We start from the raw sequence: 139,633 nt of genomic DNA, 5'->3' as shown, positions 1-139,633 counted from the left end.
AAAATATGACAAGTAAGCAAATTTATTTCTAATAATAGTATAGATTGATTTGGTTAACGAAGTCTTCATAGTTGCATGGATCTGACCTAATTGTCTCCGTATTAATCGCGACCTTTTAAGTATTTAATAGAAACTCTTTAATTAAGTCAATACATTATCTAGCATAGAGGGCCATTAAGCTTTTTAATTAATTATTACTATTTCTCAATATGATGATATTAACTACGACGTCTTAAGTCTTGGTCTTTCCCCAGTAACCATTATCCAACAAGAGTTTCATTTGATTTTTTTTTCTCCGGAGATGTTGAATTTTAAGTATATTGTTGATTTAAAAAGAATTTGAAATTGTTTTTTTTTTTTTTGAAACTGAATTGTTTTGGTTCTTTATGTGAATTTTCCATTATTCATGAGACTCATGACAAACAATTATATTCATGACCAGCAATTATATTTTAATATATTTTTTAGTTTTTTTTTTTTTTTTTTTAACGGCAAACGGCTATTCTATTACTCAAACTTGAGGTGGTCTGGGAAGCCAGACCGGAATAGAACAACCAATAAAACATAAGGATCTATGAAAAGAACGTGCATTCCTAGCTAACGAATCCGCAATCTCATTCTGCGTCCTTGGAACGTAGCTTATCTTGAAGTCCGGAAAACATAACCGAAGAGTTTGAACGATTTCCAACTCAGTTGAGAAGTTGGGCCAATCTTGTGGCTGCTCTATCATTGCAATCAGGTCCTTGCAGTCCGTCCCAAACCTCTGACAGGTCGAGTGTTGTAGCATACTCTCCATGGCCCACTTTAGCGCCTCCAGCTCCGAATGTAGTGCTGTCTCCCGCCTCCGCAGATTCCTTGACCCCATGAGCTGTATCTTTCCCAAAGTATCTTTCCAAACCCATCCCATTCCACTAAACTGCGCTGTGGAGGTCCATGAACCATCCACCATACAAATATTACTCAAGCTTAAGACTTGTGTTTCTTCATTATTCTGTACATTTGGCAGATTTGGTACATTTTCTCTTGCATTATACCACGCTTGACACTCTCCCTCTGCATACCTAACTAGCTCCAATGGATCTCTGTCTATACCTCGAAACAGTTTATCATTCCTAGCTTTCCAGATATACCAAATTATCCAAGGATAAGGATCTCTATCATCCTCGGGCTCCAGAATACTATTCTTTCTCCAAAAAAGAAAATCCATATTAGCATAAATACTTGGTATCGGAAAGATTTCAGCACTCGTCGGGGTCGATGATAACACCCATGCTTGTAAGGCCGGAGGGCACTCGAAGATAGCATGAGTAACAGTCTCTTCTGGTGCTCCACATCTTGGGCAGTAATTGTCGCAGCGCATATTACGTCTTACCAGATTCCTTGTTACAGCCACCTGTCCAGATATTAATTGCCATATAAGATGGCATATCTTTTGTGGCGCATTCACCTTCCAAGCAAAGGCTTGAAGTTTTGTAATGCTGGGTTGTAGAATTTCTAAGTCCTCCTCATCTCTCATCAAGTTTGTAGCAACCCAATATCCCGACTTAACAGTGTATTGTCCATTCTTCGTGTAACTCCAGCAAAATGTGTCCCGTCGATGAGTAGGGCTTATGGCCAAACTCAGGATCATCAGGATATCCTCTTCATCAACATATTGTTCCAGTATTCGAACATCCCATTCCTTTGTAGCAGGATTGATAAGGCTACTTACGATCATCTTTGGGTTTACTGCTGGAGCCCGGGCCCGAGCCGGCCTAGCTGGCGTCGAAGGAATCCAATGATCCTCCCACACATTAACCTCGTACCCTGAATGCACTTTGCTTCTGATGCCCAAAAGTAACAGCTTCCTCGCAGCAGTTATACTTGTCCAAACATACGATGGGCTATCCACTGCGCCCATTCGCAACGGCGAACTCAAACGGTAATATCTTCCCCGTAAAACTCTTGCTACAAGTGAATCCGGAAATTGAACCAGGCGCCATAGCTGTTTAGCTAGCAGAGCTAAATTAAATTCATGGATCATACGGAACCCAATTCCTCCCTCTTCTCTAGGTGCACACATCTTCCCCCATTTTGCCCAATGTATTCCTCTTTTCGGAGGATTCGAACTCCACCAGAACTGTGCAATGGCACTTGCTAGGTTCTCACATATCTCCAAAGGAAGAAGAAAGCTGGACATGACATAGGTCGGAAGGGCTAGCAATATTGATTTAATCAAAACCTCCTTCCCTCCCTTCGATAACCATCTACCCGTCCAGCCATTCACTCTGTGTAGGAGCTTATCCTTTAAGAAAGCAAAAAGTTTGCACTTTGATCCACTGATGTCCTCTGGGATTCCTAAGTATGAGCCCATCCCACCTTCATTTTGTATACCCAGAGTATCCTTGATCTGTTGCCTATCGTTCGCTGGAACCCTTTTACCAAAGAGTAACGAGGATTTGTCAAAATTAATACGTTGACCTGATGCTTTCTCATATTTCCTTACTACTTTCATAACTTCTTCACATTCACGGGGCTCCGCCTTACAAAAGAAAAGGCTATCATCAGCAAAGAGAAGGTGAGATACCGAGGGGCAAGCACGAGCGGCTCGCATCCCCGTTATCTTCCCTTGATTCTCTGCTTGATTAAGAAGGCTAACGAGCGCTTCCGTGCATAGAATAAATATGAAAGGAGACAAAGGATCTCCTTGTCGTAAACCTCGTCCAGGGACAATGTTTCCCCTCGGATCTCCATTCATGAGGACTTTATACGTGACCGAAGTAATACATCGCATAATCCATTCGATCCACAATTCTGAAAAACCCATCTTTCTCATGACTGCCTCAATGAATGACCACTCCATCCTATCATATGCTTTGCTCATATCAGTTTTTATGGCCATTCGTTTAACCCTTCCTCCCGGTTTATTTCTCAGAGCGTGAAACATCTCCTGAGCTATCATGATGTTATCTGTGATCTGTCTACCAGCAACGAAGGCTGACTGAGTCTCTGATATCCGCTGTGGAAGAACCTTCCGCAATCTTTGGCATAAGACCTTAGATATTATCTTATAGCTGACATTACATAGACTAATAGGTCTGAACTTTGTCATCTCATTCGGCTTTGTTGTTTTAGGAATCAAACAGATGTTCGTGTCATTCAGACCCTGGGCCATAGTCCCCTCAAAAAGAAACTGATTAACCATACGAGTTAAATCATCTTTTACAATATCCCAAAACTTCTGATAGAAAAGAGCTGTCATTCCATCCGGTCCTGGAGCTTTCTCTGGGTGCATAGCAAACAATGCTAATTTGACCTCCCACTCTGTCACTGGGGCAGTCAAGCCCTCGTTTATTTCTCCAGTAATTGTAGGTGAGATCTCAGATAACGCTTCCGCTATATCCTCAGGGTTGGATGACTCAAATATTTGTCGGAAATAACTAGTAGCAATGGCTACTAATCCTTCTTCATCTTCCACGACATTCCCATTTTCATCCAGAAGTTGTGTTATCCTATTCTTTGCTCTTCTCTGCTTTACCAACGCATGGAAGTATTTTGAGTTCCTATCACCTTCCCTTAACCAGAGCACCCTACTTTTCTGTCTCCAGAACATCTCTTCTGCCTTAAGAGCAGTAGATAATTCCTTCAGGGCAGCTGCTATTTCCTCCGAGGTAGCATCGTCATTCGAGTATAGGTCCTCTACCTTTTCCTTGAGCTCTTCGACTAACTTCGCAGAATTCACATTGTTTTGTGTCCTCCAATGGCTTAAAGCTTTTCTACAACTAGCAATGTGCTCCATAATATTCGCCTCCGGAGGCAAGTCCTCCGACTTCCATCCTGCGAGAATGACTTGCCGTAGTTCCTCATTATCCAGCCAGCGTTTATCAAATTTAAACTTCTTTTTTCTCCTCACTGGCTTTCTTAAAATATCAGCTAAGACCGGACGATGATCCGATCCCCAAAGCCTGAGATATCTGACAGCTGAGTGGGGAAATTTTTCATGCCAATCTTCATTTCCCACTGCTCTATCCAGGCGACATCTAACAGTCGTCCCTCCTGATCTTTTCCCCACCCACGATAGCATATTTCCGGTGAATGGAAACTCTAACATGCCACAGTCACGCAACATTTGCTTGAAAGGCAAGAAGGAACTATCTGAGCGCCTTCTGCCTCCCACTTTCTCACTATGGTCAATTATCTCATTAAAATCACCGATCATGAACCATGGTCCATTTCGTGTTGTTGAGAAACGCGTAAGACGTTCCCAAACCTGATCCCTACGTTCTAAAACAGGGTCTCCATAAACAAATGTCATAAAGACTTTTATTCCATCAATGACTGCCTCAATGTCAATCATTCTGTTATTTGAAAATAAAACATTAACTTGAAAATCATCCATAAATAAAAGAGCTAAACCTCCGCTGAGACCAAGTGGCTCAACGGTAAACAAGTGATCAAATCCTAAGTCGGCCTGAATGTTTTGCAACAGCAGCCTCTTATTCTTCGTTTCAGAAAGGAATACAAGTCCTGGGTGATGCTTCTGACACATCTCCGTAAGGCGTCGAACTGTGAGGTCATTCCCTATCCCCCGACAGTTCCAACTGAGCGTCCTCATTTATGCTTGTGTGATGAGTTTTTGGAACTCATCAAAACCTCATACTTTGAAGAACTCTCTTTGATCTTCCTTGTGTGGTGTCGTCTTGTGCTTTCTGGTCCACGCAGAGACACATTAGCTGACGATGATCGCTTAGTTGGAGATCCCCTACGAAGGATCTCAAATTTCCGACTGGGAATGCCCAATGGAGCACTACGTTTGACTCCCAGTTTCCTGTTTCTTGTCGACTTCGTACCAGACGGCCGTCCCTTCCCATCCGAAGGGTCCTCCCTAGCGCCAGTTGCTTCCATCTCCATAAGATCCAAGCCAAGAAGGTCATCCTCATTATCATCCGTATCCAGCATACCTCCATCTTGTTGATCCAACAGCTCCATGTCATGTAAGGCCTCAATGATTTGATCCTTAGCTCCCGATGATTCTGTTTCTCTCAATGGAGAGAACGTAAGAGAACGAGCATCTCCTCCGTCCCGAAGAGTTACATTCTCCACCATATGATGATCACGCACTGGAGTGACAATCGTGCTCGCCAATTTCCTGCTAGACCCGCCAGCATTGTTGTCGACAGTACTCGGCTCACAGACCTGTTCATAAGGAACAATCTCCTGAGATGTTGCAGCGTGTTCAGGACGAGTTTGAACAGCGTCAAATGCCTCAGCTTTCCTTGCCTTTACCCTCCAAGCTTGCTCCGTTCTCCGTTCATAAGGACCATATCGTGTTCCACCATCTCTATTTCTCTGTTTGTACTCGTTACGGCGACGCATGACCCTGTCACCGTGATGTCCTCGTTGATCTTCCTCCCTTGCACGATACTGAGAGCCCCTGCTGTCATAATTGTTCCCACTTGAAACATACCGTGCGGCTTGCGAAGAGGCATATCGATCCCTTCCCGTCAGCAAAGACTGACGAGAAGATTGTTGTGAGGACTGCGAGTGTAACATCTGATCCTGAGGGAGCTGCACACGCGAGAATACTCCTGATCGCTGAAGTGATGGCTGGATCCTTGTTCTAATATCAAGGGAGGGGCAGTATCCCTTTTCATGAGACATCATTCCACAGATTGAACAATGCTTGAACAGCTTATCATACTTAATCTCTATTGTAACCTCGTCACCTTCATACTCCACCTTTCGTGAGAACTTCAAGGGCCGGCGAGAGTCTACCTCGATGAGCATACGGCCCTCAGTTAGCTCTAGAGTATCTATGTGACCAATGCGTCCTCCTATGTTCCTCAGGTTCGTGTCAGTCCACAAGTGTAGCGGAAATCCGATCAGGTGAACCCAGAATGGAATGATCCATGGGTAGTCATCGTGAACAATAGGTTCCCAGCGCACAAGTACAAACATACAAAAATTGTAATGGAAAGGCCCCTGTCGTAGGACAAAGTTTAGATCCTCTTCTGTTGTAAAATTAAGCAAAAACTTCCCATTCCCTAGATCATTTGCCGTTATTTTATCAGCCAAACCCCACTGAGCTGGCATTGTTTGGAGAAGCTTCTCCACAGTTTGTTTTCGATGGTTAAGGATCTTTCCGATCAGAGACAAGCCGAACTCTTTGATGAGATAGGAATCATCGCGATCCACCAATTTAATTGGCACATCATCATCATCATCGTACAAAATCCCTTTCCCCTTAACATCGGCCTGATGAGCCGACTTCATGCGAAACGACGATCCCATATAACGATATGGACCGAGACGATCAGCAAAACGATCCTGTTATAAGCGATGTTGAATGTTGCAAAGACGATCCCGTTGCAAAGCTATACGAAGATAAAGCCGTTGAATGTTGAACGTAGATGTACGTACAGAGTGATGGTATTTCAAAGGAAAACAATCAGATCAAGCAGTTCCCCTTGCTCTCCGTAAACTCTAACCCTTGGTGGGATCGTGCCGACAAAGATCGTACACGGGTGAGCTGATCTACGGACGGAACTGTTAGACTCAACAAGGATCAAGTACAGCACTGAAGTTGCTTGAGGAAGACGGCACCGGTGAATCAGGGGGAAACGAAAAACAGGAAAGCCACAAGGAGTGTCGACAGTCTCCCTTGTGATGTTGACGACGCTGCCGCGAGAGCCGTGTGAAGAAATCACCGTCAGTGATGCTCAGATCTGAGAGTCGCCTTCTCCATCGCCCAAAGCCCTAGCCGCCATATTTTTTAGTTAATAATATTATATTTTGTTAAAAATAGATGGATAAAGATATACGATTAGTATGTGCATGATTTGGTAGGATGCAAATCGAATATCGGTAAACCATTTTTTCTTTCCGGACGGTGGCACAGGTTCATTCGAGCAGTATGAATATGATCAGATGACAGATGGATTTATACCATTATCAGATTTAACAACAAAATCAATTTTTAATTTGTGTGGCTCTCGTATCAGATGGAACACAGAAACAATACGGAGTATTAATATTTATGAAAAGGGGTTTTTTAACAAGAAAAAGAAAAGAAAAGAGGAGAAAACAAAACAATGACTTGTTAATTAATAAAGTACAATAATTGATTGACTTATCACAGTTAATTAGACGAATAAAATAATAATGGAATTTAGAAAATGCTACTTGAAAAGAATATGGACCGTTTGGTATAAAAGTGACAAACACATAGGTCCAGAAACGGTGATGTGACACACAGATTAAAACGTAGCATCGATCGACGATCATCATCATATACCATTTATTCCTTTAGTCTCAAGCCACAAGAACAAATCTTATTTTATACTACCCCTACCCCCACCAAACAAAAATCTAATTGATAATGAAATAAATGTTGAATTATTTTTATTTATCCAAATTCTATAACCTTCGTAGTATATCATTAATACAATAACATAAGAAAATTCATTATATAATACAAAAGAAAAAAGTATATATATATATATCATGGGGCATGTTTTCATTGTAATTTGATATTGCTATGTATTTATATGGGTGAACTACAAAGTATTTATGATTTATTTGAAATTTTATTCTAAATAGTAAAAAAAATGGGGAAAATTGCCACAAATATCACATTCATAGTACCATTTTTCATGTTTACACTAACCACTTTTATTTTCATTTTTAATGAAGAGTAAAAAACAATTATACTCTTAGGATTAACTAATATAGACTTAGGGTTTAGAGTTGAGGGGTGGGGTAGAGTTTTTGGAATGTGAAATTTAGGATTCTAATAAATATATAAATAAATACTTAAAAAATATATAAAAAATTTTAAAAATATTTTCAAACATAATTTTCGTTTTTGAAAAAGAAATTTGAAAAAAAAAATAAAAAAAATTCGAAAAAAAATTCAAAAAAAAAAATTTATAAAAAAGTTCGAATTTGAAAAAGTATAATTCGAAACCATAAAAAAAATTTAATTTTTTAAATTTTTAATTTTTTTAATTTTTTTTAATTTTTTAATTTTTTAAATTTTTTATTATTATTATTCTTATTATTATTTTATTTTTTATTTTTTTATTTAAATAATGATTTATTATATATATAAATAACAAAGGCATAAGAGTCTTTTGCCACTTAATGAAGAAGATATTTTTTGAAAATGTTTTTTTAGTGGTGGTAAAAATAAAAAGTGGTACCATGAAAGTGGTAAACATGTAATTTTTCCAAAAAAATGTGATATAAACAAGATAACTTTTGTGTTTAAGACTATTTCTATAAATCAATATAGTAATAAAAAATTACAAAAATCTGTGTGTATATATTCGGTGTGATAAAAATTGACCCTGATTAATCATAAACTAAATTTTCATATTTTGGACAAATATTTTTTGTCTTGGCATAAATGTTCACGAAATGAAACGGAAACAATCATGTATATTTAGTCACGTTTAATCATGTTTGTTTCATTGTGTTTTAATCATGTATTTTTAGTTACATTTTAATTAAAAATAAATTAATTTCAAACTTAAATTTAAACCAGAAAATAATTTTAAATTGGAATTAGTTTATAAATTAGAATTTGTATATAAATTTAAATAGATTAATAATAGAATTTTTATTATTAAAATTTTGGATTATTAAAAGAAATATGGTTTAAAGATAAAATCAATCTGCAAATTAATCTGCTTACAAATTTAAAACACATTTAATTACACATAAACCAAATTAAAATTAAAACCTAAATCTAATAACCTAAACCTAATTAACAAGTTCTCCAGCCTGTGTAGCCACCTCTAACAAGTTGAAGAGCTATGTCGGCGAGTCACAGTCATAGAGGCGGACTAGAAGTCTGGATTCGTATAGGCAGACTAGATGTCTGGAGTCGCAGAGGAGGAGCGAAAGTCTTGAGCCGCTCGCAGAAGAGAAATTTTCGACGAATTGTAGAAGATGATAGAAGCATTGGAGTCTGAGAGGATAGTGAATAAGGTTGCATGGAATCAGAAACGTATACATGGAAACAAAATGTTTTGAAACGTGGAAACATGATTTAGAAAAAAAATAGAAGTAGAAACGTTTTAGAAACGTATGTAATTAATATATATATATATATATATGTGTGTGTGTGTGTGATTAATTAATATGTAAGCTTTATTTGTTTTTATTTGCTTGATTTATCTAAGAAAAGAAACTCAATAACATAAACTTTGTCTTTTTGTTCATTTTATAAAAATTTAAATAAAAATTTAGAAAACCAAAATATGTTATTCTTCGCTAAGAGCATCTCCAACAATTACACAAATTTGTGTTAAAATTATACTAAATTTACTGTTTTGGTGTAAAAATAATTTTGTCATCTCCAACAATGAAATCAAACTTTACTTCAAAAGTAATATTATATATTATTCGATGCTTTCAATTTTACATTTTTATATTTTTATTATTTTTTATTGATAAATAATAATTTTATCACATCTAGATATTATTTATATTTTTATTATTTGTAAGTGATAAATGATAATAGTCATTTAATAATTTATTTTTAAAATAAAAAATAAATAAAAATAATATTTTTTTTAATTATGTGAAAATAAATTTAAAATACAAATAATACAATATACTTATGTTTAATTACAATATTTGATAGTAATTAAACTATATTATTAAATGAAACATAATAAAATATGTATTTTATATATTTGGTGTGATGAAAAACCTGCATATCAAAAAACGTTCAATGGCTTAAAAACAAAAAAAAATGAGTGTAAGATTAGATAAATCTACCTTTATATAACACACAAAAATACATATCTAAAATTAATAGATCTACCTTTAAATGAGTAGAAGACTGTAAAAAAAAATGAGTAGAAGATGAGTACCATCTGATTAAAAACATGCACAAAAGTTAGATTAGTAAGAAAGACATGAGACAAAACTGAAAAATTCATATAAAGTTTGGTGTTTTCAAGTCAAAGAGATTAGAGTGGGTTTGGAGAATATTAGTTTGAGAAAAAAGTAAGAACTTTATACAACAAGAAGTTATCAAATGAGAAAAAATCAGACATAAAAACTTACCAAAACGCTCAGATCTATTATTAAAGGGAGACTTCGTCAGAAGACTTGACGAAGTCTCCCTTGAAGTCATCTGGACTTCAAATCTAGATCTGAAAAACCTGCATATCCAAAAACGTTGAAATGAGTTTAAAATAGAGAAAATGAGTGGAAGATTAGATAAATCTACCTTTATAGAACACACAAAAATATATATCTACCTTTAAATTAGGGGAAGATAAATACCATCTGATTAAAAACCTGCAAAAGAGATAGATTAGTAAGAAATACATGAGACAAAACTGAAAAATTCATATAAAGTTTGGTGTTTTCAAGTCAAAGAGAATAGAGAGAGGTTGAAGAGTTTTAGAAAGATGAACATTAAATTTTTGTTGCAGCCATTTGAGAAGAGGAGAGAGAATGTGTAAATTTTTCTTTATATAGGGAGACAAAAAATCCAATTAGGTTAAATATTTTTGATTCAGACGACTTCCAAGATGACTTACTTGTAAGTCGTCCAGAAGAGTTTAATATTTTTAGCGGGAAATAAAAATATTTTTAGCGGGAAACTAAAATAGAAGACTTTCCAGACGACTTACAAGTAAGTCGTCTGGTTTAAATTATTTAAGGGGGAAAATAATTTTTTAAAAAATTTTAAGCTGGAATATTTGGACGACTTACATGTAAGTCGTCTGTTTTAATTTTTTTTTACCAGACGACTGAAATGTAAGTCGTCTAGACCCTAAACATAACCCCTAAACCTAACCCCTAAACTTAATTAACTAACTAAACACTTCATAAAATCAAATTAAACTTCAAAAGTGTTTACTATACACAAAAATAAACACGTATAGGTAAAAAATTAATTTTTCAAAAAAACATTCAAGCTTTCCAAAATCCAACCCTAAGAATACATACAATACTACAACTTATGTTGCCAAACCCTAGACCAAAGAATACCATGATTCACTACCTACACTCATCTATGTTGAAAACAATTCAATTTTGTTATATTTTAATTTATATCACTTAAAACTGTTTATAATTACAAGATTTTAATTTTTCGCTTATCAAAATATTTTTAAAAAAATTTATAAATTATTTTTAAGATCAGCTACGCTAGAAGACTTAGTTTGAAGTTTTCCAGACGACTTCCAACATCTCAGACGATTCAGACGACTTACTAGGGTTATATTCGTAAAAACAATTTTTGTTTTTTTGTTTGGTCACAAGGGGCTGAGCTGTAATTTTACAAGGCTTTTAGGTTAGTTTTGCATTTGATTCAAGTTTGGGTATAGATTTGGGGTTAAAGGCTAGTTGTGGGTTATTTTTGGTAAATTTTCCATAACACTATTTACATTACATCAAATTTAGTGGGATGGCATCACTTTTGATGTTTTGTCTTAGATGAAATTACGTTTTGTTGGAGATAGCTTAAAACAGTAGAGTCAACTTCATTCCATGTCAAACGGAAATGAATACAGGTATCGAAGATGATATTAAAATACAAGTCAACTAGTAGATGGAAATACAGAAAATGAAGTAAACAAGTAATCACTAAATGACAAATAGTCCTTCTTTCGTGTTTCCAAAGCAAAATCACAATTTTTTAAAATGGAAACGCATCGTGTTTATTAAATGCAAGAAACGTGTGTTTCCAATGTATTTTCACAAATTTTCAAGAGATTCCGTTCCAAAATTTCCATGCAACCTAGAAAATGAGGCAGAGGAAGAGATGAATTTCCATATGATATCTTGAGCAGCTCGCAGAGGATGTGGAGTCGCTAAAGAAAGGAGGAGATGAGGCGTTGCAGAGGAGGGCTCACACATAAAAGGAGAGTGAGGAGTCGAGGAGAGATATTTGAGAACGATGTTCTTTGGAGAAAATAGTGTATAGACCTTGAAGAAAAATGTTGAAGAAGAAACAAAAATTGTCATTAAAGGAAGAAAGAAGAGAAAACAAATTGTCGTAATAATTATCCTAAATATCAGCCAATGAGAAGAGAGGAGAATAAACACAAAAAGAACAATTTGTGGCCATTTAATCAACAATAATCAAGGGTGAGAAATTATAATATTTTTCAAGGATTAGCCAAAGATAAATTTTCTCTTTTCATTAAATAGTTGTTTATAGTTGTAAAGATTGTGATTTTATATATGATTTGTATAATATAACTACTGTGGCTTTTATTCTTCTAGTTTTATTTTTATATAGCAATTAACTTATTTATTTACATTTTAAATTAATGATATAAAGTTATAAAAGTTATTATATTTCAATTTTTAAATAAGTAGTGTTGAAAATGATTTTATTTAAGTCATATGTAAATTGTGTTTATTTGAAAAATAGCTTTTAAATGGGTTAGATATTAGTTTAACTTAAATTTTATGTGTATAATAATTATATTTTAGTTTAAAAGTTTAAAGTTTGTGATACATAAGCTCTCCATATTAAACCAATATTATTGTTGAAGTTAATTAGGTATTCGGTTTGAAGGTTAGGTTTAGGCTGCAACTGGATTACCTATTTTTGGAATGGAATGCATTGGAATGATCAATTCCATTAATTTCATAAAAAAATTTACCAGTTACTATGAATGGAATGGAATGCTCATTCCATCAATTCCAAAAAAAAATAAACCAAATACAAAAAAAACCATTCCATAACAATTTTGCCAAGGAATAAATGGAATGAATCTATTCTCTACTGCATTCCTCTTATTCCATTCCATTCTATTCTATTTATTCCATTTTCGATTTACCAGTTACAACCTTAATATTTTTTAAAATAATGAAAAAGAGTTTATGGTTTAAGTTTAAAATTTGAAATTATAACCTTAGAGATTAGATTTATGATATAAGGTTTGAAGTTATGGGGAAGAGGATTTGGAGTTTAGATTTAAAATATAAAGTTAAGGTATCTTAAAAATAGGACTAAAACATGATTTTTGTAAAACAATATTCGATATTAGGGGTTAGAGTATATTGGTCTGAGATTTATGACTTAGGGGTTAAAGTTCTAGTGCTTAGATTTAGATTTGAGATTTTTTTTTTTTTAAGTTAATTTTGAATTTGAATTTAAGATTTAAAGTTAAATATAAAAGATAATTTTAAAGTTTGTATTTAGAGTTTAGAGTTTCAAATAGCCACAAAAAATTTGTAACAAATTCATAGCTATTTTATAAATAGTCATAAAAATTAGAGTCAAGTACTCTTAATGAGGGAAAAAGTGATCTAGCGTACTCTCATGTAATCTGCCATACTCTTATCTGTTTTCCTACTCTTCAACTCGATGGTCAAAGTCGAAAGTGCCCCTCTCTACTTGACAAATGAAAACCCTCTCTACTTGACCAATCAAAACGCTCCTTTACTTGACCAATAAAAAAAAAGCACGGTTTATCTCTCTCTCCTGTCAAGGTGGATTTTCTTAATTAGTTTTAATTTTTCTCTCTCCTCCCTAATTGTTCTAATTGTCTCTTTCGACGGACGGCGAAGAAAGCCAGAGAATGAAAGCTAGAGCGATCATTCGGAGTTTCTATTGTAAAGGAGATTGCGGCGAGTGTGGGTGCTGTAATTGACCCCCAACCCAGGTCAGATAAACTTCAGTTAAAGCATTGTCTTGCTTTGTATCTTATAACTCAATCCCATCATAGTGGACTCGAATGAATGAACTCAATGCGGCTCGTTAGGTTGGGATTTTTAGACAGTAGATTTCGAATATATGGGTCTTTGTGTTGTCAATTGAGAGCTGTATGGTGTGTTTGTAATCAAAGTCAACAAGAAATATCGGGAATCAAAGCTGAAATCCGGAATTAAAAGGGTGAAACTGGGTAGAATATAAAAGTGTAAATAAGTGAAACTTTACTGTTGAGAAAAAGTGTAAACAAGTATAATTTAGTAGGACTTTAATAGCAAAACTGTATAACTAGGATTAACTTTAATTGTATACTTTTATTTGGTACAACAGATAATGGGTTATTCTTCTACAAACATACACTTTGACTATGATGGACAATATGCGAAATCTGGAGATGATTATGAATGGATTCCAAGCGATGGTCGTTTGTATGGTATATCCCTTAAGACATCATCATTGGATGAGATCACTTATTCCTGTTTGAAGGAGAGGATATGCAAGAAGAAGAGCATAGATCCGTGTTTAAAGAGGATGAATCTGAGTTACATTCCACTGGTAGTAGAACCTAAGAGGCAATCATATATTTTGGATGATGAAGATGTGTATGTGTATCTGACATCAGTGGATAAAGATGGAAGAAGAAGTATTTTGCATGTAGAGGTCATCGAAGATATGGAAATAGTTTCAGTAACGGAGCAACAATCAGTAGTTGAGAAAAAAAGCTCATATTGTGGGAACTATAGTGAGCTTGCGAGTGGATTACCCCAAGTTGAAGGTAATCAGGGTGCACTCACTCTATTTCCTCGCATTGAAGAAGCAGAACTATATCTGCCGGGGGCTGAACGGGTGGAGAATGTTGTTATAAATGGAGAAGCTGACGAAAGGGGCATTAATGTTGTTAATAGAGAAGCCGGCGAAGGGGGCATTAATGTTGTTAATGGGCAAGCCGGCGAAGGGGGCGTGGACAGTGAGGGCGACGTGGATAACTCTATGGGTGTTCGTCCTAGTTCGTACTATGTTGAGCTCCCACGTGTTGCAAAAGAAAATCCAGTGGTTAAAGAGTGGGAAGATGGTTTGGGTCTTCAGTTGTTTCAAGAATTTGAGAGTAAAGAAGCTGTGAAAGATATTATTGATAGAGCATCACAGGAGAACTGTTTCGGAATCAGTATTTGCAACTCGGACAGGGGTCGATATGTGGTGAAATGTCGGGGAGCTGATGAAGGTTGTAAATGGAGTGTGAGAGCAACAAAGATAAATAATTCTGAAGCGTTCTCGATTAGAACATACAGGAATATGCATTCATGCTCTCGCGTAACTTCAAGTACCGGAAAGAAAAGGAAAGTTACACCAAGATGTGTTGCAGCTATAGTGCACAAGGATTATCCGGGACTATATGAGACACCAACAGCGAAAATCCTAAAAGGTCTGGTGCAAAGGAAAGTGGGGAAGTGTCGTATACGACATGTTTGAGAGGAAAAAAACTAGCTGTTGCGGATATTCGTGGTGATCCCGAGAAGGGATATAGAATATTGCATGCTTATTTGTATATGTTAGAGAAGACGAACCCGGATACAAAAACAAGTTTGGTAGTGGATAAAGACAACCGGTTCAAATACCTATTTGTTGCGCTGGGAGCCTCCATTGAAGGGTTTGAATACATGAGGAAAGTCATCACTGTGGATGCAACTTTCCTGAAGACTATTGAAGGTGGTTGTTTAATTATTGCCACGGCTCAGGATCCAAACCTTCACCATTATCCAATAGCCTTTGCTGTGGTTGATGGGGAGAAAAACGAAAGCTGGAAGTGGTTTTTCACGACGCTGAAAACTGTTATACCGGATTCGACGGAATTGGTGTTTGTTTCAGACAGAAATCCAAGTCTGATAAAAGCTGTTGCTGAAGTGTATCCGATGTCTAAACATGGATATTGTATCTGGCATATATCGCACAATGTGAAAGGTCATGTCAATCATGGCAGGGACGAGGTTGCACTACTATTCCAAAAGGTTGCATGTCTTTATTCAGAGCCTGAGTTTAAAAAGCAGTATGACGATTTTAGGGAGAGGTATCCATCGTGTGCTAGGTATCTTGATAAAAGTGTCGAAGTCGAACAGTGGGCTAAGTGTCATTTTCCCGGTGCTAGGTACAACATAGACACCTCTAATTGTGCGGAGTCTTTGAATGCGGTATTTGAAAAGGCGCGAAGGATGTCTTTATTGCCTATGCTTGATACAGTTATTGAGAAAATGTCTGAGTGGTTCAACAGACATAGGAAGGATGCAGCAGAAGGACCGTCATCTCGAAAATTGGTTCCTTTGGTGGAGAACAAATTGCATAACAGAACACCGAAAGGTTCTAAACTTACAGTGACTCCGCTGAACATTTTTCAGCTTGAATACAGTGTTATTGGAGCAGACGGGAAGACTTATTCCGTGGATTTGCAACATAAAACGTGCAGTTGCAGGAAGTTTGATATAGATAAATACCCATGTAGACATGCAATAGGCGCTATCATTAAGTGTTTGAAGCATGATAGACCATTACAGATGAGTGACATGTACGATTTCATTTCGAAATATTACTTCATTACACTGTGGACAAAGCGTATCGAAGGACTATATATCCAGTCCCTCATATAACTCATTGGATGGTTCTAAAAGAAGTCGCGGCGGCGAAGTGTCCTCTACCTCCAGACTACAAGAAAAGAAAGGGAAGACATCAGGAAAAAAGGCATCCTTCGGCGGGAGAAAGTCGGCCCCGTCTCCGTCCTAATAAGTATATCCCGAATAGGGGTCTGGCTAGCTATTTCAACTGCTTGCAGGGAACTGAAGGAACTGAAGGAGCTGAAGGAGCTGAAGGAACTGAAGGAGCTGAAGGAACTGAAGGAACTGAAGGAACTGGAGGACCTGAAGGGACTCAAGGAACACAAGGAACTGAAGGACCTGAAGGGACTCAAGGAACACAAAGCACTTGAGGAACTGAAGGACCTGAAGGAACAGAAGGAACTGAAGTGTTATATGAATGTGAACCTTAGTGAAACCTGATTAAAGTGATTTCGTTTTATGTTTGTAAAACTTGGTGAAACTTTCGTTATGTAACCTTTCGTTAGTTGATGATTTATATTACAGTTGCGATGACATAACTTATCCATGTTCTAGGAAGATGACGTGACGTATTCAACATGTTGTGAAATCCGAAAAACTTCGAGTGAAAAAAATATAATCTGGAACACATTTTCTGTCGAATGGGAAGGGAATACATCATTGTTAGCTATATGTTTTGTATACACTACCTCGTGGGATTAGAAAAGTTACATATGTCACGAAATCAAATTTTATTCTACATGAGCACATCTAAAACGTTGATAGAAAATAGAATATATCAGGTATAACCATAAAATCAATCATCTAAGTACAGTAAAACCAACAAAATCGGAAAAAACAGATTTTTTATTGATACTTTCGGGTTTTGATACATTTCTCTTTTACGTCTAGAATGATGGCTTCCATTTCCGTCAACCATGGGTCTTCGGAGTCCAGGAAGAGGTTGAAATGTTAAGGAAGCGCATGGATGCGATGGCTGCAGAGATTGCTGAACTGAAGTATAATCTAACCCGTCAGAATCCCACCACTCCATGAGATGCGTCCGGTCTACTATCGGTTGTTGTTGTTTGCTTGAGATTCTGATTTACTAAGACTCTAAAGTTTCCTTATTCTCCCTCACTCTTTCACGATCTACGAAATATCATAAATTCACGAAGTTACACTAAGTTGAAAGTGAAACTTACACTAAAGTTTTCCTATTCTCCCTCTTTCACGATCTACGAAATATCATAAATTCACGAAGTTACACTAAGTTGAAAGTGAAACTTACTAAAGTTTCCATATTCTCCCTCTTTCACTATCTACGAAATATCATAAATTCACGAAGTTACACTAAGCTGAAAGTGAAACTTACACTAAAGTTTCCCTATTCTCCCTCTTTCACGATCTACGAAATATCATAAATTCACGAAGTTACACTAAGTTGGAAGTGAAACTTACTAAAGTTTCCCTATTCTCCCTCTTTCACGATCTACGAAATATCATAAATTCACGAAGTTACACTAAGTTGAAAGTGAAACTTACTAAAGTTTCCCTATTCTCCCTCTTTCATGATCTACGAAATATCATAAATTCACGAAGTTACACTAAGTTGAAAGTGAAACTTACTAAAGTTTCCCTATTCTCCCTCTTTCACAATCTACGAAATATCATAAATTCACGAAGTTACACTAAGTTGAAAGTGAAACTTACTAAAGTTTCCCAATATATAACATAAGTCTTAAATACCAGTCTTCAACATGAATATCCTTCAACATGAATATCCTTCAACATCAAACAAGAAAGTCATACAAACCGAATAGAGTTCATCCACATTAAAACAACCACATACGGAATTCACTCGGTCTTCTTACCTACTTTCTTTGTCTTCTTAGCTGCTTCCTTCTTCTTAGCTGCTGCCTTCTTCTTAGCTGCCTCCTTTTCAGCTGCTGCCTCTTCTCAGCTGCTGCCTCCTTCTCAGCAGCTGCCTTCTTCTTAGCTGCCGCAGCTGCCTTCTTCTCAGCAGCTGCCTTCTGCTTCTTTTCACCCTTGGTGCTCTTCTCTGCTGCCCTGCTTCTTAGCTGAATGGGACTCCTCACAGTATCACCACGGTCCACCTTAACCTTTTTCACAGGAATTGCTTCTTTGCCATCATCTTTTCTCGACCTCTTTTTTTTCGTGTTTACAGACTCTGCTGCCTTAGTCTTTAATTTTTTCTCGGCCTCCACAGCATGTGCATACATCTCCGCATCATCATCATCCATGTCAACATCACCATATTCCCTCTGCAAATCCTTTGAAATATCGAGAATGGCGTCTTCAACATCATTGTCACTACCATCCTCTTCGTCTGGCTCGTTATTGTCACCACCATCCTCTTCGTCTGGCTCGTTATTGTCACCACCATCCTCTTCCTCCGACTCCTTATCCCCACCCACATCACCATCCTCTTCTTCCGACTCGCTATTGTCACTACCATCACCATCATCTTGGACCGCCGGATTGTCACTTCCGGGAACACTCAACCTAAGACTTTTCACCTCCTCTTCTAGAAGACCTAGCTGCGTAGACAATGAAGTGACTTTTTCCTTCACTCCCTTCATAGCATCTTGAACTGCATCTCGGACTGCATTCACAAGCCGACCTTCCATCGCTTTTAAAGTCTCAGCTCCAGGAGTAGCTCCAGTAGCCTCCACCGAATCTGCATGAGCCTGACCAAATTGTGCATTATTCGATGGTCCTCCGATAGGATTGGTGGGACCTTCAATCTGACCTGTGCGAGATTCAAAATCCATGCGGAACTGTTTTTCAAAGAAAACTTGTTTCTTCCCTTTCCGTATTATCTTCGTCCAACGATCAACTGCTGCATCATCGGCGTCATCGGCCCAACAACTCTCCTTGTCCATTCCTATGGTTTCCAGAAGTTCCTCCTCAGCTGCTGTTGCTACCAAGATACTCTCAATATCCTGTGGTAAAAACACAAAAAGACTAATTACCTTAGTTTCACCAAGTTTTCATAAGTCTCATAACTCCCTTCTCCTCAATTCGACTACACATAAAACATCAATTACCTTTGTATTAGTACCAAGTTTATCGTTCACAGCTTTCAGACTGAATTCGTTGGTTCCACTTTTCCGTTTGTACTGCATCTTGCACATCCGCGGGCAACCTCTGCTTGCACCATACACATCTTCTCGGAAATGGTTCCTCAAGCTTGGAATTGCCTCAAAGGCCAACAACTACCAACACACAACAAAAAGACATTAACATCAATTAAACAACTATGTTGAAGGGAGCTTGAGAATACCTCCAGAGGGATAGGAAAGCTTGTAAAAACCCAACTCGTCGGCGCAACTCCGTTGCATTTCTCCAAAAAGCTAAAGACATCCTTCAAGTTATGTTCGAATGCATACCGCCCCCAAGGGAACGTTACACACGCATCTAGGTCATCAACAACACGCAGGAAGAAACTGTCCACAGATGATGCTCCCTCACCACTCTTTCGGCCTCCGACAAGGATGCTGGCTAAGAAGAACAGAATGGCCATCTTCTTACGATCCTCAGATGGCTTTGATTTCATTGCCAACATCTGCTTCTCCAGGTCAGCGTATGTTACCTTTCTCCCTCCAAAATACTTGTTCATGAATATTGTACCACCCAACCTCTCATGGTTGGGGGGATACTCATGGCAGTATAGACCAGAAATGAGTCCTAATTCTCTAAAAGAATATCGGATTGGGACGCCATTAACGACAAACCATAACTCATACTTCTTCGCAACACAAGCTGATCGTAAAACGATAACCCACATTCCCATCCACTTCTGCTTTCGGTTTTTAATATGGAAGAAATGTTGAAATTGTGGGTGCTCTATGAACCATTTCACCTCCTTCTTTTTCAGGATCGTTTCAATAGTTGTTATCGCCGTGTCGATGTAACACTTTCCTGAAAGCTTTAAAGACTTTTGATATTCGCTTGAAGAAAAGTGCAACTTCAGCGGTCGCATGCCCTCTTCTTCGTCATCTACAACCTGCACTCAAGTGAGATCCGGATCACGTACGACATCTTACAATCATCAACATATAGTTTCACAAACTTCGACTTAGTTCAGCAATCACTAACTCTAAATTCCACTTAGTTTTCCACACTTATCTAATCTTTCAAATCATCTATGTAAAAGTCACGTACGACATCTTACAACCATCAACATATAGTTTCACAAACTTCGACTTAGTTCAGCAATCACTAACTCTAAATTCCACTTAGTTTTCCACACTTATCTAATCTTTCAAATCATCTATGTAAAAGTTTTCAATTTTAATACTTACCGAATCTGCATGCGACTCAGTTTCATGTTGTCGACTCGGAATTATCGCAGCTTCTTCGTCGTTTCTTCGGGGCTCTATTTCGTCTCCGACTTCCTTCTCTTTTTCTCCTTCCTCTCCGACTTCCTTCTATTTTTCTACTTTGTCTCCACCTTCCTTCTCTTTTTCTCCTTCGTCTACTTCTCTTGATTCCTCCCCTTCATTTTTCTTACTTGATTCTTCCTCTTCTCCTTTTCCACTTGCATTTTCTTCGCTTTCATTTGCATCTCGGGAACTTTGGTCGGTTCCTAGGGCGACAGATTTGTCGATAATCCTTGGGTTTGCTTCATCTCCGGAGAATGAACCAAGTGCCATTTCATCTCCTACTACACTACTCGAGTCGTCTTCTTTTGCCTTCGTATCGTCTCGATTCATCATGATTTGGGTTTTTGATTGTCGATTGAGGATTCGAATTGAGTAGGGTTTTTAGAGAGATTCGAAAAGTTTTCAGAGAACTCGAAATTAAAGAAATTAAATTCTACAGCTCTTCACTTAGTGGAGTACTTAGTGAGCGGAGGGGAAACGTTTTGAGTACGTTTTCGGGAATTCAATTTCTGGAAGTGGATATCCGATTTGTTTGGGTCGGTTCTGGGTCCGGGTTTGGATAGTCCTAGGTAGAGTTGTAATTATGGAAGTTTCTCTTGGTTTTGTTGTCTTTTAATAAATTTTCTGATTTAATTAAAGATATATGAAATTTCAAATCCGGTCAGTTTCAGGCAGGAGTATCTCAGCTCTTTTTTTTCGGGCAGGAGTATCTGAGCGTTTAATTCTAAAAATTATGGTTAAATCGTGACAAAATATATTTTTGTAATGTTTTCTTAGTGATCATTTAGTGGGTTGTTAGCCACAATTCGACACAAACAGTCATGTTTTGTTATTTTTGTAACGAAAATAATTGTGATAAAATGTGTTTATTAATAGACATATTATTTCAGTGACAAAACCGTGTCCACTAAGGCTCCGAATGGTAACAACGGGTTGAGCGGTACGGAAAAAACGGTACAACTGCGGTGCGGTTTTAACAGTTATAAAAATGTATAGATATATGGTATATGTAGATATTTTTGTTACTGTTAACTGCGGTGCGAGACGGTGCAAGACGGTGTGGATCGTAACATTCTGAGGCTTAGCCATGAAAAACATGGATTATGTCACGTTTCTTTGATTTGTAACTATTCCTAACCTTTTCTTGAATAATTAAAAAAAAATAACGCTCTCACCCGAACTAAAACATGGCTATATCCATTTTTCAAACTAGTGATTGTAATTCAGTTTAATAATTTTACACAAAAATTTACTGAATAGTACTTCTTCCGTTCCTAATAGATGTATGTTCTGGAAAAAAAATTATTTCAAAAAAATATATTTTTTACTTTTTCAATGTATGATTTTATGAAAAATTGTAAGTTTCAAAAACATTAATGGTGTCTATTAAATTTCTATTGGCTAAAAATTATGAAAAATTATTATTCACAAAAAACAATGCATATTTAATAAATTTTCTTAATATATGTGAAAAGTCTAGAATATGCATCTTTTAAAAACAGAGGAGAATGAAAAATGACACATTCTTGAATTCTGAATCATGAGTTACAAATATGAAATCAAATTACAGCATATTTAATGATTTGTTTAGAATTAACGACTGAATAACATCATGAAATTGTGCCTGGATTTTAATTTTAATAGAATTCATGGTTGATTTACACCTCTTTAATGATTAAATTAAAATAATATTTTCTCTGTTTTATATTAAATGTCATTTTAACATATTTTTCTTGTTATAAAAGAGTGTCATTTTAGAATTTTAATGTAACTTTCATTTCAATATTAATTGAAAATACAATGATTTTATAAATAATTTTATTTATCTCAAATATTATTGGTTGAATAAGTGTAATTAATAAAAACTTAAATGTATTTTAAATATTTTTTCTAATTATGTGAAAATGTCAAAGTGACATTATTTACGAAACGAAGATAATATTTTATGAAACGGAAAGAGTATTGACAGGTCTCTATTTCCGACCACTTTAGTAAACTATATATGTCGATTTATAGCGTTTTGTTGTCAACCAATCGTAGATAATTTTGATATTATATAATGTCTTAAACAGATATAATCCCCCTCTTGGTATCTTGCGTAATACCAAATACCTACTAATCTCAAACTAAAAACTTAGTTAATTGATATAAGTAGATAAGTATCGCCTCCTAGAAAAGGTAAGCAGCAAAGAAACAATTCTCACGAAGACAGTTGTTCTTAGAATAATAGAAAAGAAAAAGACCGAGGGATTAGGAACACTCTATGATTATTACATCTTCCTTTCAAATAAAATATACAGCCTTGAAAAATTTACTCTAATTAGGAATTAGTTAAAAATTCAAGACTACTTAAAAAATCACTTGGGAATGTTATGATGATATACAGTAGTATTTTTTTTCCTCTAAAACTGTTTCAAATGTCAACTCATTTCTGGTAATTTCCACACACTTGTCCGTACTTGCCTATATAAACAAACATACACACCCTCATAAAAAATATACCAGCGTTTCACATTCACGCCCTTCATATCACATAATACACAAACTCTTGACCTTTGTCTAATAACGATCTAGGGGTGAGCATATAGTAAAACTTTCTGATTCTGTTTACATACATGGCTGATGAGTTTCAAGCTACGGCAGCAATTTGCGGTAGCGGAGGCGGTGCTTGGTGGAGCTCGCCGAGAAGCGTTATGTCTCCTTCGGATCATTTCTTGTCGCCTTATTTCGGAGCTACAATCACTTCCGATGATTTTGGCTGTCAAGAGAATAATATCAAATCTAGGAATACTTGTACAGACAACAACATCATTTCTGGGCAGCGAGAGGCCGATTCCGACAGTGGAGGAAGCACCGTGACGATTGACTCGACGATGCAAATGATGGGTCTAGGGTTTTCCTCGAACTCTTCTTCAGATTGGAACCACACAATTTTGTAAACTTCTCAAGAAAAAACCCTAACCTTAATTTTGATTCAATTCTTAATTTGTTGATGATATTGAAATCTTCAGTAATTTATGATATCATTTTTGATTATTGCTTTTGTATTTTTCAGACAGGAAGACTTAAACTCAAGCTTCTTAAGGAGCTCACAAAATCATGGCCAAGGATTCTCATCGACAACTGCTTCACCTTATCTTCTTAATCCAGCTTGCTCTTCAACTTCTTCTTCCTCGAGCTTGTTACGAACCTTTTATGATCCCGAACCGAACCCGTACAGCTTCGTTTCCACCACTAGCTGCTCCTTAAACAACCCTCACGCCTCTTGGGCTAATAAAAAGATAAATCCTAATCATCAAGTTTCTTATGGACTAATTAACAACTTCTCTGACAACACAAACTCTCTACCCTTTTGGAGTTCTTCATTAACCACTAACTTAAATAACACGACGCATAACAGTTATGTAACCACTCCGCTGATAATACCCCCTCGTGTTGACGATAAAACCAAGGTAATAAATAATATGTACATATATGTAAAAAATTTCTTATATATAATTTTTGCGGCCAATTGATTAAATTTTCTTTTTGTTTGAATAATCAGAAGACAAGAGGCCAGAGTGAGTCTTTGAAGAGAGGAAAGTACAATGAACCTGCGTCGAAGAAACAGAGAGTTACCACGCCTTCACCCTTGCCAAATTTTAAGGTAGATAATCATAAATCACGATTTGTTTGTAACCTTTTATTTTAATTAAATTTCTTGGTGGATAAAATTGATTGTAAATGTAACAGGTGAGAAAAGAGAACCTAAGGGACCAGATTACTTCATTGCAACAGCTGGTTTCACCTTTCGGAAAGGTGAATGATTTAGATTCGATTTATTTGATTATAATATACACAAATCAAAGTTTTTGTTTTCATCTTCTTGGTCAGGATTATTTAGACCTTCTTTTTTTCTTTCTGTGGGTTAATTTTCAGACAGATACCGCATCGGTTCTCCAAGAAGCTATAGAGTACATCAAGTTCCTTCACGATCAAGTCACTGTATGTTTCTAACGGTTTCTCTGTTTAATATTTAAAAAAAATATCAAGAAACCCTAGGAATGAATACATTTTGAGCATAATAATTAATGTTTTAAATACAGGTTCTAAGTACTCCATACATGAAACAAGGTGCCCCGATCCATCAACAACAGCAGGTTTAATAAAATACTCGATCTTGTGTCAGATTTGTACCCAGCTTTGGAGTCTTCAATATATAGTCTAGGTTTATTTTAATATGGATTCATGCTGATATCTAGTAAATCTTAAAACCAGGATGGAAACGATAATCAAGAACTAAGAGCACACGGTCTATGTCTCGTCCCGATATCAAGCACTTTTCCGGTGGCTAATGAAACAACCGCCGATTTTTGGACACCGACGTTTGGGGGAAACAATTTCAGGTAGAGAAGATGAACATTTATCACACGGTTCTTTATTACCATCAAAATACTAATCAATTGCGTGGTTTTAAAATAATATAAAGAAAAATAAAATTCGCAAGTCATGATCAAAGATTGAATCATTACTTGGAGAAAAAGTAGAGATGGAAGAGGAAGGTGACTCTTCAAAGGTGGCAGAGACAACTATGGTGTTGGAGGGGACCAACTACAAAAGCAAGAATGATTTAGGGCTTAGAAAATGGAATTACCTATATAAACGTTTTAGAAAAAGAAACATACATACTTTAATATAAACGTTTTTACATGTAATAATTACGACTTTTTTTAATTCTGTATAGGTGAATAAAGAGAGAGGGTTGTGGTTGTCAAGACGGATCGGAACATATGCTAAATTCAGCTTGCAAACTCTAAAGCATGGATATAATTTTAATGTATTTTCTTCTTCTTTTCTTGTCTTTTAATCTTGTATTTCGTAGGGAGTTTTATTGCTGAATTTAGCAGATATGGGTTGTTTTATGTTGAAGAACCTTTTGTTCCTGTCCTTGTTCTTGAATTTATATATAGACATATTTTTGCCGTTGGTGCCGTCTTTGTTATTCACTTATTAAAGAGAAAGCTCTTAGTATGTTTCTGATTTGTATTTGTATAAACTGATCTTTCGTTCCGTATGCGAACTTCTATATATGGTGAAGAGATAACAAGAATATATATATATATATATATATATATATATATATATATATATATATATATATTTATGTACAAATTACATAGATATAATATGTATAAATTTGAGAAAATCCGACCAATTAAACTAAAAAACAAAAATTTAAAGAGTGAAACTGATAGAAGCAAATACCATTATAAATATTTTTTTATTAATTAAAAATGAATAAACTGCAATTATTAAAATCCGTATCCACATTCTTCAAAATTTTACAGACCGACTAAGTGAAACTGACATTTCCTGGAATACCAAAGTTTAAGTTATTTCGAGAACCAACAAACCTATATCCATATGTTGTTATCAACAAAAAACATGCCATGATAGTAAAGTATGAAGTATTAGTTTGGTTACACTTTATATATGTTATGATGTTATCTTCTAGTATTAATAAAATTGTTTTAAGTTACCACTGAAATTTGTTCTTGTGTTCATTTTATAAATTATTACTAGATTTTGACCGGCGGGTTTGAGGTTTGTAATTTTTGATAAATTTTAAATCTAGTATAATTTTTTTTGTTTCACATTATAACTATTGATTTTTAATATTTTTATTATTCTTATTTTTATAGTGTAAGATTTGTTTGAAATAGATTTAAAGATGATATGTACGTTTTTAGTAGCAAAGATATTCATTATTAAAAATATATATTTTAATTATTGAACTGTATTAACTAATGTTTCGAAAATCTGATCGGACCGTACGATCGAACCAGTCAGATCCTGACTCGCTCTTCTAACTGGTTCCGAGTTGTGCTAAAAACCGAATTTGAGTTAAATCGGACCTAGTTCAATATTAAAACCCAGTTTTCGCAAATTCAAGTTAAAAAATAAAAAAAATTGCAAATTTTAATAAGATTTCATCAAAATTTAATATTGTTTTCTACTACATATATAAATAAATTAGTTTTAATTTTTGAATTTTTCATTTTATTTTTCATATCAGTTTTAAAATATAACATTGATATAAACTTATATCAAAATTAATTTATAGTTATACTTACATATATAGTTACTTAATTTAAAACTAAATTAAAATTAAGCGGTTAAACCGATTAAACCGGTCTGGCAATTGACCCAGGTGCAATGTTGAATCAATGTCCCATTCGGTTTTCAAAACATTGTCATTAACACACAAGCTATCAATTTTAAAAATGAATTTTCCTCGCATATATTTATATCATAGTTACAACTATCAATTTACATTATTATAAAACCAATTATTTTTAGTATTGATATATTTTTCAATTTCAGATATTAAATTTGTGATAACATTTCATAAAAAGAGTCAAGAAATACATGAATAACATATCACTTAAAAAGTGCAATGAATATTGTTAAGTTTGTAATACAAAGGTATGCATCATATGTTCGATAATCTGTATGTAGGGTCCAAAAATATCTACATTAACATTAATCCGTTTGTTATGACTATTTTCTTAAGTTATTTTCTGTATTAAAAAAAATAATAATAAAATATTTACGTAAAATATCGTTGTTAGTTACAATATCTCTTTTTTTGTACATTAGGAAATTATGAGTTGATGTATGGAATATTACTTTAGCTTAAAAATATGCTGAATTATGTGGTGTTAGTCTAACTAATAAGTTTAAACAATCTTGCATAAGTAGATTTTTTAAGAATGCTTTTCTTTTAATAGTATTGATAACTGTAGGTAAATTGAAACCAGTAGTGGATAAGAGAACACTAATCAAATGAGTGGTTTTAGCAATGTCAGATTAATGATTATAAGATTACAATAAATTGATATTACAAATGAGTTTTTTTAGTTAATATCAATGGTGATAAAAAAATAGCTTTATAACAGTGATAATTTGATAATTAGGTAACTAGGAAATAGGTGTTCGAAAAAAAAGGTAACAAGGAAAGATGACACATTTCTGATACCCATGTATTTATTACCCTTATTATGTTCGTAAATATCCATGCATATATACATGTGTCCATGTATTGAACTTTTATTCGTTCGATTTGAACTAATATTATCAAAATTTGATAGTGGAAGCCAGTAGACAACAGGCCCACTCTTCCTACTTTATTATTTAAATATACAGATATGGTTTAGTATTTGTATACTGATATATATACCAATTTGACGTTCAATATCATGAACATGAAATAATGTTTTAAGTCGTAGACAGACTTTGAAAAACTAAGTAATTCAGATTTGAAGGTATTTCATTACATTTCATCTTTTGGCCACGTAAATATGAAATAATATTTTAACTCTTATTTAAATATAAGGAGAAAAAGTTCATCCATTTGATGCACCTTCTTTTAAAGATTAGTTTGTATGCTTCAGTTTGATAAAAAAAAATCATCATTCATGTTTAAATAAAAAGATAGTTCAATTATTATTATGTAGACTTGTATGTGTCTAATCTATCAAATGCCGCCAAAAATATATATGTATGAAAGAACTAAATTCTTACCAAGATATCAAACTCGATACATACTCAGGTCATATCTACACGGTTATTTGAATTAAATAAATCTACGCATGTGTAAATTTATATTAGTGTACGTATTCATAATGTTTTTCTTTTCTTGATTGTACTTCATTGGAATTGCTGGTTTCCTCTAGGGCGAATCTTCATTGGTGCTTGTGAGTGCAAGCGCACCCATAAAATTTTGATAATTTTTATGTTACATACAGAAATTATAACTATATATTACTCCAATAATTCTTGTATTTGGGGAGTTCAATGCACCCCTTTTACATTTTTTTACTAATATGTGTATATACAATACGGTTTACCTACATTATGCACCCATTAATTTTTTTCCCTGGATTCGCCCCTGGGTTCTTCCAAAGTCCAACCAACGAACATGGCATGTAGAGCCAGCCAGTATTCAAGCTAGTGTCAAAAAAACAAACTTAATTAATACCATGCATAGACATAGGTTACGAAGCTAGGGTTTAAGAATTTGTTGGTATTTTCATCCTTTCTTATAAACTATTTAGTTATTTGGTGAATTTAGTAATTAAAAAATTTATACCCACAAAAGCAACAATAATTTTATTTTCCAATATTTTTCTTACACGAAAGCCATAATTACTATAAACATGTGTATATATGACTACACTAATATATTCTTGTAATAATCGTTGTTATGAGGTTTAGTTAAAGTTTGATGTGTAATGAAGATTCATGTAAATAGTTTTTGATTAATTTGGGAGTATTCCACGCTTATAGAAAGGCACAGACTAATCTTCAAATAAAGATGCAGTCCACGATAAAAATCGTCTCTTTAGATAGTCAAACTAATTTTCTATATCCGCGTGATTACAAAGTGATAGGGTTGGACAAAAAAACCGAATCTGAAGAACTGAACCGAACCCGATCCAAAAAATTAGTAGTGAATATGAATCGAAATTGATTAAATATCCGAACGGGTTCAAAATTTTGGTATCTAGAGAATCGAAACCGAACCCGATTCGAACCAAAGTATTTCGGGTATCCAAATGTATCCGAAATAGATTTATATACCTAAATATATTAATTATTTTTAGATTTAATGTATATTAAAAAATCATCCAAAATATATAAGATATTTTAAGTTGTCTAAAATACTTGAAAATATATACAAATAGTCAAAAGTAAATGTCTAAAATAGCTAAAATATACTCAAAACACCAAAAATACTTGAAATATCTATTGATTCTCTATTAAAATATTCAAACCAAACTAATTTATATGTTAAGTTTATGTATTTTGACATATGTTATTCAAATTTATATGCAGTATATTATTTTATTTATAGATTTCGAGAAATTTAAAGTATATAATGAATTTTAAAAATCATTTAAATGGGTTATCCGAACCTGAACCAAACCCACAAAGATCCGAATTGAACCCGAACTGAAATTTAGAAATACCCGAATGGAACTGAAATCTTCGATCCTGAAAATCCAAAATCTGAATAGACCCAAACCGAATCCGAATGGATACCTGAATGCCCATCTCTACAAAGTGAAATGAAAATTCATGTAAATTTTTAGTAGCCAGTTTGTGAAACTAGGTAGTTTTGTTTGATCCCTCTTAACAACCAAAGATAAACTTTAAGTTAATTACAACTATATAATTCCTGGCTCATTTATTGTACATAACAAATAAAAACCATTGATAAAAATGAGTGAGCTAGTTTGGAATATCTGAATTAATATTACAGATGAGAAAGTTATAACATAAACCCGGAATATATTTCAAATCACTAGTTTCAACTGTGGATCGAATAGAATAAATTTTGTAATAGATTTTGACAAGCTATGCCATGCGCCAAAAGAAATAAGGATATGTATAATGAAAAATGAATATAAAAGGCAAAAGAAAACATTATGGGCATAATTTTCAGTCTTTTAGATGTACAATAAAGGACGAACAAGTTTCGTCATTTTCTTGCTTTATTAATTTGAAGACAAGTTCTTATATAGTGTCTTCAGCTATAAGCTTGTTTGATTGAAGCTTAAAAGCCTTATTCCTTTTTCTGTAGGAAACTAATAGAACATTTTTATTCTAATTCTGCTAAGCTTTAGAGAATCACAAAGACACACGGCTTATTTTCCTCCAAAGGATTTACTTCTTTGCCTACTTTCATGAATCAAAATATATGCGTTTTTGATCTGACACCTATCATATATTATAGAGAAACTCTAAAGCAAATATCTAAGGAAATATCTGAAAATAAGAAAATAAAAATAAAATAAATACTGTTTGTCTACTTTCATGAATCAAAAATATATGCGTTTTTGATCCGACACCTATCATGTTAGAGCAATGATATCTAAAGAAAGATCTCAAAGTAATAAAACAAAAATAAAAATGTCTAAACACTTACAATATGAATGTATTATTTATTGGATCACCGTTCAGAAGAAGAAAAAAAAATGTATTGGATCTTTCAATACGTGAATTGTTAATTTTAGAAATTTCTATTTTTTTTTCCTTTTTACCAAAAATTGAAATTTCCATTAAAAAGAAAGTGTTTGTAAAAATATATAACAGTTAAAACAGATTATGGTCTACCTTGACGAAAAAGCAAAAACAAAGTAGAGCATAACATTTTTTTGGACAAGTAAAAGTATAACATTTAAGAACAGAGAAACAATTACTCATTCCGCAGTCAGTGTTGCATCATACTGCAATTCTGCTTTAGATTACGCTTTGACAGAATCACATCATGGGTGAAACGGTCCAAAAGCTTGAAAGTGACAGTCGGAGGCGTGGAGATGCTATCGTGAAGTCGCTTATTCTGCTCAGACCAGATACAATAAACAGACGCTAATGAAACCAAACACTTGAGGAGTGTAGGTGAGGTGTCATCATGCGAGCTGAGCCAATGATTAAAAGCTGTCCAAGTGTGAAACCCGAAAGAACTGTAACCCAGTCGTATGAGACAAAAACTCCAGAAGTCACTACTCAATGCGCAGCGGAGGAAAAGATTATCTCTGTCCTATATGAAAGTGTTGCAGAGGCAACATGGGGAGCTAATATGAAGCCCCCATCTCTCCAACTTGCTCTTATGGCAAACAATCAAAGATGAGCCAGCCACATTTTTTTTTTTTGCTTAAAATTTGGAGCCAGCCACATTCTTACAACCACTTCTTAAAATGTTTACACTTTCTTAGTGAAGTTTACGATAATCTTCTTAGGTGATGATGTTTATGTCATATGAAGAAAACTTAAAGAAAACAAAAAACAACGTCAACAGCAGGGTTCGAACCTGCGCGGGCGAAGCCCAACAGATTTCAAGTCTGTCTCCTTAACCACTCGGACATATTGACCAATTTGTTTATATAATGAATATATTATTGTAAACATGCTACCTACTATAACAAAGGAATGTTGAACAAGGCTGGTAATCTGGTATACTACAAGCAAACAAGTCGACAAAAATAAACAGGAAAAAACATTTTCACAGTAAAATAGATAAGATTTACAATTTTTGATAGATGTTTTAAAATCCTTATCATTTTATTTATAAAATCAACATGATATCATTTGATTTCTATAATAGAATTGAACTCCATCTGAGAGGATTCTAATTTGAAATTCAATTTCAGATTTTAAATTAACTTTTACACAAATATAAACTGAAACGCAAATACTTTTAAACACAAACTATTTTATCATAAGATTACTAATAGACAATGAAAATAGTATTGTATATAATTATTATGACAGTAAAAAGGAAATGATGTTATTCCATGTGAATCCACAAGTTAATTTCATCAAAAAAAAAATCATCAAGTTAAAAATTAAAAAGCACATATAATTATCAAAAGAGGAGTTTATGTTTGGAAAATTTTAACTTGATGAATTTGATACAAAGAAAATCTGGGTTGGGTCCAAGAATGAAAGCTATTTTCTGTTGGAAGATAGGCTTGATGAAAGAACAATTAATTTTTATATTTGCTCTCTATCTTGTTCGATGAAAAACAAAAAACTTTTATTAGGATTTATTATGGATGATGTTCCTTCTATTATATTTTGTTTTTTTTGTCCATTAGTCAGCTTTGGTTTTGAACACGTTTATTAGCTAGTTTGACGTTAGAAGTTTTTGTTTGATGAGTTTTGGTTTTATAAATCTGAAGTTAAAATGGAAGATTTTGATTGAAAGGTTTTATACGTAAAAGTAGATTCCAATCCATTCAAACTATTTCAAGTCAAATGAATTGTACAAATCTATCAAACATGAATAACACTAGATTTGAAATGGTGTATTTAAATATTTGATTGAATAGCAAAGGAATTAAAATTTCATTCATTGGAAAGATTTTGAATACAATCACACTACTAAAAGCCAAATATGCTGAAATATTAAGCTATCCACGTCAGCAAAAAATTCACACCAATCACGAGTAGGCAAAATGCCACGTCGTTTCACTCGAACCATTTCTAACCCAAGGCCCGTTCTGTATCATATTCTGCAGCCGAAATAACTTAAGCGGATGTTACTTAATGGCCCACTAAAATTCATTTACGACCCAAAACGTGCATTATCATAAAACCTAATGACTGTCCCAGTCACTCTACCGTCAACAAATTTTCCAGGAGCAACAAACCCAATCTCAGGGAAAGGTATCTAAAACACTAGCGCAGAAGATCGGAACATCTATCGTGCGTGCCATTGCACCATCGAAGGTTAGGGTTTACGCTGTTGTCAACATCATTGTGATTTGTGACTACGATTTCCTTGCTGTTCAATGAGGTACTTTCCTTCTCTTATCGTTCTTAATCTAATTACATAGCTTTCTAGATCTTATTCGTTGATTTTCATGAATCTGAGGGATTGCTTGCTCTGAGATCATGGTCAATGCAAATCAAAATTATGTGCTTTGCTGTTTATGCTGGTTTGTGGAGAACAAATTGCAGAATTTTGCTTCACACCACTCGGATGTCCTTGAGAACTTGAGTCCGACAGTCATGGACCGTGTAGAGATTCTGACAATCTTCCAGTTAGATGAATATGTACATAGTCTTTTACTTATTCCTTTTAAATTTTGCATTGCAGGACCACCATGATAAAATGGAATCAAGGAGAGGCAGCGGTAGAAGCTTAGTATCAGAAGTTGTATCAACCTTTGTATACAAAGGTATGGAAATGATCTTCTATTTGTTGCTTCTTACTTAATATATCAATTGGAGTTAATAAAAAAATTGAGATTGAGGGACGTGAAGGACAAGAATACACTCCACTATGTCCACAGCTCCACTTATCCTCCTCCTTGGTTCGTGATTATGTTCTGGTCCAATTCTCTTCTTCTTTTTTTATCCCACATGCTTATAACTGATATTAATAGTTCTCTTTCTTCTCAACGTAGTAGTAGGATACAACTTGATATGTCCTCTCTCTGTCGTAAAATTAAAAATCGTCTCTTTTTTTAGTTTGTTTGATGAAATGAACTTCTTTTGGTGCAAAGAGATGGATTCATGTCTGAATTTTTTTTTAACTGGTGAAACACAGCTTGGATTTTGAGGTCGGAGAGCAAGAGGATTAGCCAATCAGAACTCGCCAAGCGTCCTGACCCGTTCTTTCTACTGGATCTCCTTGATTGGTTTGAAGAGAGCAAATACGGTTGGCTAGCTGATGATGTTAAGAGGCTTTGTGAGCTCAAAAGGAAACTCTTGAACGGTTCTGTCTCAGTGGATCTGCCTCAAGAATCAGTCACTGTAAGCTTTATTGCATAAATGAATGTTTTTATTAGTTTAAACTCTTTGTGATCTTAGCTCTGCATCTTTTATGTTGTAAAGACTGAAGATTGCTCAGGATCTGATGCCAGTCCTGAACGTTATAACGAGGAGGATTCATCATCCAAGACACCTACTGATGATGACAATGAAACTCATCTAAATGGAGTTGATGAAGAAGAAGAGGCAGAACTCTGGAGGCAAATGGCTTTTGCTCAAGAATCATCTAAAGTTGGTTACTTCTTTTACATTGACCAACAGTTTCTCTGTGCATTTCTTAGCTTTTTCAGCTCTTTTTTGTTTGCATATTGTTAGGTAACGGTGGAGAATGTACAAGACAACGATCCCAAACAAACCGAAGACTGTGAGCACTCCTTCATCTACAAGGATGACGTTGGAGAAGTCTGCCGTGTTTGTGGACTCATCAAAACACCCATCGAAAACATCATCGAAGTTGTCTACTACAAGGTTAGTGATCATACTCAACTGACAAATCTTTACAACTTTAAAATCTAACTTTCTTCCCTCATATAGCCCAAGAGATCAAGAAGAGCTTACACACGCGAACAAGAAGAAGAAACAGAAACAACGAGGATGGACTTCACAGAAACCCACTCTTCTTCTCACACCAACAACATCTTAGGAGACAAGATGTTCATCCATCCAAGGCACGACTACGAGATGAGACCCCACCAGATCGTAGGCTTCAAGTTCCTATGCAACAACCTCACATCCGAGGACCCAGGCGGGTGCATCTTAGCCCACGCGCCGGGATCAGGCAAAACATTCCTCCTCTTCAGCTTCCTCCAAAGCTTCATGGCCATGGATCCGCAAGCCAAACCGTTAATAGTCCTCCCAAAGGGAATCATAGAGTCTTGGAAGAGAGAGTTCACTAAATGGGCGGTGGAGAACATCCCTCTCTACAGCGTCAAAGCCGAATCAAGAAGACAGCAGCTAAAGGTTCTGAGAGAATGGGTTGAAGAGAGAAGCATACTCTTTCTAGGCTACCAACAGTTTGCAAAGATCATATGCGATGATAGTATTAACATAGATGATGAGGTGTCAGAAGATTGTAAACGTATTCTCCTCGAGAAGCCGACTTTGCTTATCCTCGACGAAGGACACACGTCTAGAAACAAAGAGACTAACATGCTCATCTCCCTCGCACGCGTCAGGACACCTAGAAAAGTAGTTCTCACTGGTACATTTGTATTCATAATGGCTGATTGGTACACTCTAACTCTAAACAATAGGTTTACATTGTTCACATTAAACAGCTTTGTGAGATTATGAATGGTGTGGTTGAAGTTGAAGGTGCACCAGAAGAACTCTGGAAGGGTTAAAGCTGGTGGTCAAACGCTTCATCAAGCAGGTAGAGTTGAATATTGAGTTTGTACACAATACTATCAAAGCATCATAGCTACCATTTATAAATTACAGAGAGCTTTTAATTTGGGTTTGAAGTCGTCGCTGATAACTGTTTTCGAGAATTCAAGACCATGTTTGAGCAAATAGACTCGCGACCTTGCAAAAAGAGATGACCGAGCACAAAAACACTACCCAACAAACAAACAAAAAAACCCAGAACATCAAACAATAATATTAATATTTACAATTATTCCGAAGTAAAATCTAATTACTTAAATTATTAAAACAAGAAACTGTAAAATTAATATTACATCAACTGTGAGAAAGTAAACCTTTTATAACTTTACAACTAAAAATATTTCTAATCATGAAGCGAAATTTCTTTACATCACAAAACAAACACAAAAAAATATAAATTAAATAGCAAACTATAAATGATAAATTTTAATTATGATTAAAACGATAAATTGAAGAAAGCAAATAAAGAACCGGTTTACAAGTCGGTTGGTATTTTCTTTTAAAGACGAGTACAAAAATAAAAACTTAATAACTGTAAAACCAAACAAAATTTATACAGTAATAATTATAAGTTTACAATTGTTTTACATAAAAATAAATAACCAAGACAAAGAACATGTATAAATCTTAACTAATAATTAGTCAACGTTTTATTAATCTTACTAATATCCTATATAAAATTTCAATAAAATAAAAAAAATTATTTCGAATAGTTTTAAATTTTAATTTATTTTATAATTGTATAGCTAATAATTTGTTCATTTTAAAATAAAAATATACAAATTAAATTAATAGTATAGGAAAAAATCCGGGCGTAGCCCGGAAAACCCCCTAGTAACTAATAACACAAGATTTTATAATCACTTAATAGAAATATTTTGAATACAATAACCAATAACACTAGATTTAAAAATAAAAATTTAAAATCAATACTTGAATAACACTAGATTTTAAAATCTAAAGAAGTAATTTTAAATCCACAATCCAATAACACCAGCTAACACTATTCACTATTCATTCGACCAAAAAAAACTAACACTATTCATTGCTTTTTTTTTGCTTAACACTATTCATTGTTTGTTTGCAACAAATTATTCATGTTGAATCTTCTTATCTTGGATATAAACTAGACCATATAACTATAAAACCTGTAATTAGTTGAATGACCATATTTTCTAATGGCAATGATATTTTTTATATAATATATAAAGACAAAATAACCCAAAAATATACCAATTTTTTTCTATTTCAATGGATTAGAGCAGAATTTACATGTCAAATTTGAAGAAATAGAGCATAACTCACATGTATGAAGTTCAAGTTAGAAAAAATATTTCATTCCATCATACATATTTTTTTGGTAAAAAATAACATTTATGTAGATTATGTATAGAATGCTATATATTGTATCATTTTAATGTAATTATATACAAATATTTTTATTTTGATAAGTACCTATCATTTTACTACTGGATTATTTTAAGATTTAATATTTTGAATTTACAGTTGAGTTATTAAGAATTATTAAAAAGAACTAGAGATTTTCCCGGGCTACACCCGAGCTTTCAGCTATATTTTAAATGAACTTAAATTTGAGTATATAAATGTAAAAATATTATCTCCTTTTTTTTAATTCATACATCGCAAGTTCAGATCCTAAAACTTTTATATATTCACCAGATTTGTTTCTTAAAAACTTCATACTCGGAACAAACCACTCAAATAATCTTGCTGGAAGTTGGTTGAATTTATATAGTATGAAATGAGCTGTTGGGAGAAGAGGAGGATTTGCTATACCAAAATATCAGCTTTGGCCCATTAGACTTGCCAAATGACCCAAAGACTTTTGCAAAATTGAAGGTTAAGGAGATCAAGAATAGAAGATTTGTTATGTTTGCTATGTCTGGGTTCTTTGTTCAAGTTCATTGTGACTGCTAAAGGATCATTTGAGAAACTTGCATTTGGCTTCGCCTCCAATTTTGCTTTGTGAAAGTTAATAGTTTATCGGTTTGTCATTTGTATTCGAGTGAGAGTAGGGAAAAGGAGAAAGATTTAAGGTTGTGTTTGTGATGGATATTTGAGACTTTCAAATGTGAAAATTTAGCAAACTATATATGATTTTATCATTGATCAAGAATTGATTTTGTCCATAATGCAATACTTGCTCATAATTTGCTAGTTTTGATTATACTAAAACAATATTTTAATACATTTGGGGAAATTTTATGTTTAACACTTTCATGATACCACTTTTCTTATTTACCACCACTAAAAGGACATTTTCAAAAATATCTTCTTTATTAAATGGCAAAAGACTCTTATACCCTTGTTATCTATATATATAATAAATTATTATTTAAATAAAATATAAAAATAATAAAAATATTTTTTTTATGTTTTCGAATTATACTTTTTCAAATTCGAACTTTTTTATACTTTTTTTAATCTTTTTTCGAACTTTTTTTTATTTTTTTTCAAAATTTCTTTTTGACAATCGAAAATTATGTTTGAAACTATTTTAAAAAATTTTAAATATATTTTTTAAGTATTTATTTATATATTTATTAGAATCCTAAATTTCACATTTCAAAAACCCTACCGCACTCCTCAACTCTAAACCTTAAGTCTAGAATAGTTAACCCCATGGGTATAAGTTTCTTTTACCCTTCATTAAAAGTGAATGCAAAAGTGATTAATGTAAACATGAAAAGTGGTATTATGAATGTGGTATTTGTGGCAATTTCCTTTCATTTTTAGCATTATTATACTAAATCTAACATTTAAAAAAAAAAAGTCAATTGTTTTTGTAAAGCTAGCCAACCTAAGTGTATATATAATAAAATTCATTGAAGACTCGAGAATTTTTAAAATGTATTGCACTGTTTAAAAGTTTAACATAGGTTTATATGTTTTTTTTGTTTAAATCATGAAATTATTATTAAACCCTACTATTTGTATATTAACTTAAGATTACAATACTTAAATTTTAAGAAAAGAAACTAAATTTTTATTTATTTTACTTTTTCATGGGTGTTTATTTCAGTTTTATATCTAATATATTAAAGGGGAGTACAAAATTAGATTACCATTTAGTTTTACCACTTATTTTCAATGAAATTGAACCTATATTTAAGTATGTTTGTCTTTTCCTAATTTAAATTATAGTTTTCATTAATCTAATCTTAACCAAAATAAATTTTCCCATAGATTTCCTAATATATTTTGTATTAATGTATTAAATGTTTTCCGATATTTATTAGTAATAATCAATTTATATAATAGATAAATAAAATATAAAATAATCTATTCATAAATTATTGGTATGATATTTTCATAAATATAAGTACAATTAACTAATTGGACTTATATATATGAGAAAACATTATACCAATAATTTATGAAACAATGTGATATAATAAGTGATTAAAATACCAAAAATATAAGTATTCAAAGTAATAAATAAACATTTATGTTTTAAAATGTTATACAAAAAATTAGTTAATATATTTTAATTTACAAATATTATTATATCATTTAGTACAATTTTTTTAAAAGTGAAAACAAATATTTAGACGGTCACATGTCAAACTCTAGGAATAAACAATAACAGCTCAGATAAAAAAATTTATAATAGAAATTATAATTATAAATTTTTTAAATTTATTTTAAGGGGTGCTAAAATTTTAGAATTAGAAAGATTTATGGTCCAACCCTATATTGTTTTAGTATGAGTAATTGAAATTTATATCATAATATTTTATTAAAATTAAAATTTTACTTTTTGTTATAACTGCATAATTTACTCTTCAATCTACCTTTATGAATAGAATGTACAACTTTATTTTGTGATATACATATTTGTTTGTGAAAAATAATTTAAAATATATATTACAAAGTTTTATGGAGTAAGATCAAACAAATATATGACTTGAAAAATTATTAAATTATCTTCAAAAATGTTAGAAGACGTAAAGGAAAGAGAATACCATACATGTTGACTATAACATTATTTTATTCACAAAAATATAAACGTTCGAAAATATGGTTAATGTTAAGAATATTTACCATTAACGATGTAGAAAAAACTTTTACGCATATAAAAATAAAAACAAACACATGTTCAGCTGCACGGGTTATTGTCTAGTTGTTTGTTATGTTTACATCATTAAGAAAATTTTCAGTAATATGAATAGTGATTGATTGTTAAAATGTAATAGTTGAGTTATTTATTAATTAACTGGTATTTATTTTTAATTACATCAAAGTGATATAAGATTTTTTTATAAGTTTACTAGGACCGGCCCGCCCTACGGGCGGGATTATATATCAAAATAATTAAAATAGCTAGAGTAAATTTCTAGTATAAAACTTGATATATAAGTGACAATTAGTCAAATTTTTGTTGGGTTAAAACTATACTATATATATATATAATTTATTTGTGCTTATATTACACTGTAAATTATTGATTTATGTTTATTCTTGATTATATTTTACTACTTTAAAAACTGTTAAATTTCCATTGAAATTGTGTGATTTCTGATTAAATATTTTTAACAAAATACAAATGATCACAAAGACATATGAAAAAAGTTTACAGTAAAATATATTCCATATAAACTAATTTATAATGTAAATTTTGATTTTAATAGTTGCATTTTGTATTTTTGATAGAAATTATTAGGTAATAAAAAGATAACACTATTTGATTTTTTCTTAATACATATAATACTTGATAGATGATATGAAATATTATATGTCATTGTGTGTATTAAATTTTATCATTATTGGGTTTTTGAAAATAAGGGATTTTTAAAAAATTCACGATTGTTTACTTTAAGTTCCACCTGAAGACTAAATTTAAGTATAATGTTGTTGCTAAATTGATTGGTTATAATTTTAAAAACTTCTAATTTATTTTTTTAAGTAAAAAATCGAGTTCTCTTGCTTTAAAGCATGAACACAAATTGTTTAGTTTGTTTGTAGTAAATAAATTTGACATTTGACACAAAATGTAATGTAGTTTTTATATTCTTATATACTTTATGTTAATATATTAGTTGTGTCACTCACTATAGATATTATTTGAAAAATTTTTATGAGAGAAGATAACTTTTAAACACTAATACATATTTTATTCCAGCTTCTTGTAAAATTTCTAATATTCAATAGCAAAGCCTATTTTCAAAAAAATAAAAAAATTGTTTAAAATAGTTAAAATTTAATTACAGTAGAACAAACTATTTGTGGACAAAACAGAAGTATAACAAACACTCCATATATTCTCAAACAACGGAGTATGAATCCGTAGCTCAGTTGCCTCCCTTACATTTAGATTCATATAATTCTTTGGAAAGTGGACATATTTACTCTGTCCGAAGCACTTGAATTCAAATCAACCCAATGTTGATGCACTTGATCACTTTATGATAATTTCAGTGAGTTTGTTAATGAATAAGGAATAAGCCCGGATGGTGAAGATGACGTTGATTGCTCGTGTTGCTGATGCGTTGCCCTCTAGCTGAGTTTCCAGATTCAGACATGCATAAGCAACATGTCTAGTCTCTGTTTAAGAATCTTTCCAGAGGTGACAGCAAAGCTTTATGAATGTCATTGAGACTGACCCCTATGTCTTATAGAACATGTGTTCTTTATTTGTCTCGCAAAAGCTGTGGTGGTGAAAAGCTGGAACACAAGCATCTGCATCTATTCTTTATCCTGTGATCAATCAAGAGCACATAAATATCTAGCTGGGTACATTTGTTGTAATCAAGTGAGCTAGAAAGTTGCTTGTATACAAGCTTTCGTAGTGATTATTGTTTGCTGCTCCACTCCATAGCTTACCGAATAGCAACCTTTGTCCCCAAATCTAACATAAATCTTAAAGTACAGTACAGGAAAACTCTGTAGTCGTACTAATAAGAAACTGATGATCACTAACCTGATTTTTGATATCCATATTGTCAAACTCGTGAATGCAACATATTCCATAATCAGCAAACATTAAAGCACCAGCCTGTTAAAGAGTTAGATGACATTAGTCAGAAATTCTAGGTTACTTGTAAGTTTCATTGCAAGGAACCATTTATCATTGCAAATTCAGCATTCATGTTCTTTAGCAACAGTTGCAATCAACCCAGCTGCAGAAGAGGACTTTCTAGATGTATACACATATCTTGGTATATGCCTATGGTGTACATGCAAGAGACACATATTTAAAAAAATAAAAAACAGTAGTAATTATATACAATGAGAAGTTCTAAGGTTGATGCCAATACCTTAAGTAAAACCTTAGTAATTAATATACATCGTCACCTTTAAGGTTGATGCCTTTATGAATGGTCTTATGCACACCACTTGAACGCATAAGTAAAACTGCACGCTATGTTTTTATGTCCAAAAATGATTACTAAACTGTTGAAGTAATCATTTACCGTTGTGAATGTTGTAGGATCTCAACTCTTGATCTGAGCTTCAAGCAGTCCTCATACTTCTCTAGTCGCTTAAGAGGAAATAAATTAAGGACAATCTTAAAGCCGAGGTTAATCCTTGACAATTCATATCTATATATAGAGATAGGAAAATACATGCAAGTTTTTAGATGATAGATTTGGATCCATTGTTGCATAACTATGTTTTCTATATTTCTCAACAGTCTTAGCCATTCCACTAATTCATACAAACAAATGATCACTTAACAGAATCTCAATGTATATCTACCAAAATCACTGATCATATCATTGGAACTCATCCGAAAGCCTAGAACTCATTAATCGTAAATACCTGATTCCTATTGTTTACCATTGTTGTTGACATTTTTATTTTGTAAACATAGTTGATGCAGACAAATGAAGAATGCATGAGATGAAACATTAACCTCTGCGTTATTATTGTACTCTAGATTTCCCTTCTGCTTTGACGCCATCAAGTTTGAGCAACAGCCTCATGAGACGCTATGCAGTCATGTCAGCCTCCTCCACCGCAACCTCCATCCCCCATTTACAGAAACTTCAAAAGCACAAACCTAATTTTTGCAAAAAGAAATCAATTCAAACCAATTCTTCGTTCCTTTTTTCGTGCAAAAACAAATAAGAAAAGATTGCAGCTCATATAAACTCACCATGTGCGAGAGCCTATCGACCTCCCATGTGAGAGCTTGAACTGTATCAATTGCTTTTGATCTCTCTCTCTCTCTCTCTCTCTCTCTCTCTCTCTCTCTCTCTCTCTCTCTCTCTCTCTCTCTCTCTCTCTCTCTCTCTCTCTCTCTCTCTCTCTCTCTCTCTCTCTCTCTCTCTCTCCACACTCTCTGTTTCTTGATCTGCCCGTCGCTTGCTCTATCGCTCCCGCCGCTTGCTCCGCCTCTCTAGCCGCTTGCTTCGCCGCTCTAGCCGCTTGCTCCGTCGCTCTCCACCGCTTGCTCCAACGCTCTCGCCGCTTGCTCCGTCGGTTGCTCCGTTAGCTGGACGAAGTCAATTGTAACTCGGCGATACTGGTTAGCTCGGTTAACCGAAAGCGATGAGATTTGGGTATACTCTGAATGCTTATAAGTGGATGTCGACTGCAGCCTCTTAAATTTCTTCTTCATTTCAAACTTCAGCTCAGATGCGCCGGACCTTGCGGCATATGATAGAGAGATGAGACCCTACAACCATGGATCAGATTGTTTGGTTTTTTTACGGATTGAGAGAACGATGATCAATGGAGCAAAGCTAATATTTTTATAGGTAGATACACCGCCTTTCAGAGGGATAACTCGCGTTCAATGTGAAATCGTGCTTCATATAGCTAATCAGCGATGATCAGTGGAACGCTTTCGAAACCATAGATCGAGTTTAGCTCTCGTACGGCGGGGATGAAGAACTGGTTCAGCCGTAAATCAAAAACGTCGTGTTTCAATATATTACTCTTTATTTGGTTTTGGGGTCCACTAAGCCGAAGGAAAGCCAGTTTACAAACCCAGGCCCAAATCTATTACACCCTCGAATAAATGAAACGCGACACTTTGATAGACGGGACACGTGTTGGCACCACAAAACTCGACTTTCCAGCCTGGATCCGACGTGGCATCACAGGAGGGAACCAAACAATTTTTTATATAATTAGATGTGTTGGATTTCCCTTGAATTTAATCTTGTTTTCTTATTAATCTATTGACTTTAACGTTTGATTAGTTTTGGTTTAGTTTTATTTTTGCATTTCTACTATATTTTTAGATTTCATCTAATCGCATTGAGAAGGTATATTCCATTATTTCTTGATTTGTTTTTGCGACTATGAATTCAAAGGGAGTCTGTGAGGTATTGTATGTTATGAAATTATTTAACATATTTTCTATTAGTGATATAATATCTTGAATCTTGTTGTTCCATTAAATGTTATTCTATTGTTGATCCAGATGAAGTAAGGGGAAGATATTTCAGACATTCTTTTAGCATTATATAATTGTAAATGTGTCATATATTTGATCTTTTGATATTTAAAAGATGTACAATAAATTTTAGAAGTTATTTTTAACATAAAATCATCTTAATTAGTCAAATTCAAGTAAAATATTATTAGGGAAATTTTATTTTCCCATGTATATGAACAATCATACGTTTGATGAGACATATCAAATTATCAATAGATATATGAATTGCAAACTGAGCAACTCAACCAAGTTCTACAATGTATAAATTTGTAATGTATAAGTCAAAATTAAAAAGTGGAATAGGATATGGCCGAAAATATTTGTCTGATGATATTCAGTTCATTTTTCAAAATAAGAAAATAACAAAGACACTTCCAGTTTCCCAGTGAATCTGACAATCAAACTCATTTCCCGTTTATCACCGGTAGTTATCCCCATAAAGGTTAGTTAGGCTTTGTAATTATAACGCAACTCTGTTCCGTGCCTGCTATAGTGCGATAAGACTTAAAGCTTTGTCTCTCCATCTAATGCTTTGAGGACACAAATGTCTATTGTTTACCGATCAAAGACATTAGCATCATCAGAGGTAATAAGAAATAGAACCCATAATCTTGTCTATCTTAACTCACAATGCATATTTATAGTATTTCTTCATTTTTTACAATGTGCATAGAACCTAATGACTGGCTACCGACTTGTCTTGAATCTTGAGAAGCTGATTTAGGGCTGGAAATAATATGAATGTGAGCTCCTTATCGACTCTTATTTCAAAATAAGATTATGGGCTCAGCTGAGATATAGGCAACAGTAACTTCTCAGCAAAAGCAGCAGCATGAGTAGTCTCTATAATTACCCAGTTTCTCTCAGTCGGCTTTAAGAAAAGCATCCCATGCCTTCCAATTGTTCTAAGCGAAGAACTTTTCATTATCCCACTGGTCTAAGCAGCTTTGGAGGTTATGTGGTGTTTTGTTCCTTAAGCTTAATGAGTTGACAAAAGGAGTAACTGGAGGTCCAAAGAACAATCCGTGATAGAATTATAACAATCAGCAAACACAATATGAAAGGTTTGATTCTTCTCTCATGATAGTATGAGAAATCTTTCTCGGTTTTGTGATGTACTTAAAATCTTCTATTATTTCCTTCACAACAACTCTACAATATAACCAATGTATATAAACATTTCGCACTTGTACGGATTAAGGAACTCCTCCATAGATGAATATAATCCAAGGTTACAAAAAGATATCTTTCTTAATTGTTCCGAATGATTACTTCATTACCCGAGCTTCATCCTCCTCTTGAGCTTGCTTAGACCTGAACATGGTTTGGTCCAGCACTACAAATCTCTCTAGCCTCTCCTCTGCTTGTCTCTGGCTCGTTTTGTACATTAAAATTCATAAGACTTAATTAGGATATATTGAAAGTGTAACCATTACCGTGTATTTATACCTTCTTCGTGTCGGCACCTTCGTCACAATCATCATCCTCGTTTTCTTCATCTTTAGTGCCATCGTCTTCTCTTAACCGGTTTCTATTTTACTTATATCGTACAACATTGTGTGACACTTGGCCACTGGAATGATAAAGATAAACAAATATAACGTTTTAATAAGCTTGGCAACTGTGGTTTCAGGGGTCAGATTATAAATTAAAAACACAAACCATCTGAAAGAGATATAGCTGACCTGAATTCAACACTGAGGAAAACATACCTCCTTTAATGGCAACACCTATAAGAATCTTCTGATGCGAATCCAAATTGTTTGCAGGTTTAACATGTCTTTATTCAGCACTGAGGAAAACATACCTCCTTTAGTGGCAACACCTATAAGAATCTTCTGATGCGAATCCAAATAGTTTGCAGGTTTAACATGTCTTTTCTCAGCAATCTTAACACATTGTTCACTGAATTATAATAAAAAAAAAGAATGGTGAGTGAGTGAGACCAATATCATACTAAATGTTTGCCTTTCTGACTTTACCCTTTGGGCTTATTTTCTACTTCCTCTTCTGGTCGAATCTGAGAAATAAGATGCTTATGTGCTTATTGATCTGAGACCCTATTTACAACCGATATTTCTATATGTTTTATGAGAATTTACGCATAACTGCATCACCTGAGCCGTTCTATCGGATCCATGATTGCGGTACTCCTTGCGCCTTGCTGCAGATCTCTTGTAAACCGTTTGTCCATTAATTCACATAATTCTGCCCTCCCGTGAATTGAAACCCATACCTCATGGTGTAGAAGTATTAGTGAACCCTTGGTCAAACCACTGAACCAAGGAGGCTTCCACACATATCAGTTATTACATGGTTAATTTTTTTTTAACAAAAAAATCTGACTATATACCTAATTAATTAAGAGAAATTGCAGTGTATATACAAGCATAAGTGCATAATTTTCACGGATAGAAGTTGTCATTTCTCGCTTATGTGTCTTTTTTAATGGCCCTTTTGCCCCTATATCTCGTATGTTACACTAAAATTGTCACCCATTTACGAACTCTCTATATTGGTATACTCTTGTTATATCACGCGTGAAAAGGTTTGTCAGTAGATAGCACAATAATCGATACACGTATTGTTTCAAAATCAAAACTGTTCTTCTCTCTACTTCCACATTTTCTTTGTTTAATCCATCGGTACCTTCTCTCTCTTCTCGCAAGATTTCCACTGAATTGTCTAGTTCACTCTCACCGGAGTCGAGTGTCTCTTCGTGTTAAGCTTCACTTGTCATCATCTGCAACCGCCTCCCACTCGCCATGAACATGAGCTTTGACTTATTATGTCCACCATCGCGTCTAAATGTAGATCGCCACGTCAAGTTTATTCCTTTCACGGTCGTGCTTCACCATTCACCTCTGTTTACGTCGAGTTCGATACCGTCGCGAGATTCACATGGCTTACTCCTGTGTCAGTGGATCTTCAGTCGCCTTGCTCTAACAACGTCGCCATGCTCATAATCAAGCCTTGCCGTTGTGTTCATCCTTGCCGTCGCCATCTAGTTCGGCGAAGAGAAAGGTTGATCTCTCCAATGGTGACTTTATATGTTTTTGCACAATAAGTACCTGAAATTATGGTTCTTTTCAATTTGACCCCAAATGTTTTAGATTTACAAAAACATCCTCGCGAATCAACCCCCAAATCTTTCAATTGTGCAATCTAGCTCTTCTTGTATTTGCACAATTGTACCTCATTTCTAGATGGCTTTCAAATTGGCCACAACACTAATTACTCAATATATCTTTTGTTTTGGGTTTGCAGTGTTAACCCTCCGTTAATTAGTATATATTATCGGCTAACTATAACAATGTCTAGATAATTAATATATATTACCAGCTAAGTATAACAAAGGAGTCAAGTAAAATCTTAACCGGGTAAACAACCATTTTAATCATATGTATTGTGATTTGTTAATGAGTTTATTTTATGTTTAGCCGAACATGTAAATCTAATCATATGTTTTGTGATTTACTAGAGAGTTCATTTTTTTTGTTTATCTGAATTGATACAAACCATCAACTGATCAAATAGCCAGTAAATATAATATTATATGCCACCTAAAATGTAAAGTATCCGGATAAATCAGAATATAACAATACTAATTTCTTAGCCGGATAATTATAATCGAGAAAACATGCATAATCGGATAACTATAGTGTTAACCAACCATTGATTAAAAATACTAACAAAGAATAATGATATCTAGATAGTTAGAATACATTACCGGCTAACTATAACAATATAAAAATCAAGTAAAATCTTAACTGGTTATTTTACAAGCTACATCATAAAGAAAAGTGAAAGATCTTTCCAGGAATCATAGTAACAACTAACAGTCGGTACTCATCCTTAATAGACTCTCATCTTTGGAACTGATCTGCCCGAGATGGTACTTGACGACGGTAACGTGATGGTAATGTGGCGGCGGTAAATAATGATGGTTAGAAAGAAACCTTTTGTTGAAGCGTGAAGAGTTAAGGAGCTCTTTGTTAAATAAGGCCATGCTTTCCAGCTTCTACGAGTCTACTCACCGTCGTGTAATAACCTCAAGTTCGAGCGAGAGAAATTTGAAAGGTGAATGTGTGAATTTGTGGTAATGAATCTAAAGATGATAAAAAAAATTTAACAGAGAGGATTCCCATTTCAAAAATTGATTATTTAGTGTTTGGTAATTTATCTCTATGTGGAAAAGAAAGAGTGATTTGCTTGTGGTTTGACGGGGGGGGGGGGGGGGGGGGAGAGAGAGAGAGAGAGAGAGAGATTTTACATGTTCTCTGTACAATCATTTTTACAAAAAAAACAATGATGACATGACTAACAAGATTGATGACATGGTTTGACGGGGGGGGGGGGGGAGAGAGAGAGAGAGAGAGAGAGAGAGAGAGAGAGAGAGAGAGAGAGAGAGAGAGAGAGAGAGAGAGAGAGAGAGAGAGAGAGAGAGAGATTTTACATGTTCTCTGTACAATCATTTTTACAAAAAAAAACAATGATGACATGATTAACAAGATTGATGACATGGTTTATAGTTAATATGATATGGACAATCACATTTATTACTGACATATATTTTTGGTAAATTTTATAGATATGACAATAACTAATACATTGCATTTAATGTTGATTTATATTTTTGGTAAACTTCTTAAAATATGGTAATAATTCATAAATCATCACTAAAATAAATATATTGAAATATGCATTATAAATTTCGAAATACATTATTTAATAGTATTTTTATAATTATACAATTTTTATTACTAATATTTTCAAAATTTTCTACATCTTTTTTAAAATATTAATAAATTTTTAATCATAATTTCATTAGTTTCTTTTAGATATCTACAAATTTTATAAATATTATTTAGTTATAATTTTTAATAACTATGCAATTTTTATATGATTTTTTAGTAGTTTTATACAAGTTGATTTAATACATTTAACCAAAATAAATAGATAAAAAATTTATCTAAGATTCAAATTTTAAATATATTACATATATATTATTAAATGTAATTTAAAATAAACAAATTTTTTTTTTTAATTTTATGCTTAAATAATCAACTTTATATTAAATATTAATTAAAAATAATAAAATATATAATATTAATAAATTTCATTTTGAATATAATTTAACTTTTAAAAAAATTATCACGTGCAAAGAAAACCCCTAGTTAACTTAACCCTAGAAAAAAAGTACTTTTTGGTAAGCCGACGAGACATTACTAAATATGTAAATGAGAAAAGATATTTTATTTAGTTAGCGTGATTGTTTGGACCGACGACAAATATTTTTAGCGTGAAGCCCACGAGGTCGCCTTTTGTGGGTCCCTTCTCTCTCTCCGTATCGTCTTCAGCCTCCAAAACCCCCCACGAAACGGCGAGCCACCGTAGACCGAGTCCTAATCGATGAGACAATGCTCCGTACGCTTAACGGTTTGAAGATCAACAACCTTTCTCCTCGAAAAGCTCGTCTCTCGCCATGACTCTCCTCTCTAGGTTCGTCTCCGCTTTTGCTTCCCTGTTTCCTGGAGATTGGGTTTAGAAAAGTTACAAAGTTTCAACCTTTACTCTTTCCCTTTGATTGTTAATCCTTTTTTCTCCGTTTCATGCAGATTCTTGGTGACCAAAGTGGTTACCAGATACACACAATCTCTCTACTCTAACCAGAAACATGGGACATCTGTTAAAGTCTCTTTAGTTTTGCCTCAGTTCAGAAATTCGAGTAATGGGTTTCATTCATTGTCCCTTGTCCCTTACGCTAAAGGAAGATCTTTCGGTCATAGTCTTCTCTCACGAAGCTATGTAGTCAAGCAACGTGCTCAATTCTCTTTGAAATGGCTTCTTAATAGATACTCTACCCACCAATGGAACTTACCTCGCATAAGCATGGTTGCTCAAGCCTTTTGCTTGTCTGTATCCCGTTCGCCCTTGTTAGTACCTGGCGTGTTAGCTCTCACTTGTAGGAAAGTCGCTTATGCGCAAAGGCCCGCTCCAAGTCCTCCCGTTTTAATACGGTCTCCTCAGCAGTTTTCTCTTTATAGAAGTGCTGTTAACATCCCTGTTGTTATCTCCACTTTGGTTCTTTCCGCGGTGAGAAGTGTGGCTCTCCTCGGGAGAGCTCTCTATTTAGCAGTCTTGCTTTCTCCTAATCTCGTGATGGCGTTGTTGGAGTTCTCATGCGGGCCACGGTTCAGGAAGTTGCGGCATGAGGTCCTCCATCGAACTCTGGAGAGAGCTGGTCCTGCTTTTATCAAGTTCGGACAATGGGTCGCCACGAGACCTGATCTGTTCTCCAAGGATCTGTGTTTGCAGCTCTCGAAGCTTCACAGTAACGCCCCTGAGCACAGCTTTGAGTTCACCAAAAGAACCATCGAGAGAGCGTTTGGTCGTAAGCTCTCTGATATATTCGAGGAGTTTGACGAGGCGCCAGTGGCTTCCGGGAGCATAGCTCAAGTCCATAGAGCCACCTTGAAGTTTCAGTATCCAGGACAAAAGGTGAAGTCCTCCGAAGTTGCTGTTAAAGTTAGGCATCCTTGCGCTGAGGAGACGATGACGAGAGACTTTGTGATAATCAAAATGGCGGCAAAGCTAACTACTTTCGTCCCGGGTCTGAACTGGCTTCGGTTGGATGAGTGCGTGCAGCAGTTTAGCCTCTACATGTTGTCTCAAGTTGATCTCTCGAGGGAAGCTTCTCATTTGAGTCGGTTTATATATAACTTCCGTGGATGGAAAGATGTCTCTTTCCCTAAGCCTGTGTTTCCCCTTGTGCATCCCTCTGTTCTGGTTGAGTCATTCGAGCACGGAGAGAGCGTGGCTCGTTATGTGGATGGACCAGAAGGACATGAATGGCTTAAGTCTAAAGTAGCTCATATCGGAACTAATGCTCTCTTGAAGATGCTCCTGGTGAATCCTCTTTTTTATTCGTTTCAGTTTAGTTATATAACTTTTAAAGATTTTTTTATCTCATTCTTGTTTTTTTTTTGCAGGTGGACAACTTCGTTCATGCAGATATGCACCCCGGGAACATTCTTGTCCGGAAGAACGGTGCTAAAAGAGGTCTGTTCAGATCGAAGAAGCCACACATTATTTTCCTTGATGTAGGGATGACTGCAGAGCTCTCGAAAACGGACAGAGACAACCTACTCGGTTTTTTCAAGGCGGTTGCACGTAGAGATGGTCGGACTGCCGCTGAACGGACACTTAAGTTATCTAAACAACAGAAGTGTCCTAACCCACAGGCCTTTGTCGAGGTGAGAACACATACAAAGTTTCTTCATCTATGTGGTGTTGTTTATATTTATATATAAAACACATATTGTGACAGGAAGTAGAAGAAGCGTTTAGATTCTGGGGAACAGCAGAAGGAAAATCAGTTCATCCAGCAGATTGTATGCACGAGTTATTCGAGAAAATGAGAAATCATAGAGTTAACATTGATGGCAATGTCTCCACCGTGATGTTTACAACATTAGTTCTCGAGGTGAGTTTATTGTTGATTTATAGAGTTTGGTTCATATCTTAAAACAAGACTGAGGCTTTGAGGTATGTATGTATGTTCTGTTAGGGGTGGCAACGGAAGCTGGATCCGGGATATGATATAATGCGAACGCTACAGAAAATGCTGCTGAAAACGGATTGGATGAAGTCACTTTCCTACACGGTCGATGGACTGATGGCTCCCTAGATTTTTGACAAAGGTTTAATTTTGAGAGCCAACTTTTGTTTTGACTTAGGAGTTGATGAAACACCATCTTTTACAGAAGAAAAAATGAAAGATAAATTTAAATTTTGTTTTTCTTCTTTTCTTTTGAATTGAGTTTAATCATTCATCTCTCTAATTACATCAAACTTGTATTTTCTTTTGCGGTATATATCACCATATCAGTTTTGTGTCTCAGTTTTGGTTATTATGAACCTAAACTCAAACGAAATGTGTCTCAGTTTTGATTATTATTTCATTTTCTGCATAAATTAAAATTTATGACAATTTCAATTTTGTAATGGACGGTTTTCTTATGAGCCGAAGAATTAAAGAATCACTTTTAGGTTCCAAAACATTTCTTTAGTTAATATTTGTAAATAAATCATGGATCTAAAAACCAATGAAATGGTAATCGACGCATTTTTTATTGGTAGGAAACTCAAAAAGTATCTTAACTTTGCAAGTATTTAATATGTAGCTACTACAAACGAAGTTGCTCTAGAAAAAAAAAGTTTCAGTCAAAGTTTAAATGTTAAAACATAAACACCAATCGAAGGAATGACTTTATCTAATAGTTTGCACCAATGGTTTCGCTTAGAAGGAGCCGTTACCAATGAGCCAAAGCCAACCCAAACAAACACCAGCGAAGATACCTCCCAATAGAAACACGCACAACAAGTTCCCTAATGCATTCGACTCGGGTCCCTATTAAGAAGAAATTCAATAGATTACAGAATCAGACATATATAACTAGTTCTAAATCGATTGGAGACATATATAAAGTAGCTTACATTGTAACCCTTTGGTGCAATGCTGAAGATGCAGACTGTTAAATAACCGTTACTCAATCCCAAGAAAGAGGTGAGGAAAATCATCCATCCCTGATCCGCGTATTTAGCTGTAAAGTAAAACGCTGGAACGAGCAAGAAACGCGCAATAACGCAGCCCGTGATCCATTTCCTAGATTCCATTGCTAAAATTTTGATTGAGGGGATGAACCTAGCGATTGAATCCCATCCGTTGTACATGGCTATTAGGACTGGTGCATACCTTTTATTTGTCACATGAAACACACAAAATGTTTTTTTTTACGTAACCAATATATATGTATAGTAATGAAAAATATGAACTGAATGCTTGTTAGTGTTACGTACCAATCGCCCAACCGGTGTTCTCCTGTGTTCTCATAAAGAAAACCAGGGAAAATCGATAGCGTAACAACGTAAATCATGAATATATTCATCCCATGATCAATGTTTTGCCGTAGCAATTGCTTCTTCGTTAGTCTTATGATCTTGGTCTCGTCCATTTGTTGAACCTTTTGTGAGGATCAAAAGTTAAACAGATAATTAACTAGCGAAATAAAAACCACAGCACTGTCGTTTTTTGTTTGTTTTAGGTTCAAAGTTATTTAGAACTGAACCTGTTGAGCTTGCTCTTGGAGGCCGGCCGCAGCTAGATCTGCTGCTACGGATTTAGCCCCTTCTTTCCCTGCTTTGGAACGGTAGTATTTTACGATAGGAAGCTTAGCGAAGACAGTCACATATAGAATGAGACATCCTAACTCGATCAATGTTGCTATTCCTATGAACAACACTACAAGAAACACGTGATGATGATTAAGATTAGCTTTAGTTATATAATAAGATGTAACAAAAAGTTACAGGAGAAGTTAGAAGAGACATTACAAGCGCCTTTTCGGAGACCATCAGAAGACTTGTCAAAGATTGCTTTCGTAATAAGCCTTAAACCGGAGGTTAGTGCCCCGGCTATGCCTAAGCCTCCCATGAATGCCTGAAAATAAAAGATAAAAATAATAATAACTTTTAGCTAAATTGATTTTAGTGAAGAGAGACAATCCATCACTAAAAGACCAAAACTAAACCTGTATGAACTCGGGGCACATGAAAGACAGATCTCCAACCATTCCACCTTGTACAAAAGCATCAGCCAACCCGAAAAGAGCAACAATCAAACACAACACGACATATGCTCCTACACTTCCACTGCCATGCGAAGCAAGATCCAACTTCCCCAAACCGAAAACAATGAATCAAAACCAGGGAGTTGTATATCATGTAGAAAACACATTTTGTTGAAAATTAAGTGTACTTACAATGATCAGACAAAATGTGCCAGCAGTATAAATGCTGTACCCCAAAATGTTACGAAATCGAGTATTGAGCTTGGCTTCTTTGTAAGCAAGTGTTGATATAAACACATTGGCAACCAATTGGTAAACTATGGTTAGCACCCTCGAAGGATGATATTTCTGTTTGTTACACAAAAACAATACAAAACAAAAATGAAGTGAATTAAAGTTATATTATATATAACAACTGAATAGATTTGTCTGTCAAAAAAATGTTTTTAGAGAATCATACCGGGAAAACTTGATAATAGTAATCGGTGATGGTCAGCATTGCATTCCATGCCACGAGAGAACCTAATCCTAGAATGCAACACACAACTCGTGCTATATTCTTGCCCTGTTCATCATCAAAATCCAATTATCATATACACTTAGCATAGGAAGTAACATACACTGTAGATTATATGAATTAGTGATTTATATAACTTATATCTACCTCAAGCCTGCTTGGGATTTCCTCTGAATTACTCATTGGAGGATCACAATCCTGCAAATTTCAGAAGCTTAGGATAGATCAATATAATTTTATATTCGTTTGGCTCCGAAACTTTCAGCCTCTTCCCTTTCACACCAAGATCCTCGACTACCAAATCAAAGACATGGTGTTAAGTCCCTTAACTATCTTAGTTGAGTTTGATTTCAATCTAAGATTAGAAGATCACTAAGAAACAGAACTCGAATGAGTTGGAATATCATTAAAGAACTACATGACACTTGCACAAATTAAGGTTAACTGTAATAGAAGAAGAAGAAAAAGAAACTCACCTTAGGCAAACCTAGTTTAAAGGTAGAGGGAAAAGATGTATGAGGTTTAACCCCGATACCTAAGCATATATGAAAGTTTTTTTATGGAAGATTCTTTGATTTTCGATATCAATGGATTTGCATGATTCGCGTGAATCGTAACGGCTTTAATCCGAAAAGGATTTATTGACAAAAAGAAAAGAAGAGAAACAAAATTCGAAAAATATTCATAATATATACTAGTTTAAGACCCGCGCGGGATGAATGTTATATATAACTAATTTTTATCTATTATTATTTTTTGTATTCATTTATGTATTATGTATATAATTAAATTAGAGTAAAGACATAAATCAAAATAATATATCTTTTTTATTTACGATACTTTTTTGGTAAATTAATCAAAATAATCATTTTTATTTTATATGCTATATAACTAAATTTCAATGACATGGACATATATATATATATATATAGTATCTTTTAGTATACATATATATTATTGCGAATTCATACTCATATGATAACACAAAATTTTTAATGTGCGATTTTTTGAATGCAAATTTCAAAATTAAAAATATTAAGGTTTCAATACTTTTTCAGTACAAATTTAGAAATTATCATATTTAAGTATTTTCCTATGTTATATATTTTAATTTTAAACTATATTAATATATAATATGAATGTCTAGTAAATGAGACTTCATATTCATACGATTTATGTTCATTTGTATCTTGTTATTACCAAAAACATTAAACCATTAATCACAAAATTTTATTATGACTCATTTAACATTTTTAGTAATTTATAGTCGTTTTAAAAAGATTCAGAATATAACATATAAGAAAAAAAATAACTTTTTATTATATGATTAATGTCGTTGTTTAATATTATTTAATGATACAAAATTAAACAAAAAAGAGTTTAGATATAAAAATTATTATCAAATATTTATTACTCATAATCATTGATTATCATATATACGTTAATCATATTAGGCAATTCTGTAGCTTTTATTAAAGGAAAGTGCGAGAATATTCATTTATACACTATTTATCAATTTAATAGTTAGTTTAATAAAAGTATATTATAAGTTAAGATGGACCGACCAATTTCTCTAAAAATTCTGAATTTCATTTTCATGATGACACGTAGCTACAAAACAATATTGTAATGTTTATCAATTAATGTATAAAGGATGTTATCAGGAAAAGAAGGGTCTTAGACTCTTAGTGTTAAAGAAGGGGAATATCATAATATACATGTTATAGGATCTAGAGAAAAATATTCATAATATATATGCAAATAAGGGAATATCTTAATGTTATCAGGAAATAGAAAAGCTTGCCGCTTTAGAAAAAAAAAAAGATAATGAAGTAATCAAAGCACATTTTCACGTCACTTGTGCCAGGAAAATCTTATCCTACATGTTGCTTTTATTTTTGTAAAGTTTTTAGCACATTAATTTCTTTTAAGTAATCAACTATTGTTAACAAAACATTTAGGTTAATATTTTTCAACTATAGGTATTTTGCCCGCACATGCGGACATAATCATCTTACGAATACTTATTATTTTATATCTTATTAATCCAAAAATTGGTATTATAAAACTCTAATTGGTGAATATGTTGAAGGAAAAATATTATGGTGAATTTTTTGTTCCTCAAAATTTATACCAGTTATGTTGAAATTTTAGTCAAATTATTGAAAGGTAGATATCACTTTTTTCTTCTAAATTCTCATGGAAGAATGAATTTATAAGAAAAAATTTCCCTATGCAATTTTGATAAGAAACAAATCGAACAAAAATTCATATTTTTTTATTTTTCCAATTCCTCAAATGAAATTTATTTTCTATTTTGTTCATTTTTTCATTCTTCTAGTGGTCACCAACTGAAACTATAGTGTTTCACGGATTAAACTTAAACTGGTTTAAAGTAAAAGCAAGAAAATTTGTTTTAAACTCAGTCACAAGTTAACTTATTATTTATGATTTTAAATAGTTAAATCAAACATCAAATTATTTATATACGTCAAAAAATGTTCATCAAACTATGTACTTATTATTATGTTAAAAGTTTTAAAACACTCATATATTAGAAATAGTTTAGAAAATATCTTTATATAAATATTTTTGTTTGACTAATATTTAATTATAAACTGTTTTATATCTTAGTTTTTTTAAATTTATGATAAAAATATTATTTTCAGATAGCAAAACAATATATATATAAGAATTCTCTTAATTTTTAAATATATTTTCACAATTTTATTATATTAGTTTATAATTAATTATTTAATATAACGTAGAAATTTAATTTTATTAAAATAAAATGTGGGTTTTATTATATATAAAATTCATTACGGGTTTTGTGAAAATTAATAAATACTCAGTTAAAAACTAATAATAAATCAATAACTTATACAAAAGCTTAAATCCTAATAAAATATGACAAATAAGAAAATAAGAATTTGAATATAACATATAGATTTAAATGTTATTAAATCAAAATTCTTTTTAATTATATATAAAATTCATTAAAATATTTTTTTAAATTAATAAATTAGTGATTCAGCTGAAAATTATTAATAAATCAATGACTAAGTTAAAACCTAATAAAAACATGACAAATAAGCAAAATTGACTAAAAGCTTGGAAAACATGACAAATAAGAAATATCAGAATAATTATATATCTAATTACATATTTTATATTTATATTATTTAAATTAATAAATTATGGACTCAACTAAAAACTATTAATAAATTAATGACTCAGTTTAAACCTAATTAAACATGACAAATAAGAAAAATTACCTAAAATCATGGAAATCATGACAAATAAGCTAAATCACTTCATAAATTATTGTATAGATAGATAGATTGTAATTTAATACTATAGTTTATTTATTGGTTAACAATTTTATTTTAAAAATTTATAATCTATACATAATATATGTATTTTATGTTCAAATGTATGTATATAATTTATTGAAATTGTTTTTTTTTTTTTTTTTTTTTATTGAAATTGTTTTTTGGCTAGTTTAAATAAACGATCTTGTACCTAATTTATTAATTTATGATCCTATTTTTTCTCTGTTGAAAGTTGTCAATCAAATTTTGAACATTTTCAAAATTGTTACTACGCTAATTAAATTTTGGACTCTTTCATATTTGTACAATGAACACTGCTTAGATAATACAATCAATCTACTTAAACTAAAGCAACATCGTCTAATAAAACTTAACCGATGTCATATTCCGAAATTAAGCTAAAACCAAACTTTCAGTTGTCTGCTATGAGGATCCCAAAAGCTTTTTAAGCTCAAATATTAGAAAATGATTTTAGCTTAATTTTGATTTAGTTTAAGTAGACGATGTTGGTTTAGTTTATATAGACTGGTTGTATTATCTAAGTAGTGTTTAATAATATTGTAACAAACGTGAAAAAGTCCAAAATTTAAGTAGCGTAATAGTAAGTTTTAACAGGTCCAAAATTTAAATGACAATTTTCAACCGTAGATAAAATATGAATCTAAATTAATAGATTAGATAAAAATACAAAACAAAATTATTCAAGATAAAAACATTAGATGAAAAAAAATTGAATGAAATCAAATTTTCTCCGAGAATGGACCCTCCTAGTTATATAGTGTAAACATTTTTTTCAATATTATCTTTCTTACATGATATCAGTAAACCATACCAAAAAAAAAAAAAATCAGTTATTCTCCTCTTATCCTCTAAATCAATCATCGCTGATGTTGCAAAGGCAACCACCTCTGACAAACCTCTCCAGCCAAGGCTAGCGGCACCATTCAAATCCAAACGCAAAACTTTTCAATGTTAACACATCCAACGTTAAGAAGTTAACATCAACAAACTATAGTCTTCAGATCCATGATTTCCTCCATGGCTATGATCTATCTGGTTTCCATGATGGTATTTCTGCAATCCCGAATGCCACAATCATTGTCAACAAGGATATTGTTGTCAACCCTGAATTCTCTTTCTGGAAGAGACAAGACAAGCTCATATTCAGTGCATGGCTAGGAGCCATCTTCTCCCTGATCCAACCAGTTGTGCATGTCATGTGCCACAACCTCAACAAAGATCTGGCACATCTAAGCATCAACATAAACAATTGAATAATCAGCTGACGCAAAAGCAGAAAAACAAAAAACAAAAAGGTGTTTCGATAAAAAAAAAAGTGTTTCAAAAAAAAGAATAATCAACTAACGCAATGGACTAAAGGAAATAGTTCCATCGATAATGTACTACCACAGCTTAACAACTTGTATGGATCAACTCGCCATCCTTTGTAAATAGCTTGACCATGAATACCAAATTGAAATCATTCTTGAAGGTCTTCTTCCCGAAGAATACAAATGTGTTGTTGATCAAGTGAATGGTCTCTACAAATACGGGAAGACATTAATTCCACCATATCTTACTTATTAAGCTTCACATACGTCTTCGAATCATGATGCAAAAACACTCACCACATGCCCTCATACAACTTTCGGTCTCCGCAAATATTGCTTCTAATCAACACAAAAACATTTCTCGACAGACACAACGGAACACTACTCTTCACAACTCCAACTGGAACAACAATCAATCCAAACACTGGAACGACAATTAATTGCTCAGTCTTACATGTCCAAGTGTTTCATTTGTTAAAATATTATATTTTCAAAAAAATTTAACACTGTTGATATAATTTTCCACGATAATTTAACATCATTTTTGTTAGCTAACGATAAATGTTTTTGTAAAAGTATCATGAATTTTGTTTTATTACATGTAAATCATACGATTTGTGCGATTCCGAAAGAAAATATAACTTTGAACCCATCTAAAAGGAACTTTTGGTGCCTATTAGCCAAAGCCAACCAAGGCAAACACCTGCGAATATTCCTCCTAACATAAAAGATACTAGCAAATTCCCCAAAGCATCTGTCTCCAAAACCTGTGAATCATATAAAATGAAATGTCAAGAAACAATGAAATTCACGTTTCAAAAAACTATTTGGTTTTAAATTTAGTAATTTGCTTTGTTGATTATGATCATAAATAATAATTTACAACACTTGATCATTCAATTAAACAGTGACCCCAGACTGCAACCACAAAAAAAAAATATGAAAATAGAACTATATGGTTTTGATAGAAAAACTTACATTGTATTTACTCTTAGGCTTATTTGCGAGAACACAGACAGTTAGATAACCGTTGGTCAGTCCCAAAAGAGATGTCAGTAACACCATCCATCCTTGATCTGCGCTTTTTGCAGTGAAGTAAAAAGCTGGGACAAATAAGAACCGCACAAGCACGCATGAAGTGATCCATTTTATTGATTCAATTTTTAGGTGTTTGCTAAGAGGAATATATCTCGAGAAAGCATCCCACACATTATATGAAGCAACAAGTACAAGAGGGTACCTATATGTTGAGAAAATATGACGATTAATTATTGCAAAAATGAGATGAATATGGTTAAAGAAATAACAGTAGAATGAATAATATATATAATGATATTATATATCATATTCTTTTCGAGTTTAAATATGTATGAATTTATTTTCATCACAGTATGAGTAAATGTTTAACTTTCGTGTCATTAAGGAAGTAAAAGAAACAAAGGTATCAAATTAAAGTTTATAAGCATATACCATGAACCAAGTTTGTGTTCTCCAGTGTTCTCGTACAAAAATCCAGGAAATATTGACAAAGTCAGGGCGTAGATGAGGAAAAGATTGATTGCAAGGCCCATGTTTTGATCGAGCAACTCTTTGTTGCTTAATTGCGTGATTTTCGTTTCGTCAGCTTCTACATGGTTTGATTCCGCCTTTGCATAATAATGTTTAACAATTGGTAGCTTTGGAAACATGTAAATATAGAGAAGCATGCAAATGAACTCGATCAAAGTCGAAAATGCCAAGAATAGCACTGCAATTGATCTTATATTAGTTTATAACCACTTCAAAGATTTAACGTGAACACACATTTAGCATATATAGAGAAAAATCTCAAGTTCACTAGTTAAGTGACCTACAAGCGCCTTTTCGAAGACCGTTCGGAGATTTATCGAATACCGCTTTGGTAACAAGCCTCAAAGCAGATGTTATGGCTCCGGCTACGCCTAGACCCGCGACAAATGACTTACAAGAAAAATTATAAATTGTAGTTAGAAACAATTAGAAATCAAAGTTTATGCCTATATCAGTTTTCTTATAAGAATAAAACCTGAATAAACTCAGGACACATGAATGAAAGCTCTCCGAGCATGGCCCCTTCTACATGAGCATTCGCCATCCCAAAACATGCAACAATCGAACATAAAAAGATGTATGCTAATAGAGTTCCTTCTCCTTTGGTAGCCACGTCTAACTATAAGAAAAAAAAAACAAAAGAAGAAGAAAATGTACTCTTTGGCTGTATTATTTAATGAAGAAATTTCTGCTAACAAATACCATGCATATATATAAAAATTACTCACAATAATCAAAAGAAGAGAGCCGATGAAGAAAATGGTATAACCGATAGCAATTTGCTTCTGGTTCTTCTTCTTTTTCCCCATGAAAACCAAGATGAATATAGTTCCAAGGACAAATGGCTGGTAAACTAGAGTAAGAACTCTTGAAGGATGATATTCCTTTGATGAATCAAATCACGATTCATAGAAAACAAAAGAACATGGAAACAAAATGTTAGAACACTATATAATCGTGGACCTAAAAATCAAATATAGATAAGTAATTAGTTTTCAGTAGTATATAAATATTAAAATATATATAGGGAAATTTTGATAAAGCTCATGATTTTACCTACATATTGCACGAGTTTAAATATGTGTATAGTTTTCCTCAATATAAATAGATAAACAATTTATAAAAAGAATTGATGATTCATGATCAAGAAGCTACACTTACAGGGAATACTTGATAGTAATAATCGGAAATAGTGAGTATTGTGTTCCATGCCACAAGTTGTCCTACTCCTAAGATACAACATACCACCATAGCTCCAAACTTACCCTGTTCCATATAGTCACTCATCACAACCCCAATCAATGTCTTTTATTATACACAAGTGTGCAAATGTTTTTCTTTTCTGACAAAAATACACATCAGCAAAATTTGAAAATTTATTCTTGTTATGTACATTAACTGACCTCGAGCTTCCTTGGGATGTTCTCAGTTTCAATGTTCATGTTTTTAACTTCGTCTTTGTTGTCACAAATGTTTAGATGAAGTAAGAATAGAAGTGTGAACAAAGGAAAAATGAACAAAAGACAAAGAAGAGAATTCAGAATCATGAAGTGAAAACTAGAAACCTATCTGGCGTTTTGTATGCTCCATACGTGATATTTTGCAAATAAACAATTTATAAATTATAGTACATGTCTTTCTCGTTTATTACTTTAGTATAGCTAAAGAAACTGCTATCCTGTGACTTGCTAAACGTCTCAGCCACGTACAAGAGATATTAAAACAAATAATACACTTGTTTTGTACGGCTGCCTTTTAAAATATGATTGTTGGTTTGTTACAAGCTGTATGTGTTTGAGATCATGTCTAACATTTTGTACAGCTCAAAGGGTATATTCGAACCTTGTTATAATCAAATTGCAGTAGAGTTCAACTTCATGGAAAATTCTTTGAAAGACTCATGGTACAAGTGCAAATAAGATCGGATGAAAAGAACAAGAACCAAAAGCCAAATAGAGAAAACAGTCTCTTAGTTGTATACAATTTCAAATCGAACATTTGATGCGCTTTCCACAATCATCATGTCTTACCCATCCTCACCATCCCTAAACCAGAGCCACTACCCAAATGCTTGTACTCTTTAGCCTCAAGATGATCGTCATGCTCAGCAAAACCAGTGCCTCCTTTCTTCAACCCAACCAAGTTCCTGTCCTTGCAAGGTTTGTCACACACAAGACAGACTTTGTCCACGGGCATAAACTTTTCACCACACTTCTTGCAGAAAACATGTCCGCATGAGCTAAGTGCCACAAGAGACATGGTGTTAGTCAGAGTGACTTTGCAGCTCGGGCAAATGTAGGTTTTGTCATAAGAGCTTGTTGATGACGATTTCGCCTTCTTCTCTTCCTCTTCGCTGTTATCTTCGGTGAAACGGATAGCAAAGAGGTTCTTAAGCTTGAGCTTCTCTTTGCCCTCTGGACAGACCGTATGAGTTTCAGGAGCTTCAACTCTAACTGAAGCTCCAGGTGTAGCCGAAGGAAGCCAGAAGGCTTTCATCGTCCTAAGCGCCTCTTCTTCAAAAGAAGTCGCCTTCACACTGTTGGCCCCGTGAAAACCATTCTTGTCCTGGCTTTGGCTCTTGTCACTGTATCGAGGCAAAGCACCATGGTTTTGCTGATCAAACTCGTCGAGCTCTCTAGCCTTTTGTAACATTAGCCTCTCTTCTTCTTCGTCCTTATCTTGATTCTTTTGAGAAGCATGGGCAGCAAGCCTCCTGAGAACAAATCCACATGTTAGTACCACTTCTCTCAGGATATTAACATAGAGAGCAAACAAAATATACAAGTGAGGAGAGACAACTCTAGGCCCCTTTCTACCATAGACAAGCACAAACAAAATTATATGCAACCAACCATACTTCACCCAACCCAAAATGGCAACGTCACAATCATCTACAACAATAGTTGAGCAACAACATCATAGGAAACATATGGCCCAATAAAGAACTTAACTTTGTAACTTAACAATGACTTAAACTGATACCTAACTCACTTAAGAATCATAAAGCTAATCCACAACCCTATCTATATCTCGAAACAAACAGCATACGAACGTATAAAGAAGTCAACTTTACAACAAAAAGAGAAGACCCAGAAGCTGGAATCGAAGGAGGATTGAGTTTTAGTACCTCTGGATGTCTTTCTTCTGCGCGAGGAAGCACTCGAGGATACACTCTCTGCAGAAGACATGACCCTTGTGGCAACACATGGGATCGATGAAGGGTTTCAAGCAGAGGGAGCAAGCATCGAAGGGCTTGATCGAGTCTTTCCCCAACCTCTCCCTCTGGGTCCCATACCCTAGCTTCTTCTTCTCGTCGTACGTGAAGTAGGCGAGATCGTTGTTGTTCTTCGAGTGTCTTTGCGGCATGTTTCGAGAGAGAAATTTAAGGATCCAAATCGCAAACCCTAGAAGTTTTGTTTTTCAGATTGGAAACTGATTTCGATTTTTCCTGTGTTTCGCACTCATATAAGTTGCTTTTACAACCGCATCCTTCACCGTCCAATTTAATAATTAATAATAATCTTGACGGTTCTTTATGGTTTTCTTAACTGTTCACCTCCCTTCAGAAGTATATCACTATAGTCCCACACAATAAATTAAGCCCATTCTGTATCCCAAAGTTTAAATCCAATTTATATCCACTATGGAAGTTCGAATTCAATTTGTCCATATATTTTAAAGTTCCAAACCCAAAATCAAACAAGCATTGGTTAGTTCCGGTCTATTGTTAACCAATAACTCGCAAACCAGTCTTTCCAAATCAAATGCATAACAAAATCAAAATTATTTAGTTAGAACCCATTTATAACCTGCTTTTTCACAAACTAGAACTAATTAGACGTGTTTAAAGGCTTCTACACCCAGGTCTGGGGTTCGAATCCCAGACTATGCAATTTATTGCAGATTACAGGAAATCCAGGTTTCAAGTCCCGGAGAGAGCGGTTTATTAAACAATTATGCAGACTACAGAGGAAAGACTTGCAAGAGATCTTCAACATGGTGCAAGTAAATCTGGTCAGGCGTGGATCTTCATAGAACGGCTCAGGTGATGCAGTTAGGCGTAGGTCTTCATAAGGCAGGTAGTATTGTCGGTTGTCAAATCGTCTATGTAATCTTTCCTATATCATAATTGTAAGATCGTAATAAATCAGCGTTAAAAAAAAAAAGAACTAACTAGAGTGTTTTTCTTTTGCACAATATCCTAAGTAGCGAGATAGATTACATTATCACCATCTCAACCGAGAGAACAAATAGCCTTTTCTGTTTCGTTATGATTGGATTCACCCATTTTGTATTATGATGTTAGCATTATGTGTCGCTGCCTTACATCCTCTTTTCGCTTATCTCGTTCTCGTTGCCAGTTTAGTTTTATCTCTAGGGATGTACAGCCTCTCCTCATAAATCTAGATTTATTGAGAATGGTGGATTTGAAGCATATGTTGAGAACTTTTTTGATATTATTATCCCGAACCCGATAGTATGTATTTTGTACTACATGATCGAAATAGTTTTTCCAGCATAAAATTAAACTCGCAGGTCTATAACAAAAATAAAGGATGCGATTAAACAAGTATTGATACCTTAGACACTCAGGGAACTAATCATGAATAAAAGCTGTTGAAGCATGTGTTAGTAAAAAGAGGACCAAATGTCATCTAAACCAAATGACCAAATGTTTCTAAACCTAATAAGGACCAAATGTTATTCAGAGAATAAGCATGTTTTGATGAATCATGATGTTTAAGTTGAAGTTGTAGAAGGAGTAGTTATGGTGGAAATACTAGATGAACTCCTCACCAACATTGTCCTTTTATGGGGTGACTTGATGTAAGACATGTTTCTACATCCGACTCTCACGTTGCAAAAATCCACATCATTGTTAATTAACACATATGGTCTATTGGAAACAATAGCGCAAAATTTGACATATCTACAGTGAATGAAACGACAATAATGTTCAGAATTCATTTATGGGATCGGAGAATCCAGTGAGTATGGAGCTGGAACAGAGTTTTGTCGAGCCGAAGAAGTTTCTCTAAAGTGTGTCGCATGATTTTATAAGTGATCACAATTGCTACAATTTTAAAGCTTCGATTAGCCAAAAACTTCTAAATAGAACTTGACCGGCAGATTCCTGACGAATCAAGCTTGATGAAGCATAATATATGAAGATGAATGAATCAATTGAATTTTAAGCCTCAATAGCTCTGATATACATGTTAGTGAAACTCAAGTAAGGCCCTGTTCGTTTGTTCACCCAGGTGATCCATCTGGGTGAAGATGCAAATTGATGTTCGTTTTGTGCATTATAATGTTACATCCAGATGGATCACCCAGCTGAATTTTTAAAAACTCATCTCAAATTTTCATCCAAATGAAGGTGAGTCTTGATGGTGCATCTGGATGCAGATGCATCTAGTTCAGTCCAAAATGATAAATGACAAAAATGACCTTTTAAAATCAAAATATTATTTTCAAACCGTAAATTCTATTTTTTTTGCATATACATTTTTCCGCTATAACCAAAAAATATATTTTCTCGCAAAAACGGAAAACACACACTTTTCCGCCAAACCCGCAAGATGCGTTTTTCCGTAAAAAACATAAAACACACATTTTCGTCTAAAACAGTAAAACCACACTTTTCGACCAAAACCCAAAAAACGCATATTCCGGCTAAAACTGCAAAAAGCATTTCCCGCCAAAACCGATAAAACTTATTTTCCCGCCAAAACAAAAAAAAAACGCATTTTCTCACAAAAACCGGAAAACACAATTTTCCCGCCAAAACCGAAAAATGAAATTTTCCCGCCAAAACCGAAAAATGAAATTTTCCCGCCAAAACCGGAAAACAGAATTTTCCCGCCAAAACCAGAAAATTGAATTTTCCCGCCAAAACAGGAAAAACGTATTTTCCCGTCAAAACTGAAAAACACAATTTTACCACCAAAACCGGAAAATGAAAATTTTCCGCCAAAACTGAAAAAACATATTTTTCCGCTAAAATCAGAAAACATATTTTCCCGCCAAAACCGGAAAAACGCATTTTCCCGCCAAAACCGGAAAAACGCATTTTCCCGCCAAAACTGGAAAAACGCATTTTCCCGCCAAAACCGGAAAAATATATTTTCCCGCCAAAAACCGGAAAATGCATTTCCCCGCCAAAACCGGAAAAACGCATTTTCCCGCAAAAATCGAAAAAACGCATTTTCCCGCCAAAACCGGAAAAACGCATTTTCCCGCCAAAACCGGAAAAATGTATTTTCCCGCCAAAACCGGAAAAATATATTTTTCCCGCCAAAACCGGAAAAATATATTTTTCCGCCAAAACCGGGAAAATGTATTTTCCCGCCAAAACCGGAAAAATATATTTTTCTACCAAAACTGGAAAAATGTATTTTCTCGCCAAAACCGGATAAATGTATTTTTCGCCAAAACCGCAAACATAGTTTTCCCGCCAAATCGCCAAAAAAAAACTTTTCCCGCCAAAATCGTGAAAAAGAAACTTTTCCCGTCAAAAACAATTTTCCCGCCAAAACTTTAGAACACACTTTTTCCGTCCAAACCGCAAAAACGTATTTTTTCTCCAAACCCATAAAACGTATTTTTCCGCCAAAACCATAAAAATGTAATTTTTCGCGAAAAACACATATTTACTCAAAAATCGCAAAAATATTTTCGGCCAAAACCGTAAAAATGCTATTTTTCCGCCGAAACGTAAAAAATTATATTTTAGTCATTTTATTATCAAGTCCACCTGGATGCAGATGGAAGTTAAAAATAAAAAGCAAACGAACATAGTTGCATTCAGATGATTCATCTGGATGCATGGACGAAATGAAGAAACGAACAACACCCAGATGGAGCATCTGGATAAGACATCTAGATGGACCATCTGGATGCATCTTACAGATGTACAAACGAACAGGGCCTAACATAGAAAATGAAGAAGACAATTAAAAATGAAAGAAGATTATGTTATTGATTAACCAATTCTGTTGTACAGCTCGCTCTCTTATATATGAGAGATCAATCTCAGTTTAAAACTATAGTAAGATCAATTGCATTGGTTAACACTAAAATATGACGATAAAATAATCAAATAAACTATAACTAGTACAAAAAGTGTTAATAAAGTAGTTTTAATCAAAATAATTTTAAGAAAATATAACGATCAATACTAAAATATGATATATCCATGCTATTATCGAACATACATAATTATAGGGACTAAAGTAAAAAATAAATAGCGTTTTAAGTGGAGTAAATAGTACATCTTCAAATTAGAGAGTATATTATTCACCCCCTTAAAATTTGAGGGAATGAGGGGCTGTTGAAGTTCAAATCTATCAAAAAATGAGGGAGCAAGAGGCTGTTGAATATTTCCTTAGTGGCTTAAACAATTAAACACGTTATTAACACGCATGGTAAAATAAGATTTTTTTAGTTTGCATTATGTTAAGATAAAGATGTGCTGAAATTACTGTGAATTTTAACTGAGTCTTTATATAATCCCCTATATATTAATCTTGGAACACTACAACATGTTTTTGTAGCCACGTGTCATCACGAGGATGATTCTTAGAATTTTTTAAAAAATAAGTTGATTCATATAAACATATACTATGTTTTTTATTAAACTAACTATCAAATTAATTAATAGTGTACAAAACAATATTTTTCTTTCCTTAAATAGAAGTTACGGAATTACCTAATATGATTATCATATATATGACAATTAATGATTATGAATAATATATATTTGATAACAATTTTTGTATCCTCTCACTTTTTTGTTTAATTTTATATTATTAAATGAAATTAAACAATTACATTAAGCATATAATATAAAAAAAATATTTTTACTTATATATTTTATTTTGAAATTTTTAAAACCAACTATAAATTACTAAAAATGGTAAAAGTCCCACATTGAAAATTTTGTGATCAATGGTTTAATTTTTGTTTGTTCAAACAAGATAAAAATGATCATATATCGTAGGGGTGGACGTTCGGATACCGGTTTGGGTATGTATCGGGTATTTAGGATTTTCAGGTATTTCATTATAAATGTATAGAAACCATTCGAGTATTTCTATACTTTGGGTCGGGTTCGGGTATTTTATGTTCGGGTTCTGATATTTAAATTTTGAAGAAAAATAAATAAATCATGTATTGTTTAAGTTTTCTATATTTAAAATATATTTTTAACTTTATTGGTTTTATAATTTTAAAGGATTAAAATATTAATAGGTTTGAAGATAAAATTTTAAAAATAGAAAGACATTAATTTAGTTGTTGTTTTGAAATTTTAGATTGCAATTTTTGTTAATACAAAAAGCAAGAGCTTGATATATATTTTAAGTGAATAGAAAATGATTGTGTCCATAACTATATGTATATTTTCTATTTTTGAGCAATGTGCATCGTTAATATAAATATGTTGAATAAAATGAGAGAAGTAAAGTAGAAATATAAGGCTAAGTATACTTATGTTTGGTTATCTTCAGATATCTATTCGGGTTCAGATATTATCCGTTCAGTTTTAAATATTACCCGTTTCGGTTCAGATATCCAATCTCTCCAAATTCAATAACTGTTCGGGTATTTTGCTACTTTGGTTCAAATTTTCGGATCAGATTCAGATACGGGTTTGGGAATCGGATAAAATGTCCATCTTTAATAAATCGTATAAATATGAAGTCTCATCAATAGATATTCATATTATATATATATTAATATCATTTGAATATCATTAATAGATATTCATATTATATATAAATATATTAATATTCATATTTTATATATATATATATATTAATATCATTTGAAATAAATTATACACTATATAAATGAGACTTCATATATTGCTACATAAATATGTAAATTTCAAAATATTGCAGTAAAAAAATTATTGAGATTTTAATATTTTAATTTTGAAAATTTTATTGAAAATATACATTAAATATTTTTGATTAACGGTTTAAATGTTATAGCAATATACAAATGTTAAAAAATCATATGAGTAGAAAGTGTCAATAATAAATATTTATATTAAAATATACTATATATATATGTCAATATCACAAAAGTTTAATTTGTTCTATATAAAGTAAATAAAATGATTGTTTTGATTTATTTACCAAAAACGTGATTGTAAATTAACAAAAAAAAAATAGTTTTGATTTATGTGCTTACTCTAATGTATATTCTTTTATGCATACAAATTATTTTTTAAATAGGTGGTTTCTAATATCTTATTTGATCATGACAATCTCAAAAACACATTTCTTCAAATCAAGTGAATTTTAATATTGGAGGCACTATATATATTATTTCATTTAGATTAAGTAATTTAGTCTTATTTTTATTCCTAAAAAACTTTTAATGAAATATCATGACAAGATTTCAGTCACTCCTTCTGAGTTTGTTTAAAGAATGAGAGGTTTGATCATTCATCTAATATTTGTTTCTCCCTAGTACCGTATCTAGTTACTATAATTGTAAGAATGAAATATTTGAACTATTTATTATAAGTTTTCTGGTTTATCATTTAGTAAATCAAACAGTTCTTAGTTTATACATAGTTTACATATACTAGAATGGTAAAGTATTATATATATTTTTATCTTTATATTTTAAGTAACTAAATTTCAAAAGAATATGCTAATAAAATAAGTGATTTATTTTGTTGTTATAGAATTAAATAATTTTTAGACCGAACTGGAGAATATATACTAGACATATGCACTTATATTTTATAACAGCTTAATGTATTAAATTTGAACATTAACTTGAGTTTGCCAGTGATTTTCTTCAAAATTTTAATTCTTCGATATGTATATGGAGTAGAACAAATTTTTACCGATGTCCATCTTTTTAAATTGACATTTATGTAATTCACCAAATTCATAGAAGAAGTTAAAAAGAAACTAAATTCATATCAATAAAACAGAGACGAGAACGAACGCACAACTTTACATAGGTAAAAAATGAAATCGCTTATGGAGAGTCAATAGTAAACAAATTGAGAGCAGAAAACCTAATCCCCTTTTGTGATTATACAATCGATGTTGCTTATTAGGTTTTGCTGATTTGTGTCAGCCGCAAAACTTATTTTATTTTTATGCATATGAAGTCTTAAAAATAATTAAAATGAGTTGTAATAGGTTAACTCTTCAACAACGATAATACATTTAAGATACCAACATTTATATTCGTCATTTTACAATCGATAAAGATAAATATTGTAGTGTTGCAAAATGTTAAAGCCAATTAATGAACATACATTATTATAAAAACTCATGCGCGGATTATCATCTAGTAGATGGTATTATTTGGGTTATAGCCATCAACCATTGGCGAAATATGCTTTCACTTAAATTTACTTTTCCAACATCTAAATCTTTGCTATAAATGTTAGCTAAGAAAACAATTAGTTACATGAGTTATCAGTTGGTCGCCAGTCGTAAAAAAAAACAAAGACAAATCAATCATATAATCGCTAAACTAAACTTGAAGCAAAAAAAAAAAAAAAACTAAATCGAAACCAGTTATAGGTTTCACTAGAGCTTGACCCGTGCGACCGCACGGGTGTTTATGCCATGATTTATGTATATTATATATTTTGTTACTGTATCATGTTATATATATATATATATTTATTTATTTATTTATTAAATGTGTTGGAGCAGTTATGTAACTAAATAAAAAGATTGGATGTGTATATATATATATATATTAATATACTATGTTGGATCAAATTAATATTGACATTTCTTTCATATTTAACTGTATGGTTGAAATGTATTATTAGTATATTATGCGTTTGGGTTAAACTAAAAATGAGTTACAATTATTCTAAAAATCCAATTGGACGGGATATAAATTGACCCGCTTATTTTAGCTAAAATCATGGGAATAAAGTTAAGTTTATATTCAAAATATTAAGCTGATATTACTGGAATATTTTTTTATTAAAAAAAATGACGATACTATTCTAAAAAGTTTATAATAAGGAAGGTTAAAACATAAGTGAATCACGTCTAATATATATGCAACATATTTTATTGGTAAGTTATAGTAATAAGCATTAATTTTGTTTATATATGGTAATGTATACATATTATAAGACCAAAAACGTGGAAGCTAACTTTTAAATTGTTTTTGTTAATATTTGTTTCTATAGTTTGTTAATATAGATGTATTTTAAAGTTGATTTAATTACATTGAACTCAAATTTATTTAAGGAAAACACATTAATCTAACTGAAAAAAGACAAGCATTAAAATATGAAATTCAATTTAATTCTCAGTAGCATGGAAGTGTAATTAACTTTAAAAGGTAAGGGATATTTTTAATGAGTACTTCTCTTTTAATAATATAGATTTATATATGGTAATGTATACGTATTATAAGACCAAAAACGTGGAAGCTAACTTTTAAATTGTTTTTGTTAATATTTGTTTTTATAGTTTGTTAATTTAGATGTATTTTAAAGTTGATTTAATTATATTTAACTCAAATTTATTTAAGGAAACACATTAATCTAACTGAAAAAACAAACATTAAAATATGGAATTCAATTTAATTCTGAGTAGCATGGAAGTGTAATTAACTTTAAAAGCTAAGAGGTATTTTTAATGAGTATTTCTCTTTTAATAATATAGATTTATATATGGTAATGTATACGTATTATAAGACCAAAAACGTGGAAACTAACTTTTAAATTGTTTTTGTTAATATTTGTTTCTATAGTTTGTTAATACAAATGTATTTTAAAGTTGATTTAATTATATTTAACTCAAATTTATTTAAGGAGAAAACATTAATCTAACTGTAAAATACAAGCATTAAAATAGAAAATTCAATTTAATTATCAATGGCATGAAAGTGTAATTAACTTTAAAAGCTAAGGAGTATTTTAATGAGTATTTTTCTTTTAATAATATAGATAGATAGATGTTGCTATCTATTTTGACATAAATTTTATTCTTTGCGATGTTCGCCCGTGAATCTATTGTGGGTGAATCTCAAATTACGTGAATCGAATGAGCAATTGATGGAATATGAAATTAGAAAATGGTACAAGCGAAATTGTAGAAAACGATGGTGTAGAGATAGTGTGTATGCGTACTTATCTTTGTTAGATAGTTTAGTTTGAGAAATTCTCTAAAATAACCCTAAAAAGTATTTATTACAAATAGTCTTACAAAGATAAAAATAACCAAAATGTTTTATTAAAAAGGTAAATAAACATTTATATCTTTAGGAGGTTTTAATTTAGATTTAGGATTTAGATTTGAAAGGGTAGATTTTGGTGAAAAGTGGGGTTTATGATTTTTTTTTAAAAAAATAAACAAATACTAAAGATTTAAAATAAAAAATTTTAAAATAGTTTCAAAAATAATTTTTGGATTTAAAAATAAATATTTGAAAAAGGAAATTTGAAAGAAAATAAGTTTGAATTCAAAAATGTATTATTTGAAAATAATAATAAAATATTTTTTTATTATTTATTTAAATAATTATGCATATTTAAATATCTATAAATTAAGAATAAATGAGGCTTTTAATGAAACTTTTTTTAGTAGTTTTCCTCCTTGTAAACTATTTTGATGAAAATATATTTTTGATGAAAAATCAATTTTTATGCTTTCCAAAGTGAGCTAAAGACTGTAAGTGCTCTTTTGTGTAAATCAATAGCCAAAAAGTGTGCAAGTGTAAATATTCAACTTTGTACTATAGCTGGCCAAAAAAAATTTGCAAACCTTTCTAATTCCGGATTGTGATTTGTGACGTTGCAAATTAATAAAAGCATTTTAGTTACGAAAATAAAATAATCTTTACATACTCATTTAGAATTTAAGATTGATAAAAGCATGAAGCATGAAGCATTGAAAATGAAAAATGAAGCCTGAATCATGAAGTGACATCTCCCACATGTTCCAAGGTCAATTCTTTGGCTTTCACAAATCTCAAATTATGTTTTGCGGACCCAAAATAAAAACTAGAGTACAAATCCGATTTTATTTTTTTTCCTTGACAACGTTTAGATTCAAGTATGTACGTATTATAAAATGTTAAACAAGCCAAAATATTAACTATGCACAAAAAGTTGAAAACTAAGAGACTTCCCTTGAGAAAAATGAAAAAATCAAAGAGCGAGGGGGGAGAACAATTTATTGTCAAATTAGTTATCTTCCAACAACAGTGGTCAAAGTAATATCGTTGACCGTGGCAACATTCTGACCTTCCACGATCTCACCGAAGTTCAAGAAAGAGTGGAAGGTGGGCCGTCTTGGTCGTGGAAGGTGACTGGTTTGACTCTCCAACATCAACAAAACTGAACCCATGTTTGGTCTGTAAATCACCGAGTCTTGTGTACACAACATCCCCACATGGATGCATCTTATCGCTTCGTTTACGTCTGAATTGTCCATCATCGTTAGATCTATTAGCTCTTTGGTCTTTTCTTGGCTCCATAAATGCCACGCCTGAAGTTTTCTCCTTTTAGAACATAAGTTTCGAGAAATGAAAAAAAAAGTTCGAACCAAACTTATTATCAAGAGAAACTTACATAACCGATGAGGCTTCCATGTTCAGATCCTCGAAAACTAATGTTCTTTCTTCCACTAACAATCTCCATTATCAACACTCCAAAGCTATAAACATCAGATTTTTCTGAGAAACTTCCTTCCATTGCATACTCTGGAGCCATATAACCACTACACAATTTTTCAAGATCAAAAATCATTTGAAATCGATACAGCTTCACAATGTTTTATAGAAGATAAAACAATAAGGAGTTTCGGTTAGTTACTATGTGCCGACAACTCGGATCGTGTTGGCCTGATCTTGTCGGTAGTTGAAGATCCTAGCCATACCGAAATCCGAGATCTTAGGATTAATTTCCTTGTCGAGCAAGATATTGCTGGCTTTTAGGTCACGGTGAATTATCTTAAGTCTTGAATCTCTATGCAAGTAAAGCAGTCCTCTTGCAATTCCTCCAATGATATCCCATCGTTTTCTCCACTCTAAATTTCGTTGTTTAGTCTCATCTGCGCATAGATAATACGAAGTTTTCACACATGTTTCTTGATAATGTTGTAAAAGAAGTCATACCAAAAAGGAAATGGTCCAAGCTATTATTTGGCATGTATTCATAGAGAAGTATTTTCTCGTCGTTTTCAATGCAACATCCTAGTAATCTAACGAGATTCCGATGCTGGAGTTTTGCAATTAGTGAGATCTCGTTCCTGAATTCCTCTAGTCCTTGCTTAGATTTTCCTGATAGCCTCTTCACTGCGATCTCTCTTCCTCCTGGAAAGTTCCCCTGTCCAAACATAAAACATATATGTTTTGCATAAATACTAAGCCTAATTATCCAACCAAAGATTAATGTCACATAAAAATTAACATTTTTTAAAACTAATTATAACTTTTTTTTGGAGAACTAAAACTAATTAACCTTAATCTCAGGAAGATCGAGTTTAGTTGATTCACCTTATATACAGTACCAAATCCACCTTGTCCAAGCTTGTTTTCTTCAGAGAAATCACCTGTTGCAGAAGCTACGCTGTTGAAACTGAAAGTTGGGAAATCGGGTGTGTCAACTTGATCCCCCACTAGAACTTGGAACCGCGACCTTGAGGGCTTAACTGAGGAGTCTCTGTTCTTCCACAAGAAATCTGTAGATCATGAAATAACACTTGTCTCAGTCTCAGACCCTTTTGAAACGTGTGAATAGAAGCTTTACCTTTAACTCTTTTCCTGAACCTCCATAAAATCCAAATGCATAAGCAGCATAACCCGAACATCAACGCACCTATAGTACTAAAAATAATGATCCAAAATTTCGATATTTCTTTCGTGCCTCCTGTGTATACATATGAAAAGAAACCCAAACACAGATTTCAGACTAGTCATAATTCAAATATTATATGATACCTAAAATATTTTACAAACCTATTTCGGATGCAGCTAGCCGGATGTTGATAGAGTTTCCACCGTGCTCAAAATGCTCCATATCGATCAAATCTCGAGTCCAAATCATGCATCCGATCCCTGGTACGACCTCATAAGCCTTACACGAGCAATCCCTCATGCATACGTCCTTACAAGTTCCTGACTGGTTAAGTGAAACAACTGATCCAAAATCAGGCACCTTCATACCCTTAAGTACCCTAAACCCATCAACTTTATCGCTACAGTTCAATGGCACTCTTCTTATGCAGCCACCAGAGAAATTTCCATTGTTCCATTGATTTTGATAAGCCGGCTCAAACCCATAAATGCAACTACATTTACTAGAATCAAAGTCTTTACTATCATTGCATACGCTGTAATTACCGCAACGGTTATACTTCTCGCATTCCTTGCTCGGTTTCACTTGAAGTGAAGTCCAGTTCCTGGCATCCCTATTCCATCTTAACTGCTCTACGATGCCATCAAATCTGATCCGGAACCTTGATAAGTCGTCCTTATTCGATGGAACATACGTGAGGAACACGCTACCATCTGGATCAGGAGGAGAAGAGAGCTTAAAACCATGAATATAATTAGTGAAATGAAACATATCTGGTACACCGGTAAAGATAGCTGAGTTCCACGGTCCGCTTCGCCATTTCCTGGTTTCCCCTTCCCAAATCACAATCTCTATTGCCCCAAAGGGATCAATCCCCATTGAATACCTTCCTGGTGAGGGATCAGTTTCGGATTTCCACGGGATAAAAGCGTGATTCTCTCCGCTTGATGGGTTCACCCTAACCCGCATACCAGGCAAGAAAGTATCAGTTGGGTTGTTAAAGCTCTCCCAAAACCTAGTGTCCCTGTCTGAATCTGAAGACAGAACCAGATCCCCTGTTTTCAATAGAACAGCAACGGTATTGTTCAACTTGGGCGGCACGTTTGTGGACCAAACGGTGTTGTTTTTTCCGTCGACGACCACCAAGTTCCCGTCATCTGCAAGCTTTATAGCTCCGTTCTGATCAGACAATGGCCTCTCTCGGTTTGCTACCCAGACAATTGTTTGAGGTTGGATGTTCTTGTACCAGATTCCGACATACCTTAAGGTTGAATCTTTCGGGCTGAAGAATCCGAGCTCGAAAACTTCTTCCTCGCTGATCAGTGTGTCTCCATCTCGTATCGTGTTGTTTCTAGTGATTAAGGTGCTTCTGATGCAAGATACGATGCTGCATAGTTGAAGCAAAATCAAAAGGGTGGTGACCGAAGTAAGGTTTCTTTTAAACTTTGCCATATCAGAGAAGATTTGATCCTCAGATGTCTGTATGTTTTTTTTTTTTTTTTTTTTTTTGCTAAAATGTCTGTATGTTACAAGAAGGAAATAAATGGAAAGAAGACAAATAGTACTCGTTGAATTTTTATCTTTTTTTTAAGTTTGCTGATTTTTCAGGAAGACTAAACTAATTGCTTTCTAACAGCTTGTATTTTTTTTTTTATATAAAAAGAGATTAAGTCATGAAAATGGCCATGTTCGTGAGGTCACTGCGGCTGCGACACCGCGGCCTGCAACCAGCAACTAGTCTTAGATCGCATTTTGTATTCATTTTACTGTCACTTGACTGGTCGCTTTATCAGTCAAAAGTCTTATTTCATATAGTTAAAAAATTAGTGACTAAATATAAAAAAAAAAATTTTCTTGATAATCTAAATATAAAATTTTCAATGACCTGCAACTAGTCGCGCAAGATTCTTCGACAATCAAACAAACAAACATTTGGTAACAGGTCGCAGTTGGCCAATATATTTATATTCTAGAAATAAACTGAAATAATCCAAAAATAAATAATACCAACGAGTAAAAGGAAAACCCATGGATCGTGTTTGACACGAATGACAATTGTTAGGATAAAACAATATAAGGTTCTTAGAGCATCCGCAACGCGGAGATTTCATGAATCCTTAGCACATTAATCTAGGATGATCTCAATAAAAAAATATTAACAAGGCTGAGATCAGTAAGGAACATTCCGTAAATAAGGTGTTTAAAGACTGAGTCCTTAGTGACGTGGCAACTTCATGCACTCTTTCCTTCTCCTTCCTCCTTTCTTTTCGTTTTCCACTGAGGCCACCGATCTCCGCCGGAGACTCTCTCTGATTATCCGCTCCCTCCTGTATCTCTCTGATTGACAGATTTGATTTCGTCTCTTCCTTATTTCTTCCAAAACCCTCAATTTTTTTCAATTTGGGAGTAAATCAAAGATCTCTCTTTGTTGATGGGCACTGCGGAGGTTTCTGAATCTCCGGCGGAGATAATGAAGCGGTAAGACATTCCTTCACAATACTGTATATAGTTTCCATTCAGCGCTTTGCTGCAAACTTTGCTCATGCCAGGGATATTTGTTTCGCCTTTCATCTCTTTTGATGGCTCTTTATAAAGAAACCAGGGATTTCTTCAAACTGATCAAAATCAGGCGTAGTGTTGCCATGCACCGCACATGACACTATCGGCACAATAGGCAATGCCATAACAATCAGCCACAGGCTAAAATTTATGGAATTGTAGAGATTTTGGGTTGATTGATTAGAGTCATATATTACGAGAGACTAAGGGAATGATTAGTTTTCCAAAATTGTGAGTCATGGTTTTGTATTTAATAAGCTCTTGCAAGAGCAGTAGGGTATGTTGGGTTTGTTTTTAAGTAATCTGGTGAAACCGAAGGAAAAGAGTTACATCCTTGTTTAGGGAGAAAATCTTGTATTTAGTTCTCTAAAAAAGTGAAGTGATTTTGGGAGAAAATCTTATAACTAGTTATCATAATGTGTGCTTGTCATAATTGTGTTCCTTGTTTTGTAGGTTAATGTGGATTTTGATGACAAGCTCAGTTGGGAATATCTGTTCAAGGTATATTGGCTTTGCCTGAAGGAAGAGCTTTCTCTAACTGTCGACGAGCTTACTAGAGCAAATAATCCTTGGAAGGAGGTTCCCTACACTATTAACAAACCTTATTCTTCAGACAATTCAGCTTTAGATGTAGCAGTGAATGGAACAAAAAGAAGAAGGACTAGTGATTCCCCCAGCTTGATGATATCAACAAACTCCACGAGAAGGTGGTAGGCACAATTTTGAGGATTAAGGTATCTGGGGGCAACCAGAAGCTGGATATTCACAGGCGCTTAATCGACTTATGTTTCTTTGTTCATTGCTTTAGCGAGCGAGGGAGCTGATGTGAGAGCTTTGTTTGAGCTCATACTTTTTTTTTCCAAAAAATTCTTAAATGGAATACACTATTGGACACACATTTTTGATAAGAATCCTTAACTATTCAAACAAAAAAAATTAAAAAAAAAATTTACTTTAATATTGCTAAGGACTCCAATGGTGGTAACACCATTGGAGATGCTCTTAGTTCTTCGTGATACAACGAAAATAGAAAATAAGATAATTATGGAGATCAAATTCTGTGTTTTATTAATCTTAAGAGTATAGTTGACAAAAAAAAAAGAGCATGAGTACAACTTATTAGTCTATAAACTCTTTGTTACATGTCAGCTTCTCAGACGAAAGTGTTTCAGTCTTCTAGGATTTTAGAATCCTTTATATCGGTAGCTTTAGGCGAGATCTCTGTTAGATTTGACTATATCCTAAGATATGAAATATCTTTTTGTATCTAGAAGTTTTCATTTTACCCCATAGGCAAGAAAAAAGCACTATCCAGAGGCCGAAAGCTAGAAATCCGGAGACAGAAGGTCCGCGTCCTTCTTTACCTAGGAGGATTTGCTCTTGGCTTAATTATCTCCAAAATTCTGACCCTTATTTTCCGATTTCATGTTTGAAGTCGGAAAATAATTTGTACTTATATGATGACCTGAATAGTACCTTTGCAACAAGTTCTTTATGCCTTAGGGAGCAGAACATCATGTAACGATCCGCTCCAGGAATATTTTTGTTTATAAAAGAATATGTCCGAGAAAAGGTTAAGTTGTTTAGGAGTATATTTTTCTAAGTGTCAGAGCACTTGTAATCGATGTTAAAGGAATAAGAAGATAGTTTTATCTAAGTATTGAATGTCTTTTGTTAACTAAAATGATATTGGCATAGACCAAGAGACGATGAACTTATCATGGAACGATGGAAGTCTAATTAAGGGAATAACGGGCCACAAAGCCAATTACGAATGTCTGGCCGTTGGACAATGTGGGTTCCAAGTAAGACAAGTTTGACTAAGTTATCGCAATGGGATTATACAACATGAAGTTCAGTTATGTAGGAGTCAAATAAGGAAAGAATCGTAGAGACAGAGTCGAGACATTTATGGTAGGATTTGACCATGACAGATAAGGAAACAACATTGATACTTGATAGCCTGTCTTGGTGAGGAAGTATACAGAACGTTATAAAAAGGATGTTCAACCATGGGCGGATCTACGTTCTGTAAGAAGGGGGCAGCTGCCCCCACTAAAATCTACAAAGAAATTTATGTGCACGGGAAATACTATACTTTCAACAGCTTACTTGGTTCCAAATCTTACTCTGTCCCCTCCCCAGACAACGTTTCAATCTTCCGCCTGTCCCCATTTACTCAATTTTTATTTTGTCTACATATATTGCCTTTTTTTCCTCACGTACTTTAGTCTTCTTAGCCTTTTTTTTATTCTTTTTTTCATTCAAAACCAATTTTGTATTTAATATTTTGTTTCATTTATAACAAAGAGATAGTTGGTTTCATTTTATTATCTTCCTTATATTATGTAAAAACCTTTACTTTAAAAAATTGCATTAGTTTTTTTATATAGCATTATCAAATATAGAGTAATATAGAGTAATATATATTAATTAAATATTATTTATTTTTATCTGCTCCAGTTAAAATATTTTCTAGATCCGCCACTGTGTTCAACTCTCATTTCTCTCACAACTCAGAAAACGAGTCGAGAGAGAAGTTAGAGAGGAGAAACGAGTCGGTAGAGAGAGAGAAGTTCAAGAAGCGGGATTGAGCAAAGAGGGGCTGAGGAGTTCATCGCCGGAAAATCCTAGGAAGTTCAGAGTCTTTCAATCTTTGAGATTTAGCTAAGGTGAGGACTTGATTTGTGGCAACTTGTTAGCATAATGTTTTTAGTTAATTTGATCTGAAAATGCTATGGTATGGAAATGAATGTTGCGTTTATGGAAAGTTTTTTCTTTGTTCCTCGAAGTGATTCTTCAGGGTTCAAAGAACGTTCTTCGCGTTCATTGAATATGGCATGGAATTTTTTATGTGAAAAACGTAGGATTTGATCTGAAATGAATTAACATGTTAAATGTAAAATGTTAAGAAAATGGAATAAGAATGAAAGTACGGCATTAAGCAGATGCACTTAAATAAGAAAATTACGCTTTGATTCCGGGCTGTAAAAAGAAATAATGATTGTATTTTGGCTTCAGTGCCTTATGAGGGACCATTGGGGCTGTTGGCCTCGGGCCTTACGAGGGACCGACATATCAAGTGGCTTCAGGCCATGTATGATAGCTACGGGACAAGAATTAGCTTTGGGTCGTGCATGATTGGCTTTGGCCGTATGTGACCTTTCGAGTCAAAATAAGTAGAAAAGTGTTTAAGTAAGAGAATTCGGCCAAAAAAAACTTCAACTTTGCACGAATTGCCAAAATAAACATGAACTTATGGACTGACCAAAAAAACACCAAACTTTCATTGACTTTAGAATTAATTAACAATGTTTTCGTTTTCAAATGAGATGAAACGAAGTTGTTTTACATGATTTAAAATTAAAAATATGTAGACCCCTGGATTTGAACCCAGGTTGGTTGGACAAATGGCAAGGTATTTTACCACTGGACTACTGACACTTTCAATGAACTTACTAACATGTTTACTTTTATTTGGTACATATCAAATATAAAAAATTCTCTAAAAACTTAATAAGATCTTTAAAATTCCAAAAAAAATAAAAAAAAGAAGATTTTTATAAATTAATTTAGAAATTAAAATTAAAAATAAAATTTTATTTTTATTTAAAAAAAATAAAAACTCTTCTAAAATTTTCTAAAAACTTAAAAAGATCTTTAAAATTCCAAAAAATTGAAAAAATAAAGAAATATTTTATAAATTAATTTTGAAATTAAAATAGAAAATAAAATTTTATTTTTTCTTTTCAAAAAATAAAAAATCTTCCAAAATTTTCAATTTTTTTAATTCAAAATTAATTTTTTGAAAATTTTGGAAGATTTTTTATTTTTTTTAAGAAAAATAAAATTTTATTTTTTTTGAAAGAAAATAAAATTTTATTTTCAATTTTAATTTCAAAATTAATTTTATAAAAAATTTCTTTCAATTTTTTGGAATTTAAAGATCGTTTTAATTTTTTAGAAAATTTTGGAAGAGTTTTTATTTTTTAAAAAGAAAAATAAAATTTATTTTCAATTTTAATTTTAAAATTAATTTTATAAAGAAATTCTTATTTTTCAATTTTTTGGAATTTTAAAGATCTTTTTAAGTTTTTAGAGAATATTTTATATTTAATATGTACCAAATAAAAGTAAACATGTTAGTAAGTACATTGAAAGTGCCAGTAGCCCAGTGGTAAAATACCTTGCCATTTGACCAACCAACCTGAGTTCGAATCCAGGGGTCTACATATTTTTAAATTTAAATCATGTAAAACGACGTCGTTTTCATATGAGATAAAACGACGTTGTTTCACTTAACGCCAACATTTAACGTCTAGTTAAAACTGTGTTAACTGTGAGTTCACGGCGTGCTAAATTGGCAAGTCAATCTTAAGTTCATTAATAAACTAAAAAAGTCAACAAAAGTAAATGATTTTTTTGGCCAGGCTCGAGTACAGATTTTCTTTGGCAATTCGTGAAAAGTTGGTGTTTTTTTTGGCCGAATTCTCGTTTAAGTAATGAAATGTGTAGGAATAACTAAGTAAAAAAGGGTTAACCGAAAGGAAAATGGTTAATTATAAGGAATAAACTAGATTTTGACCCGTGCAACCGTACGGGTGTTTGTTTTTACTTTTCTATACATAAATTATTGTTTTAGAACATAAGTGGTATATATTTTTAATGTTAATTATATACTTAAATATTTATATAACTATTTCAAATACAATATTTTTATAATTTACATGTTATAATTAATTAATTGTTTAAACCTTATGTATTTGCTACTTCTTATTATATATTTATTTTATTGTATTTGCATTTAGTTATTAACCAAATTAATATAAGGGATTCATGAGAAAATATATTTAAAAAATATTTTGTATTTAATTTATGCTAAATTCTGATCCGTATTTCAAAACTGGATTTCTTTTTACCAATATTTTTATGCTTATTCATTTTAGATAATTTATTATTGTATATATAAAAGTGTAAGATATGTTAATTTTTAGACATGTATTATATAGTTTGTTAATTTTAAGTCGTTCTATCATCATATTATATTTTAAATAAATAGTTTATATTTATGAAAATAAAATTTATAAATTTATCAATTGAATATAATTTTGTCATATTTATTTTAGTATAATAATTATATTTTAACATGATCATGACTGTAAAAGTAGATAAAATGGGATATAATTTATTTATTTTCATTTCTAAACGATAACTTAAAATACATTAAGTTATTGTTTAAATATTACACAGATTTATTAGAATTTTTAAAATATAATATATAAATATATATTATATTTAAAATGAAAATATATTATGATTAAAGTAGTTACAAAGATTTTATATTATTAACTTTATAGAAATACATGTTAATTTTTATACATGTATTATATAGTTTGATAATGTTAACCCATCTTACCAACATATTAGATTTTATTTTTGAACATAAATATTTTATAATTACGAAAATAAAATATATATATTTAATACAATTTTATTATATTTAGATCAATATAATAATTTTAATTCAATATGATTGATTATGATTATATAATAACTAAAATATTATAGATTTTTTTATTTTTCATTTTATATAACTGAATATATTAATGTATAATAATATTTTAAACTAATTTCAAAATTAGTGAAAATATTTAAATATAATTTCAAAAATGAAGATCTTGTAAAAATCTTTTTAAACAGATTTGTTAGAATTTTAAAATAAATATATTTATATTTAAAATGAAAAGATATCAAAAGATACTATGATTAAAATATTTTAAAAATTATATTTATTATTAGTCTGAATTAAAATATAGTATGAATTTCTATGAATAGGTCCATTAGGTTCATTTTTAAAAAAATCACACATGAATCAAGGTTGTAACTTCTGTTTTAATATATAAGATGAAATGTTAAGTTGCTAGAATGAAATTCCTTGTTTGATGTTAGATATGTTAGGGGTTGCATGTAGGCTGTTTTGAGCATTCTTATTGAGTATTTTTGCATGCTCATGTTTCCTTTTCGGGATGCAGGTGAGGAGTAGGTGTATGGACCGAAGCGCGAGACTGTGAAGACCAGCATGACTGGGTATTCATAAACATGGAAGATTTTATAGAAGCCTACAAACTTTTTTCTTATTGTCCGCGTTATTTAACTCGGTTCTATTAATAAAGTTACGGTGTTTTATTATGTTACTTTATGAAAACTTATTCCAGTTTTATTTTGAATTTCCAAAGACTTTCCAAAGATTATTGGGTAGGATGTTTCATGTCGCCTCCGAAACTGCCTAGGGTGTTCATGAACTAGGAGGAACCCCTTTTCTTCCGCTAGGTAAGTTGAGAAGTCCAACATAAGGCGGGTCAATCACATCGAACCTCATCAAACAACCTTACTAAAGATGTTTTGTTGCAAAAGCGCCCGCTCACTCGAAATTCGGCTCACAGCCCTGCAGGGCACCGACCCCAACCCTTACATTATGAGTTTTCTCTGACTCCATAATTAGGTTGTTGGTGATTCTCGAATCCAGGACCTCATCGTTTAATAACACTCTTCCAGGATGAGTTGTCACCAATTGACCTGCAGATCAATTGATGACAACTCATCCTGGAGGAGTGTTGTTAAAGGGTGAGGTATTGGGTTCGAAACTCACCAACAACCTAATTATGGAGTCAGAGAGAACTCATAATGGAGGGATTGGGGTCGGTACCCTGCAGGGTTGTGAGCCGAATTCCGAGTGAGCGGAATGGATTGTCACAAAAAAGTTGACTTTTTATGTGACAACCTATCCTGCGGACCCCAGATTTCACAGTGCTGCAGCGCACCGATCCTAACCCCTCACCGTGGAAGGAACTGCCTCCACATCCACCGGTAGGTTTTTGACTTTTTTTTTAGCCTAGATTAGAGTTGAATAGATTGACAAAAAAAACTCAATATTTTTAAAAAAAAAATTTATGCGGAAATAAATATTTGAGATGGGCATGAGTTTAGTTTAAGTTTGTACCAAAATATTTTCTTACGTAAAACTGTAAAAGTATTTGTCTCCGAAGAATTTATTTCTGCCAGTTTAGCTTTCAAGGAAATCCTTTATTTTTCCGACGATTTGTATCGCTTTTTAGTGTTAAAAAGTTGTGTGGACTTTAAAGATTAAAAAAAAAAAAAAAGCATGAAGTCTAGTTGACGTGGCTTTAGAACACCATTAACCATGGGTTTTAGCAAAAGAATAATTAAGAAATTAGTGGGTTCCACTCACTTTTTAAGAACCGACTCTTCCTGCTTTACTGTAAGGGCTGAATCTAAGGTGGTTTTTGGATTGTTCGCGGGCTCCACCGACACATGGTGGTCCGCAATTGGTTTCCGTTTAATTATTTTTTTTATCAGACAAAAAAAAATTCAAAAACCTACCTACGAAACCATGCATGGGTTGAGTTACATGTCTTCCACATGCTCCAACATCTATTATTTGGCATTCACAAATCATAATTAAATATGCTGACCCCAAAAAACAGCTAGAGTATAAATCCGATTTGTTTATTTTCCTCGACAATGTTCAAATTCAAGTATGTATTTGAAAATGTTAAACAAGACGAAAATTTATTATGTACAAAAATTGAAAACTAAGAGACTCCCAGAGAGAAAAATATGAGAAGCAAAAGAGCATTGGGAAGAACAAACTAATTCATCAAAGTAGTTATCTACCAACAACAGTGGTCAAAGTAATATCGTTAACTGTAGCAACATCCTGACCTTCCACGATCTCGCCGGAGTTCAAGAACGAGTGGAAGGTAGGCTGTCTCGGTCGTGGAAGGTTACTCATTCGACTCTCCAACATCAATAAAACCGAACCTATGTTTGGTCTGTATATTACCGAGTCTTGTGTACACAACATCCCCACGTGGATGCATCTCATTGCTTCGTTCACATCTTGAGTGTCCTTCACCGTTGGATCTATTAGCTCTTTGGTCTTTCCTTGGCTCCATAAATTCCACGCCTGAGTTTTTGTTACGTCCTTTCGAACATTAGTTTCTTGATTTGAAGAAAAAAGGAACCAAACCTATATATTAAGAGAAACTTACATAGCCGATGAGACTTCCATGTTCAGACCCTCGAAAGCTAAAGTTCTTGCTTCCACTTACAATCTCCAGTATCAGCACTCCAAAGCTATACACATCAGATTTGTCTGAGAACATCCCTTCCATTGCATACTCCGGAGCCATATAACCACTACACATTTTACCAACATCAAAACCATAAGAGATTGATATAGAAGATAAAACAACAAAGAGGTTCGCTTAGTTACTATGTGCCGACAACTCGGATCGTGTTGGCCTGATCTTGTCGGTAGTTGAAGATCCGAGCCATACCAAAATCCGAAATCTTTGGATTCATTTCCTTGTCCAGCAAGATATTGCTAGCTTTTAGGTCACGGTGAATGATTTTTAGTCTTGAGTCTCTATGCAAGTAAAGCAATCCCCTCGCGATTCCTCCAATGATATCCCATCGTTTCTTCCAGTCTAAACTTCCTCGTTTACTCTCATCTGCGCAAAGGACTAGTTATATACTCAATCCAGAAAACTTCCAAATTGTTTTGAAAAAAACATACCGAAAAGGAAACTGTCCAAACTCTTATTTGGCATGTATTCATAGAGAAGTATTTTCTCATTGTTTTCAATGCAACATCCTACTAATCTAACAAGATTTCGATGCTGGAGTTTGGCAATCAGTAAGATCTCGTTCTTGAATTCCTCTAGCCCTTGCTTGGATTTCCCTGATAATCTCTTCACCGCGATCTCTGTGTCCCCTGGAAAGTTTCCCTGTTCAAACACAACACAATTGTTAGATAAGGATTAAAACTTTATCACCAACATTAGTCTCAATAAGATTACTACTAGTAATATTCCATTGCTTGACCTTATATACAGTACCAAATCCGCCCTGTCCAAGCTTGTTTTCTTCAGCGAAATTTCCTGTTGCTAAGGCAACGCTGTTGAAACTGAAAATAGGAAAATCTGGTGTGTCAACTAGACCCCCTACCAGAACTTGGCTCGTCGAGCTTGAGGACTTCACCGAGTAGTCTTTGTTCTCTTCGAAAACTGGAAGGTGTTTCTTCCTCCACAATATAGCTGCATATTATTAAACAATTGATACTTTAGTTTTTTTTATAAAGCTGATTTATTCTATTAAAAATAACGAAAAAAATATTAATTACATGACTTACAACCAACAAATAATTGATCAGTTAGCATATGCACGTACTCTTTTTAAAGCAATGTGTAGAGACTTTACCTCTAACTCTTTTCTTGAACTTCCACAAGGTCCAAATGCATAATACGAGCAAGAAGGCTCCTATAACACTTAAAATAATGATCCATAGCTTTGAGTTTTCCTTCCCACCTACTCACACAACAAAAGAAATCCAAGTATTTTAGGATCAGTTATGTTTAATCTTTCAAAATGTATTATGACTAAACATTTTACAGACCTAGTTCAGATTCCGCTAGCCGGATGTTAATAGACTGTCCACCATGCTGAAAACGCTCCATATCTATCAAATCTCTAGTCCAAATCATGCATCCGATCCCTCTAACAAACGCATAAGCATTACACAAGCAATCCCTAACGCATACATCTTTACAAGTCTCTGAGTTTCTAAGGGAAACAAATGATCCAAAATCAGGCAACTTCATTCCCCTAAGTTCCATGAACTCGTCTTCTCTCAGACTCTGGCTACAGTTCAATGGCACTCTTCTTTTGCAGCCACCCGAGAAATCTCCATCGTCCCACAGATTCTGATTCACCGGCTCAAACCCATCGATACAACTACATTTGCCGGAACCAAACTCTTTGCTCTCATCACATACGCTGTAATTACCGCAACGGTTATACTTCTCACATTCCGTGCTCGGTTTCAACAGAAGCAAAGTCCAGTTCTTGGCATCTTTGTTCCATCTGAACTGCTCTATTACACTATCAAACGTAATCTGAAACCTTAGCAAGTCAGAGCTATCTGACGGAACATACGTGAAGTACACGCTACCATCTCGTTCAGGAGGAGCAGAAAGCTTAAACCCGCGAATATAGTTTGTGACACGGAACATATCCGGTATACCGGTAAAGATAACCGAATCCCACGGACCGCTTCGCCATTTCCTCGTTTCTCCTTCCCAAATCACAATCTCTGGTGGTCCAATAGGATCAATCCCTAACGAATACCTCCCTGGTGAAGGATCAGTTTCGGACATCCATGGCGTAAAAGCGCGATTCTCTCCGCTTGTTGGGTTCACCCTAACCCTCATACCGGGCAAGAAAGTATCAGTTGGGTTGTTAAAGCTCTCCCAAAACCTAGTGTCCCTGTCTGAATCTGAAGACAGAACAAGATCCCCTGTTTCCAATAGAACAGCAACGGTATTGTTCAACTTGGGCGGCACGTTTGTGGACCAAACGGTGTTGTTTTGTCCATCTACGACCACCAAGTTCCCGTCATCTACAAGCTTCAGAGCTCCGTTGTGATCAGACAATGGCCTCTCTCGGTTTGCTACCCAGACAATTGTTTGAGGTTCGATGTTCTTGTACCAGATTCCGACATACCTTAAGGTTGAATCTTTCGGGCTGAAGAATCCGAGCTCGAAGACTTCTTCCTCGCTGATCAGTGCGTCTCCGTCTCGTATGGTGTTGTTTCTGGTGATTGAGGTGCTTGTGGTGCAAGATACGATGCTGCATAATTGAAGCAAAATCGAAAGGGTCGTGACCAAGGTAAGGTTTCTTTTAAACTCTGCCATATCTGAGATTTGATTCTCAGATGTCTGTATATATCATGAAAGAAATTAATGGAAAGAGCAATAATAGTGGCCGTCGAATTTTATATCTTTTTGTAAGTTTGCTGATTTTTCAGGAAGACTATACTAATTGGACTTTCCAAAATTAGCGACTTGTATTTGTTTTCGTATATAAAGAGATTAAGTCATGAATATATATATGTATTTATATTCTAGAAACGAATTGTATTAATCCAAACAAAATACAGTACCAACGACTGTAAAAGGACAACCAGCGTATCGTGTTTGACTGTTGACGAATGACAACATTATGAATTTTTCACGTTTTTATTTAGACTTTTAATGGAGAACTGTGACTTGCAAGGCCAGAAATGTTTGTGTCAATCAATTTTTTTCTTATTGAAGATGCGACTTCTTTGGTTTGGTCGTTGTGAAAAATCCAAGATTTATTATTCCACAATCTATTTTTCTTTTTCGAGTCTTTCTAGTATCTAGTACCATACTATCATCTATTAAAAAAATTATTTTCCTTTTCAAAGTATTAATATACAGTAATATTTCTATTAGTTGATATTAATTTAGTCTAATTATAAATAATAATTATAATTCAATCTGAAAATCCTTTTACAATAGTTTTTTGCAGAATTGACCTACAACTTAAAGTCAAACACAAAACTAACCTACTTTTTTTTGAAAATTAGTTTTGTCCTATTCACCCCACAAGTTCATATAATTTACGAAAATACCATCAAATTTTTTTTTTCTTTCGAAAATGACATTTTTACTCTCTCACCCTCATCATCTTCAAGAAATTACAAGATTGACATTGTCATCAATACCCTAACTACCATGAACAACCAATTTGAAGCTCTTAATGCTCCCAAAATCGAGTTACCCTTCTTCTTTTTCCATTCTTATAAACTAAACACAACATATCTCTCACTCTCTCTCCACATTGAGCTAAAAAAACTCAAGATTTTGATTTTACATTCTTTATGGTTCATAAAGTCATAGAAGCTAACGATTCTGGGTGGGTCACTTTCGTTTGAGATTATGTGTGATTGGAGAAGCCTTATGTGTGCTAAGGAAGTTATCTCACAAATTTAAAGTATGGAATCAAATTTTTTTTCCAGATTTGTTCGTCATACGACTTACATGGGAAGTCGTCTGGCAGTAGACGACTTACCTAGAAGTCGCCTGGTCAACGCAGAGGTTATTTTTGCAATTGACTTTAAAATCTGTTTTCTGAGACGACTGAAAGCTAAGTCGTCTGATTTTGTTTGGTTACAAAAAAATCTCCAAAGAACCTAGACGACTTACATTTGAGTGGTCATAGGTTAATTTTGCATTTGACTGGATTATTTCAGAAGTTTGACTTTCCCGGACGACTTACATTTCAGTCGTCTGGTGAAATTGAAATATCAATATTTTATTAATACTATACGACTTACAATTAAGTCGTTATAGGTTAGTTTTGAAATTGAAAAAAAAAACTTTAATATTTAATTATACCCAGACGACTTACAATTCAGTCATCCGCCCGACGATTTGCATGTAAGTCGTCCATGATTTTATTCCGAGATTCTGGTCAAACCTCGTAAATCCTGGATGACTTACAAGTAAGTCGTCTGACAGACGACTGAATTGTAAGTCGTCTATATATAATTAAATATTGAAGTTTTTTTTTAAATTGCAAAACTAACCTATGACGAATTAATTGTAAGTCGTCTAGTTTTTTAAAAAAATATCGATATTTTAATTTTCACGAGACAGCTGAAATGTAAGTCGTCCAAGAAAGTCAAACTTCTGAAATAATCCAGTCAAATGCAAAACTAACCTATGACGACTGAAATGTAAGTCGTCTAGCTTTTTGGAGTTTTTTTAACCAAACAAAAGTAGACGACTTATTTTTCAGTCGTCTCAAATAATAGATTTCAAAGTAAATTGCAAAAATAACCTCTGCGTTGACCAGTATTTTAGTCATCTGGAATACTTAGATTGAAGTCGTCCGCATCGACCTAAATCGACGACTTCTCTGGAAGTCTACAAGATGACCTCCGTGGATATCGTCTGCGTCAATGTTTAATAAACTTGCATTTCCTCTAAAACTATAAGGACTTTTTAACATTTTCTTGTTAATTCATGTTTATTAATGAATATTTGGGCTACTGAATGAAATTTATAACATAATTGGTGATATTTATGAGGTTACCAACATTCACATTAATTAAAGTTTCTAACTGATCCGAGAAGATTTCCGTGAAAGTCTTCTCTGTTAGTTTTTAAGTTTCTACATTAGTTTTTGAATAACTTGTATTTTTAAGAGTGATAAGTAACTTCAAGATATGTAAAACTCATATTTACAAAATATGTTCTCTCCCTTATGTTTACTAAATTTGACTAAGTTTTTCAACGCAAACTTATAAAAATATGATATGCTTTGACTAGTTACTATTGTTTGTTTCCATCCCTTAAGTATTATTGTTATAGAAAATAATGATGATTATTGTTATGAGTTGGAAGAAGGGTTAAAATACTTCTTAAAATGTTGTGTCAATATGAAGCTACCAACATTCTTATTTATTAAGATGAGACAAAGGTCATTGGTGTTTATTATTGCATATGAGAGATCCAAAGATAAGAAAAAGGCTATTGAACTCTATTATTTTATTGATTTGTAAATGTGTAAACACATTGTTAGCACATGTATTACATCTTGTGAAACATTATTACTGATTTTACAAAAAATTCACAACTAAGAGAGTAGGCATGCAATTCACAAAACAGACCACAAACAAAACTATTATAGATCATTCCTCTACAAAGACAAGCTTAGACTCCACTTGATATGGAAAAAGACTTTGTCAGAAGACTTCCAAAAAGTCCATACGACTTTTAGGAAGTCCAGACGACTTACAGACGACGTCCAGGAAGTCCAGACGACTTTCACGAAGTCCAGACGACTTTCAGGAAGTCCAGACGACTGAAGTGGAAGTAGTCTGGAAAACTTCCTGGAAGTCGTCTAGTGCATTATATTTTAGAAGACTAACAGGTAAGTCATCCCAGAAGTCTTCCAGATCTGAAAAACCTGCATATCAAATTCAGATCTGAAAAACTTACATATCCAAAAACGTTCAAATGGCTTAAAACAGAAAAAATGAGTGGAAGATTAGATAAATCTACCGAACAGAAAAAAATACATATCTAAAATTAATAGATCTACTTTTAAATGAGTGGAAGATGAGTACCATCTGATTAAAAACCTGCAAAAAAGATAGATTAGTAGAAAAGACATGAGACAAAACTGAAAAATTCATATAAAGTTTGGTGTTTTCAAGTCAAATAGATTAAAGTGGGTTTGGAGAGTTTTTGTTTGGGAAAAAAGTAAGAACTTTATACAACAAGAAGTTACCAAATGAAAAAAATCAGACATAAAAACTTACCAAAACGCTGAGATCTATTATGAAAGGAAGACTTCGTCAGAAAACTTCCACGAAGTCCAGATGACTTCCAGGAAGTCCAGACGACTTCCTGGAAGTCCAGACGACTTCCTGGAAGTCGTCTGGAAAACTTCCTCGAAGTCGTCTGGACTTCATGGAAGTCATCTGGACTTCAAATCCAGATCTGAAAAACCTGCATATCCAAAAACGTTCAAATGACTTAAAATAGAGAAGATAAGTGTATTTTTAGTTACATTTTAATTGTGTTTCATTGTGTTTTAATCATGTATTTTTAGTTACATTTTAATTAAAAATAAATTAATTTCAAACTTAAATTTAAACCAGAAAATAATTTTAAATTGGAATTAGTTTATAAATTAGAATTTGTATATAAATTTAAATAGATTAATAATAGAATTTTTATTATTAAAATTTTGGTTTATTAATAGAAATATGGTTTAAAGATAAAATCAATCTGCAAATTAAGCTGCTTACAAATTTAAAACACATTTAATTACACATAAACCAAATTAAAATTAAAACCTAAATCTAATAACCTAAACCTAATTAACAAGTTCTCCAGCCTCTGTAGCCACCTCTAACAAGTTGAAGAGCTATGTCGGCGAGCCACAGTCATAGAGGCGGACTAGAAGTCTGGATTCGTATAGGAAGACTAGATGTCTGGAGTCGCAGAGGAGGAGCGAAAATCTTGAGCCGCTCGCAGAAGAGAAATTTTCGACGAATTGTAGAAGATGATAGAAGCATTGGAGTCTGAGAGGATAGTGAATAAGGTTGTATGGAATCAGAAACGTATACATGGAAACAAAATGTTTTGAAACGTGGAAACATGATTTAGAAAAAAAATAGAAGTAGAAACGTTTTAGAAACGTATGTAATTAATATATATATATATATGTGTGTGTGTGTGTGTGTGATTAATTAATATGTAAGCTTTATTTGTTTTTCTTTGCTTGATTTATCTAAGAAAAGAAACTCAAAAACATAAACTTTGTCTTTTTGTTCATTTTATAAAAATTTAAATAAAAATTTAGAAAACCAAAATATGTTATTCTTCGCTAAGAGCATCTCCAACAATTACACAAATTTGTGTTAAAATTATACTAAATTTAGTGTTTTGGTGTAAAAATAATTTTGTCATCTCCAACAATGATATCAAACTTTACTTCAAAAGTAATATTATATATTATTCGATGCTTTCAATTTTACATTTTTACATTTTTATTATTTTTTATTGATAAATAATAATTTTATCACATCTAGATATTATTTATATTTTTATTATTTGTAAGTGATAAATGATAATAGTCATTTAATAATTTATTTTTAAAATAAATAAATAAAAATAATATTTTTTTTAATTATGTGAAAATAAATTTAAAATACAAATAATACAATATACTTATGTTTAATTACAATATTTGATAGTAATTAAACTATATTATTAAATGAAACATAATAAAATATGTATTTTATATATTTGGTGTGATGAAAAACCTGCATATCAAAAAACGTTCAAATGGCTTAAAAACAAAAAAAAAATGAGTGTAAGATTAGATAAATCTACCTTTATATAACACACAAAAATACATATCTAAAATTAATAGATCTACCTTTAAATGAGTAGAAGACTGTAAAAAAAAATGAGTAGAAGATGAGTACCATCTGATTAAAAACCTGCACAAAAGTTAGATTAGTAAGAAAGACATGAGACAAAACTGAAAAATTCATATAAAGTTTGGTGTTTTCAAGTCAAAGAGATTAGAGTGGGTTTGGAGAATATTAGTTTGGGAAAAAAGTAAGAACTTTATACAACAAGAAGTTATCAAATGAGAAAAAATCAGACATAAAAACTTACCAAAACGCTCAGATCTATTATTAAAGGGAGACTTCGTCAAAAGACTTGACGAAGTCTCCCTTGAAGTCATCTGGACTTCAAATCTAGATCTGAAAAACCTGCATATCCAAAAACGTTGAAATGAGTTAAAAATAGAGAAAATGAGTGAAAGATTAGATAAATCTACCTTTATAGAACACACAAAAATATATATCTACCTTTAAATTAGTGGAAGATAAATACCATCTGATTAAAAACCTGCAAAAGAGATAGATTAGTAAGAAATACATGAGACAAAACTGAAAAATTCATATAAAGTTTGGTGTTTTCAAGTCAAAGAGATTAGAGAGAGGTTGAAGAGTTTTAGAAAGATGAACATTAAATTTTTGTTGCAGCCATTTGAGAGGAGGAGAGAGAATGTGTAAATTTTTCTTTATATAGGGAGACAAAAAATCCAATTAGGTTAAATATTTTTGATTCAGACGACTTCCAAGATGACTTACTTGTAAGTCGTCCAGAAGAGTTTAATATTTTTAGCGGGAAACTAAAATAGAAGACTTTCCAGACGACTTACAAGTAAGTCGTCTGGTTTAAATTATTTAAGGGGGAAAATAATTTTTTAAAAAATTTTAAGCTGGAATATTTGGACGACTTACATGTAAGTCGTCTGTTTTAATTTTTTTACCAGACAACTGAAATGTAAGTCGTCTAGACCCTAAACATAACCCCTAAACCTAACCCCTAAACTTAATTAACTAACTAAACACTTCATAAAATCAAATTAAACTTCAAAAGTGTTTACTATACACAAAAATAAACACGTATAGGTAAAAAATTAATTTTTCAAAAAAACATTCAAGCTTTCCAAAATCTAACCCTAAGAATACACACAATACTACAACATATGTTGCCAAACCCTAGACCAAAGAATACCATGATTCACTACCTACACTCATCTATGTTGAAAACAATTCAATTTTGTTACATTTTAATTTATATCATTTAAAACTGTTTATAATTACATGATTTTAATTTTTCGCTTATCAAAATATTTTTAAAAAATTTATAAATTATTTTTAAGATCAGCTACACTAGAAGACTTACTTTGAAGTTGTCTAGACGACTTCCAACATCTCAGACGACTTACTAGGACTATATTCGTAAAAATAACTTCTGTTTTTTTTGTTTGGTCACAAAGAGCTGAGCTGTAATTTGACAAGACTTTTAGGTTAGTTTTGCATTTGATTCAAATTTGGGTATAGATTTGGGGTTAAAATCAAGTTGTAGATTAGTTTTGGCAAATTCCCTTTTACAATCCAACAACAATATAGTGAAACATCATCTCCGGGTCGAAGACTCATTGATAAAAAATAAAGGGGAAACCGGTTTAGTCTAATATGAAATCCAGAAAATGAAAAAGATGAATATGTACTCATTTGTGGTTTTCCAAAGTAAATTAAGATGTAAATTCTACTTCTTTCAAATACGATGCCTTTGATATTTAGCAAATAAAAAAAAAATGATGCCTTTGATGTTTACAAAGTTGTTTAGAAAAGGTTTTTTAGTGAATAAAAGTTTACGTTTATTTGAAACAAAAAGAAAATATATGACGTCAATTGAGGTTACATGTGGCGACATTACTACTTTCATTTCATGATTGAAGGTGAATGACAAATATTTGATGACGCTCAAAGTTTTGATGATGACGATGGTACGTGAAAAAAAATCTTACATTTTTAGTTAATCCTAGCATACCAAATTGACCCAATGATTTTGTTCTTTTAATGAATTTAAGTGCATGTATGCAAGATGAGAACCAATTGTCTAGAAATCTAGAATTGTTCAAATCTGAAAATGTTGAGCAGCTTGAGCTGGTCGATGAAAATTCACAGAAAAATTTAGAGAGTTATAACGATCGCTTACAAAAAATTTTTTATTTTCGTCATAAAAAGTTTAAGAGAGTTTTTTGCAAATAAGTTTTATATGTTTTAAAAAAAGGTTTTATATTTAAATGTCTAAGTGCTTATAATTGTGTATGATTTGAATAAATAAGCTGAATTTTAACAAGTGTCAGTGAACGATCAATTTCTCTCCATTGACAAAATGGAAAGAGAGACGTGAAAGAAAAACAACGAAGTTGAAATATGATATGTATATCAACATATAGACATAGGAGTATAATAGGATTATGCAAAGTTGAAAAGTTGCTCAATAGTGTTTATGAGTTATTTAGTTATGTTTATATCTTTGTTATAGAGTGCAAATTCTCTTAATCGTCACTTTTTTTCTTTTCAAATCTTATATAAATATAAAATAGTGATGTGTAATGGTAACAACAGCATGATAGAATTTTGCTGCACTGGTAGAAAAAAATTGTATTAGTTTTGTATAAAACCAGAATGTTATAGTAATTAAAGCATAAATGTATCTGAAGTTTTTTCTTAAAGCATCTCTTAAAATAATGAAATTTCACATTACAAAACGCAATTGTGGAAAATGAAAATTAGCCTAATTGTATTACGAGACATGTATTCATTGTGCAGGGATCACATACGTGCGAGAATTTGACAAGATACGAGCGATCGCTTGACTCTCGAACAATCACACCACCACTTTGTTCAAAGGTAATAATTATCACAAATTATTATCTCCTCTTTCAACCGTGTTTGGTACAAACCCTTTTTAAACATGTTTATACATTTTTCTTTTCTTGGTAATCATGTTAAATAACATGTTTATACATATTATTTCCTTTTACAAGGAAATAAAAGGACATATTATTTCCTCTTACAAAACCAATGCTAGGAGTTACCATTTTGGTTTGTAGAGTTTTAAAAATCTGTTTATGTTGATGATTAAAAAAAAAACAAAATACCAAGATTGGTTCTGGAGAGTGGAGATAAGTGAATGAGACATCTGCATTTGCCTTCATATTTTATATATTGAAAGCCGTCTTCAAGTCTTCTTTGCTCTGTTTTTTTTATAATGCTCTGCTCTATGAGTTTTTAGTTGTTTTCTCCAAACTCGAACAATGACTAACCTCCAGTAAGTATTCTTGTTTACCTTTTGTTGATTAATATAATAATATACACATATCACATTTCAACAAAAAAAAAACAAATATTATATGGTTTATACATCTCGGTATCACATGACAATAAAAAAATTATTTTATAACAAAATACCATATGGTTAACATATCTTTGATTATACTATATTTATAAACTTTACTAGATTTTGACCCGCGCTTTGAAAGCGCAGGATAATATTTTGGTTAAATTTTTTTATTTAACAGTTACTAAGTTCTGGTCTGAATTTTATTTTTTTTGAGTTTTGACATACTTAACCGAGAGTAATTTATTTTAACTTTTCATAGTGATAGGCATTCAGGTTTAAGGTTCGTCTCAGTTAGGGTTATTCAGTTTTCAAGTTATTGGGTTGGGGTGTTAGGACCCGTTTAGGAGAACCATGCATTTTTTGAATTAGATCAATTCAGGCGATCTGTAGTTTGAGTCGGGTTTTTATTTTTTATTAAAACCGAAGTAAGCCAAATTAAAATAGTTAGGCTTTAATTTGGATTTAAAGCAAAAAATACAAAAAACGCAAAAAAACCTTGAGTTAAATTGAAAACCAAGTAATTCATGTAATTTGGGAGGAGGGGGGGGGGTGGATATTTTTTTTGGTAAATTATATTCTATACAGATATAAATTAATATTATATTATGTTTAATATTTGGATACCCGTTTGATTTTCAGTATGGTTTTAGCTCTTTGGGTTTAGAAAAATGGGAACCATTCACATTTCTGTAAACCACGGTTACAAATGGGATGATTAAATAATAAATAATGGGATGATTAAATAATAAATACTTTCTCAATATATAGTATAGATTATCATATAATATATATATATATATATATATATATATATCTGAAATAAAACATAATCGAATATATTAAAATAAGAATTTTTCGGAAACTTTAAACTAAAAGTCTATTGAATAATACAATATATTTTATATCTTAGTATTTAGAATATTTTATAATTATAAATCTAAATATAATCAATATTTTTAGGTATATAAAATGTATTTATTATATTTGGGTATAAACCGTTCAGATATGTGTGAACATTGATTAATTTTTGGTTTTGTTATTTTTTGTTTGGTTTCACTTTTTTTGGTTCTGTTTCGGTTCGTTTTTGGTTTTCAGTTTATACGCTGAAGCATAAATTTGTTGGTATAATCTTTTTTTTTGTGCATTTCAAATCATTGATTTATACTCCCTGAGTTCTAAAATAATCGATGGTTTAGAGTTTGTTTCAAAAATATATTATTTATCTTTCTAGTGCATTTTTTACTAAATAATAATGGTAAATTGTAAACTTCAAAAAAAAATTATTTATTGAATTTTGATTGGTTAAAAATTGTGTAAAATAGTTAATCACAAAAATATGCATTTAATTCTAAGATTTAATATGCTTTATTATGAAAATCTAAAAACATGTAACATTTTGAAACAAAATAAGTATTTATTACTGTTGTCATTTTTAAAACAGTGATTTCTTAGAATACATGACTGGTTTTTTCTTGGAAGTTTGAAATCATAAAAAAATGTTAGGTATGATACTATTTTGGGAAATTTGCCAATATGGAACTAAATCTCTAAAGTGTTGTCCCCTTAGAACTAAATTAACTTTTCACACATTTGGACAGTGACTACCCTTTCTGTATATAAAAATTCATAAGTTTTTTTTTAACAAAGGAAAAAAATATGGAAAAATAGTTAACTTAATGTAGATAAGCATGTGCATGTGAGAAAAATATTTTTGACATCAAAAGATGTTTACATAATAATTTGAAAAATTGGCTAAATGTGCTAGTTAACCATATCTGCCATCTACGGTGGTTTAGAATACGTAATCTGAAAGAAACACAATGTTCTAAGGCATGTAGGCTGCATATTATAACGGAAACGTATATAACTAGTAAGGCAGAATATGAAGTTCACGATTTCCTCTATGCTCTATATTTCTGGTAGATTTAAAACACTAAACAATGTCATCTCATCAACCGCGCTAGAAAATAAAATCTAAATCCTTCCTTATTATAAACCACGCAAGAAAATACAATCTACATCATGTCTTTATATCTAATATAGTAGTATATAACATCCTATTTATTATTCTATTTTCTAAATTGGTAGAATGCAAGTTCTATAACGGTTAGTAAACAAAATCCGGAAATCTTGGTAAAAACGGTTATGAAATATTCACTAAATCTTTTAAATATTTTGTTTTCCTTTTTTAATTGTTTTTTTTTCTAAATTGTGGTCTTCTTCATCGTTGTCTCACGATTTTTTTTTCTTCTTCTCTAACTTTTTCCTATCTAAACTATGGATTCACAAGAAGAGGTTGAATGGTGTGACAAAGAGAAGACCAATGGAAATGATGTGCGATTTTCTTTGGTGGATTTTGTGAAGGAGGGTCAACATTTTATTTCAAAAACGCTTTTGAAGGCAGCATTCGAAATATGTGCAATGAAACATAATTTCGACTATAAGCTTGTCAAGTCGGATAAAAAAATGTGGTACATTCGTTGCGCAGATGATGATTGCAGCTGGCGTGTTCGTGCAGAGGGGTTACCTGGTTCATCTTATTTTATCATCAAAAAGTATGTACCTCATCATTCATGTGCTGCATCCAAAAGGAAGGGTTCTGTTCGGACAGCTTCAGCAAAAACAATTGGTACTCTGGTTATGCATATGTATGAAACTGCTAAAGAAGGGCCGAGATCTAATGATATAGTCCAGTATATGCGTTCAGAACATGGACTTGAGATATCCTATTCTTTGGCATGGGATGCACGTGAGTATGCAATCAACAAAGTGAAAGGCCTTCCAGAGGAAGGCTATGAAAAAATTCCCAAATACTTGCACATGATGAGGGAAGCTAATCCAGGGTCACACACGTCTTATGAAAGGGATTCTGAAGGGTGATTCAGATTCCTCTTCATCTCCTTTGGTCAGAGTCTTCGCGGTTTCTATGTTGCGATTCGGAAAGTTATTGTTGTGGATGGGACGTTCTTGAAGAGCAAATACAAAGGGGTATTACTGGTTGCTACTGCATTAGATGGAAACTCTAATTTATATCCTATTGCATTTGGAGTTGTCGACTCAGAGAATGACCTTGCGTGGAACTGGTTTATGAGACAACTTAATGCGGTCATTGCTGACGAGCATAGTTTAGCTTTTGTGTCTGATAGGAATTCCTCGATTGCTAAAGCTATTGCTAACGTGTACCCGCAAGCTCATCACGGAATTTGCATTCACCACTTGCTGAATAATGTCGTAACATATTTTAGTGGGAAAGGTGTGGCTGGTTTGGTTGCAAAGGCTTCTAAAGCTTATCGAGCTGCTGATTTTCGTAAGCTGTTCACTGCTATTTACTCTATTAGTCCTGAAATTGGAAATTATCTAATAGAAGCCGATGTGAGGAAGTGGGCTCGTTGTCAATTCCCGGGTTACAGGTATGATATCAACACCACTAACCCTGCGGAGTCGATAAATTCTGCTTTGCGTACGCCTAGAGAGTTTCCAGTAATACCTCTAATGGACAGCATTAGGGAAATGATGACTCGATGGTTTTTCCAACGTAGAACTTTAAGTTCTAAGCACTCGAAGCCACTGACCATTGCTGTGGAGAAGAAGATAGACAGAAGGATTGAGAAGGGTAAAAAGTTTAAGGTCTTCCCGATTAACGATGACAGGTTTTTGGTTCAAGGTGACACTTTTGACTGCATGGTTGACTTGGTCAGACGCACGTATTCTTGTGGGAAGTTTGACCTGATGAAAATTCCATGCAGGCACACCATAAAAGCAGGCTTCAGTGTTGGAATACAAGAACACACACTCACAGACGACATATACACTACTGCGTCATGGCGCACGGCTTATGAAGAAAGCATAAATCCTATTGGTGTCCCTGAAGATGCTTGGACTGTTCCATCTCATGTGGAGCAGACGAAAGTCCTTCCTCCAGAGTCTAGACGAGCTGCAGGTAGAAGAAAGAAACGCAGATACGAGACAGCCGAAGATAAGATCCGTTCATCACAAGGAAATCAAGGCTCTAAAGGTCGCAAATGTAGCTGATGTGGGATTCGAGGGCACGATAGGAGAACATGTGATCGAGCAATATAGGATACTCAATCCGTTTCATGCAAGCTTTCTTTATGTTGATTTATGCAAGTTATGTTTCCGGTTTTTTTGGGTTACTATGTTTCAGACTTTATGCAAGTTCTGTTTACGCAAGCTTTATTCATCTTGATTTATGCAAGTTATGTTTCAAAGACTATCAAAGTTATGTTTCAGCTTTGTTCATCTTGATTTATGCAAGTTATGTTTCACGTTTTTTAGGATACTATGTTTCAGAGACTATGAAAATTAGGTTTGTTTGATAACGTTGTTCATAACACGACAATAAAACTGGAAATCAGATTGGTTCAATATTTGAAAATGTAACTTGAATCAGAGAACCATTACAATATCAATCACATTTGGACCAGAGACATAACAAACTGAAAAGGGTTCCTACGCAACCTACATCAAGCGAATGCTTATGGTTCATAACTTCTTCCTGCACTGTCTTCTTCATGGAAATTCTCAGATCTTCAATTTCCTCAGCAACTCTCGCCTGATGCTCAGACATCCTTTCAATCTCATCAAGCAGAGCCTCGTCTACCCACTTAAAAAGATGATTTTCTTTTTTTCTCTGTTTCAAAACACAAAACAAATCAATTGACATATAGAAGAATATGAAGTAGTGAATTATCAGATTTACCTGTAAACCAATCTCACATCTGAAGAATCGTCTGTATGGGTTCTCTTCCGTTTTTGAAACATAAGTGACAATCTTCTTTCCACACCAGCATCTGGAAGGGATCGCTCCATGGTATTTCGTGTTCGTCATTCTCTTTTGAGGAGAGATTTTTTAAGAACAAGTAGGAGAAAAAAAACACCGCAAGATGTAGTGTTTGTGGCCGCTTTATGATCTTATATAAGCAATATAATTAGGGTTTACAATGTTTCTAATCGGATCGGCACATATGGTAACTTGTATGTGTTTTCATTATAAAGATTTGTTTTGGCACCAAATAGATTGTGGTATTTTAGTGTCATTTAGGGTATAGGGTTTGAAATTGTTTGTCTTCTTTAGTGTCATTTAAGGTATAAGGTTTAATATAGTTTGTCCTACTTTAATGCCATTTAGGGTATAGATAGGTTTAGATTTCGGTTATGTTTTGATAAGAATTAGGACATCGCATAACAATCATTTAGGGTATAGATAGGGTTTCATATTGTCACCTAAAAAGTAAAGAGAAAGCAACTTCAAGAGTCAAATAAAACAGTGAAATAAGGTAGTAACTAAAGGAGTAAAATGGTAACTAAAAGAGTCAAATAAAATCACCAAATAACAATATACTTCCTACACAAGTCATAACAGAAAGAATTTTATTCAAGTTCCACTAGAGCACTTGAAATTGTCTTCGGGGGAGTGAATTTTGCCATCCTTTCAATAAGGACAGGATCAATAGCAGCTTCCCATAGGTCATAAGCAATCTTCTGCCGCGCTTCACGAATGTTGTTGTCATTCACCAGGGAAAAGTCCAAGCCTAGAAGATGGCATTCAATGTGCTTCAAGGCATATACTCCACAGTCACTGCTACTTTTGTTCAATAAGAAGGGCATTGAGACGTAGGAGACCGTATACTGCTTGACTTGATACTGTCGACTCTTAGAAGACTGAATGGCTTTGACAATTCTAGGGATGAGAACTGCAAATGGCTCCACTGCACCGGGGTGTCTCAGTCCCTCACAGTCAAAGACCTCTATCGACCGAGTAACAAAGTTGACGCACATAGAGATCCAGTGCTTACCAACATTTAGGGGGACATACATGCGGTTAACATCAAGATCCCACATTAGTCTTGTTCGTCCGTGTGCTGGAAGTTCGCCAATGCCGTACTGTTGTAGCAGTCCGCCCACTTTGAATTTCTTCTTGTCCTTCTTATACTCGTTGTAAGAGTTCGTAATTTGATTACTGAACAAGCATGTCATGAAGGCTACTTTATTTGGAAACCATCGCCGCAAGGAAGTCCTCTCAGTGAATAACCACATCATACCATCAATTTCCTGCATAATTTGATAAAAGACTGTAAGTTTGTGTACACAAAATAAAAAGGAACAAGGTAATAACTGACCTTATTCAGGAGCCACTCTGAAGGTCCGACGACACGAGATACTAACTCATTTGTGAGCATAGATGGTCCAATTTTTAGTTCTCTGCATTACAAAATTCAGTATCAAAATGGTAGAATTGTTAAAAAAATTTAAAAATATCAACTTACTTGAAAGTTTTGGTCCAGTCAACAAGTTTGCCCCATAATGCCTCAGGGACAAACACTAGTGAGTAATCGGGATCATGTATCCGGTCCTCAAGTGAGTCCACGTCTTTCAGAGTAGGTGGTCTCCAATCCGCAGGCTTAAACGAAGACAGTGGAGTGGCAAAGTCAGCTGGTTCATCACCATCCAGATGTTGTGAAGGATCAAAACCTTTAACATGAGATGCTTGAGAAAGGTTTCCCATGGCTTCTTGTAAAGAGTCTTGGGTCCCCTTATCTACACATTTCGCTGATTTGGTCAAATTCTTCAAAAAATCCATCATTTCATTTTCATCAGTTTGAACATCCTGTTAATAAAAACAAGCATAACATTAATACTAAAAAGACAGTCCATAGCAAAATATAGAAAAGTACATTACAAAATAGTCAATCCCACAAGTCATCATCATTAGTTCATACAAGCCGATATATTACATATTACAATACAAGGACATTACATCAAAAGAGTCGACATAGCAAAATACACAGAGCTTCATTTTTTGGTTACCTCTCTTACTGGCCGAGGGCTACGACGAACCGGAGGAGGATCCACATTTGCAGATGCCTTGCCTTTTCCCTTTGCTGCGGGAGGACCCGTACTATGAGATGATGGTCCTTGGTCTTTTCCAATTGTTGCTGAAGGAGAGAGAATCTCAGATGTGTTGCCTTTTCCCACTATTTCCGATAGACCCTTAAGCTGAGAGACTTGTTCCTTGAGTTGAGCCACCTCATTGGCAACGTTGTCAAAACGCTCATGTATGTCCTTCTGCACCACTTCCTTAAAAGAGTTGAAAGAAGCGGTGAACAAACCTTCAATGAAGGTCTTCATTTCACTAGAGACCTGTTGTGTTCAGCCGCACGTTGACAAAGCAGTTGTTTCTTTCGAGACTCGGCACCAGGATCAATTAGCTTGCGCTTGCCTCTTTTTGCAGTAACAGCCGGTTCTCCTGCAACTACAGTCAGTTCCTCTGCAACAGCTGACGGTTCTTCTGCAACATCAACCGGTTCATCTTGTTCTGAATCAGAAAGGTCCATGTGTGCAGGCAAAGACTCAACTTCCCAATCGAAATGCGTCCAGTCTTGTTTCGCATTGATCAATTCAACAATACGACCAACTCTTTCGTCCTTCTTTTCATCTTCCCTAAGGAACTCAGTATCAGCAATCACATCGAAATCACCAGTAGATGATATAAATGTGAACAGCTCTTCCTGCAAGAACAAACAAAACACTAAGCTTACATTGAACATTTATTGAACTCAATATTTAAAGAAGAAATATCAGTTACCTTATCAAAGTGGGACTCTAGGCTGGTGATATCTTGGTAGGATACTTTACCACTACCTTTCCAATTCCTACATCTCATTTTCTTCACGTTTTTTTTTTATTTTTTTACCCACCATAGAACCAATGTCTGGAATTGCCTCCATAATCCATATCTGAAACGCATATGAGAATCCATCCAATACGTAGCTGTTCTTCGTATGCACATCTTCTCTTGCTCTGAGTATTGATGCAATCAGCTCATCATAAGCGCGAAGACCCCAAGGATACATCCTCAATTTCTCAAAATCCATCACCAAGCGGATGTATTCTTGAGGGATATACACTTTCCAATCCTTAGCCATGAGGAATGATTGTATAATGGACAGATACACTAACCTCACTCTGTCCACATACGACCACTCGTTACACACCTTAAGGAGCTCATCCCTTATAGTATATAAGTTGATCTTCGCATTGGTCTTCAGCGCATTAGCCCAGAACCCCTTATCATTCTTCCAGTTAATGAAGTCTACGTCGGGTTCCTCTTTGTACTTCAATCCAGTCACAGCATAAAATTCTTGCATAGAAAACCTAAGAGGCCTCTTCGCAAAAATAAACCACAGCTCGTGAAGCTTGGAAACCCTGAGCTGCTTGCACATGAAGCTGTGAATAATCTTCCCTGAGTAGATGAGGTTGTTCTCTATGATCGCCAGAAGAGGCCCGAAGACAGGGTCTTTCAAAACTTCCTCATACTCATCTTTCAGAGCCACCTTTACCGCCTTCAGAAGCGTCCTTCTACATGTGTTGTTAATCTTATCCATCTGCGTCTCAGCACCTTCTTGAAGAATGCGTTTAGGAAACTGGTGAGCCATTCCTAAAAAACATGAATTCCATAAGTTAACAGCGAACCAAATATAACCATCTCACATTTAACTAGTTTTTTACAATTCAAAACTACTTAGAAACACAAATTGAAACAAAATATAATGAACTAGCAAATGTGTTTTCCTCTAAAATAAAACAGAGTCAAAGCTACCCACCAAATGAATAACAAAAGACTACACACTATCGACAAATTCAATTCAAATAACAAACTCGATCCCAAAACAAGTATGTAAAATCGATGTCTAAAGCATGTCAAAGTCATTAGCTTTTTCAAGTCTATTATGAATTCTAAACCTTAATAAAGCCGATACCAAACAAACTAGAACTCAAAATCACCTCAACAACAAGTCAATCTCACACCCCACTCAACCACATTCCGCATCTGAAAACCATAAACTTGTTTCGATTTGTGTTTTAAACTAACTCTCTATCTAGTACAATTTGTAGTACATGCAAATAAACATAAAGAACAAACAAAAAAAAGCAAAATCGTAAAGGGGATTTCAAAGCCTAACCTTCAAATTGTCAGAACCGAGATGAAGGAAGAGCAAAAGAAAACAACTAATCGTCCTTAATCGGGGAGGAGAAGCTACTCCCGAGCTTGAGCAGCTTCGATCGTCGGCGGCGGCGGAGATAAGAACGACAATCTAACCGGTGGCACTAACAGAGGTAATACGCAAGAAGGAGGAGGGAGAAGCGATGTGACTCCTCGTTGAAGCTCTCCGACGAACCAAGAATCTCAGAGGCGGAAGGTGTCGCCGGCGAGAAAGAAATCGTCTCTCGATTGGGAAAGAGAGTCGGAGAGAACGGGACCGAGAGTTGGGAAAAAATAACCCTATTTTTATTTAATTAAGTATTTCCTTTTTAATTCATAAAGTTTTTAAAATTTTATTAACTATTTTATAAAGAAAAGGACAAAACAGTAGATTCACACAGTATTAGTTCTAAGGGGACAAGAATTAATTCTATACGGACAAGGTTAGAGAATTTAGTTCTAAGGGGACAATACTTTAGAGATCTAGTTCCATATTGGCAAATTTCCCTACTATTTATACATATAGCTTACGCATAGATTTCTGGAACTGCACAAAATACTAATAGGATTATAATTGTAGGAGATTATGGAAGTTCCTATATTTTGTGGATGGTAATATTTTCTAAGATACTAACAAAATTCGTGGAGTTTCAAACATGTCTCCATATTTACACCAGATATAAATATGGGATATATTTAATTTTGTTGGCTGATCAAAGCTTAAACCATATTTCTCATGGTTCGTATTTATCATGTTACTCATTTCATCTAGCAACATATTCAAATAAGTTGGAAATCAATGTTGCCTCATCTATAAAATTTTGAAAAGTATGTTTATATATCATTGTAGTCCGTGGAAAGAAACATTGTTTTCTATAAAGTTAATAGGGAAGAAGGTTTATGAGAAACTATAATACAAATAATGTTAATCATGAGTAAATGTGAAAAAAATTTGAAGAGAAAAGTATAGCTCGATCGCTTGTAGGTAAACCATATTTACATTTTTTTCATTTTTTGTCAACATATCATTTATAAAGCTCAAAATCCAGGAAATGAGTACAAAGTTGCTAGTTAACAAAAAAAAGAGTACAAAGTTGCTATGTAAGATTAAAAGAAGAGAGTACAAAGTTGTTAAGTCTAGAGGCCAGAAATGCTTTTAAAACACGTGAGAACCACTAACCAAATCTGTTTTGGTCTACCGGCGGAAGTCCTCCCTGAAATCGAACCACTGGTGATGTCTTCGTCTCTTTCGTAAGCCGGGATCTTCCATAGCCTTGTACTCCCAGAGCAACATCTCTTTTGCTCATAATAAATGCTTTTGGACTGAAGAACTTGACTCGCCAGTGATCAAAACACAGGAAAATCTGATAGATCTAAAGAGAGACACATTGTCGGACCGCTCCCATCGGAGAATGCCAGCCTCTGATTCTCACCTGGGTCAAAAAACCAACTCCAAATCCATTAAATTTCTTCCAAGCAGAGATATTTTACTCATAAGCCGAGCAAAGACCGATACTCATATGAAAGAAATATATTTATAGCCATAGATGAAGCACACTGAACAAAAGCAAAGCCTAACAAAAGCAGATTAAAATACTAAATAGATTCAAGAAAGAGAAACTAAATATAATCCATCTAAATAGGGAAGTTCATATATTAAACATAGTTAAAATAGACGATAGGTAGTGAATATAGCTTATATTTTCGTCTGTAAAAAAAAAAGACGCTAAAGTTCACATATTAAATATAGTTAAAATGGATGATAGTTAGTGAATATAGCTTACATTTTCATCTGTTAAGACCATCTCAAGAGAATAACTATTTTTGAGATTGTTTGACTTCCATGTATGAAACACTTTCACCCGAACTCTCCATGCATATTTGAAAGGTTTAACATCACTCAAGTTACTGATTTTGATAACAGAATTCATAAGTGTAGATCAGGGTATAGAGCGTTTGAAGGTTTAGAATGATTATATTTGTTGTGTTGATTCGATATTTATATATTTCTTATCGCTAGAAAATTAATAGGATAGTAAACATATTAAAATTGTTTATAATTAGAAATATTCTAGGGATATAGATTATTCGAGATATATTAAGTTACAATAATATACTATTTTTGGTTTTCGAGATCTATTAAGTTACAACAATAAAATATTATTGTTAATCAGTTACAAAAAAAAAAATTATTGTTAATCCCATTATTTTATAGAAATATAAGAATTTTGTATATACAAATGTATTCAAAAGATGTTATTTTTTATACCCAACTGTTAAAAAAATCAACAATTTTTTATACTCCTCCGATTGGTCCTGCAAGTCACCATTTATTTCATCTGGCGTGAACGCAACGAGAGGAAGCACGGTACGAGCCATAAGACAGTTGAACAGCTTGCAAAGTTGGTGGATAAAACAGTTCGGAATCGCATCTCCTCTACAAAGTACACTCTCAGCCTGCGACTGCAAGGTTTAATGATCAGGTGGTTTGCAGCTCATAACACTGCAAATTAGAGTTTTCAATTTTTTCAGAGATAGTTATATGAACTACTCATAGTTGTACATATACTCATATATTCTTTTAGCGATGATCAATAAATTTAAAATTTCATCAAAAAAAAAAAAAATCAACTTAATATTTTAAATAAAGTCATGAATTTGAAAAAAAAACAGACCATAGCTAGTTTATAGTTTCGTCTGTATCTGAATAAGCAATTGTTAGTGTTGAAGCTTGCAGAGAAAAGAATTCTGATAATATCATGAATTATAGCCAAAGTAAAAAAATCTAATCAAAACCAAGCAAACAAACTAAAACACAAAGTTCGTGTATAAAATATTGTAGCTCGAGGAACATGTTGTCGTAGGTTTTGTGTGACCAACATTTTCAATTCTCGTTTGATTCTTTGACCTTGTATTCCCCTGTTTGAGTCAAAGCTCTATATTATTATCTTTCTCTGCCTTCTGTAAACTTTCCTCTAAAGCATAGATATATACATAGTTGGTTTGCATGCACAAATTTACAAAAACCGGGTTAACCAAAGGTTATAAACATTCGATATATGTTAATTTATATAGCAAGGATAGGAAAGTTATATTTAAATTATAATTACAATGGTAAATTTACTAAAGTAGTGGAAAAAGATCACACGAAATTAGGAGGTGGTTATCTGAGATTTATGGAAAAAAAATAAAAAAGAAAACATTTAATTAAAATCATAGCTTAAAAATAATCTAGTGGCAATGTCTTGTAAATATTGTTGAAACAGGAGGGCACTTCAAAAAATGGCCTTCTGTTTTAATAGTATTGATTTACTAATATATTTTAAAATTGAAATACTCAATTCTCCACAACAGAAATTAAAATTTATCATGTATGGTTAAGATTTTTGGTTTATTTTATTTATTTACAACTAATCGTATTTAATATTTAATGAAAATAGTCCATAAGGCTTAGGAATTTTAGTATATCATCTCTCTTTATATTTTACAACATGATGAAGGCTCACTCCCACTTACATGTAAGTCTCTGAGTATGTCTAAATAAACAATTGACCAACAACACTCCATCTGCTCTTCTCAACCCAAATCTCCTCCAGAAACACCAATTTGTTCATCTCACTCCACTCCAGAAACACCCATCCTCCTTCCTCCATTACCCTTCTCATTCTTTCCACCACCAAGAACCTCAGCCCCACAACAGACACAAAACCCGTATTCCTCCTCCTCTCCCCCAGTCCGCGAAAACCTTGAACCGAACAGTGCCATTTTAACCAATATAATAATCATGGGCGAAACACAGAATATGACCTTTTATAAATTTTCTCTATATTTTTTCTTATTGCATTTTTTAGCTTAAACTCTAAGACATGAAACAAATAGAAAAAAGTATCCCAAAACTAATGGGGAAAGTACAAATTTTTTATTGTCTTGTCTTTTAATAAGTAAATTAGGTTTACTTAATTTCAGACATTTTTTATCATTTAACAGATTGAAATGGACCTTTAAAAAAACACAAAAAAATTTATAGACCAATGACAAATGTCCATGTTGCATAATCAATAAACCCCTCTATGCCATTCTTTCTCTTCCTTAACCAGCTCCATAATCATCACATAGTTAGCCTCTCTCACCACATTCGCCTCTACCCTCACCACTCAATCATCCTCATTATTGTTTTCGTCGTTGGTTTCATCCAAGTTATTGTTTTCGCAGTGGTAGATCCGCTACCAGTATTGGGATAGTGTCATCATATAAAACATTGACTTCTTCATCTGATGACTTACACTACAATTCTCCTTCACAAACATAAATGGGCAATACCATTCTCCTTCTATCACAATCCCGGACCAAATTTTTGAGACTGAGAATCCGAATTCAGGGAGACGGGCTCTTAGATCATTGTTTAGGCCTAGAGCTTCTCTAGGTCCCTTCGGATGCAAGCTCCTCGAGGTTGGTAGCTCCCATCCTTTCTTCTTGAGAAATAAAGGTGGTGTACCGTCTGGAGCAACAGATTTCGCAAAGAAAGTATGGTCATGACGACGGCGGTTGATCTTCACAGTCTGATAAATATTTCTTGGATCCAAAGGTTTAGGTTTCTTGACTTGCAAGATATCTAGAAAACAACACAGTCCTTTCTCTATCTCCTTAGAATACACAAACTTTCCTGGAAAAAAGAAGAAGAAGAGTTCACTATACTCAGTCCTAAATTTTTTATTGTTCTTATCACCAAACCGCTAAAGACACCAACTCAAATATGACTTATATTGCTTATGACTTAGATTGTCATGTTTTTTGTCATGTTTTTTTTTGTTGTATCTTACCCTTTGTGGTCTGCCTCTAGCGTGAACAACGTATGAACAAGACCTTCTTAACCGAAGTATCTCTGTTTCCGGAACTATCTGTGTCAACAACCGATAAGATCTTGTCTTGAGGGAACGGAAGCATCTCGATTTTTGTGCTCTTGCACATCCCGAAACAGAACGTATCATCTGTTTCTGCTTCTTCGTCTGTGATAACTAGAACGGCCGAGAATGGACCTTCCGGTGACTCCTCTGAGAGCGTCTTCTGGTATTTTCTGAACTGCGACAATGTCCTCGTCAGTCACGTACATCGTTTGTAGTTGAAGATGTAAGGGAATTATGATTATGTGTAGGTTTTACTATCAGTTTGATGGGGTTTACCATCGTATTTTATGAAGTTGGTGTTGAAAATTACAAGATTGTAGAGTAGTGGAGTGGCTCGATGTAACTTTTGATAGTTGAGGGTAAATTAAGTTGAGTAATAAGTGTTTGTTAGTTTCAAAAAAAAAAAAGTTAAGTGTTTGCTGATTGGCAAGTCGTGACTTTGTTTTTACTAAAATGAACAAAAGATAAAGTGAAATATAACAATCACATTCCACTTTCTCAGTTCTATCAGACAGGATTTTACTATTTAAACTTCAAAAATATGTCTTCTTTCTTTTTTTGGGTGTAACCTAAGTTTAATCTTTCAAATTATTAGGGGGTTGTCTCTAATTTTTACGACCAGCTAAGCTCGAAGTATTGCTTGTTTGCATTCCGTTAATCCGGTTGGAGTATCAGTTAAGGAAAATTAATTTTCTATTAAACGAATTTATTCTGAACGAAAGAAAATTGTATTGATAATCTTAAAAAACCCAGTCATTCCAAAACCTTTTGAATTAAGTGGATGAAGAAAGAGATGATAAAAATAGGAAAAGAGACGAAAAAGGAATGAAGTTACAAGATAACTATTTACAAGAAAATTGTGTAAATAAATCTAAAGTCATTCTCATTCCATCTTTAAAATTTTAAAATTTTATAGTTTAAACTAGAATTGTTATTGTAATTTATATTATTATCATTTCTGGTAAAAGATACTAATGCTGATTTTTTTTTTGGATCAAATGCTGATGGTTAAGAAGATTTACTAGCCGTTTTAAAAATTCCAATGGGCATTTCATGTTAATACATATTCTAAATAAAACTAAGGTTTGTGTTTAAAAAGTGTAAGATCACTTTATCCAAAACCCGGTTCATTTTAATATATAAGATGGAATGGAATGCCCAGTAGTTTTGAAAAGGTGGAGCAGGACGAATCGTGATGTCAATGATAAAATAAGTTTTTTCTTTATTATTTGCAACGAAATTTATATAGCTAACATTATCCAATTTTGCAGACATCATCCATTATCTCAATTTAACTGCTCTTTTGATTTTCGAAAGAATGAAAAGAAAAACAAAAAAAAAATCAAGAAGTAAATAGATTGAAAAGGAAAATCATCTATTCAGGAACTTCCTTGCAAAATTTATAAAACCATGGCCACAATCATAATTTAATTTTGGATTTCTTTATATTTTGGATTAATTAGGTCAATAGCCAAACTTTGATTCTTAACACATAAAGGGTCTTATTAGTAGTGATTTTCGATCTAAGCTTTGACTTTAGAATTGTAGCTGTAGAGATTCTGTCTTTAAAAGCTGTAACAGTTACTTTAGAAAAATTTGAAAACTTGATTGACATAAAAGCTTTAAAATTATGACTGTTATACATATATATTAAAATTCATTTCCAAAATGTACTACCTATTTATTGCAATCTACTTTTTTCAATTAAAGTTCAAAAAATATATTGGGTAGTTTAAAAATTGTGGTCGTCACTTTAAATCTATACTATACTAAAAGGGGATATAAGCTCCTCTTATAGTGTCCACGTATGCACAAAAAATCGTCCAATCAGAGAGTCCGAAGTTGCCACGTCATCTCATTTATTTTTTTCGTAAAAAATGAAAAACAATGCAAAAGAAAGGATCGAACCCGGGTTAGTATGACATAAATATAGAGCATATACCACTAAGCCATTGAAACTTTCTTGGACACATATACAAGAATCACTAAATATGTAATCACAAACTCTTAAGTACATTTACAATAATATGGATTCAACTTTCAAGACTCTGATACTGCTGACAAAAAAAAAAAAAAAAAAGCTGACAAAAAAAAAGACTCTGATACTTTGTTTTGTAAAACAAAATAAGTAAATGACTATACTAATATATTCTTTGAAAGTGTGAGAACATTGACAAATATGAAAAAGCATAGATTTTTGTTTTCGTGACAAAGTTAAGAATTTTGTAAAAGTAAGTTTAACATATAAATTTTCGTGACAAATATGAAAAAACATAGATTTTTGTACAATTTTGACAAAACAACTCAAAACATAGTTCTCTAATGTTTTAATAAAATATTATTTAAAGGTGCAATAATTAAATATATCAATTCAATAAATTTTGTAATTTATAGACAAAACAATAACACAACAAATTTTGAAACATTTGTTTAACCTATCAATTTCTTTTCATGAGAATCCAACTAAACAAGATAAAAAAACAATTAGATTTATTTAATTACTATTTTATTCAATTTTGATTAATTTCAAATTGTAATAATGTATCTTTTTGAAATTACAAAAAAAGAATGTTCTTTCTTTATTACACTAGCATTATATATAGATTCCATATACACAAATAAATATAATATAACAACATAAGCTTGCTTTGCTTTCCCCGATTCATATGAAAACTTTTTAAGTTATCCATCAAAGCAAATTAATTAAATCAATCAAATTGTTAGAATACAACAATTTAATATATAATTTTATTTTAAATTAAATTATTTAAAAAGTGTATTTTCATTAAAAACAAAATAATAAATAAGTAAAACTTATTTGATGATAATTTTTATGACATATATATATATTATGTGAAAGAAATATAAGCTTAATATGAAAAAAAATCTTAAATACAAAAAACTCTAAAATTAACAAAAAAAACTAATAAAATTTAAAATATGATATCAATTGAAAACTTTTTAGACAATATTAATAAAATATTTAAGCGGTAACTAGACAAATTTGATTTGTTTTTACCAGCCAAAAATTTATTATTAATTAGCATCAGTTATTTCAAGATGTTTAAGAAAGGATGAACTTAAATGATATATGAACTATGAATATTAGTACTTTGTAAAGCTGACTTAGATAACACATCTGCACATCATTTCCAGTCCTTTTTGATTCAGTTTTGATATTCAAATTTGTTTCTTGACTGTTAAGAAGATTGATAACTGTACAAATGTCTCATTCGAATATTATATGTCTATAACCGAATCTCCAACATGAGACAACTTTGTTTAAAAAGTAAAGAATTTCATTTTTCTTATATTATATAATAAATATATATTATTTACTAATAATAAAAATATAGTTATTCATCTATCACAAATATCTATGCAAATATGTGAATCAAGTACAACAATCAAACAACATAATGATTTCCACAAAGAAAATTTTAAAAATATATTTATGTTAGGTAATCTTATTTTATATTATTTAAATAATGTAATACAATATTATACATTATTTTTTAGAATTGAGAAATACATATATATCAGTTAGACAAATTAAGCGATAATTAGACAAATTTGATTTTTTTTGCGAGTCAAAAGTTTATTATTAATTAGCATCAGTTATTTCAAGATGTTTAAGAAAGGATGAACAAAAAAATAGGATGGATATAAATGATATATGAACTATGAATAGTATTTTGTAAAGCTGACTTAGATAACACATCTGCACATCCATTTCCAGTCCTTTTTGATATTTAAATTCAATTTCTTCAGAGCAGTTATTCCACAAAGAGATTGTATGAGATATTGTTTGATATTCAGATTTGTTTCTTGACTGTTAAGAAAATTGATAACTGTAAAAATGTATCATTCCAATATTATATGTCTATAACCGAGTCCCCAACATGAGACAAGTTTGTTTTAAAAGTAAATAATTTTATTTTTCTTATATTATATAATAAATATATATTATTTACTGATAATAAAAATATAGTTATTCATCTATCACAAATAACTATGCAAATATGTGAATCAAGTACATCAATTAAACAACATAATGATTTCCATAAAGAAAATTTAAAAAATATATTTATGTTATGTAGTCTTATTTTATATTCTTTAAATAATGTAATACACTATTATACATTATTTTTTTAGAATTGAGAAATACATATAATATCTTATCCGCGCGTAGCGCGGTTAAAAAATCTAGTATTTATAAAAGTGATTGGTATCGAAAATTTCAGAAGTTGTGACTATTAAAAAAAGTATGCTAAATTTATATATATGAAAACATATTAATAACATAATTGCAATTATTGTATACTTGTGATTATCAATATTTTTATTAAAATCAATTTATCAAGAAAAAGTTTTGGGTTATATCTCATTAACAATTTGATTGTTGTTTTGGGTTATGAGTTAATAAATTAATTTACTTCCCTCTCTAACATCACCAAATAATTTTTTTTAATGAAAACTGGATCTTAAAATAAAAAAATTAAAGAGTAATTGTGTACTAATGATATGAAAATGAGGATATTCCAAAACCAAAACAAAGAGAAACTAACCCGACTCCGATTTGAGAGTAGCCGGAGCCGGTGATTAGAATGAAACAATGAAAAGTTCTTGAAGAGAAGAATAAATTGCAATCCGAGATATAAGCCTGGTTTCATAATCGAAGAAATTTTAACCACGCAGATATTAAGCTATATTTTAGGCCTCGTTAAAAAACATCCATCGGTTAACTGCAATTCTCCTTGAAAATTGGTATGGATCTTTCCATTGGCACGAAATACCCAAATTAAAAAATAGAGAAATGGTGACACACACATATCTCAAACTATGAGTCAAAAGAGAAGACATCATGACGAAAAACCCCAAGTTTGAGTAGAGTGGTTAGGGCAGTTAAAGAAAGAACGCACCCCTATCCTATACTTTTATTCAGTCTTATCCTTATTTGAGAACTAAAAACCCGCTACTTCACATTTTCTAATAATATAACATTGAGTTGGAGTCTACACGATAATTAGTAAACCTATTATCAAATTTACATTTTCCTTCTTTATACGGAAACTAAATGTATACGTACGTAAGCAATGTATTTCGAAGATGATTGATTAGACTGTAACTCTGGTGAATTAAAAATGAAATAAATAGAATAGAAAAAAATGGAATAAAAGGAATGGAATACGGTAGAAAAATGGAATAGATTCATTCCATTTATTTTTTGACAAAATTGTTATGGAATGATTTCCTTTGTATTTGGTTTAACTTTTTTTTGGAATTGATAGAATGAACATTCCATTCTATTCATGGTAACTGGTAAATTTTTTTATGAAATTAATGGAATTGATCATTGCAAAGCATTCCATTCTAAAAATAGGTAATCCAGTAGCAACCTTAATTCGACAAATTAAGTTATTTCTTACACTTTAATAGTTTCAACAAATGGTTTCTACTAAATTATTTTTTACACTTGTTTGTTATAGCCGTAATCCTCTCATATAGTCATGTCTTATACGCATAGTCCCTATCTCACATGTATAAATAAGACCCAACCCACCTATCATTCTTTTGACTCCTTAAAAATCTAAAGCACAAAACATTTAGGTAAACTATCTTTCTCAATGAGAGACTCCTCACCAACAACATCTACCAAATCCTCACCGCTATGGAAACCCTTTGCCTCAAACTGTTGCTCCGTCGGTGATCAAACCGTCTTGGGAAATTTAAGCCGTTGCCGACCATCCAAATCAAACTCCAAGAACCATCTCGGACCACTTCCTTCTTTCCGGCGACTCTCCTTCGCCGATCTAAGCCGTTCTTCTTCGGCTAGGATTAACGAAGATCTTGCAGAGGCTCTTGGAGCCGATTTAGTGGATTTTCAGATGTGTGAACTTAAAATGATCACGCAGTGCTTCTCTCGGAACTATCTTCTCGGAGAAGGTGGGTTCGGTAAAGTTTATAAAGGTTACATCGATGAGAATTTCAGACAAAGCCTCAAAGCTCAGCCTGTTGCTGTCAAGCTACTGGACATTGAAGGGCTTCAAGGACACCGTGAATGGCTTGTAAGAACGTTTACTAGTAATAGCATGCCTGAATAATTACTGAGTTCTTTTCACTTTGTCACTGTTCTCTTATTAGTGTTTAATTATTTCCATATGACACATATTTGGTTGGAACGACAGGCTACGTTAGAATATAATTCTGAAGAAACGAACCACTCCTCATATTATTTATTTTGTATTTCAAAGTCAAAGATATACTTGGACTCACGTCCTTATCTTTTAGTACTGTAGGGTATGAAACTACATGGGAAAAATATGTTTGTTTATATTATGGATTAAGTACGCATATATATGAGCTTTGTCGTTTTCTATTTTTTGGTGTCACGTAAAACGTAAGAATCTTTTTTGGTTAGCAGAATATAATAGTTGGTGAGAGAACTTTGATATACTCTATACATGCATGATACATATATACACGTATTTTCCAAATTTATTCTCTATGAATATAATGACTTGATTTATATCATATGTTTTATTTTCATTTGCAGTCTGAGGTCATACTCCTTGGACAACTAAAGCACCCGAATCTAGTCAAACTTATCGGTTACTGCTGCGAGGAGGAAGAACGAGTCCTCATCTACGAGTTCATGTCACGTGGTAGCTTGGAAAACCACCTCTTCAAACGTAAGAAGAGAATAATTAATTATTTCGTAGGTATATCTTTCATGGCTCTTATTGTAACCGGCATATCTTTTTGTTATATAAACAACCAGGGATTTCGATATCGCTGCCGTGGGCGACGAGGCTGAAAATAGCTGTCGCGGCTGCTAAGGGTTTGGCCTTTTTGCATGATTTAGAGAGTCCAATAATCTACCGTGATTTTAAGACTTCCAATATACTACTCGATTCGGTACCCTTTTAGTTGTTATTTAATAATTCTTTTCAACAACATATTGTCAAACGAAAAGACAAAATATTATTGATAATATTATCAACATATTTTAACAAAAGGTTTATATATTTGATGTGAGTTGTTAAAATTCCAGGATTTTACTGCGAAACTGTCAGATTTTGGTTTGGCAACAATGGGACCAGAAGGATCCAAATCTCATGTCACAACTCGAGTCATGGGCACGTATGGTTATGCTGCTCCTGAATATGTTTCAACAGGTGTGAAATACACAAATTTCTTGCCTTTTCCAACAGAATTGGTTTGGCCAAATTGTTTTTCAGCAATTAAATTTAAGCATACTTATTAATTAAAATTATTATAGTTATTTAGAGGTTCGAAAAACGAAGAAATAAGCAATACACATAAATGTTAATCAATTACAAATTAATCTGAACATCTATGCATTTAATTTAATATGATTATCAAATAGTAAATTTTATTTCTTTAATTCTCTAATGCATGGGAATAACACTTTCAGGGCATTTAACGACAAAGAGTGACGTGTATAGTTACGGAGTCGTGTTACTCGAGCTCTTAACGGGGAGAAGAGCCACCGAAAAGTCACGGCCGAAAAACCAGCAGAACATCATCGATTGGGCAAAGCCTTATTTAACCAGCAGCCGTCGTCTCCGATGCGTTATGGACCAGAGGCTCGCTGGTCAATACTCTGTCAAGGCGGCTAAGGATACGGCTCTTCTCGCCTTACAGTGTGTGAGCCCTAACCCTAAGGACCGGCCTAAGATGCTTGCCGTTGTGGAGGTTCTAGAGAGTCTCATGCATCATAAGGACATGGCGGTTTCCTCTGGCCACTGGCCACCGTCTCCTAGGTCGCCTAAGGTTAGAGGAAATAGTGGGAGCGGTAGAAAATCAGCTCCGGGTTCACTAAGATCTTGAATATATGGATTGAAGAAATTCAATAAAAGATTGTCTTTTGTGTTATATTTGGCTACAAAATATCTAAGTGTGTGACATAGTGTAAGTATATGAGCAAAGTCATTTTTAAGACCATGTTTGAGTCCTTCCACCGTGATTGGAATTATTGTTAGCCACTGTCAAAAACATTGTGTGAAAGGAAAGCTTGTCCAAAAAATTAGCTATCGTTGTCGTGTGTTTTTTTTTTTTTAAATGAGACGGTTTCGTAGATATGCAATATTATGGAGGTAATTTGATGAATATTATAAGGGTCCAAATACGAAGAATTTACCCATTCTACGGTTTCAATCCAGAGATGGGACAATTAGCACATAAAAGTGACCGTAATGTTCTTAATAACGTGCGTGCGTGAGAATGACAATGTGAAACTCACAAAATATAATGTACTATCACTACAAGAAAACAGCGGTATTCTGACGGACGTTCCGACGGAAAATGAATTCCTCGGAATATACCGAGGCAATTCCGAGGCAATTCCGAGGAAACACAAAATTTTGCTTCCTCGGTATTCCGTCGGAATATTCCGACGGAATTCCGAGGAAAATTCATCTCGTCGGAATATTCCGACGGAATACCGAGGAAACTAGTATTCCTCGGAAAAAACCGATGAATTCCGAGGAAATATTATAGACGTTAGAGAGCCGTTGGAGAGCCGTTGGGGGATTTTAAAAATTCCGAGGAAATTCCGACGAACTAGCCGTTTGCATCGGAATTCCGTCGGAATTTCCTCGGACCGTCGGCAGGATTTCAACTATAAATACAAGCACCCCTCTTCCTCTTCATTCACTCCATATCTTCATCCTCCCTCTCACTTTCTTTACACACGAATTTGATTCATAAAAAACATGTCTTCTTCAAATTATTTTCGTTCTTGGATCGATCGACCTCATTTGGATCCGAACACGAGATTGCTTACGGAAGAATACCAACAAGGTATAACCGAATTCATGGGGTTAGTTCACCGACAACCGGAAGCAAAAACAGGTATGTTAAGATGTCCTTGCTCTAATTGTAAAAATAAAAAAGTTATTAAAGAATGGGATGTTTGGACTCATCTATATTTGAGTGGGTTTACACGAAGTTACAAAATTTGGTATCATCATGGAGAAACTGATTATGAACTTGGTAGTACTAGCGAACCTCAGCCAGCGGTTAGATTAGAAGATCCAATTAGAACGGATGTAGATTACGGTGTAGGTACTGAGCAGATGGTAAATGATCATTTTAGAGGGGAAGATTTACCCAATGCCGAAGCTAGGAGATTTTATGATATGTTGGATGCTGGAAAGCAACCATTGTACGAAGGTTGCAGAGATGGTCATTCAGCTTTATCATCTGCTACAAGATTGATGGGCATTAAGACGGATTATAATTTGGCTGAAGACTGTGTGGATGCGATTGCTGATTATGTAAAAGGTATTCTACCCGAAGATAATGTAGCTCCTGGCTCATACTACGAGGTTCAGAAACTCGTAGCTGGTCTTGGTTTATCGTATCAGGTAATAGATGTATGCAGAGACAACTGCATGATTTATTGGAGGGCGGATGAACAGCGGGTTTCATGCAAATTTTGTGGGAAGCCTCGTTATAAAGATACGAGTGGAAGAGTTCCAGTACCATATAAAAGGATGTGGTATTTGCCTTTGACGGAAAGGTTGCAGAGGCTGTATCTGTCTGAACGCACAGCGCAACCAATGAGATGGCATGCGGAGCACTCAACAGATGGTGAGATCAGACATCCTTCAGATGCAAAAGCGTGGAAGCATTTCCAATCAAAGTATCCCGACTTTGCGTATGAGAGAAGAAATGTCTACCTTGGATTATGTACTGATGGTTTCAGCCCGTTTGGCAAGAGTGGAAGACAGTATTCTCTATGGCCAGTCATTCTTACACCATACAACCTACCCCCAAACTTGTGCTTGCGACGAGAGTTTTTGTTTCTCTCGATTCTCGTTCCCGGACCAGAGCATCCTAAGAGATCACTTGATGTGTTTCTTCAGCCACTAATATATGAGTTGCAACAACTATGGACTCAAGGTGCTGAAACATACGATGTTTCGTATAAAGAAAACTTTCAAATGCGGGCAGTACTAATGTGGACAATAAGTGATTTTCCAGCATATGGTATGTTATCTGGATGGACAACGCATGGAAGGCTATCATGTCCATATTGTCAAGATAACACTGATGCTTTCCAACTAAAACACGGAAGGAAAACGTGTTGGTTTGACTGTCACAGGAGATTTCTACCACCAGATCATCCATATCGTAGAAGTAGGAATTTGTTTACGAAGAACAAGAGGGTGTTTGACAGTCCACCTCCGGAAATTCGTGGGAAAGATTTGAAGACACAACTTAGAGATTTTGGTGCAGAAAGGACGCCAGACGTCGGTGGACATGAGCATTTTCCGGTAGATGGTGTTGGAAACCTACATAACTGGCACAAAAAAAGTATTTTTTGGGATCTGCCATACTGGGAGGATCATCTACTAAGGCATAATTTAGATGTCATGCATATCGAGAAGAACTTTTTTGACAATCTCATGAACACGATCCTTAATGTTCAAGGTAAAACAAAGGATAATTTGAAGTCAAGACTGGATTTAGTCGATATATGTGCTCGTTCAGAACTTCATGTTGATGAGAGTGGTAGGGCTCCTTTTCCCATATACCGACTTGATGCAGCGGGAAAGGATGCGTTCTTTGATTGGATTTCAAACGATGTGGAATTTCCAGACGGTTACGCATCTAATTTGCGTAACTGTATCGACAGAAAGGAAGGAAAGTTTACTGGCTTGAAAAGCCATGATTGCCATGTAATGATGCAGCGTCTCCTTCCGTTTGCCTTCAAGGAACTATTACCACGAAATGTTCATGAAGCAATTGCAGGGATAAGTGGTTTCTTCCGCGATTTATGCACAAGATCAGTGACTCTTGAAGGTATTGAAAATTTGAAGACTAACATAGCTGTGATTCAGTGCAACCTTGAGAAGATATTTCCTCCCTCATTTTTTGATGTTATGGAGCATCTTGTTATTCACCTGGTAAGAGAATTGGAACTTGGTGGTCCTGTGCAGTATAGATGGATGTATCTGTATGAGCGGTATATGTTCCATTTGAAGAAGATGGTGAAAAATTTAAGTAGGGTGGAAGGGTCTATAGTCGCACAGATGATCAATGAAGAAACTTCAAACTTTGCCGAGTACTACTTTCCAGCAGAAGTTCAGACCAAAAACAGAAGACCTGCTCGGCATGATGATAGAGGCGAACGGGCAACATATCATTGGAAGGTTCCAGACATTTTCACAGACGTTGGACGACTTAGCGGAAAACCAAAGGACCGTCGACTTACTGATCAGGAGCGCAGTCATTTGCAAACATATTTACTCACCAACTGCGAAGATGTTCTTCAATATGAAAGGATTTTCATGGCAGAAAAGCGGTTAGAATATAGATACGCCACAGAGGACGAACTAGAAGAAATGAAGCAGAGAGAATTTGGTGGATGGATGTTTACTTATGTGAGTGATGGTTTGGCCAGAGGTGAAACATTTGACGATTGGATACGCGAGATGGTCGTTGGACCAAACTTTGTTGTGAAGTCATATCCGAGATTTTGTACTCGAGGATATGCATTCACAACTCAGAAGAGGAGACGTTCGAGTACGACTTACGATGCTGGTGTTTGTTCTGCATCAGGAGATGATGTATACTACGGACACATAAATGAGATTTTGGAAATCAAGTATTTGGGCATGGTTGGATTGCGCTGTACTGTTTTCTATTGTGACTGGCACGACAACACTCCAGATCGAGGTGTGAGAACAGATGCATTTGGTGTTACATCAGTAAATTCAAGACGGAAGCTGCAATATTATGATCCTTTCATTCTTGCTTCTCAGGCCGATCAGGTTTGTTATATCAAGTACCCCCGGGTAAGGAACAGAGATGATCCATGGGTTACTGTTACAAGACTCAACCCGAGAGGCCGAGTTCAGGGAAGTTCTGAGCTGGAAGACCCACTACAACCAAGCACATCCGGCAACTTAAGTGCAGCAGAAGATTTAGGTGGAGTTGGCCTTGTAGTCGATTTAACCGACTTCGGAGAAGAAGCCGCCGTTCACGTAGAGGATGAACCAGTGATTGGAGAGTTTCACCAAGATCCAGATTCAGATTCATCTGGTGATGACGACTCGGAAACAGACTAGCGTCGACCTTTTTTTTTTTTTTTTTTTAAAGGAAAATTCCGAGGAAATTCCGAGGACAGATAGGTTTTCCTCGGAATTTCCTCGGAATAGATCTTCTCGATTGAAAACCCAAAGTTCCTCGGAATTTCCTCGGAATTTTCCGAGGGAATTCCGAGGAACTCTTTATGTTCGTCGGCATTTCCTCGGAAAATTCCGAGGAAATTCCGAGGAATTGGGGATTTGATTATAGATTCTTTTTCCTCGGAATCTCCTCGGTATATTCCGAGGAAATGCCGACGAACATAAGGATCTCCTCGGAATCTCCTCGGTATATTCCGAGGAAATTCCGAGGAACTTGGGGTTTTAAATCGAAAACAACGTTTTACGGATTGAATAACACGTATATAACCTTCATTAAGTGTCATAACCAGATTATGATGTTTGGAACTATGAACTTTGGTGTTTTATCCAATAACAAACACTTTTACGATTGCATGAACGAAAACCACACAACATAAGAGAAACACTTATACACTTTAATAAACGGTAAAGGGAATACTTACAATTATTTTTGAAATTGTGTTATTTCATGGTTTATGATCATCTATACAAAGAATCCTCAATGGTATGCATTATAATTGTATAAGAAATGAAATACGGCGAAAATAATCGATGTTTTAAAACCCCAAACCCTGGTTCCTCAGAAATTCCTCGGAGATTACCGAGGGTATTCCGAGGAATCCTGGTTCGTCGGAATATTTTCATTTAACCGGGTAAACCAAGCCGCCAAATATTTCGGGAAAATTGAATCAAAGAATTCCGAGGAAATTCCGACGGAAATATAAAATATTTCCGAGGAAATTCCGACGGATAGTTTCCGTCGGACGCCTCATAATATTAGGGCGAGCCCGATCTTCTTCCCCATTTCTCTCTTTCTCTCCGCGCCGCACAGCCTCTCCTCTCGCGATTTCCGGCGACTCCACCGTTCTCTCTCGCGTTTTTCCGGCGAATCTCCCCTAATCCTCCCCCATAATCATGTAAGAACCCTATCCCACTCTTTTAGGTTAGATTTGTATGGTTTTTAAGTAGATTTGATGATTTTGGAATGAGATTTATAGATTTTGTTAGGGTGAATGGTAGATTTGTGTAAAATCGAGTTTGATTATGTATTTCACTTGATTTGAATTTTTTTTTTAGTTTTTATTAATTTTGTGGTTATAAAAATCGAATTTGAAATTATATATATATATTGAAAACGTTTTTTGTATATAAAATCTATTTTTTGCATTTTAAATTCATTTATATATTTATTAAACATTTTTAAAATCTATAAAACTTTTTTTAAGATTAAAAATCATTTATATAATATTTAAAAACATTTTTTTTGTGGTTATAAAACGTTTTATGTATTTTATATGTAAAATATAAATTTCTATATTTATTAAACATTTTTAATATTATGAAAACTATTTTTGTAATTATTTAACATTTTAAACATTTTTAAAACTATTTTTCGTAATTATTATGTTTTTGGGATTTATTTAAACTATTTTAAAAATTTTTAAACTATTTTTTTTTATTAAAACTTTTTTTATTAATTATTAAACTATTTATATTTTTGTGATTAAAAACTATGTTTTTTAACTATTTTTTATTTAAACTGTTTTTTTTAATTAAAATTATTAGAACTAATTTTTAAATATGTTTTTTTTTAATTTACAGGTCTAATGATGATCAGATCCGGCCTCGCCAGCGTCGTAGCCGGGGTGGTATGGGGAGCCAGTCTCGGGGTTCTTCCAGCCATGTTCAGGATTCCGTTTCGCCCCACAGCTCATACCATACATCTCCCTCTCCATTACTCGCTCCTGCTGCTCCCGCTCCCGCTGCTGCACCCGCTCCTGGTCCCGCTGCTGCACCCGGTCCTCCGGGAGTGATGAGGGTTGCAGAGTTGGTTCAACAGCCCGGTCGTGACCATCTTCACTATCTCACTCAGTATCCACATGGACATGGTCAAACATGGTAATTTAAACTTTTATTTTTTAAACTATTTTTTATTTAAACTATTTTTTTATTAATAATTTATTTTTTTATTAGGTTCAACCGATCCGGGAACGGGATCAGCGCATGGATCAACCGTATGATGTACTCGGCCCTCGACAGCGGACATCCGACTTTCAATTACTTCCCTGTCGAGAAGCAGCATCTGTGGTTTCGTCAGTTTGCGGTAAGTATTCTAATTTTTAAATTATATTTTTTATATTATTAAAACTATTTTTGTAATTATTAAACTATTTTCTATATTTATTAGACATTTTAAATATTATTAAAACTTATTTTTGTAATTATTAAACTAATTTATATATTTATTAGACATTTTAAATATTATTAAAACTTATTTTTGTAATTATTAAACTATTTTTTTAATTATTAAACTATTTTTTATTTATTAAAACGACGATTTTTGTAATTATTAAACTATTATATTTTTGTGCTTAAAAACTATTTTTAAACTATTTCAGCAAGAATTCAACTGGAATTCCGATGATACGCTCTCTATCTATCACCATTTTGTCCATAAAGTTATGGACAACTATGGGAAGCAGATGTACGAGTGGAAGAAGAAGTGGGAAGTAAACAAGGTAGTTTTTAATTTATTAACAATTTTTAATTTATTAAACTATTTTTAAAATTATTAAACTTTTTTTTTTTAAATTAAAAGGTCCCAAAGTCGATGAACGACACGGTCTGGAAGGAGTTGTGTGCGCATTGGGATAAAGAAGAGACGAAAGAAACTTCTTCCACCAACTCCAACAACCGCAGGAGCGACCGTAAAGGAAAGGGCATCTACAAGCATAACTTGGGTGCTCAATCTATTGCCACTCTGGCGGATCGCATGGTAAGCTCAACCGCTTTTTCTTCAATTATTTAAGTTTCAGATTTTTTTTTTTTTTTTTGCATTTTCAAATTTCTAATGTTTGTCTAATTTATTTTTTTCAAGGCGGAAGAAAATGAAGGCCACCCAGTTGATGATCTCGCCCTTATGAAAAGGGCGTATACCAACAAGAAGACCGGCCAGATTGATGATGGTCTTGTGAGGGACGTGGTCGACCTGGTCCAAACTCAGGTGTATGACGAAGTGTCTCAGCTTCAAACCGATGATGACGATTCGACGGCCTCGACCAACTTGTCTCGGGTTCGAATCAACGAAATCGTTGAATCGGTAAGTTTTTTTTTTAAAAGTTCAATTTAATTATTTCTTGATTTTTATTTTATCATCAATTTAAATTATCTAAACTTGGTTATTTATATTTCAGTCGGTTCCAAAGAAAAAGGGACGTTTGGTCGGTTTGGGTCGTCGCTCCCGGTCGGCTGCTCCTTCTTCTGCACCACATGCGTATGTTGATCCAGAAGTTCTTACGGCTCAGCTGAAGGACAAGGATGATCGGATATCTGCGTTGGAGACCCAGATGGCAGCTCAACAGGCGGGCTATGAGACCCAGAAGAGGCTGAACGAGCAGATGATGGAGATGATGAAGAGGATGTACCCGAACGAGACGTTCCCAAACATTCAAGACCCGTAGTTTTTTTTTTTCCAAAAACTCTGAATGTTTTATTTAAATTTGAATATTATCTACTATGTTTTATTTTATGTTTTATTCAATTTTAATTTTAAATTTTAAAAATTTTAATTTTTAAAAATAAAATTAATTTTTTTAAAAAATAAATTTTTTAAAAAAATAAATTTTTTCAAAATTCCGAGGGAATGGAGTTCCTCGGAAAATTCCGAGGAACTTTCTCCCCTCGGCAAATTCCGACGAACTTTAAGTTCCTCGGAATTTTCCGAGGGAAAAAGTTCCTCGGAATTTTCCGAGAAACTCCACTCCCTCGGAATTTTCCGAGGGAAGAAAGTTCCTCGGAAAAGTCCGAGGAACATTTGTTCCTCGGTATTTTCCGATAAACATTCCGAGGAATATTTCGTCGAAACTTCCGAGGATTGGACCATCGGAATTCTCTCGGTATTTTCCGAGGAACCTTCCGACGAACTTCGTGTCCTCGGAGTTTCCTCGGAATTAAATTCCGACGGAATTCCGAGGAAGTATGAAATTCCGAGGAGATGTTTCCGAGGACTTGTTTCGTCGGTATGTCCTCGGAATAGCGTTATTCCGACGACATACCGACGATTTTTTCCCTCAGAATCCCGATGTTTTCTTGTAGTGTATATTCTTTAACTACATAATACATAACATTTAGTCTATAGTAATATAATAAACAAAGATAATTGTTCTTAAAACTGCGAAGAGAAAGAATAAAAAAGAAAAAGAAGCAGAGAAGGAAAAAGAAAAGCTAGATGAGGATGAAAAGGAGTAAAATGGTGAATTGAAGAATGAGAAGGAAGAGAATAAGGGGAGAGAGAGGTGAGCGGCCGAGCGAGGAAGAACAAAGACATGAAAAAAGAACAAAAGAAAGAGAAAGAGAGAGAGGTGTGAAGAAGAACAAAGAGTAAATGAGATTACGAGAAATTGGTGAAGAAAAAGAAGAGGAAGACATGATTTTTTGTAACATACTAAACTATTTCATTAAAATAGAATAATATAAATTATTTACAATATGCTATAACTAATCAGTTGTTTAAGGGAAACAAAACGAAAATATAGAAAATATAAAAAAAGTTTTAGAGTTTTGATCATGAAAATCTAAAATCAACTCACATCAAATTTTCTTTAATCTATATATCCAAATCTCATTTGAAAGGAATTAAACCACACTATATGAATTTATAATATAGTATAAAATTAAAAACCCATTTTGCTTAATCAAACATGGTTTTTCAAAATTTATAGAAATATTAGAATATCATAGCATGTGAATTGTTATGGTCGTTTACTAAATTTTAATATTGTTAAGGTTTTATGATCAAATTTCTCTTAAATAATTTTGGTACTTTATTTAGAAATTCGAATTAATTGACAATATGCTGTAAAACATACCTTCATGCTTCAATTCTTTAGAAATCAATTATGTATTAACAGCATTACGAAAACTGAAAATCTTTACCAGCGAATATACTTTTATATTTTTAAAAAATTATATTTTGAACGTATCCTAGATTGTGAAAACCATATATCTTATTAATCATAAAATGAAAATAGCCTTTACCATTTCACTAAAATAGATAAATTATTTATAACTAGGTTAAGATCCGCGCCTTGCGCGGAATAAATATTATATATTAATTATTTTTTAGTATTATATATTTTTTGCATATTATGAAATAATAAATATATATTGAATAATAAAAAATTTAGTAATTATTACATATATAATTAAACTGGTACAAATACTTAAATAAATTGACAAACACTTTTTCTATCTTATATGTTATAAAATTAAGTTTAAATGATATTAACATAGATATATATTACATTTTTAATATTGACATCTGTTAAAAATATTTTATACTCATATTAATTTTGATCGTTTGTATTTCTGTATAACAAAATTTTAAAGCAATGATAACAATAAAAAATTTGTGGGATGTTTAAATTTTTTAGTAATTTATAATTTTAAAAGCATTCAATGCAAAGTTTAAAATCTAAATATTAAATTGTCAATAATTTTTCAAAATGTTTATAAAAAAAATCAAACAAAATTCGAAATTAAAATACTTATGTTATATGGTATATAACTTATTTTTAAAAAATATTAATATACATATATAATATTTATTAAGTGAGACTTCCTACTTATATAATTTCGTAATCATTTGTATCTTGTTATAACATAAATTTTAAACCATTGATCACAAAAAATTCAATGTGAGATTTTTTAACAACTTTAGTCATTTATATTTGTTTAAAAAATTTTAAAATATAATATACAAAAAAATCTAAATTTTTATTATATAGTTAATGTGGTTATTTAATTTATTTTAATAAGTTAAATTTTTTAAAAATGATAAAGAATAGACTAATTTTTATCAAATCTTTATTATTCAAAATCATTAATTGTCATATATACTTTAGCCACATTAGGTAATTCCGTGATTCTTATTTAAGGAAATAATGAAGAACATTTATGATTAATTTATGGTTAGGTTAATAAAAAGCTTATTATATATTATATAGACCAACATATTTTTCTAAGAATTCTAAAAATGATTGTGGTGATGACATGTGGCTACAAAAATATGTTGTAATGTTTCTCTTTTAATATATATGGGATATGCTTATAACTGATCGGTTGTTTAAGGAAAACAAAACGATAATATAGACAACATAAGGAAGTTTTAGAGTTTTGATCATGAAATCAATTCACATCAAATTCTCTTTAATCTATATATCCAAATCTCATTGAAAAGGAAATTAAACCACACTAAATGGATTTATAATATAGTACTAGGTGGACCGCCCGCACGCATGTGCGGGCATTAACATTAATATTAAATTGATAATTACATAATTACAATTATATAATACTTATGTTATATGTATGTGGTTAATATGAAAGATTCGATGTTACATATTGATATTTATACTATGTTCATATGAACAAAGAATACATTAGAACGTTTAGGTTAAAAAATTTAGTGTTTCGTATAAACAATATGAATTATGAAAAATACAAAGTACCTTAAGGCCATTAAATTGAGAAACCAGACCTTAAGACCAATGCTTCGAGTTCTGTCTAGATTAAGGTAAAACCAACACATCATATAAGATCATATTTTCCATGTTTTGAGCGCCAGATCATCATGAAGAATACTCTCGATTTTTTTTAGTACCAACATCTTTCCAGTCTATTGAAAGCACTGTCCCAATAGAATCCACCTGTTGATTGTGCAAAACTGCAAAAAAATCAATCAAAATGTCAAAAACATTGTAATCTCCATGAAAAAAGAAAGACTAAATAGGAATAACTCACAAATGATTTGCTCTAGCACTCCTCATATTCTCATCAGAATTTAAATATATCTCACGGAAAAACTTGTTCAAAGCAGCGTCTCCTTCAGACTTATCATCCTTCTATTCTTCTTCACTTCAGCTTCAAGCTTGTCATAGTCCTTTACTTTCTTGGAAGAACGATAAGCCGATCTCATTGAAACCTCTGCACCATTACACAAACAAATAATATAAATTTTAAAATGTCAAGTCTGTAATTCAAACTTCTCATCAGGTGAAACTAAATAAAAAGAAAAAAGAAAGTAAAAAACTTGTTTAAAAAGTCAATACAATGTATACAACTCATAACATGGCATTGTTTGAGTTTAAAAGGACTGCTTGGTACAATCTAATAAAACGTATCATTTATATCTGAAAAAGCGTATCCTTTAGACACATAACTCTTTGAAATGCTTATAGGTTAAGCATGATTATTCTGTTAGTTCAAAAAGTTAGAGTTCAAAAAGTTTAAAAAGACTGTTTGGTACTATCTAAAAAAATGTATCTTTTAGATGTCAATTATCCAATTACATCTATAAACCAATTACCTTTCCCAACAATCTCGGTTTGAGATGATACGCTTTCTCTCTTGGAACATCAGTCACAATACTCAGATGCAAAATCACTAACATAATTGACACAATTTACATAGAAGTGTTTATCATAGAGGTGTGTTCTGAGAATACATTATGCTTCAAACGATCACATTTAACACTAATCTTAAAACATCAGAAAAATATAATTGAGAAAAAACAAATATTTCACGCATAACCCCAATAAAAAAATCAGCCATGAAATATAAAAGAGAGATTTGAATTACCTGAAATTTATTATCATTGGTTTCATTGTAACATCAGAGATGATTTACGGTTTCCTTCTCTAAGCCTTGAGTCAGAAAAGAGGTAATTCTAACAAAAATATTTAAAGATGTAAACAATCACCAAAAGATAACAAATTATATAATTGATAGGACAACGTCAATGAGTTTCAAAGTTTTTAAAAAGCTTTGAGATTACCTTTGTCAGACGTACCTGAAGAGGATCACGCACAATAAATAAATTGTACTTGATTAGCATACACATCTTATATTATATTCTTGCTAAGTGATTGAACTTTATAAAAAAAAGAATTACCTTTTTCGAAAGGGATGATCAGTTCTTAGATAAACAGAGTCGTCTCTTTTTTTGTTAGTTGAATTACTACTGATTCAAAAATATAGATAGAGATACAACATGGAGAGGAAGAGAACAAAAATAAACGAAGAAGAAGAATCCCCAATAAAATTACCAGTAATGGTGTTCCCGTCTATGAGTTACATATTGATTATCATACACCTGCGCAAGATTACAAAAGTAGAATTTAAATTAGAACGATCAAAAACATATGAAAACTTAAAAGATAGATGCGTGAAACTAATGGGGGTGGCGTGATATTTATATAATAAATTAGTTTAATTTTCTAAATGACCTAGCTTTCAAGAGAAGCTATGAGATAGAATATCTTCTAATAAATTTTTAAGATATTCTGGTTATAGTATATACATACTTTTGGTAACTCAAATCTTGCTATATATATATTTAAATATTAAATGCATGATATTATGAAAGAAGATATCTCGTCAGTTGATTGCAACTGCTTTTTAATAAAACAAATCCCACTATAGGATTTAAATAATAGATAATAAGGAAAGAATAAGAAATTTTAACGTCAAAACCCCTCAACTAAGTTTGTTTTGGGTAAAAACCCTCAAACTAAGTATTTAACGAAAAACTCCCTAAACTAACTTTATTTAATGAATTAAACTCTAACATGTCATAATTACTATTACTACCAGTAAATCCTTAGTTTAGGGGTTTTTACACTAAGTAAACATAGTTGAGGAATTTTACTATTAAAAATAAAAAATTCAAAATATTGTAATAGGATGATAAATTTTCAAAATACATTTTATAAATTAATGTATAAGCTTCTATAAATGACTTAGAACCTCTTATAATAATTTAAAACATCTGATAAGCCAATATAAATAATTTTATAAATGTATTTATAATTTTATAAATGATTTATAAAGCATGCATTGAATTATTAGACATTAATAGTTATTATGATACTTTATATACAAATATAATTCTTTCTATACGAATATAAAATCACTATATCAATTCAGATAAACATTTTGTTTATTATTTTATGTAATTTATAAATATATAAAAAAATTGATCGCATTATTACACTTTCATAGTTTCAACAATTAGTTACCATAAATAATTATTTCTAATATTATGTAGATTATTTGGAAAGTGGTAATTGAATTATCCTTTCTTTTTAGATATGATTATAATAAATAAAATTAAAAATCATCGGCCAATCAAATAATAACAATTTGAAGAGTTCATTTATGATCAATACGTAATTAAAAATCACTTATGTGACTTCTCAATCAATATATAGTAGGATTTATATTTTTATAAATAATTTATAACATTATATAAATAATTTTAAAATTCTGATAAATTTATTCTGCAAACAACGATAATTAATTTAAAAATCATATTAATAGACATGTTTGGATTTTGTAATATTTAAAATAGTTATTATATAATTATATTCGAATACGATTCATCAAGTAGAGTATAAAACTATTATAACTATCTTATATAAAAATTTGTTCATTATATTTTATAGTTTATAAATATTAAAAGTAATAAATAAAACATTATTAATCTTTCTATAATTTCGAGAATTAGTTGCCATAAATTGTTATTTGTAATATTCTTTAGATTATATGGCAAGTGATATTAAATGCTTTTAGACTTACCTTAAATTTTTAGATCTAATTTAAATAAATCAAAATTAAAAACAATCGACCAATCAAATTATAACAATTTTTTGAAACTTTACCTATGAGCGACACGTCACCAAAAATCACTAAAGTGACTTCTCTTTTAATATATAGGGGGATAAACTTGAAAACCCATTTTGCTTAATCAAACATGATTTTTCAAAATTTATAGAAATATTAGAATATCATAGCATATGACTTGTTATGGTCATTTACTAAATTTTAATATCGTTTGATATGATCTAATTTCTCTTAAGTAATTTATTTAGTAGTTTATAATATTCAAGCGGATACTAGTTTCAAAACAAAAAAAATAACAATACTCGAAAAGAACAATTCTTACATAAATAGATAGCCAATGTTCATACCTAACTGATTTTATAAACTAAGTAAAAATGAATCTTTCTATGTGTTTGGCTAAATTACGTGAAATTGAAAGAGATTTTTATTTAGTAAAACAATTATATGGAGTGAAAATTAAGTGATAATAAATGTAATACATTTTTTATTATTTTGATTTAAGTAATTATTTATTCACAAAAAAATGTTTTTGAATTATGTTTTTGGCTATGTTATTTTTCACCGATTGAAACTAAAATATATTAAAACATTTTTAGTAAAACTAAAAAAAAACCATATGCAAAACTCAGTTATTTTACATGTTTGATTTTATAATTGGCACAAAGGTAATGCTGATTAACTAATAAATGAAAACCACACTATTATTATTATGGTACTATAATTAATGATGTGATGTATTGTTAATGTAATATAATTCATGAAATTGTTAAAATGAGTGAAATATGGAAAATCAATTAATGTAATTATATTAATAAAATTACTAAAATGACATTATACATTTTTTATACTACTATCAATATTTCCAAACAATACTCATTTATACTGTTATTCATGTTTCCAAACAATATTAAAAAACTTCACTTTTAATAATATATATTAATGATTTAATGTAGGTTTAACCATAAAGTAGAATCTTTATTTAATTTTAAAACTTACAAAATAAATGTTGGAGAAATTACATGTTTACCACTTTCATGGTACCACTTTTCATTTTTACCACCACTAAAGAGACATTTTCAAAAATATCTTCTTCATTAAGTGGCAAAAGACTCTTATGCCCTTGTTATTATATATATATAATAAATCATTATTTAAAAAAAATTAAAAAAAAATAAGTAAAAAATAAATAAAAAATAATAATTTTTTTTTAAATGTTTTAGAATGATACTTTTTCAAATTCGAACTTTTTTATAAATTTTTTTTTTGAAATTTTTTTTTCCAATTTTTTTTTTTTCAAATTTCTTTTTGAATAACGGAAATTATGTTTGAAACTATTTTTTAAAAATTTTTAATATATTTTTTAAGTATTTATTTATATATTTATCAGAATCTTAAATTTCACATGGAAAATTGCCACAAATAGCACATTCATACTAGCACTTTTCATGTCTACACTAACCACTTTTACCCTTACTTTTAATGAAGGGTAAAAGACAATTATACCCTTAGGGTTAACAAATCTAGACTTAGGGTTTAGAGTTGAGGGGTGGGGTAGGGTTTTTGGAATGTGAAATTTAGGATTCTAATAACTATATAAATAAATACTTAAAAAATATATAAAAAATTTTAAAAAATAGTTTCAAACAACTATTAAATTTAGGATTTTAATTATTTTTTATTTTTTTTATTTTATATTTAAATAATAATTTATTATATATATATAATAACAAGGGCATAAGAGGCTTTTGCCACTTAATGAAGAAAGTATTTTTGAAAATGTCTCCTTAGTGATGGTAAAAATGAAAAGTGGTACCATGATATGGTACCATGAAAGTGGTAAATATGTAATTTCCCCATTTCACATTCCAAAAACTCTACCCCACCCCTCAACTCTAAACCATAAGTCTAGATTAGTTAACCCTAAAGGTATAATTGTCTTTTACCTTTCATTGAAAGTGAGGGTAAAAGTGGTTAGTGTAAATATGAAAAGTGGTACTATGAATGCAATTTGTGGCAATTTCCTATAAATGTTAGGTCCAACATAAGGTCTCTCTCTTAATAATATAGATTACAAAATAAAGGTTAGATCCAACAAATGCAGATCAAACAAAATTGCAGATCAAGCGGAACAAATGTAAATCAATCAGAACAAATGCATATCATGCATATCAAGCAAGTGTAATAAAAATGTTGAATTTTTTAAATGAAAAATAAATATATAAACAAAATGCAACTTATTGTAAATAAGTAATAAATATCATGTTGAAAAAATAAAATAAATACCATCATTCTAATAAATATAGGAGAAATTACATGTTAAAACTTTCATGGGAAATTACATGTTTACTACTTTTATGGTACCACTTTTCATTTTTACCACTACTAAAGAGACATTTTCAAAAATACCTTCTTCATTAAGTGGTAAAAGACTCTTATGCCCTTATTATTATATATATAATAAATCATTATTTAATAAAAAAATAAAAAACCTAAAAAAATTTAAAAATTAAAAATTAAAAAAAAATAAAAAAAATAAAAGTCGTCAATTTTTTTTTTATGTTTTCGAATTATACTTTTTCAAAATCGAACTTCTTTTATAAATTTGTTTTTTGAAATTTTTTTTTTCGAATGTTTTTTAATTTTTTTCCAAATTTCTTTTTGAAAAACGAAAATTCTATTTGAAACTATTTTTTAATTTTTTTTAAGATTTATTTATATATTTATTAGAATCCTAAATTTCACATTCCAAAAACCCTACCCCACCCCTCAACTCTAAACCCTGAGTCTAGATTAGTTAACCCTAAGGGTATAATTGTCTTTTACCCTTCATTAAAAGTGAGGGTAAAAGTGGTTAATGTAAATATGAAAAATGGTAATATGAATGTGCTATTTGTGGCAATTTCCCATAAATATACTGAAATTATAAATTATATGAAAATTCATCACAATTACAAAAATTATAAAGAGTATTTTTGTTTTGCTCTTATTGTTTGTATCTTTATTCAAATTTCAGTTGTTTCTTACCATTTGGTTCAACTAGATAACTAATTTTATCAATTTTATATATGTTACTGTATAAAAAAATCTTCATTTGAAAGTTTAAAATATAAAAATGCATACATGTAAGAACAAAAAAATATGTTTGATATTTTATTGATATTAAGTAATTATAAATAACCTATAACATTTATAATTATATGCAATTAATATAAATGATCAAATATGAAAGTATATGCATAAATTGATTAAACTAATTTATATAAAATATTTATTACTGTTGGAATATATAATACATGATTTTTATTGATCACAAATTTTAAAAGGATACAAAAATAACATGTATAACAAACTGCAACTATTTTATAAAAATATGAATATACAACCTTAATATATATTATTTTATGCATTACTATTTATTGCAAATAAATTGTATTAAAGTTGTAATATGTAAACAAAACATATACCATTTTATAAACCATTTCATAGAAAATAAGATATAAATAATACAATACATATTTTATATATTAATTTTATAAATAATTTTCAAAAATTAAGTTATGATCTAAAACGAAAATGGTCTAAATATTAACAATAATTATGAATGGTTTGATGTTCTGTTTGAAAATAAATGAAATGAGATAAATAAACTATTTATGAAAAACAAGGAAAAAAAACTACATGATTGGCCATCTGCATTTTTCCCACCTCTTACTTTTTGCATATCAATAAATCTCTTTCATAATAAAAATCTTCATGCAGATTGTAATGCATATTAATTATCTGCATTTAGAAGGGTGAATTGACAAAAAATGCAGTACAACCTGCAAAATAAATGGCATGCAATTATTCTGCATTTGACATGTTTCACATTCAAAGCCTTTGTCTCTTTTTTATTAATATAGATATACGTAGGCATGGGTATTTGGGGTCTCCCAATCGGGTTTCGGTTTTATCCAATCGGGTTTCGATTTTTCGGGTTTATCAAAATCAGCCTCATTCGGATTATATGAAAGTTTGGTTCGGGACCGGTTCGGGTTCTATCGGGTTCGGGGTTAGTAAATCTTCAAAGAACCGGTACAACCCAATATACTTTCGGGTTCGGGTCCCAATCGGCTTTTCGGTTTAAAAGTATCTGATTTTTACCTATTTTATAACCAAAACATGAGTAAATTTGGTTCTTCAGTTTTAAAATACTTGATTTGTACCTATTTTGTAATCAAAACTTAAATAAAATCGATTCAAAATTAAGGAACATCAACCGTGATCATTCAAAATCAAACGAAAAGTAAACATATTTACTGATAAAAAGAAAACCAAATAAATAAAAGCATAAAACGGAAATCAAGTTCTCATGAAATGAGAAACATTGTTTAACGAAAACAAAATCAAAATCTAAATACTTCAAGATTCAACGGCCATCTTTAACCATCAACCTTAATGTAATAGAACCACCAACCTTCATATAATAGATAAGTATTTTAGATGTTCAATATTTCTTAGTGTATTTTGGATACATATTAGGAATTGAGATCATGTTTGGTACAAGATATTTTCGAGGTTTTGAATGTTTCGGGTTCTATCGGATATCCATTTAGATTCAAGTTCGGTTTGAATAATAATCATAACCCGAAATACCACAAAACAAGACCCATTCAGTATTTACATCGGATTCGGATCGGTTCGGATTCATTTTTATCGGATCGGATTCGGTTCGGGTTTTCGGGTTCGGTTTATTTGTCCAGCCCTAGATATACGGGCCGAGCTCAATAACCAAGTCAAAACAAAAGTCTATACATATCAAAAACATTCAATTTGAATACCTTTGCGGGTCGGGCTATTTAAAACTAATTTCGGGCCAAGCCAAGCCCATATTTATATTGGTGTAGCCCTAACTCTTAACAGAAAACCCTAACTCATACACTTTTGCATATAAATAACCTTCTTTCTTTCAACTATTTGACATTAAAAAGTTCTTTACGCTCATCGCCGCCGACGACGTGAGGTACACAAAGCTTACTCTTTGATTTGCATTTGGTTTCTTCGATCTGTATGTCTTTGCTGCTCGAAACCTGTATATTAATGTCTAATAGTTGAACACACTAGCTTCTTGTATTGTTCTTGTCTGTGATTTGTTTGTTATGAGATGCGCATTCAGTATATAATGTACTTGTGGTGATGATCGGAATGAAAACCCTCGGGAAACATTTTAAATCAAGGCTGTAATCTCTTATCTGCTCTCTGTTACTGGAAAACATTTTTTTTTTAAAAATGGCTTTCTGGTGAGAAACACTTAAAAAATGAGCTTGAGATTTGGCTATCTTTATTGATGCCATAGGCCTTTGATCCGGGGGAACATTTCATATCATCTTAACACAAGTCCTAAGAGTATACTGCTGTTGTATATTGCTGGTTATCTTTTTTTTATTTTGTTTTATACTCTTGTATGTTCATTATCTGCTGTTGTATATTGCTGGTTATCTTTTTTTTATTTTATTTTATACTCTTGTATATTATTTGTTTCTGACATATATTTGCATATGTTGGACTTGCATTGTTTTCTGTTTTTTGTATTTTGATTAGATTGATTAGCAGATTGTGTTGAATTATATTCTCTGTTGTCACCTGTGCTTTATGTATGTCTTACATAAAGTTTGAATCACTTAGATTGGCGTCGAATTACTTACAATCGTGTAGACTTTTTTTTTATCTTAGGAGCTGAAACATATATTCTCCTTTCAATTTGCTTTCTGTCTAATTCTTCATCCTTTACGAGGTGGTGTTTGTTGATTTCTTGATTTGTTTTTTCATCTTTGTGTAAAAATGAATCTTTAATTTGGCAGTGTTTAGTTCAAGTAGATAGGTATGTCTCACAGAAAGTTTGAGCATCCAAGACATGGTTCTTTGGGTTTCCTTCCAAGGAAAAGGGCTAACAGGCAACGTGGCAAAGGTAATCTCTTTGCTTGTATATAGATGTTTTCAGAATGTCTACTTGCATTTCATTTTTCATCATCCATTTCTTGCACTTTTGTAATTTGCTTTATTCAACGTAACCTTATGAACAGAGATTTAAAGTTGTGAAATAAAAATGTATATTTTCTCTAAAATGATATGCATTACTGGTGTATATTATATTTTTGGTTTGCTTTCTCCCCAATGGTTTCGTAGCATGTTATGTAATAATGTTGGTGTAGTTTCGATCTAACAATCTTATTTGGTATTTTCAGTGAAGGCCTTCCCTAAGGATGATCATACTAAGCCTTGTAGACTCACTTCCTTTTTGGGATACAAAGCTGGGATGACTCACATTGTCCGAGAAGTTGAAAAACCTGGATCAAGTGTGTTCTCTCTCACTCTCTCTTCTTTTATTGGTTTCCAGCATTTGTACTTAAATGTTTCTTTGCTGATCTCTTTTAACTGTGATTCCCAGAGCTCCACAAGAAGGAAACATGTGAAGCTGTGACTGTGATTGAGACACCTCCAATGGTTGTTGTCGGTGTGGTTGGGTACGTGAAGACACCCCGTGGTCTGCGCTCTCTAAGCACTGTCTGGGCACAGCATTTGAGCGAAGAAGTGAGGAGGAGGTTCTACAAGAACTGGGCCAAGTCAAAGAAGAAGGCTTTCACCAAATACTCAAAGAAGCATGAAACCGAAGATGGCAAAAAAGACATTCAAAGTCAACTGGAGAAGATGAAGAAGTACTGCACTGTCATCAGAGTCCTTGCCCACACTCAGATAAGGAAACTGAAAGGGCTCAAGCAGAAGAAGGCTCATCTGAATGAGATTCAGGTCAACGGTGGAGACACAGCAAAGAAGGTTGACTATGCGTACAGTCTATTCGAGAAGCAAGTCCCTGTAGATGCTATCTTCCAGAAAGATGAGATGATTGATATCATCGGTGTTACTAAAGGAAAAGGTTATGAAGGTGTGGTTACAAGATGGGGTGTGACCCGTCTTCCAAGGAAGACTCATCGTGGACTCCGCAAGGTGGCTTGTATTGGAGCTTGGCACCCTGCTAGAGTCTCCTACACGGTGGCTAGAGCTGGGCAGAATGGGTACCACCACCGTACTGAGATGAACAAGAAGATTTACAGGCTTGGTAAAGTTGGTCAAGAGACTCACACCGCCATGACTGAGT

General features: G+C 32.8%; 14 protein-coding genes, 1 long non-coding RNA gene, 1 other non-coding gene and 1 pseudogene across 24 annotated transcripts in view; 7 read left to right on the top strand and 10 right to left on the bottom strand.

Annotated features, from left to right (window-relative positions):
* Nucleotides 1-4,590: 4,590 nt before the first annotated feature.
* LOC125576347 lies at nt 4,591-6,270 on the bottom strand. The gene has a single exon (XM_048736182.1). It carries the CDS (start codon nt 6,268-6,270, stop codon nt 4,591-4,593), a length of 1,680 nt encoding a protein of 559 aa, XP_048592139.1.
* Nucleotides 6,271-23,030: 16,760 nt separating this feature from the next.
* On the top strand, nt 23,031-25,622 carry LOC106453346 (transcription factor bHLH112). Of its 5 annotated transcripts, none has more exons than XM_013895616.3 (8): nt 23,031-23,595; nt 23,716-24,112; nt 24,205-24,306; nt 24,393-24,458; nt 24,579-24,644; nt 24,746-24,799; nt 24,918-25,045; nt 25,384-25,622. In XM_013895616.3, the coding sequence occupies exons 1-8, from the start codon at nt 23,276-23,278 to the stop codon at nt 25,385-25,387; spliced, it is 1,137 nt and encodes a 378-aa protein (XP_013751070.2). In that variant the 5' UTR covers nt 23,031-23,275; the 3' UTR covers nt 25,388-25,622. The 5 variants fall into 5 exon arrangements, with proteins under 5 accessions (XP_013751070.2, XP_013751064.2, XP_013751075.2 ...); XM_013895610.3 differs by lacking the exon at nt 25,384-25,622 and adding an exon at nt 25,129-25,319 and having other exon boundaries at nt 23,143-23,595; nt 24,208-24,306; XM_048736400.1 differs by having other exon boundaries at nt 23,144-23,595; nt 24,208-24,306.
* A 5,872-nt stretch (nt 25,623-31,494) lies between these two features.
* Nucleotides 31,495-31,576, bottom strand: TRNAS-UGA. Its single transcript has one exon. It is a non-coding gene; the product is annotated as a tRNA-Ser (tRNA).
* Nucleotides 31,577-32,834: 1,258 nt separating this feature from the next.
* On the top strand, nt 32,835-35,436 carry LOC106395262 (protein CHROMATIN REMODELING 35-like). 4 transcript variants are annotated; one of them, XM_048736391.1, is made up of 7 exons: nt 32,846-33,003; nt 33,168-33,227; nt 33,307-33,388; nt 33,760-33,965; nt 34,047-34,214; nt 34,299-34,451; nt 34,518-35,436. In XM_048736391.1, the coding sequence occupies exons 2-7, from the start codon at nt 33,219-33,221 to the stop codon at nt 35,274-35,276; spliced, it is 1,377 nt and encodes a 458-aa protein (XP_048592348.1). In that variant the 5' UTR covers nt 32,846-33,003; nt 33,168-33,218; the 3' UTR covers nt 35,277-35,436. The 4 variants fall into 4 exon arrangements, with proteins under 4 accessions (XP_013691222.2, XP_048592339.1, XP_048592348.1 ...); XM_048736385.1 differs by having other exon boundaries at nt 32,858-33,227; nt 34,518-35,212; nt 35,292-35,436; XM_013835768.3 differs by having other exon boundaries at nt 32,835-33,003; nt 33,168-33,388.
* A 13,597-nt stretch (nt 35,437-49,033) lies between these two features.
* LOC106453328 (uncharacterized aarF domain-containing protein kinase 2-like) lies at nt 49,034-51,682 on the top strand. Its single transcript, XM_013895590.3, has 5 exons — nt 49,034-49,281; nt 49,398-50,688; nt 50,772-51,035; nt 51,110-51,265; nt 51,350-51,682. Exons 1-5 carry the CDS (start codon nt 49,265-49,267, stop codon nt 51,467-51,469), a joined length of 1,848 nt encoding a protein of 615 aa, XP_013751044.2. The 5' UTR covers nt 49,034-49,264; the 3' UTR covers nt 51,470-51,682.
* A 211-nt stretch (nt 51,683-51,893) lies between these two features.
* On the bottom strand, nt 51,894-54,666 carry LOC106453337 (equilibrative nucleotide transporter 7). 2 transcript variants are annotated; one of them, XM_022691680.2, is made up of 10 exons: nt 54,405-54,666; nt 54,076-54,222; nt 53,872-53,976; nt 53,604-53,759; nt 53,373-53,516; nt 53,176-53,281; nt 52,911-53,083; nt 52,642-52,805; nt 52,279-52,537; nt 51,894-52,192 (listed from the first exon to the last, which is right to left on the bottom strand). In XM_022691680.2, the coding sequence occupies exons 2-10, from the start codon at nt 54,109-54,111 to the stop codon at nt 52,082-52,084; spliced, it is 1,254 nt and encodes a 417-aa protein (XP_022547401.2). In that variant the 5' UTR covers nt 54,112-54,222; nt 54,405-54,666; the 3' UTR covers nt 51,894-52,081. The 2 variants fall into 2 exon arrangements, with proteins under 2 accessions (XP_022547401.2, XP_013751052.2); XM_013895598.3 differs by having other exon boundaries at nt 54,076-54,126.
* Nucleotides 54,667-59,040: 4,374 nt separating this feature from the next.
* On the bottom strand, nt 59,041-61,758 carry LOC106453308 (equilibrative nucleotide transporter 3-like). Its single transcript, XM_013895574.3, has 8 exons — nt 61,564-61,758; nt 61,322-61,426; nt 60,889-61,044; nt 60,636-60,779; nt 60,445-60,550; nt 60,062-60,338; nt 59,570-59,831; nt 59,041-59,358 (listed from the first exon to the last, which is right to left on the bottom strand). Exons 1-8 carry the CDS (start codon nt 61,705-61,707, stop codon nt 59,245-59,247), a joined length of 1,308 nt encoding a protein of 435 aa, XP_013751028.2. The 5' UTR covers nt 61,708-61,758; the 3' UTR covers nt 59,041-59,244.
* Nucleotides 61,759-62,034: 276 nt separating this feature from the next.
* On the bottom strand, nt 62,035-63,607 carry LOC106453298 (E3 ubiquitin-protein ligase CSU1). The gene is made up of 2 exons (XM_013895565.3): nt 63,288-63,607; nt 62,035-62,873 (listed from the first exon to the last, which is right to left on the bottom strand). The coding sequence occupies exons 1-2, from the start codon at nt 63,524-63,526 to the stop codon at nt 62,180-62,182; spliced, it is 933 nt and encodes a 310-aa protein (XP_013751019.1). The 5' UTR covers nt 63,527-63,607; the 3' UTR covers nt 62,035-62,179.
* A 9,563-nt stretch (nt 63,608-73,170) lies between these two features.
* Nucleotides 73,171-76,445, bottom strand: LOC106378534 (putative G-type lectin S-receptor-like serine/threonine-protein kinase At1g61610). The gene is made up of 7 exons (XM_013818649.3): nt 75,128-76,445; nt 74,919-75,038; nt 74,666-74,850; nt 74,285-74,495; nt 73,983-74,220; nt 73,740-73,887; nt 73,171-73,656 (listed from the first exon to the last, which is right to left on the bottom strand). Exons 1-7 carry the CDS (start codon nt 76,416-76,418, stop codon nt 73,357-73,359), a joined length of 2,493 nt encoding a protein of 830 aa, XP_013674103.2. The 5' UTR covers nt 76,419-76,445; the 3' UTR covers nt 73,171-73,356.
* A 72-nt stretch (nt 76,446-76,517) lies between these two features.
* Nucleotides 76,518-78,425, top strand: LOC106378531. The gene is made up of 2 exons (XR_007314756.1): nt 76,518-77,444; nt 77,979-78,425. It is a non-coding gene; the product is annotated as an uncharacterized LOC106378531 (long non-coding RNA).
* A 6,609-nt stretch (nt 78,426-85,034) lies between these two features.
* On the bottom strand, nt 85,035-88,939 carry LOC106441262 (putative G-type lectin S-receptor-like serine/threonine-protein kinase At1g61610). The gene is made up of 7 exons (XM_013883094.3): nt 87,004-88,939; nt 86,808-86,915; nt 86,433-86,644; nt 86,125-86,335; nt 85,822-86,059; nt 85,598-85,745; nt 85,035-85,512 (listed from the first exon to the last, which is right to left on the bottom strand). The coding sequence occupies exons 1-7, from the start codon at nt 88,298-88,300 to the stop codon at nt 85,213-85,215; spliced, it is 2,514 nt and encodes an 837-aa protein (XP_013738548.2). The 5' UTR covers nt 88,301-88,939; the 3' UTR covers nt 85,035-85,212.
* A 10,047-nt stretch (nt 88,940-98,986) lies between these two features.
* LOC125576330 lies at nt 98,987-100,741 on the top strand. Its single transcript, XM_048736157.1, has 2 exons — nt 98,987-99,552; nt 99,595-100,741. Exons 1-2 carry the CDS (start codon nt 98,987-98,989, stop codon nt 100,739-100,741), a joined length of 1,713 nt encoding a protein of 570 aa, XP_048592114.1.
* Nucleotides 100,742-101,135: 394 nt separating this feature from the next.
* On the bottom strand, nt 101,136-101,558 carry LOC125576310 (uncharacterized protein At4g04775-like). Its single transcript, XM_048736103.1, has 2 exons — nt 101,430-101,558; nt 101,136-101,360 (listed from the first exon to the last, which is right to left on the bottom strand). Exons 1-2 carry the CDS (start codon nt 101,556-101,558, stop codon nt 101,136-101,138), a joined length of 354 nt encoding a protein of 117 aa, XP_048592060.1.
* Nucleotides 101,559-102,100: 542 nt separating this feature from the next.
* LOC125576302 lies at nt 102,101-103,858 on the bottom strand. Its single transcript, XM_048736063.1, has 4 exons — nt 103,538-103,858; nt 102,997-103,337; nt 102,850-102,931; nt 102,101-102,781 (listed from the first exon to the last, which is right to left on the bottom strand). Exons 1-4 carry the CDS (start codon nt 103,856-103,858, stop codon nt 102,101-102,103), a joined length of 1,425 nt encoding a protein of 474 aa, XP_048592020.1.
* Nucleotides 103,859-108,369: 4,511 nt separating this feature from the next.
* LOC106442935 lies at nt 108,370-110,813 on the bottom strand (annotated as a pseudogene).
* Nucleotides 110,814-116,155: 5,342 nt separating this feature from the next.
* On the top strand, nt 116,156-118,676 carry LOC106444834 (probable serine/threonine-protein kinase PBL15). Its single transcript, XM_013886263.3, has 5 exons — nt 116,156-116,685; nt 117,174-117,309; nt 117,399-117,535; nt 117,672-117,795; nt 118,056-118,676. The coding sequence occupies exons 1-5, from the start codon at nt 116,245-116,247 to the stop codon at nt 118,469-118,471; spliced, it is 1,254 nt and encodes a 417-aa protein (XP_013741717.2). The 5' UTR covers nt 116,156-116,244; the 3' UTR covers nt 118,472-118,676.
* Nucleotides 118,677-137,425: 18,749 nt separating this feature from the next.
* The window catches only part of LOC106453281 (60S ribosomal protein L3-2-like), a 2,707-nt gene continuing 499 nt past the window's right edge, over nt 137,426-139,633 (top strand). The window contains exons 1-4 of the mRNA XM_013895550.3: nt 137,426-137,500; nt 138,339-138,445; nt 138,723-138,833; nt 138,926-139,633. The exon at nt 138,926-139,633 is cut by the window's right edge and continues 499 nt beyond it. Coding sequence (XP_013751004.2) covers nt 138,361-138,445; nt 138,723-138,833; nt 138,926-139,633 — 904 coding nt within the window. The 5' untranslated portion in view covers nt 137,426-137,500; nt 138,339-138,360. The remainder of the gene's footprint in view (nt 137,501-138,338; nt 138,446-138,722; nt 138,834-138,925) is intronic.

This window comes from Brassica napus, chromosome A1 (genome assembly GCF_020379485.1).
Source record: "Brassica napus cultivar Da-Ae chromosome A1, Da-Ae, whole genome shotgun sequence".
Classification (NCBI taxonomy): domain Eukaryota; kingdom Viridiplantae; phylum Streptophyta; class Magnoliopsida; order Brassicales; family Brassicaceae; genus Brassica; species Brassica napus.
This window is presented reverse-complemented; position numbering and strand designations above follow the sequence as displayed.

Coding starts and splice junctions, on each gene's coding strand:
- LOC125576310 (XM_048736103.1), bottom strand. CDS start 101,558: ATGACGAACACGAAATACCATGGAGCGATCCCTTCCAGATGCTGGTGT. Junction 101,361..101,429: donor GATGTGAGATTGGTTTACAG/GTAAATCTGATA, acceptor GTTTTGAAACAG/AGAAAAAAAGAAAATCATCT.
- LOC125576347 (XM_048736182.1), bottom strand. CDS start 6,270: ATGGGATCGTCGTTTCGCATGAAGTCGGCTCATCAGGCCGATGTTAAG.
- LOC106453337 (XM_022691680.2), bottom strand. CDS start 54,111: ATGAGTAATTCAGAGGAAATCCCAAGCAGGCTTGAG. Junction 53,977..54,075: donor AAATCCCAAGCAGGCTTGAG/GTAGATATAAGT, acceptor GATGATGAACAG/GGCAAGAATATAGCACGAGT. Junction 53,282..53,372: donor TGTGCCCCGAGTTCATACAG/GTTTAGTTTTGG, acceptor TTTTATTTTCAG/GCATTCATGGGAGGCTTAGG.
- LOC106453346 (XM_013895606.3), top strand. CDS start 23,276: ATGGCTGATGAGTTTCAAGCTACGGCAGCAATTTGCGGTAGCGGAGGC. Junction 24,113..24,204: donor GTGTTGACGATAAAACCAAG/GTAATAAATAAT, acceptor TTGAATAATCAG/AAGACAAGAGGCCAGAGTGA. Junction 24,645..24,745: donor TCCTTCACGATCAAGTCACT/GTATGTTTCTAA, acceptor TTTTAAATACAG/GTTCTAAGTACTCCATACAT.
- LOC106453328 (XM_013895590.3), top strand. Junction 50,689..50,771: donor CTCTCTTGAAGATGCTCCTG/GTGAATCCTCTT, acceptor TTTTTTTTGCAG/GTGGACAACTTCGTTCATGC. Junction 51,036..51,109: donor ACCCACAGGCCTTTGTCGAG/GTGAGAACACAT, acceptor ATATTGTGACAG/GAAGTAGAAGAAGCGTTTAG.
- LOC106444834 (XM_013886263.3), top strand. CDS start 116,245: ATGAGAGACTCCTCACCAACAACATCTACCAAATCCTCACCGCTATGG. Junction 116,686..117,173: donor AAGGACACCGTGAATGGCTT/GTAAGAACGTTT, acceptor TTTCATTTGCAG/TCTGAGGTCATACTCCTTGG. Junction 117,536..117,671: donor CCAATATACTACTCGATTCG/GTACCCTTTTAG, acceptor TTAAAATTCCAG/GATTTTACTGCGAAACTGTC.
- LOC125576302 (XM_048736063.1), bottom strand. CDS start 103,858: ATGAAGACCTTCATTGAAGGTTTGTTCACCGCTTCTTTCAACTCTTTT. Junction 103,338..103,537: donor GCCCTCGGCCAGTAAGAGAG/GTAACCAAAAAA, acceptor TTTTATTAACAG/GATGTTCAAACTGATGAAAA. Junction 102,932..102,996: donor GACTGGACCAAAACTTTCAA/GTAAGTTGATAT, acceptor TTTGTAATGCAG/AGAACTAAAAATTGGACCAT.
- LOC125576330 (XM_048736157.1), top strand. CDS start 98,987: ATGGATTCACAAGAAGAGGTTGAATGGTGTGACAAAGAGAAGACCAAT. Junction 99,553..99,594: donor ATGAGGGAAGCTAATCCAGG/GTCACACACGTC, acceptor AGGGTGATTCAG/ATTCCTCTTCATCTCCTTTG.
- LOC106453298 (XM_013895565.3), bottom strand. CDS start 63,526: ATGCCGCAAAGACACTCGAAGAACAACAACGATCTCGCCTACTTCACG. Junction 62,874..63,287: donor CAGAAGAAAGACATCCAGAG/GTACTAAAACTC, acceptor ATTTGTTCTCAG/GAGGCTTGCTGCCCATGCTT.
- LOC106453308 (XM_013895574.3), bottom strand. CDS start 61,707: ATGATTCTGAATTCTCTTCTTTGTCTTTTGTTCATTTTTCCTTTGTTC. Junction 60,339..60,444: donor CGGTCTTCGAAAAGGCGCTT/GTAGGTCACTTA, acceptor GATCAATTGCAG/TGCTATTCTTGGCATTTTCG. Junction 59,832..60,061: donor GAACACAAACTTGGTTCATG/GTATATGCTTAT, acceptor CTCAACATATAG/GTACCCTCTTGTACTTGTTG.
- LOC106441262 (XM_013883094.3), bottom strand. CDS start 88,300: ATGGCAGAGTTTAAAAGAAACCTTACCTTGGTCACGACCCTTTCGATT. Junction 85,746..85,821: donor ATCCGAGTTGTCGGCACATA/GTAACTAAGCGA, acceptor TAAAATGTGTAG/TGGTTATATGGCTCCGGAGT. Junction 85,513..85,597: donor ATGGAAGTCTCATCGGCTAT/GTAAGTTTCTCT, acceptor ACAAAAACTCAG/GCGTGGAATTTATGGAGCCA.
- LOC106395262 (XM_048736382.1), top strand. CDS start 33,102: ATGGTCAATGCAAATCAAAATTATGTGCTTTGCTGTTTATGCTGGTTT. Junction 33,228..33,306: donor GTCCGACAGTCATGGACCGT/GTAGAGATTCTG, acceptor TTTGCATTGCAG/GACCACCATGATAAAATGGA. Junction 33,389..33,759: donor ATCAACCTTTGTATACAAAG/GTATGGAAATGA, acceptor GGTGAAACACAG/CTTGGATTTTGAGGTCGGAG.
- LOC106378534 (XM_013818649.3), bottom strand. CDS start 76,418: ATGGCAAAGTTTAAAAGAAACCTTACTTCGGTCACCACCCTTTTGATT. Junction 74,221..74,284: donor CTTGGACCATTTCCTTTTTG/GTATGACTTCTT, acceptor ATCTATGCGCAG/ATGAGACTAAACAACGAAAT. Junction 73,657..73,739: donor ATGGAAGCCTCATCGGTTAT/GTAAGTTTCTCT, acceptor AGAAAACTTCAG/GCGTGGCATTTATGGAGCCA.